At 41.0% G+C, this 144,179-nt stretch overlaps 7 protein-coding genes across 10 annotated transcripts in view; 2 read left to right on the top strand and 5 right to left on the bottom strand.

Annotated features, from left to right (window-relative positions):
- Nucleotides 1-3,259, bottom strand: part of LOC308101649 (sphingosine kinase 1-like) — a 38,255-nt gene extending 34,996 nt beyond the window's left edge. Inside the window, exon 1 of the mRNA XM_080451076.1 lies at nucleotides 2,690-3,259. Within this exon, the coding sequence (XP_080307202.1) occupies nucleotides 2,690-3,131 (442 nt within the window). The 5' untranslated portion in view covers nucleotides 3,132-3,259. The remainder of the gene's footprint in view (nucleotides 1-2,689) is intronic.
- Nucleotides 3,260-52,468: 49,209 nt separating this feature from the next.
- On the bottom strand, nucleotides 52,469-66,065 carry cygb2 (cytoglobin 2; the record flags this gene model as incomplete). The annotated part of the gene is made up of 5 exons (XM_080443344.1): nucleotides 52,469-52,633; nucleotides 53,274-53,505; nucleotides 63,211-63,604; nucleotides 64,007-64,069; nucleotides 66,059-66,065. 5 exons carry the CDS (start codon nucleotides 66,063-66,065, stop codon nucleotides 52,469-52,471), a joined length of 861 nt encoding a protein of 286 aa, XP_080299470.1.
- Nucleotides 66,066-68,872: 2,807 nt separating this feature from the next.
- On the top strand, nucleotides 68,873-77,350 carry LOC308105373 (uncharacterized protein). 2 transcript variants are annotated; one of them, XM_080456053.1, is made up of 7 exons: nucleotides 68,873-69,019; nucleotides 72,612-72,731; nucleotides 72,854-72,995; nucleotides 74,716-74,848; nucleotides 75,145-75,244; nucleotides 75,402-75,611; nucleotides 76,281-77,350. In XM_080456053.1, exons 1-7 carry the CDS (start codon nucleotides 68,977-68,979, stop codon nucleotides 76,397-76,399), a joined length of 867 nt encoding a protein of 288 aa, XP_080312179.1. In that variant the 5' UTR covers nucleotides 68,873-68,976; the 3' UTR covers nucleotides 76,400-77,350. The 2 variants fall into 2 exon arrangements, with proteins under 2 accessions (XP_080312179.1, XP_080312178.1); XM_080456052.1 differs by having other exon boundaries at nucleotides 75,402-76,406.
- Nucleotides 77,351-78,204: 854 nt separating this feature from the next.
- Nucleotides 78,205-95,350, top strand: LOC308103818 (phosphoribosyl pyrophosphate synthase-associated protein 1-like). Of its 3 annotated transcripts, none has more exons than XM_080453995.1 (11): nucleotides 78,205-78,501; nucleotides 78,836-78,988; nucleotides 81,767-81,819; nucleotides 81,919-81,985; nucleotides 83,814-83,986; nucleotides 84,357-84,472; nucleotides 84,723-84,778; nucleotides 86,244-86,392; nucleotides 93,791-93,861; nucleotides 94,376-94,522; nucleotides 94,767-95,350. In XM_080453995.1, the coding sequence occupies exons 2-11, from the start codon at nucleotides 78,906-78,908 to the stop codon at nucleotides 94,923-94,925; spliced, it is 1,074 nt and encodes a 357-aa protein (XP_080310121.1). In that variant the 5' UTR covers nucleotides 78,205-78,501; nucleotides 78,836-78,905; the 3' UTR covers nucleotides 94,926-95,350. The 3 variants fall into 3 exon arrangements, with proteins under 3 accessions (XP_080310121.1, XP_080310120.1, XP_080310119.1); XM_080453994.1 differs by having other exon boundaries at nucleotides 78,885-78,988; XM_080453993.1 differs by having other exon boundaries at nucleotides 78,205-78,988.
- Nucleotides 95,351-97,594: 2,244 nt separating this feature from the next.
- LOC308102566 (GTP-binding protein Rhes-like) lies at nucleotides 97,595-99,373 on the bottom strand. The gene has a single exon (XM_080452335.1). The coding sequence runs from the start codon at nucleotides 99,103-99,105 to the stop codon at nucleotides 98,479-98,481; it is 627 nt and encodes a 208-aa protein (XP_080308461.1). The 5' UTR covers nucleotides 99,106-99,373; the 3' UTR covers nucleotides 97,595-98,478.
- A 23,656-nt stretch (nucleotides 99,374-123,029) lies between these two features.
- Nucleotides 123,030-124,847, bottom strand: LOC308078918 (WD repeat-containing protein 1-like; the record flags this gene model as incomplete). Its single annotated transcript, XM_080420259.1, has 1 exon — nucleotides 123,030-124,847. The coding sequence occupies one exon, from the start codon at nucleotides 124,845-124,847 to the stop codon at nucleotides 123,030-123,032; it is 1,818 nt and encodes a 605-aa protein (XP_080276385.1).
- A 13,211-nt stretch (nucleotides 124,848-138,058) lies between these two features.
- Nucleotides 138,059-142,760, bottom strand: LOC308101428 (titin-like). The gene is made up of 4 exons (XM_080450848.1): nucleotides 142,581-142,760; nucleotides 141,252-141,332; nucleotides 140,160-140,489; nucleotides 138,059-139,633 (listed from the first exon to the last, which is right to left on the bottom strand). The coding sequence occupies exons 2-4, from the start codon at nucleotides 141,316-141,318 to the stop codon at nucleotides 139,248-139,250; spliced, it is 783 nt and encodes a 260-aa protein (XP_080306974.1). The 5' UTR covers nucleotides 141,319-141,332; nucleotides 142,581-142,760; the 3' UTR covers nucleotides 138,059-139,247.
- Between the last annotated feature and the right edge of the window lie 1,419 nt (nucleotides 142,761-144,179).

The following is a 144,179-nucleotide window of genomic DNA, read 5'->3' on the forward strand; positions in this document are numbered from 1 at the left end:
AAGTAAGGCTTAAGTTGATAATCAATTCATGGATATAATATATTATATCCATGAATTGATTATCAGCTTAAGTTGATAATCAATTCATGGATATAATATATTATATCCATGAATTATGTATATTGATTATTTGATTAATCAAAAAAGAAAAAAATCTATAGTTGCAGATTGCAGTCCTAAAGTGTCTAGGGACAGAGTGTGATGCTATGCTGTTAAACTGTGCAGTATGCAAATGCACTCAGAAGTATAGGTTTATTGAAGAGACCTCTCTATCGTGGAACATAAGAGTGTCAGGAGGAGGCCAGCTGGGAAAAGCTTAGCATACATAAAATGCAGCCTACTTAAACAAATAATTGGTCTGCGTATGTACATTAGACAAAGCAATTATTCAGCAGTGAAAACAATATATTAATGGAAGGATCAAGAGGATAGAGCTGATGAAAAATCAATTGCTATAAATAGCAAATAAATGCTTTTCGTTAAGCACTTGGGACACATTTGAGACCATTTACTCTCAAGTAGAGTTAATAAACACTCTTTTAATAGATGTATATAGCATGTACTAGATCTTTGTTCCATCTGTAGTTGGAAATATAGACCAGGACAGAAGAATGAAGGATGTCCAAATATATTGAATAATACCCTGTGTATATTGGAAGTCCATCTATACTGATAGAACGGTCAGAAAGACTTTGCTGACATCACTTAGACTAATAGCTAAGATTCACAGAGATCCTCATTCCTCAACATGATTTAGTAGAGTGAAGTCTTTGGCTCATAGAGCCTCTGGCAGTATCAGTATAGATCAGTTGTTCCCAAACAATGGGTCAGGACCCATTTTTGGGTCGCAAACCATTTTTATGGGTTGTGAGTAAATATCCCTTATGTTCCCTACTAAAATAATAATAATTAATATTATTATTGTTTCAAAATATTTTCAAAAATGTAAACATTAAGATTTTTCAGAACAAAACAAATTCCAAACAATTTTCAAAACAATTACAGGGGGAAAAATCTGTTCCATATACCAACAAAAAATAGCAGATCTACAAGCTTATCACATGGCGACACATAGGAAGCTTGAAGATCGGCTATTTGAACTATTTTTGGAATGGAATTTGGACTCAAGTGGTTAACTCACGCATTTTGTGAGTTTTGGTCACATGGTGAAACCAAATGTATCTTTTGGGTCTTGAGTCGTTTGGAACGTTTGGAAGCCACCGATATGGATTACTGAGGAGACCACAATCATAATGGCTCCATAATATTGTCAAACTTCTGCAACTTGAGATTTATATTCCCCATCACCTCCCAACATGCTAATAAAATTCTGGATTTAACTGGTAGATCTGTGAATTCACCTGGTCTGCTGGCTGCACACTTTCATTAAAACATCAATGATTTAGGAGAAGAATCTGGTCCATTTTCACCAGAGCCATTTGGCTTCCCCATGGGTTAGACTAAATTATGACTCCCAGTAATGAGCAATACAATCAAACTGCAAAATGGTCATGAGCCGTGTTGTATTGCGAGCAAAGATAAGGGTTTTGGGGTGAGAAAACTAAAGTGGAGACAGAGTTATTCTAGTATATTGGTTTTCTGCTGAACACAATCATTTTCTTTACCATGGGGACAAAACTGTGTTTTAGGTCAACTTGGATCAGATTAACATGAACATTCTAAAAAGATAACCATACCATATTTAGTTTTTAACTGTCTGTTTCTCCTCTGCTGAGACAATGACTGCCATGTATTGAGTAACAGAATATGTTGCCTCTGTAAAAATTAATGAGTGCAAATTGGGAAACTATCTGGGCCACAGTGTGCCAGATATATGAGTGGGCTTTGGGCACAAGGAGGAAAAAAGTGTGTCTAAAGCTAAAACTATATTTTTCATCTTTGCAGCCAGTGCAACTTGTTGAAGGGGATAATGAGGTGACACCCCCCCCCCCAGAACATTATTCTCACTCTGGTAATTAAGCCTGGTTTAAACTTCTTGTGATGCTGTGAGCTTGTGCATGCAGCACACACAAAAAGTATGAATAATTAAGTAGGCTACTCTGCTACATCAATTAGTAGCAAAAATTATGACTGCTTTAAGTTGTTGTTGTTCTTCCCATTTGTCATTTACATGAAAATACTTGTTTGTCCTGTTGTAGTTTAAAAGTAGGATAACCAGAAATATAGGTGCGGGACCTATATATTTCTGGTTATCCTACTTTTAAACTGCCGCCGGTGGTACATATAGGTATACTAGATAAGAAACCGGTTCCACAAGCTATAAGTGACTAATTTAATAGACACAGAATAGCCCTTTGACTTATTATTGGACTGTGACAAGTGACAACAGGAGACACTATAACTTTTGCCAAAATAAACTCTTTTTTTAATTAGCCTACTGATCCATTAGTTTTTCCTTGTCATTAGTAGGCTACTGACTACAGGCTACTGACTACAGATGTATCAGTCTCATCATCAGTAGCTAGTCCAGAGGCTGGGACTGCATGGAGACTGTAGAATGCAAACACATTTTTCCAGACTAAAAATCTGACAGCCACACTGATCAAAGATTGAAGATAATACAAATGTGCATAACGTGGAGCAGTGCTGCACCAGCGCATCAACTGAATGTTGGCCTACAATTTACAACCCTTATCAAGTTTGCCATAATAAATGTATATTTTCTCACCTTTTCTCAGGTGTTGCTGGCGGGCCGCGCGCTCTCGGATCACAAGAGCCCACCTTTCAGCCTCCGCAAGATTAGCGCACGGGTCCTCCTGGACCCCCGAGACCCCTGGGACCCCCGAGACCCGGTAGCACAGCTCCACTCTCTGCCGCGACCCCCCGGAGCTCATCATCCATCGCCTCTTCAGTGGGTAAAAGTAGGCTGAGAAGTACGCTCCTGTGTCTGCGGTGTCATCCCCGCCGTGCGCCCGACACCCTATACAGTCCTTTAGGCTGAAGACCACCTTGTTCTGGGATGGGACCTTCTGAACCGTGAGGTCCCTCTCGCTCAAGCTTAAGGCATACCTGACTTTTCGGGGGGTGCCCGTGAATTCCCCGTATAACACGACCTGGCTGCTGGAGCCGTTGCGGCAGGACGAGTCCAGTTCTGCTTTCTCTGGATCCATCCTGAAAGGAAAGGAGAGTCAGGAGACGGGGGTCCGCAGACCAGCGGAGGGGGTCCGGGATACCACGCACACACTCATACACTCGGGGGGGGGATGCGACTGAGCAAACTCTCCGCAGGATGCCAGACTGCGACTGACTGTAGGGCTGATAGTTGTCACTGCGATATACGGTTGAGCCCGTTGGTGAGCCAGTTTATCCAGTTGGAGAAGCTGGTCGCACGTCGCCACCTAGCGACGGAATGAGAGAATGACCAGACAGCTCATCCAGGACAGGTCAAAGACATTTAAAAGGTCAGATGCAGAGATAGAAACCTAGATAGGCTACCTCATTGGCCGCTGCAGTTCATTGGAGCGACCTGTATCCGCGACCGCCGTAATGGAAAGGCCAGCCGAGCTTTCTAATGCAGTTATGTCCGTTGAAGTAGACGGTCTCTCCACTATTAAAATCATCACAACTCCCTGAATTTCAACCGATTTTCAATGCCAGACGAGTATAGGCCTACTTGGTTACATCTAAAATGCATATTTTCATGCTAAAATACTTATATCTAATCCAACAGTAATAGTCATATAACAATACCACAATTAAATAAATAAAATCGACAATGAAATAAATATGTATTATTAAATTTTTTGACTAAACAGCAAATACAAATCAAATCGGTTTGAGACACTGACAGTGTGTGTTCTATATTTTTATGGCACTGAAACCATAACACACACTCCAAGACATTTGAAAGCAATTATAACATCAAAGTCACAGAGCATTATAGGCCTAGTAAATAAAGTAAAATTATTTAAAAAAAAATCCTGAATATAACTATTTTGCACAAGTTTTGCCATATAGTTTTGTGATGTGGTGACGCCTCAATTTGTAAAATTAAGACACAATTAATGACAATAACATAAAATGATGGCTGTTGAACACTTCACGTCTTGTTCTGAACCAAGCTACACACAAACGTGTAGCCTACAGTCCCAAGGCTGCACACGATCTGACCATGTTTAGACCTGTTTAGACTGCAGTAAAATCCGATTTAGTTCACAAATCCAAGTGTGGAGTTTGGCAATGTCCAACTAACTAACTAGGTGCTGCTGCTGTTGAGCAGCTGCCTCAATGCCTCTTAATGAAAATGCCCTTCCCAAAATGGCACCCGCAGATACAGATACCCAGTGCACATGATTTTTTTTGGGGTCCCCAGATGACAGTCAAGTGACAATTTAAGGACCTTCAAGACCTTTTTAATACCTACAAAAAAAGACCATTAGCCTACTGCATCAAAAGTAATCAACAAACTGTAATTGGCCAAATTGGTCAAATAATATAAGAAAGAGGCAAACATTTTGAAAATAGCAGCTCTACAACTCCTACACATTCCAAGTGCTTATCAGGGTGGGGGGTCCCCAGTTCAAATATGATTATTTTGGGGGGTCGCGGCCTGAAAAGGTTCAGAAGTTGAACCACTGAGATAGAGCAGTGGACGGTTCTCAACCTTTTCAGGCCGTGACCCCCCAAAATAATCATATTTGAACTGGGGACCCCACATTTTCTTTGACTCGGTTCCACAGATAAATAATGTGAAAATAGATGTAGATGTAGATGGCTATTTATTTATATCTAAATGATCAGTTAATGCTTTGAGAATTGTGTGATTGATTTGACTAATGAACGGAATTTCAGACTTGATTCGAATAGAAATGAGGGCAAATATGAGGCTTCAAATTCTATCTATTCTACCCCCACTGTGAGAGTAGAGGGCCATGAGGTTGTGTCTGATATGAGATGTTGCTTATACTTGAACAAAGCTGCACAAATCACAATGCAGTGTTCAGTGGAAAAGCTGCACTAATCAGACATGCCCTTGCATGTGAGAACATTATTATGATTATTATTATGGAGTTGGAACAATGTATTTTCAGGAGGAAAGACAGGAGGAACAATCAGATGGAATAACATCCATGCTACCACCTCACTCTATTCCCTTACTCACCTGATTCTATATCACTTGATAACAACAATTTGGCAAGCCCAACCTCCTTTCTCCTTTCTCAATCTCACTCACCTGATACCAACTCCTCCCCTAATTTACTTGTCATGGTCGTGGATGATAACTCCTCCCATGCTCACCTGATTTGAGTCACTTCATGATAACAACTCCTCCTATGTCTACCTTGTGCATTATATTTCCCTATATCCCTCCTCCACCCCATTCTTCTTTTCAGTTCTCTCCTCTACCATTTAGCCTACTTTTTAGGTTCCAGACTTTTCCTTTTTTTGGAGAGAGAGAATGAGTCCATTGCAGCTCAATTTGACTCATTCACTACGAAACCAAAGACAAAGATTCAGGGTTCTCTGCCCCGTCTTGGAACCCTCTCATCTTCTGAATCACAGTTTCCCCACCCCCTCCTCGTCATCCCCATTCATCCCCTCTCCCCTCATCCCTCACCCCTGTAATCGACACGGTGATAACAGCGAGAGACGTTGCGGACAAGCCGTAAAATCCAGACTGCTCACCAAAGAGCTGTGTGGAATTTCCCATTATCTCTCCCCCATCCTGACATCAAAGATGAAGACAACAGATCAGGAAAGGGGGGGGAGAAAGCCAGGCCAACCAAATGGCCACACACACACACACACACACACACACACACCCAACTTCCCCCCTCTCTCTCTCTCACACTCTTTCTCCCTCTTTTTGAGCGCATGGAAAATTATGTTTTCACCACAAAGAAGACATTACACGTGACCTCATGGAGAGACATGTGGACAATAATGGACAATAATGTGAAAATGTAGTACTATGCTGTATTTCCAGATGCTTGGTGTGTAGAAGTGACCTGGGCATGAACCAAGGGGCCCATGGCTGACCTGGGTCATAAAATTCACGGAAGGGTTCTGCTTCCCCTCCCGGTGACTCAGAGTCAGCAAGCCCACAGGAGATAAGGATTTAGCATAGTAATGACATTTGACCACACTTCAAAGACATTTTAGGGTATATAGATCCCACACAGACCCCACTCTGGGCTAAAAGCCGCCAAGGGATGAACCACCCCCTGGCTCTCCCATCACCAACCAACCAGCCTTCCTAGGGCTCTTCAACACGGAACCACCAAGGAGGAGGTCGAGGTCCAGGCCACTGCAACCCGCAGCCGCGGCAAGAGCAGAGACTGATCAGAAGGCCTCCGCTCCACTCATCTCCATCGCACACGCACCCGAGCCGTGAAATGCGCCCTTCTCCAAGAGGACATCACCGCGGTCAACTCGGCGACCCGGCCTCCGCCACCGTCGACGCCAACTCAGTATTGCCTTTGCACTGAGATTCCAGAACTCTGAGACCACTCGCTAGAACCAGTGCCAAGTTGGGCTTTAAAGCGCGCCTGTGTACCTTTCTCCCGAAATCCAGAGTCTCCGGACTCAGGCCCCTATCCAGGGTCTAAAGGTGTGTTGAACCATTTTGATTTGTGCATTAATCTTAAGGCGACGTTACTGTGTTTACAAGAGAATATCTGTTATAGTTGAGCATAGCTCAGAAGGTTTTACAATAATGCATCCCCAATGCGATTCCTTCTTTTACTCTCTGTGACTTTTTCTCTCTCCTGTTTTCTTATCTCCCCACATTAACTCCATACACAACATAAGTTTCTGTTTCCCAAGCGTTGCTTTATAAATACTTGTAACGGTGAAGTCTGAATAAACCCAATTTTATTGTAACAAGGAAAGTAAGGATGTTTGGTGTCTTTTGTCCGACCAGTTAAAATGTATCTCTCTCTGATTAAACAGACATTTATATAAACCTGTCCAAGAACTCACGTTACATTACAGTGACGTAAGATTCAATAATAATAATATATATATATATACCTATATGTATGTATTATTATATTGTAATTGATTCATAAATTATATTTATATGGTTTATGAGCTAATTACGTCCTGTGTTCATATGCTGCGATATCATCCAGTGTCATGATCATTACAGGTGGTGCCCCGTTATGCGAGGCAGGTTTTTGTCTTTAAGCAGAGAGAAAATACTAGACTGTGTTGACAGATGATACCAAACATCTACGTTTGAAAACAAACGTGGGGAGCAGTAAGAGAAAAAACCAACAGAACGCGCACCGCGCTTGGATAGGATGTATGTCAGCAAAATTACCGTGCCCTCTTTTTAACTAAACCCTGAGTCCCACTGCAGGCAGTGTGTGCGTCAGGCAATAGAAAAAAATAGAGTGTTATTTCCCCCCGGAGATAATAAAAGAAAAAGTATTCTTTTAATGTGAGTCCAGCACTCAAAAGGTTGAAAAATATTCTTTTTAAACTAGCTACTTAGAAAGAGCCTTTCCCTTTTAAATTCTGACAAAGTTTTTACCAATGGCCAATTTATTAATAAACACCGACACTCGATGGTAATTAACTCGAGCCGGTAATTATAATAAGAAGAGAAAGCGAGATTAGTTAACACAAATCTAAGCTAAACCAAGGTAAAATTACGTCAAAACTGGACTGAGATTTATTAACTTTTGTAAGCTTGTTATAATCTCTAGTATCCTCTTAGACCGTTTATTAAATCGTCTATGAGACGAGGATCTCTAAAGTGAACCGCTACTGTAATGCTTCAGCTCACTTAGAATCCTAAAAAGCTAACAGATCAGATAAAGAAAAAGAAAAATACTCGTACTTTTATTTTTCAAACTGGTCCGTAATTTAACTGGTTTCGTGACGATTGCTGAGTGAAAGACTGGGATCGTGTTTGGCCACAGATAGACTAAGAAGCAAAAGACAGCGACAGAGCTGTGTGTTTTTTTCTTCTCTGGTCTCATGCACAGAGCCCATTCACAAATTCTCCAGCAAACGCCATTTTGAATTACGTAAGCAGACCCCGCCCGTTGGCAACGTGACAGCACGTACCACGGACACTAGGAGCTTAGGACTCCTCCTCCACCAACTCTGAGCTCCACAGAGCCAGGGAATTGAGGGAAAGTGGGCTCCCTTTGTGAGAATACTTCTCAGAGTAACGCTCCAAGTATCACTCACGCTGCACTGTCGATCAAGCGACAGACACCCTTATGAGTTAGTAACTATAAGTAAGCAGTTGTTAATTCTGATATCCTCTAAGACAGTTTAATACAGTCTGATGAGAAGGGGGAATTCGAGTGAATCACTATTATAGCGCTTAATAGTCACTTAGAATCCCAGTAAAAGGCTTACAGATCAGACGAAGAGAAAGAGAATAGCCAAAGTCGTATCTTTCTTCTCTTCAAACTAATCCGTAATTTAACTTGTGCCGATATTGCTGTCTGAAGGAAATTCGTGTTTCTAACACAAACAGCCACGGGCCCGTACAGCGGCAGCCTGCTGACTGATCCTCTCGTGACAATTCAGTTGGCGCCATTTTGGATTGCGTAAACACACCCCTCCCCCGTTGATAACGTCACAGCACGGGCAGAGGCTTTGTGGAGCTAAGAACTCCACCCCCACTACAGTCGAGCTCTAGTGAGACATTCACTTGAGATAAAGATCTGTTGTGGTGACGTTGTGTGAAGACAGACTGGTATCCAGTGTTATATTTAGAGGTTGTAGCTGTGAACGGTGCGTTCGAATCGGCGAGAGTTTGACTGTGAGTTGACAAACAAAACCGGAGTGACAAAAGTTTCATCTGGGTCATTTAAATGGCAACTCACAGACAGAGCCTGGTTGATCCAAACCCAACAGACCATATTAACTTTCTGAGTTAAAGTTTAAGCTCGTTTTAAAGTAAAGGGTTAATAAGTTAACTGCTTGATTCGGAAAGTAAATCTTAGTTCAGAATTGGAAACAGATTATTAATTTTTGTTCCTTTGTAAGAAGAAACACAATAAGCCTGGCGATTGCAGAGTATTTTCGGCTATAATTCCCGGAAATTTTTCAATGTTCCGGTTTCTAAAGATACTCTGCAGATTGTTCACGTTTATTCTGAAATTTCTATAAATGGATAAAATTATTTAAAAAAAAAAAAAATTTGGATTAAACAATTTTTTTTGGATTAATTTTTAGAGATTGAATTTAGTTAAAGTTTAAAAAAAAAAAAAAAAAAAAAGTTTTAATTTTTCAAATTGAAATTTTTTTTTTCATACTTTTTCTCACTTCTCTCTGATTAGTTTTTCCAAAGAAATTTTGTTTCCTCTCTTTTAATCTCGGTTATTTTGGGAAAAACCCAAAGGAACCTTCAAAGACTTTTCTCTCAATCAAAGATACTTTACTATTCGAACCGAATAAACGTTTATTTAAAAAAAATAAACTAAACTAAGGAACCTGGGATTAATAATCCCTCTTAAATTTGTAGGTCTCAAACAAAGCTAAACACCTCAAAATAATTATCAGGGAAACCTTGTCTCATCTTCACACGGCCTACTAAGTACAATTCCACTGTTAATTCACCAGTATTGCTACATGTACCACTCCTTCTAGTTTTGTCCAAAGTAATAGCTAACACTAGCTGAACGTATTTGGACCAAATACCGAATCCTAGTAGTCGCTCCTTTCGCCCTGTCCATTAAGATGGCCTCTGTGAAACAGGTCGATGAGCTACAGGACAAGGTAAAGGATTTGGAAAGTAAAGCTGCTTTGCTGACAACAGCTGAGCAGGAAATAGTACAGCTAAAAAACCAAATTGCCACGATGGAATTAGCCGTAAAACAAACTCCACCTTCCCCCAGCGCAGGGCCTGGACAATCAGGTCCCGCTGACGCGAGGATAATTCAGCTAGAAACAGAGGCGCTCGACCTTCAAGACCGCCTCTCTGAAGGACAATTAGTGAAAACTAGACTAACCCAAGCACTCCTGGATGTTCAAACTGATAACACTGACTTTCAAAGTCAAATTAGCGACCTGCGGAATGACGTAAACGTCGCCCAGGGTACAGTAACTGTCAGAGAACGCCTCATGGGGTCCTTAAGGGCGGAAATACATGGTTTTACACAGGAAAGGCAGGCATGGCATAAATACATCTCAGAAACGGACACTCTAATTGCAAAATTGAGACATGATCTGGAAGTCTCCACACACCAGGTCACTAGCCTAAAAATTGAAAGCCAAATTGCCAGCCATGACTTGACTAGACTAGCACATAGGGACACTGTTCTCCCGCCAGGGAGAGAAGTACTTCCCCCGTCAGGCGGAGCCCCGGCTTCCCTACCGGGGATCCACCCTATGTACACTAGCCCAGGTCACGCTCTGCTAAATGGTAGTCAAACCTTTCCAAATACGGGGAGCCACCCTCCACCCTCTGTAACACCAACTGTCCAAAGGTATGAGGCGCCTCTCCCCTCCGGGCAAGCCGGCCTGAGCCTGCCGGGGCAAACCCAGCCAGTGCCACACGGTACAGGTACTCCCCCAAGGTCAGGAAACGGAACGGTGTCACCTCACGCTAACCCAGCCGGTCAACACCTAACCACTGACGATTTAAAAAAACTTGCTAAATTTATCCCACGCTTTAACCCCACAACAGATGGGGACGTGGATACCTACACCTATTTGGAGGACATTGACTACCATTTAGAAGAATATGCCCCTGTCACGTCTGAAACCAAATTAAGACTCATTACGCTAACCTCCAACCGAGAGGTCAGCAGTTTTGTTAGACGGCAGACAGAACAAACCCGCCAAGACTGGCAGGCTATACGTGCGGCAATTATCGAGGAATTTGCCGACCACCAAAGCAAGAGTGGTATTACCGCCGCCATAGGAGTTCGCCACTCAAAGGACGAACCTATTAACGTATACTATGCAAAACTGCGTAGAGCGTACTTTGGCGATCAAAATCTACCCAATATGGAAGAAAACGAATACTTTAAAGCCTTGTTCTTAAGTAATTTGCATCCTTCCATTAAAAAGCAAATTCCCCTTGGGGTCGAACCGAGACATACGCAAGCTAACAAGCTCCGCAACCTGGCCCGAGAAGCGTTCGATAGAGATCGCACTAAACCCCAAGACCATACGGTATGCCCAATAGAAAGCCTTGAACTTGAGGGGGGGCACCCTCGCACAGAAAGGTCCAACAACGGACCGGGTGACTACCCCTCACATCAAGAGCAAAACGATTGGGAACAATATGAAAGGCAAGACGACCATGATCGGTATAGGAGAAGCGACCGCCAGTCTCCCTCCTGGAGCCGACCTCGCTCCCCCTCATACGACCGCGATCGTCCCTCCTCCCAAGATCGTAGTCCAGACCGCGGTCGCTCGCTCTCACGGTATAACTCTGGGACAAGACCTGGATTCCCTGAGTTGGTACAACAGCTCCCAGCTGAAGTCCCCAGAGAATCACGATGGCAAAGCCCAGCCCGTGAGGACAAGAATTTGAGAGAACCTAATCACTTTGTTCCAACGTATGCTTCATATGACACCACTTCACAATAGTTCGTGTTTCATCTAAAACATCAGGGGGGTCCGATATATTTTTAACTTTTTGCGCATAGGTTTCTCAAACTTTGTGTCAAATGTTGAAAAATGGTTTGCATTATCATTCATAAAACGTGACCAACCTAAGGGGGGGCACGACGATACATACGTCAGGGTTACCACGCCAGACGTGGTGGCCCACAATGACAGCAACCCCGACCTTTATCTTGACACCAACAAGGCCCAAGCCTGTTGGACGTATGACTACCTTCCCACCACAAGGTGGGATGACCGCCGTGTGTGTTGTATTTTGTTTTGAAAAGAAAAAAAAACCTTTATATACATTTTGCTTTGACATTTTATTCTTACACTTTTATAGACATTTTTCTTTTGCATTTTAGTTTACTTTAAGTCAAAGGTAATTTTGGGTGCAATACCCGCCCAAACGGGCTCTTGTTTTACTGTTATAAAAATCCCAGCATGCGATCTTCCCCTTTCCTCCGGAAAGGCAAGCAAACTAAAACTTTAGCGCATACTGAGTGTGGCCCTACTCAAAACCACCTGTTAGGTTTCAAAGAAAACCCTGTAGGTTCAGTTAGATGTTGGGCTAATGTCTCATTGGCACTATGTTTTTGTTTTTATTCTTTCTCTGTTTTTCTCTTCTACTGGGCCCCCATAGAGATTCAGAACCCCATGTCATACCGTGTAAACACTGGCCTTGGCCAGAGTTAACTCCCCCGGTTCTAGGACACAGACGGTCCTGATATCAGCATGGTTTTATTGATTTCTTTTTGGCCCCATTAGAACCTTCTTAGCCAACAGCCAAGCCCGGCGGGCTAAGAATCCCATAGAGAAAGAACACCTTCTTTCCTCTCTCTCTCTCTCTGTCCTTTCACCTCTGTGCCCTTACGTAGGATGCATGCCACTAGACTATAGCAGTGTCGCCTTAGGGTTATTGCCAAGTCTAATGGTGGCCGCCCTAGAAGGCCAGATGGAATGTGTGCCACGCTGTGTGTTCTCTCCCTGTTATCCAGTCGCTGAAATTCTGGTACGCCAGCAGAAGACCCTGGACCTGCGGTCCGACCTTCGCTGGCCTAAATGGGGGTTTGTAATCGACACGGTGATAACAGCGAGAGACGTTGCGGACAAGCCGTAAAATCCAGACTGCTCACCAAAGAGCTGTGTGGAATTTCCCATTATCTCTCCCCCATCCTGACATCAAAGATGAAGACAACAGATCAGGAAAGGGGGGGGAGAAAGCCAGGCCAACCAAATGGCCACACACACACACACACACACACACACACACCCAACTTCCCCCCTCTCTCTCTCTCACACTCTTTCTCCCTCTTTTTGAGCGCATGGAAAATTATGTTTTCACCACAAAGAAGACATTACACGTGACCTCATGGAGAGACATGTGGACAATAATGGACAATAATGTGAAAATGTAGTACTATGCTGTATTTCCAGATGCTTGGTGTGTAGAAGTGACCTGGGCATGAACCAAGGGGCCCATGGCTGACCTGGGTCATAAAATTCACGGAAGGGTTCTGCTTCCCCTCCCGGTGACTCAGAGTCAGCAAGCCCACAGGAGATAAGGATTTAGCATAGTAATGACATTTGACCACACTTCAAAGACATTTTAGGGTATATAGATCCCACACAGACCCCACTCTGGGCTAAAAGCCGCCAAGGGATGAACCACCCCCTGGCTCTCCCATCACCAACCAACCAGCCTTCCTAGGGCTCTTCAACACGGAACCACCAAGGAGGAGGTCGAGGTCCAGGCCACTGCAACCCGCAGCCGCGGCAAGAGCAGAGACTGATCAGAAGGCCTCCGCTCCACTCATCTCCATCGCACACGCACCCGAGCCGTGAAATGCGCCCTTCTCCAAGAGGACATCACCGCGGTCAACTCGGCGACCCGGCCTCCGCCACCGTCGACGCCAACTCAGTATTGCCTTTGCACTGAGATTCCAGAACTCTGAGACCACTCGCTAGAACCAGTGCCAAGTTGGGCTTTAAAGCGCGCCTGTGTACCTTTCTCCCGAAATCCAGAGTCTCCGGACTCAGGCCCCTATCCAGGGTCTAAAGGTGTGTTGAACCATTTTGATTTGTGCATTAATCTTAAGGCGACGTTACTGTGTTTACAAGAGAATATCTGTTATAGTTGAGCATAGCTCAGAAGGTTTTACAATAATGCATCCCCAATGCGATTCCTTCTTTTACTCTCTGTGACTTTTTCTCTCTCCTGTTTTCTTATCTCCCCACATTAACTCCATACACAACATAAGTTTCTGTTTCCCAAGCGTTGCTTTATAAATACTTGTAACGGTGAAGTCTGAATAAACCCAATTTTATTGTAACAAGGAAAGTAAGGATGTTTGGTGTCTTTTGTCCGACCAGTTAAAATGTATCTCTCTCTGATTAAACAGACATTTATATAAACCTGTCCAAGAACTCACGTTACATTACAGTGACGTAAGATTCAATAATAATAATATATATATATATACCTATATGTATGTATTATTATATTGTAATTGATTCATAAATTATATTTATATGGTTTATGAGCTAATTACGTCCTGTGTTCATATGCTGCGATCTCATCCAGTGTCATGATCATTACACCCCCTTCATCCCTCACCCCCCCACCCCTCATATCTCATCCCTCCATCTTTTCACCCCCTCATCCTTTCTTCGCTCCCTCCTCATACTTCATCCTCTTCTATCTTCTTCCTCTCAGCCCTCCCCATCCTTCAATCCTTTTATTCCATGCATTCCATCAGCTTAATTTCTTAAAAAGGAAAAACTCAAATCAGATATCAGATATCTTCACAGATATCAGATATCTTCACAGATATCAGATATCTTCACAGACATCTTCAATGTCTCCCTTCTCCAGTCTGTATTCCCTGCATCCTAACTTTATATTAAAATTGGCTTAAGGGGGGACCGGCGGGCGGACTTCGACTTCATGCTCATGTCACCATGACTCAGCCATAACCATATAAGGAGTTCCCAATGCAGCTACGCCCAGATATGGAGTGTGTTGTCTAACCTCAATGTGTCGCAAACAAATCACTCAGCTCCATATGGGCACAAAAGGGGGTATGCCTATATATGGGCATAAACTGACGTAGGTGAACATCTAGTGTTTCGAAAAGACCATTATTGTCCATGTCCCTAAAAAACAAGAGCTCTCTGCCTGAATGGCTTAGCAAGACTGCACCAGGCCCCGATGAAATGCTTTGAGTAGCTAGTCAGAGCCCATATAATCTCCTCTTTGTTAGTCATTGAGCAGATTACAGTATATGGGTAGTGACTAGACCCAGTAGTTTGCCTACAGACAGAACAGGTCAACGGATGACGCCATCGCCCTCACATTCCACACTGCCCTCTCCCCCTGGAAGTGAGGAACACGTGGGAATGCTGTTCATTGACTACAGTTGATTATAGTCCCCTGCATGACCATGTACAACTCATACTCCATCATAAAGTTTGCGGAGGACACTACCATCACTGGTCTGATTACAATGATGAGACGGCCTACAGAGAGGAAGTGAGAGCCCTGACATTGTGTTTTCAGTGTAAAGAAGAGATGATCATGGGCTACAGACACTGCAGGAACATAGGGGACTGCAGTGGAGAGTGAGCAACTTCAAATTCCTCAGGGTTCACATCAATGAGGAGCTGGGTTGGTCACATCACATTGGCACAGTTGTCAAGGCAGCAAAACAACGGCTCTCTATTCTCCAAGGGGTGAAGATGTTCAGCATGGACTCCAGGTTGTCCAGGATTCTCTCCATTTTCTACTACTACCATAGAGAGTATCTTAACTGGCTGCATGACTGCTTGGTGTGGAAGATGCTCAAAACACGACCGCAAGGCTCTACAGAGGGTGGTTAAAACAGCACATCACCAGGACTGAGCTACCAGCCATGCAGGACCTCTACATCAAGAACATTGAGTTGAATGCCCTGAAGATCATCAGGGACCGAGTCCCCGCAACCATGGACTGTTCACTCTGCTACATCCAGAAAACAACGAATCAATCAATCAATCAATCAATCAATCAATCAATCAATCAATCAATCAATCAATCAATCAATCAATCAATCAAACTTTATTTATATTGGCCTAGCACATTTCATATACATCAGGTGCAACTCAGTGCGCCTCACTAAAAAGGAAAATTTAACAAGACACAAAGATCAAAACACATTAAAATACATTTAAAAATAAATAAAGAATTAAGTAATAAAAGGATAATTTTACCTCAGGCACGTAGCAGGCTCAGGGACAGTTTCTTTCTCCAAGATTCTTGAACTCAAAACAGTGATATAGGCTATAAGGACTATAACAATACCCCAGACACCACTGCACATACTGGCACACCAACATTGTGTGTCCACAGCATTCAGTGTTCAGTATTATATTGCACAGTTCACTTTACCGCCACTACGGCAACCACTTTTGTGCTATTGGTGACAAATTAAAGGATAAACCTGAGTGAGTGTAGAAACATAACAAATGCAGAATTAACATCATAATCTGTGTGGCATACAGAAATGCTGAGCAGGCCAAGTTCTGGATGTTCCAAAATGGCAAGAGGAAAAGGGTTCATTATTAGGTCATGGATGGCAGGAGCTTGAGTCACAAAGACTAAACTAGTTAGTGTTTCAAAAGGAACAGTGACTTAAGTGACATCTGCATTTTGATCTACTAGAGTCTAGTAGACCAATGGTAATGATGAGACGGCATAGGTATAGGTATAGGTAATTGCACTGAATTGTTATCACCAGCTGACATCATGTTTACCATAAATAAACTGTCCTTTGGATGTCATACATTATACTATATGTGTCTGCTACCCAACTGAAAGATGAAAATGATCGTTTCAGTTATTTGCAGGTAGCTGGTAGAGCATGGCACTAACATGGTAAGGGTTGGGGTTGTAGATTCATGCTATACATGCAGTTATGGTACTTGATGCTTTGGCTAAATTGTTCAAAAGTGACAATTGGCATATGTCAATTTTCAGCCTATTTTTTTTGTCATAGTTTTAGTCGACAAAATTAACACTGGCTCTTGGTGTGTGTGTATGACACAGAAGGTTGGTGTCTTCAAACAGGCTGACCAGGTCTCCTGGAGAGCAGGGACATTTGGGAGGGCAGGTGCTCAACTGTGTAAAAAAAAAAGAAAAAGACCCAAAAAAAGAATTACAGACTGAATACAAGCCGACGACCCAACAGAATGCCATGCCTGGCGTCAAGTTGTCGGATAGGCGGTTGTCAAGATCTAATCGATACGCCCATAGTCATATACGGAAATCCGGTTGTCTGCCAATCCGACCGCTATGCCCATTGTCATTCAAGGGAGTATGTGCCCGGCATTGAGTCGGTCGGATAGGCGGGTGTCCAGAAGTAATTTGCCCAAAACTGCTGATGGGAGAGAAGATTAAGCCCAGGCCAAACTAAGGAAGTTGTTGGCATAAAATGGAAAATTCTGGACAAACCTGCACAAATCGGCATTGTTACACAATGTGTGACATCAGACCACTGCTATAAGGGTCGACTTTGGCGACTTTCACATTCTGACAATGTAGTGTTGTAAGAGAAGAGATACATGCAAGCAGAAAATAGCCAAAGTAGCAAGAAGCGGAAAGCTATCTCATTTGAATGTGTGCCAGTTTGATTGTGCCCAGTGCACATGACTACTGAACAGGCCCTACCACCCTTACCCACACAGAATGTTCATGTGATAAATTAGAACCCTTCTTTTTATTGACAGCAGCACCTCTTATCGTACCACACATTACACATATCTTCAATCTTTCTGTCATAACCAGTTGCTTCCCGTATACCTGGAAACTAGCTCATATCCACTACACAAAGGTGGAGATAAGCAAGATCTAAATAATTACAGACCAATATCTAAATTACCCTGTCTTGCTAAAATCTTGGAATCCCTCGTAAACTCTCAGCTTAAATCCTTTCTCTCACACTTCTCAATTGTAAATAGAAATCAATCACCATAGCACAATAACAGCCGTTACTCTAGTCACCAACAACATTTTAACTGCACTGGACAACAAACTGCATTGCACCGGGCTCTTTGTAGATTTATCTAAAGCTTTTGGCACCGTCAACCACAATATTCTACTACAGAAACTGCATAACATTGGTTTTAGCGAGGTAGCCTCCAACTGGTTTCAAAATTATTTACTGAATAGACACCAATCTGTTAAGTCTCCATGGGTGTCCCCCAAGGCTCCATCTTAGGCCCCGTCCTTTTTACTTTATATATCAATAATATTATTTCTTCTCTTAATGACTGCTATGCCCATCTGTATGCGGATGACACGGTCATATATTGTATTGCCAAGACAGCCCAGCTTGCCAATAGGAAGCTGCAGCTTGCTTTCAATGCTCTCCAGGAAGCCCTGGTTGAGCTTAGGCTGGTTTTAAATACAAATAAAACTAAGTTTATGATATTCACTAGGGCTAGAACCTCCAACCATGATAACTTAGACATAATTTCTTCGAGTGGCTCTTCAATTGAGAGTCTCAGAATATAAGTACCTTGGAATCTGGCTTGATGAGAAACTATCATTTAAATTTCATGTGGACAACCTTGTCACTAAACTTAGACAAAAAAATGGGCTTTCTTTATAGAAATAAAGCATGCTTTCCTGTATCGTGTAAAAAAAACATTATTGAAGCCACTTTTCTTTCTGTCCTAGATTATGGTGACACTATCTATAGGGTTGCTGCGCTAGATGAGTATGCTTTCTTAGCTTTGGCCTTCCGCGCCTTTGCTTGACCAATGTTAGGTGTTCTCAGAGGGACACGCACACGCACGGACGGGTGATTTGTACTGGAAGGTACTGTTCCAATCAAGACTGATTGATCCTGTCTTACCTCACTTCAAAAGACATAAATTGGCTTTTGAAGTGACACACCTATTTATAGGGTTTTATTTCGTCATACGTCCCTCTAGCCAATCAAAGGCATTGGTGTCAACATATTGACACGTGTCACGTGGAGCTTGACCAATGTTAGCTTGGCTAGGGGCCATGCTAACACACGGCGGGACGAAGCGAAAACATACTCTCCACCTCCGGCGGAGACAATGAGGGCCTGCCCCTCAACTGTATTCCGAGTTGAAATAAAGGTTATGATGATGATGATTGCTGCCATCTTGGCAGGAGGGTTCTCCTGCCAAGGAGAACTTGCTGACATGGTCAGCTTTTGGCTCAGAAATGCCACCTGCATCTAGGAGATAGTGGTCAGTTACCTACAGTACCACCCCTCAGCCACATCGCCGCTCAGATGGTTTACATCTGGGTTGCCATGAAGGTTGGAAGGCCCACCCACTTTGCACAGCCAGATGCCCTCCAGGGCTCACTGGGCATCACTCTAGAGGGTGAAAAACAGACGCTAATATTTCTTTAAACTTTTGGCTATCGATACAGGATAATAATTTATACTTTGGGCATCTCTTCTGAAAAGAAACAAAAATGTAAGTATGGTGGTGTGTTCTATCTCCTTTGTAATTTAAAAAAAAAGAGACATTACATGAGGTAATAGTGAACTCTCCCCATTGCTCAATACATAATAGATCATAAACCAAACCATTGTACTGGCTGGGTCCAGAGGTAATCTATTAGTAATGGAATTGACTGGTTGAGTGCGGCCTGCTTTCTACTGCTAAAAGGAAGTCCCTTGAGAATGTGGAACAAATTGTGTCTCTTCTTACTTTCCTTGAAATCACGCTGTAATGGTGACATCATCATATCACGTTGCCTGAGAACGACTTACATTAGTAGCCTAAATCTAATGGAGTAAAAGAATAACTTAAAAAAGTACATGAGTCAAGTTGTAAATTCATGTTATTTCATCGCACTTACTAATCAGGAATGTAAACATGGAACCTGGTAGAGTTTGGGAGAACTGTATCCACTGAGTGAAAATGGTGCCATGCTGGTGCTTTCTTGGCTGTAAAGATGGCTGTTGGTTACCATAATGCTTTTACAGGCTGGCTTTTTTGGAGATATGTTGACATACCCTGTTTGGACAGTTTCTTAGCAGTCTAGAAATTGGAGATCACTATTTCTACCAACTGCACAAATTACAGATATGTAAGAGAAACATACATGCATATACTGTAGGTCTAAAATCACAGAATGTATCCTTTAATTAATACAGTAGAAATCAAAATCAAAGACTAAAAAGGTGCAGTTAAGACACATGGTATGGTATATGACAGATTTGATACAGCTTGATCACATGACTTCAGAGATAATGTATACCGATTTGTGTGAGTTTTGAGCAAAGGTCTTAGGAGTTGTATCAAAATGTGTGTTTTGAACACACGAAAATCTAGTCTGGCACAATTGGCTAGGGCCTGTATGTGGAGTTGCATCATGATCCAAGGAATCTAGGGGGGAATTCCGATTGTATGACCTACAGTTCAAGAGTTATAGGCTAAAACGTGATTCGGGCCGAGGTTCCTGCACGCCTACTGGGAGTGTGCGTGCACAGTTTCATGCCGATCAGGCCAACGGTGCCGGAGATTAACTGCTCACACACACACACACACACGCACGCACACACACACACACACACGCACACACACACACACACACACACACACACACACACACACACACACAGACGTCACACAGACGTCACATAGGTGACAATGTGACAAAGCTACTATAGCAGAGTAAACTTGAATGAAGAAATTAATGACTTTGCTCCTCATTAGTAATGGTTGCCATGGTTACACTCCATAGTTCCTCCCCGTGCACCTGCTGACTCAGGGCCCTGTTTCTTAAATGGAGAGGTCTTTAAAATCAATAGGAGTAAATTGTGGAGTGAGTGAACACTGATGTAAATCAACGTCACTCTCCTTCTCGTCCCCATCAATCCAATGACGTTAAAATAATCAAGCAACAGACATCTCATTACTGCTACTCTGAGTCACAATAATTTTGGAATAAGGAAGCCTTAGAATTTGGGGGTTCCGTTGGAAAGAAGAGTGCAGTGGAATTGTATGAGCCATAAAACTGCTTTTTGTGATTTGTCTCACTTCCAATAGAGTACCTAAGTCCTGACGTCACTCCTGCTACCCCTGGGTCACGGAAGTATTTTTACGATTGTAAATCCCGTAGGGAAATCTTAGATTGCGTCATATAAGAACTGTGTTCCAAGAATAAACAAATCAGCCATTGTTGTATGATGAAGTATAAAGTACGGCTTAAGTTGTTAATCAATTAATGGATATTTAATATATTATATCCATGAATCACGTATATCAAAAAACAGGCTTCTTGATTATTCGATTAATCAAAAAAGAAAATAATCAATAGTTGCGTATATACATTAGACAAAGTAATTATTCAGCAGTGGACACAATATATTAATGGAAGGATCAGGAGGACAGAGCTGATGAAAAATTGCTATAAATTGCTATAAATGCTTTTCGTTAAGCACTTGGACACATTTGATACCATTTATGCTCAAGTAGAGTTAATAAACACTCTTTTAATAGATTAGAATGTACTAGATCTTTTTTCATTTTTTTGTACAGAATTAACCGAAATAAAGAAAAGAAAAAAAGAAAAAAGAAAAAATTAACAAACCCGCAAGTTTTTGTGCGCCGCGCGCGCCTAATGTCCACCACAAGCTGGAATGGTGGTGACCCCTGACTGTAGTGCTAATAGTTGTCACTGAGATATATACGGTTGAGCGGCTTGAGCCTTCTTGTTATAGGGACTCCGTTTCTCTTGCAAAACAAAAAACAAGAAAACAAAACAAACTTTTCTCCTTTTCTCTAGCAAAACAAGTTAACAAACCCCTTTCTTCTTTTCTCCTTTTTTTAGTTTTTTTTTACTGCAAAAGGAATTAACAGACTGTGTTGGTTATTTCAACTTTGGGCGGGCTTGCTCCTGATTGGTTACTGCCCTGTCAATCTTTTTCCCTGCGTCTCCTTCAAAATAACAGTTCCCCACATAGCGAGGCATCGTGATCCTGAAGATCTTCTATTTTTCTTACTTTCAATTGATTAATTAATTAAATTAATTTAAAACAAATAAAATGTAAATACATAATTGATATATATATATATATATATATATATATATATATATATATATATATATATATATATATATATATATATATATATATATATATATATAAACACAATAATCATTAGGCTATTACATTATATTAAAAAAAAAATGAAAGCCCAGTGTTTCCCCAGACTCGTTTATGTGCATATCCCGTTTAAAAAGAATATGTATATATATCTATATACATATTCTTTTTAAACGGGATATGCACATAAACGAGTCTGGGGAAACACTGGGCTTTCATTTTTTTTTAAATATAATGTAATAGCCTAATGATTATTGTGTTTTTAAAAATCACACTTCTCCCACTAGTACAAGTCCTCCCACTAGTACAAGTCCTCCCACCTAATTACGCTATCTCTTACCTTTCTATTACCCAGTTTGTACAAAAGACAACAAACTCTCCCATTATGAAGAGAAGCCATATCAATTGATACAATTTATAGAAAATAATCATAATAAATAAATAATCATATTCATATTATGAATTACTTATCTATTAGGCTATGGGAAATGTTAGTCTGTGCCAGCAGGGGGGAGTGCAAGACCTTGCCATGGGCGAGAGGCGCTTGCTGCTTTGACAGCTGTGTAACGTGTTAATATGGTGGAGTCATATTCTGAACATCACTTGTACGCCAAACAAATCTGTATGGAGTTTAAGTATACTTGTTCCCACTTCTGTCTTTTTTACGCACAATTGCATATTCAATCATTTGCTTAAGAAATCAAATTTAAAGTAAGAAATTAGAAAAGAGATCTGCGATCAGAGCTGGGCTGTCCAATTAGTTGTGTAGAGCTAATTGCCCTTGTAGTCCATGGGCCAGACGAGATGTCGGTACCCGAAAGGTGGCAAAGGTTACTTATCATTTTTGAGAAGCTCTATGTCTGTAGATAACATTTTGGTATGATAACCCTTCCTGAGTCACAGCTAAATTGGTGTTATCAGCTGCTGCAGTTACCCTCCCCCATTGAAAAAAGCCATTTTAGATGCAGGTGCATATCTTGGTATTGGCTCCTGTTGAGTACATATTTCAATATTTTTCACTATAGTGTTTGGTATCATTTTTAAGGGGACACTTTAAGCTTTCATTCAAGCCCCTTTGTGTATATGTAGGACAAGTACAGTGGTTACTGGAGCTCTTCAAACTTCGAATAAAACATTTTTTACACAATATTTGCCTAAATCATATATTTTCTTTTAGTCCTGTGCCATCAAGAAACATCAGTGGCACAAAACATAAAATCTGGAATGCTGACATGACCCTAAGGATTCAGGAAATGTATAATTTATCCATATTATTTCATTCTGAGGGACAGATTTTCAGCCTTATATTAAACAAGCAGTTTTAATGCGAAACTAATCGGACTATAGTCAGTTACAACACAGACTCGTTTTAAGTATTTGTTCAATAGTAGCATTTTATAATAAGTAAGTAAGTCTCATAGCAGTTCATGAGAACAATAGTAGTCAGATCAACATGAAAGTATGTGCATGAAATTATGTGTCATTGTATCTACATATACTGTATATCAGCAGTAACAACAGTGTAGTAACATCAACAGTATATAGATATAGTCTATAATGTGCAACATTGGGTTGATCGCACTATTCAAGAGACTTCAGTCCCTTGTGCCAACCCACTTTATTTTTTGTTCCGTTTTTTCTTTGTATGGCTTATTCTTTATTAGCTTTTTTCTCTTTTTTCCTTATGTCCTTGTTCATGGTTTAGCTGCCGGGTAGATGTTTTTTACAAGCCTAGGGCCATGTCACACATTAAAACTGGTCATCAATTTCTTCATCTGACTCCCCAAGTTCAAATTCTGGTTGTGGATCATCTGCCTGTTTTTGGTTGCTGCAGGTCTGCAACCTGCACATGTCGGTGCAGGTCAGTCCATTTGACAGGCACGTGCAATCTGGCAGTTTGCACGAACGCACACACTTGCAGGACAACGGCTCCAAGACCACATCTGGTGCAGATGGGGAACGCATCCAGTGAATGGCCAGCTTGCCATCATTGTCAGTCCATCCATGGAGAATAGGGCTTGGCACAACAGGAGATGCTTGTAGACAGCAGTTCTAGATTGCTGCCTGGTAGTTTGCCCGTTCAATAACACGTTTATTCGCAGGTCATGTACAGGACTTTGCCTTGTGGTGTACTCTGGGAGTTTCCACTCGACTAGAAATTTCACTCGACCGGAAATTTGATTAGGCTTCTCTTAATTTTCGCCACTGCCTTACATAGTGTCCACCAACAAGGTGCTTGTGCTCGAGTGTTGTGTCTGCACCCCGGTTGACTCGTTCTGCATCCTTGATGGAAGTCCTGCGGTAGACATCGAATACAGCATCAATACGTTCACTTTGTGCGCCTTCCTGGAGGACCCGGTTCAAAACTGACTTTGCCCCTTGTTTAAATGTTACGTTTTCACCATTCAGTTTTTGAACTAGGCTCATTCCGTTGATGATGCAAGTAGATGGAGTTGGGATGTGTTTTGCTGGAGACACATTCTTTTCCAGTTCTCTGGCAAGTGCATCCTTGTTGGTTTTCCGTGAAGTCCCATCAGCATTTGCCAGTGCCCATGGCAATGGGCCAAGTGGGTGAGCAAGAACATCCTTCATATTGACCTTCCTACTTTCAGCCACCAGGATCATGTGACTGAACAGGTTCCTATCAGCCTTTAGAACAACATTCTGACCACTCTTTCCATGAGATCTTTTTGTGTAGATATTGGAGAATGTTTTTAGGCTTTGCTTGGTCATCTTGTCATGGAATTTAACAGTTGGTGGGCCTTGTTTGTCTGAATACCTGGTAGGCCTCTTCGCCTATCTCAGGAGCTCTCAAGAGATCCCTGGTCACATCAGGCGGAGCAATGGAGCCAGTGGAGAGGCCAACCAGATCAATGCCATTTGGAGCCACAGGATTGAGCCTGTTATTCTCCATAAGGTCAATGAAAGCCTTGATATCCTCATCATCTCTTTTGATCCTTGGACCCTGTAGATCTGGATGCATGGGACAGCTTGGAACTGCCTTGACCTATCGAGTCTCTCAGATGTCTGAGGAACACGGTTCTGTACTCGGCTGTAAGGTAATATTCAGTCACAGTTCCTGGCTTCAAGCTGAATCTCTTTGTCCCTCCAGCTGTCTGGGTGTCTTTGTTCACCGTTTCTTCTATGGCTTGGTCAACAGGGATTCGGGCAAAGGGATTGGTGGAGCCCATTTGAACTGAGAAACCCCCTTCCATGAATTAACAGGTGCAACTAACCCATGCCTAAAAGTTATTTAATCATATTTACTCTATTACCCCTTTTAAAATGTTTGTGACAGGACTTTAACACTTTTTAATTGTTTGCTGTTCTGTTTTCATGGGACTTAGTTATTTGTAATTTATGAATTACCATATTTATACCTGGATGAGTTAGAAATACATTAATTTATATTATAAATTATATAAATAAATTCAATAAAATTAAATGATATCACTGTGTCACACATTCATGTGTCAAAATGAAATGTGACCTTTGGTCTGTTTAGCTTCTTAAAATTGTTTGATAATATAAGGCTGAAAATCACCCCCGCAGAATGACATATTATAGGCAAATTATACATTTCCTGAATCCTTAGGGTCATGTCAGTATTCCAGGTTTTGTGTTTTGTAACACTGATGTTTATTGGTGGCACAGGACTAAAAGAAAATATATGATTTAGGCAGATATTGTGTAAACAATGTTGTATTCGAAGTTTGAATAGCTCCAGTAACCACTGTACTTGTCCTACATATACACAAAAGGGCTTGAATGAAAGCTTAAAGTTAAAAAAATATCCCCTTAAAAATGATACCAAACACTACAGTGAAAAATATTGAGATATGTACTCAACAGGAGCCAATACCAAGATATGCACCTGCATCTAAAATGGCTTTTTTCAATGGGGGAGGGTAACTACAGCAGCTGATAACACCAATTTAGCTGTGACTCAGGAAGGGTTATCATACCAAAATGTTATCTACAGACATAGAGCTTCTCAAAAATGATAAGTAACCTTTGCCACCTTTCGGGTACCGACGTCTCGTCTGGCCCATGGACTATTGTGTTAGGTGTTACAGTGAATAATAAATCTACAGAATCTATGCTTGAAAAAAAGATGTGCACCTTTGACAGGATTTCTCTCTCAATGAGCCACAGCCATCTCTGCAGACTGTGGTATGAAAGCCAACTAATGTCAGGTAAGAGTTGGTGCTATTTTATAAAAATGTGTGTGTGTGTGTGTGTGTGTGTGTGTGTGTGTGTGTGTGTGTGTGTGTGTGTGTGTGTGTGTGTGTGTGTGTGTGTGTGTGTGTGTGTGTGTGTGTGTGTGTGTGTGTGTGTGTGTGTGTGTGTGTGTGTCTGTCTGTCTGTCTGTCTGTCTGTCTGTCTGTCTGTCTGTCTGTCTGTCTGTCTGTCTGTCTGTCTGTCTGTCTGTCTGTCTGTCTGTCTGTCTGTCTGTCTGTCTGTCTGTCTGTCTGTCTGTCTGTCTGTCTGTCTCAGGGGTCTTCAACAGGGGGTCCACGTTTTTTGATTTATTACAATTAATTGTTTATTTATAAAAAAGAAATGTAATCTAAATAATTCATTCATTGAAAGTAAGAAAAAATAGAAGATCTACAATCTACACAATGTCATCTGCAAACATCATGGTCCATGGGGATTCCTGTCTAACCTCATCCGTCAGCCTGTCTATCACCATATGTATGACATATGCATGACATCCCAAAATTACATGTATGTGGGTAATGCAGTCATGTACTGATGCACTGCACCTGTTGCTGGCTCCAGTTCTGTTCATACATGTATTGAAATGAACATTAATCTGATCTTCATGACCATGTTGTATTGCTATTACTGTACTATGACTATTGCCATAAGTGTATTCCTGCAAACAATTGAACTATTCTATGATGCTAAGACACATTCTGCCAACAGATGGCAGTATAAGATCCTAGGAAAAAAGCAGTTTGTATCACCATGCTACAGCCAGTCAAGTTAAATTATCCATAAGATGCATAAGACTGCAATTTATGAAGTTACTCTTCATTGTTCTATAAATTAAGTTGACCTCACCTGATATGTTCTAGCATCAATTCTATTTTGATGTGAGGCGCTGAAGAGTAATTAAAGTAATTGCTCTATGTTCATTATTGCCACAGTAATCAATCATTTAAGATTGTTTGAGCCAAACTGAAACTGGTCTTGTCTGACTTCTCCTTGCTCAAATCAAAGTCACTTCAGTGTTCTTGTTACCCTGAATGCGAGCTAATGCTCCAGGCAGTGGCACATGATGCACAGAGAAGAAAAGAGGAGGTGGAGGGGGAGGTTTGCATTTATGCAGATGGAAATTATCGGTCCCAGTAAACACCTGGGCCCTGAGGGTAAATGAGATGATCTTATTCACATGCAAGTCTTGTGCAACAAAATGTAGGCCTACTGCTTCGAAAAGGCAATGGTTTTCGTGTGCGCCGATCCGAAAGATGGGTAATTATGGTTTGGGTTGTGAAAAATGTTCTCTTCATGTCTGAGGCTTTCAAGCTATACCTAGAAATGGCTTTGAAAATATAGCCTTTTATTTAACCTTATCACTGCATACAAATCATCGCACAAAGGCCTGACAACAAAATATGTTTTTCATGTTAAACTGGTGGAAGAATGATAATTTCCTAAAAGCTATATTGATTGAAAATGGGATGACACAGCTGAGGAGCAGCATTGACTGCAGGGAGAGGCTTTGCAAATGGCAGCAGTTCTCCAGCTGTATGTAGGAGAACAGTCTGTGCATTAGGTCCTTTTCATGAGGCCAAGAGACTCTCCTGTCACTCCCACATGAACTTCAGCACTTGTAGCTTGGAGAGGCCATATTGGCTCCCAAGATGCTGAATGCAACCATTTTCATCGCATAATTTCAACACTTGTGCACCAATTAGCACCAATTACAAGTCACATACATTGTGACAAGTGACATTCACAACCATCTGGCTTCATCTCCTGAAAAAGGCAACTAACTGCTATTATGCTGTAGCAACTATCAGTGGTTGTCGTGATGGTGGTGTGCTGCCAGATGTGACCTTATAGCATGCGTATTCATGTTTCACGTTGAATGCATCTATTGCTTATATGGTATAAGACACACTGTGCCACCCTTTATCTTATGACCTCCACCCATAATCCTTGAATAAGTGAGGGAACCAAAAGTCCTGTCCTTGTGATTTGCATGGCCTCATTGACAAAGTGCACAAATAGTAACCACATCGTTATTAGACAATATTCTTGTTAATTTTTACCTCAATTAATTTGTCAATAATTACAAATTCATATAATTGAATTATATCTATAGAGGAAATCATACTGAGGGAACCTAAGTCTCCATGCCATTTCCACAAGGCATGCAGCGGGTCTAAGGCCTTTCCCTACTGTAAGCTATATATGGGGAATCACTCCAGTGTTTGTGGGTGTGATTGTTGGAACATTTTGTAGTGGCTGTATTCGAGTGATTCTATGTGCACTGATATCTGTCACAAAAGGAGCAAAGCAGCCTTGTGAAATGAATAAATCAACTTGCCTGTTTCGATTAGGGGGAGCCCATTTCACCCTTTGAACACAACTCGGATTGTACACAGTACTACACACACATTAAATATCACGGCCAGTGGGCATTAGAAATGTATGAAATGTCTCAAGGGTGAATTTACTGGGATGTGGGGATTGGTGCACAAGACTGGGAATTGTTGCTTATACTGTATGCTTTATCCATACCAGGCAAGAGTCAATATAGGGAGGTGCCTATCTTGCACGGTTAAAGATTGTTTCAGATGTTGAACCTTCATGTGTCGGTTGACACTTTCTTTTTCTTACATAATCATCCCAATTCAAACAGGCATGGGTAAGCAGCGTGCTATGCTTCTTACATAACGAATTGCCTACCTAACTGATATACACCTTTTCATCAGACACATTTTGACCTGCTCTTTTTTCTATGGTCCTCTGTGATGTCTATTCCTCCGTCTAGGTGCGGCTCCTTTTTGTCTCCTGCTGGTAGATGAAGTGGCACCGTGGCAGTAATGAGAGCAGAAGATGTCATGCTGTTTGAAAGGACGCTTCACCATTCTGACACCCTCTCCGAGCCACTGAACGCTATCTCACCAATACAGCCTTCAAACCAGATGATCTCCACTCTGTGCGTGCGTGCGTGCGTGCGTGTGCATGTGCGTGGGCGTATGTATTTATGCTTGAATACACACACATGCAACAGTAGGCTATGTCTTCATCCCGTCTCCAAGTGGTGCAAAATTTTGCTGCTAGCTAGATAACTAAATCAAAGAAATGCAACCATATTATATTAACTTATTTCATATGAGCCTGAGTGAGCACAGTATATGAAAACCTCATGATGGACACTCTTTGGTTGTTTCTAAAGCTCACATCATTATAGGGGGCGATGGGGCATCAAAATGTTGAGGTTCTCAAAGCTGTCAGGCAGTCAGTAACGTGTTTTAAATCGCTTCTGATAACGTATTATCTTAAGGCCTTTTCTTAGTGCTTATTTGTTTTATCTCCTTTTTTGCTTAATTTATCCTGGCCTATTTCCTTTTCATGATATTTGTATTTCTTTTATTTCATATTTCTTATAAAGACATTAGTTGGTGAGACAGATGAGTGCCATGACCTAGAAAGAGGGAAGCTGAGCAATTTCATGTCTCCTACGTGTCTGAAATGTTCAAAATAGTATGAATACATTTGATATGGTACAGGCATGCCACATTAATGCCTGAGCCTTCTACCCACTTTTCAGAGAAAATCTTACATCATACACTAATATACAAAACTTGCAGGCTGTGGTAAATATGTTTGTTGATGATGGATAACATTAAAGACACCAACATACTGATTGTCTGACTACACGCCTTGCTCTGACCTCTCACACAGACTACTAGTCAGTCTCGTAAGAGTTAATCATTCAATATTTATTCTATTAATTTACCTGTGTCAGAGATGATTGAAATGTAATTCTCATCAGAAGATCTGTGCCACTTCTTGTTAATAACACACCCATTGAGCCGCTGGGATTGTGTTTGGGTATTAGACAATCTGGAATTCTCCAAATGGGTCAATACATATATATATGATTGAGAGTTGATGAAGGGAGGAGGAATCTGCTATGCAGACACCATTACTCCCTATCTTTATGCTGTGGCTTCTCTCTGTCTCTGAGGTCATTAGGAGTCATAGCCTTTCTTCTCCCCTATCATTAGATTACCTCCCTCTGCCAGAACATGCAGGAAAGCTACAGTATACTCATTATGCAAGCTGTCCTGCCTTGCTAGGCGCACAGGAGCCACCCTTTCACCTTGTAATTTGAGACCCACCAGCTCATCAGGACAGGAAGGAGTAAGATATGGATGTGTCGCCGCCACTATCGGCAGATCTTTATGTCCTGCACACCCCTCAATTACACAGGCAAATTTAGAGTGCCCAGTTGGCAGAGGCGATGTTCCCTGGGACATTTTAGCCACATTATTTTCCCAGGTTTCTGCCAGAAGCACATCATGACTAGGAGTTGGTACACAGTGATGATGACAACAAAAGAGACATTCATGATAATAGACTTCATAATAGACTTAATAGATCATATGGAATGACTGCGGCATATTCCTGTCACACTAATGGTTTTCGGTCCCTTTTCAGGGATAGCTTCGTGGCCTGTTTTCCCCACAGACGGTAAACAATTACAACCTGGCGTCCCCAGGACAACAAGAACAGAACAACAATTATGACAACAAGCATTCACTAGTTCATCTAATTAGCCGGGAAAAAGACAGGATATCATTTGGCGCAAAGGAAATGAACCAGTTCATAAAGGGACAAAATAAAACATTAGTGGTTCATGCCATTTACAGGAGGTAATTAAACACAACTTCTACTTCACTTTATTGTCACATTACAAGTTTACAGGTGTAAAAGAGTGGGTGAAATTATTTAGTATGCAAGCTATCAAAAATTGTAGTACAATTTAAATTAGAACAGTTTAAATAAGAATAGAATAATAAGAAGTAAAACACAAAATCAAATATACATAAAGTGTGTGCAAAAAAAAAATTCCAAATTCAATGAACCCTCATTCTATATGCTTCATAATAGAATGTTGGAAGGTACAACATTTACCAGTGATATGTATATCAATGTGTGGTAGCGATGGCAGCCATTTTAGTCTTGCAGGAGAGGAGTGAGGGATAGAATAAAGTCACTCCAATGGCTTTGCCATGAGGAAGAGGAGACGGACACCCAGCAGGTAGCAGGAGTATTTGTTTATTACATTAGATCTCATAGGTTCCGTTCCAGTGAGGAAATCTTTGAAATTCCCCCATAATGCAAGCTCAACGTTTCTGTCTGATCCACGTTGAGTCCCTTCAGTGGGAGGATGAACAACTAGAGCTGCCTGTATGGATAAATTGTTTTGATGGTCTTAAAGGAAGAGGGATATCGGTGTTGGCTGTTCCCGTTTATATGGCGAGGATATTTCTCCAGGGAGGCACTCTGAGAAAGATGAAATGTTAAGTCAATTTTGAGAGATCAACACCTACAAGGAGAATTCAAAAGCAATTATGTATTTTGTAAAGACTGTCTAGTCATCTTGGGTTTGGAATGCCAACGTTTGTGGATCGTTGCCCTATACTGTATGTCGCACTACTGCCAACAGTCTTTATCAGTTGGCACAACAAAGTCAATATTTGATCTCAGGTAATAGCCATGCTATATTTTAAAGGCTTACATCCTAGAATCAACACTATCACAAACACTAACAAGGTCATTTCCTGGGACATATTTAGTCTTAATAAAAAATAAAATAAAATAAAGGCTTGGATGAACTCACCAGTTGCCTGGCCATAGAATTGAGAACACCTTGTATATCTTGAACCCACAGCTGTATGTGAGAGAGAGAGAGAGAGAGAGAGAGAGAGAGAGAGAGAGAGAGAGAGAGAGAGAGAGAGGACTTTAATAATTTAGAGTTGTTGCAAAGCGGAATAGATATATGCCCAATTATAACGCACAAGACCTTGCTTTACAAACAGTTTTTTTTAAACCAAATTATTAAAAAAGCTGAATTTATTTCCTTGACCTTCACCCGTGCGGCACACTTTACTTTAGTTGCTGTACATGGAGGCTCTACTCCATTGTTTTCTTTTTGATATATAGTACCTCACAACTACACTAGCCACCCTTTGATTTACCTAAAGTTTCTAGTTTCAACTTTCTATTTATCATCTAAGTGTCATTAATCAACACTTCATTGTATATAACTCAAAGGCTTTGTACACCTACAGTAATAAATAATAGACCATCTAAATGATTTAGAATTGGCTGTGTTGCTCGGGTTGCCGGGGAGAGAAAACAGGAGGAAACATCACACACACAGTAGCAGAGGGTTCATCTAAGTTCAGTTCACACGTAAACGATGGAGAGCTAATTAACCCAATAATGTTTCCAGAAAAGAAAACACCAGAACACACCATCAAAATATGAAATGTTAACACTGCTGTGTACAATAAGAGAGATGGAGAACGAGACAGACAGTCGCCGGCTAACCTTGTTTATACTTTGTCACATGACGACATTGAGTGCCGAAAACAGCCTATCTACAAGCTCACAACGTATCCTGACGTGACGCCCTGTGAGCTTGTCGATCTACTATTTTCACAAAATACTGTGTAACATGTTCTTACCCTGTGACTTTGTCTTTTCTCTATGCTCCATTCCCTCACATCCCTCCACTGTGCTGGTAGACAGGCATCAGCTGTCTGTCTGTCCCCTGCCCCTGCCATGATGAAGAAAAACACTCTCAGTCCCCAGTGTTGGGTCATTGCTCTCAGTACATCCTCATTCAGGTGACTGACACACTTTCCACAATGGAATTTGATACCAGAAACTGATACTCTCTCACACAGTGTCAATGTTTGAGTGGGGTGGTAAATAAACATACAAACAAACAAACAAACAAACAAACAAACAAACAAACAAACAAGCATGAAACCTCCTTGCACACAGTAAAATGTGTGCAGTGTTAACATTTTTGTTATACTGAATGTAGAAATAGGCCCATTTGGGTAAATTTTTTCACTCTCAGTTAAAGGTGAAATTCAGATCTCCTTCATGAAATAACAAATTTCTACCTCTCAGCCAAGAGGCATTCCCTGCGTGTCCAGGGGATATTGCACGTATGAGCTTCAGGCAGTAGCAGTAGCTTTTCTGCTCCCTTCTTTGGCTCCAGGTTGCTGCCCACACCAAGTACAAAACACTGATGTTGCACTACAAGGCAACCAAAGGCATGGCACCCCCATTATACCTTTAAGGCCTGATACAACACTACAAGCCTTCCCATTCACTTAGATCAGCTAACACAGGATCTCGGCACATTGTTTACAGCATTGTTTACTTACTAACTACAAATCATAGCAGGGCACGCTATCGTTCCCCCCTCATCACGAAAATAGAAGTTGACAGCTATCAACTACCTGTTTCAGGGAGTCACAAAGGTTGTGTCTTTCTGCAGAGGTGTAGAACATTGCATTACCTGCGGTGGTGTACAGTATGCTTGAAGCACTGGGGATCCTCACTTTGTTGAGGTGGAGGGGCTGCTCTCAATGTTGCTCATGTTTTTCTCTCCCGGTTCATCTGTGAATCTGAAATAAATGAGGCAAAGTTGGAGAGGAATATCTAAGTACATATTAGTAGTATAGTAGTAAGTACTGTGTAGTAGTAAGTATTGTTATTTGACTTAAATACCGTACTACTCAAGAAGAAGATTACTTGAGTTGATAACGTGTGAAAATAATGGAAGAAGGATGAATTGCTCTGAGGAAAAGTTATTTTGTTTTGCTTGATGCAGGGGCTTCTCGTTTTCATTTTAGCATTTCAAGCACAAAGCCTGTTAAGTATGAAGAGTGGAAAATGCAAAGTGGTGCATCCCTGTTCTAGGTACTTTGTCAGTTTGTAGAGGATATAGTAGGCAATTACGCAGAAATGTGTATAATGAAAAATTGTATGTCTATGTCTATGAAAATGTATGTCTATGATATAGACATACAGTACAGTATGTCTATATCCAACTGGCAAAGATTTGACTCACTCCAGTCAACTTTTAAAGTCAACATAGGATTGTGGTGGAACCTACCTGCTGAATGACTGAAAACAGAGCAATTAGAGGGCTTTGTTGTGTTTTTCAAATACACTTTTTAATAACATACAGTAACTGTACAAGTTATTTTTCCCCAAAAAACTTCGAAAGAGATCTTGATTTATGTTCTCCTTCAAGATGAAATGTTAGCCATGGCTCAGATTAATTATTGACATCATGCTCTGCTAAATGCCTAAACTGTAAGATTTGTTGTTGAAATGAATAATGGTTGTTGAAATAGATTGATTAAGATGTTATAAGATTGTGATGTACTATCTCCTATTAAGGAAGTTAAATTATGCCTGTGCCGTTCTGTTCTGGCTATGCTCTGGCCCATAAAATGCCATTAGTCTATGTCTTAACAGTACTATGAATCAAAGAAGACTGAGCTATTTTTTTGTGACTGTTGGCAGTGTTACAATCCACTAGAAGGATTATTATAAATATATAACCACTGGCCTGTAATAATACAATAGAGTTTATGAGAAACAATAACTCAAAATCCTCATCGTGGCGCTTTGTGTGCTTATAGGACAGCGATTTTTGATATTTTAGAAGATACTGTATTGAAGAAAATAAATCCCCCAAAATAGATTATTTGATTAAAATTGATAATTGTTTTAATAATCAATTGAATCAATTAGTTTGATAAACTGTTACACCTTAATTGCGAGTGATGTGGAATTGTGAGCACTGAGAGATACTGAAGTTGTTCAAAAACTATTCTGATCTGCTGTTTAAAATGTTTTTGTAACACTTCAAGTGACTTGCAGGACTTTTGGATTGGGCCTTTAATAGAGAACACCAGGGGCTATAAAAGAGAAGCTCTATATAGACCAACAAACATTAACTTGGCAAGATTATTCGACAATGCTATACAATTCTTCTTAGAATTTAAATATGGTGTTTTTTATGTGCCATTCAATTTACAACTAGAAAAAGTGCTCCTCGGAGCACAGGTCTCCGCCAGGTCAGGTAGGTTATTGTGGGGCAGCAATGTTCGGAATTAGCCAATCAGGATGGAATATGAAAAATTGGATGGAACCATCTTGATCACTTGACTATGTGTACCGATTTGCATGATGTTTGAATTTGTAGGAGTAATATTAAAAAAGAAAAGTGTTGCAAAATTTGCCTCATGGTGGCGCTATAATAGGGCAAAGTTAAAAGGGTGGCATTTGTTCTTCAATGTAGTGCGAATGTGCGTGCAAAGTGTCGCAATCGGACGCTGCATTCATGATTTGTGGCATTTTGTTCAAAACGGGCCACTCCTGCAAACTTTAGATGTCAATGCTAGCCAATCAGGATGGAATATGAAAATTTTAAAAGATCCATCGTGATCACATCATCGTGATCACATGACTATAGCGATCAAGTGTACCGATGTGCATGAAATTTGGATAAATTCTGAAGGCTTAATATCAAAGAATGTGTTTTACATAAGTCGGCCTCCTGGTGGCGCTATGAAAGGCAAATGTGAAAAATGCAGGTCAGTTGTTTTTCCTTGGCCTCTAGGGAGTGTGCGTGCAAAGTTTCATGCAGATCGGTGCAGTTATAGTTAAAAACATAAATCGTCCATTTATAGCGCCACCATGAGGCTGATTTGAACATTTTCAAGTGGCATTTCTTCCTCGGCCTAGTGGGAATGTGCGTGTGAAATCTCACGGAAATCGCAAGCTGCGTTCATGATTTGAGGCATTTTGTTGAAAACGGAGCAATCCTGCAAACTTTGGAAGCCAACCTTAGCCAATCAGGATGAAATATGGAAAATTGGACAGATCCGTGTTGATCACATGACTATAGAGATACTGTGTACTGATTTGCGTGATGTTTGGATAAAATCTGTAGGAGTACTGTCAAGAAGTGTGTTTTGCAAAAAGCGGCCTCCTGGTGGCGCTAAAAAAGGCTAATTTGAAAAATTTGGGGCAGAGGTTCTGCTCTGGCATCCAGGGAGTGTGTGTGCACAGTTTCGTTGCGATCAAGCCAACGGTGCCGGAGATTAGCTGTACACAAAATGACAGAATGACGGACACACGGACACACGGACGGACGGACACACACACACACGGACGGACGGACAGGGGGCAAAACATACTCTCTCGCCATGCCTTTCGGCCTGGCGGAGACAATAATAATGAACAAGCACGAACAGCATAACAACATACAACAATAATCGAGTTCCTTGGCTTGTTGGCTTGCAAGATTATCTGCAGAGTGCGGAACTGTGGATGGACGGCTGTATGCGAGCGTGTGTGCACACACACACACACACACACACTCACGCACGCACAGTGCGTGCGAGAAAAGAATAAGTCACCACTCAACACCACAGACTGTAAAAGAGAGGTCACCACACATGAAGTATCAGTGGATTTACTAAATACAAAAGCACAGGCTAGAATTGAATGTCATAGCCTAATACACCGTCTTACGTTACTATGGAAACACTGGACATGACCTGAAGAAGATCCACAATGGATCGAAACGTTGTTGTCAGCTAAATAAAGATGTTTTTATACCTGCTTTGGTGTGCGGGCTCTACCTTTTTGAACTATGGAAACACTGGACATATTGCTTTTTCTTCCTGTACTCTTACAAAACATAATCCGTCCCCTCCTCCCAAAACACTGAACACGCAGTCACCACACACATAGGTTAAATACTGAATATGATCGACCTATGTACACAATAAGTCGTTTAAACTATATAGACTCTGTATTTTACTTGAGTATTTCTATTTTTGGATACTTGACGTTCACACCACTACATTTGACAGTCACATAACCTGTTGATGTCAGTTGCATCTCACTCTTTTTACAAAAGTAAAGCAGTCCATATACTGTAATCAGCTAATTAGCTTTACACACAGTTTGAAACTAGAACTCACAAAATTATTGAATATCACAATTTGAACCACATTGTAGGAAGTAGGATAACTGTCAGACTGGAAACTGCTAGTGCACACACATACGCACATGTACACGCACACACACACACGGACACACACACACACACACACACGCACAGATGGACAGGGGTGAAAATATTATCTCCCCCTCCCGGCAATGATGATGGAATCCAAAGGAGGCAAAACAATGACTTACTTAGCTGAACATTGAAAGAACAGGCGAGCTATTACAGTAACATTAGTTATAAACCAATAAATGGACAGTCATGCAATAGTATTTCTAAACAGAAAACAAACCCATTTTAGTGAACTTCATCCATGTCCTCTCATCAACAAATGTCAATCTTTAATCTCTTAATCAAGTCCCTTAAATCTATATTTTGAATCCATAACTTAAACTCAGACATCACCTAAACATTTGAATGTACTGTAGCTTGTTTCTCAGCTGGTTGTTTTTGCATGTTAACATAGCAAAAATAACGGTTAAGAAAATTGCTCAAGGACAATTTATCGAAGGTAGTTTTTGAAGGAATTAAGGGAGGCTTATTCACTCGCTCCCTTTCCCCTCTAGTCTGAGGCTATTTCCCTAACCACGGATCCAAAGCAGCAGCAGCATCTCACAAATTAGTTTGACCTTTAGCGATGGGAGGTAATGTAAAAAATAAAAAGAAAAGAGAAAAAATATTACAATTAGACCTATCACTGTTCCATTTTAGCTTTCGTGACAGTAGTGAAGGTAGACTTGAAACCGGCCACTCAGGTCAAAATCATGACTTATCAAATATGAATGCAGGCGGAAGAATTGTTCAAGTACATGTGCTTGTTGCATATATTGTACATCATTGAACTTGGGGATCTAAATAACCATATATCTGATAATCTATCATTGCTGATGTTGCATTGGTGTCACTGAACCTGTCTTAACATGTTGTTTGTTTTGTCTGCAACTGTTTTCAAAACAGTCATGTCTAAAAAAGATTACAAGCTTTTATTGTTGTTGTGGCAGTCAATGAAATCCCCATGGCATTTACAATAAGATAGTGAGCGGATGTGAACATAGCATGGCTGCCTTTTCCTGGAGGTGCGCTTCAATGACAAAACATTCACCAAGGAGGTTAATAGACTGAGAAACATCAAAACATTTCACTGTTAACTATCTTTGTTTCCCAGCACATAATTCCCTTTTAATCAATTCAACAGTAAGCCTGGGTGGTCTTCACACCATTGAATTGCTTTGTTCCTCTTTGAACCCCGATGAGCATAACAAGCTAAATATCCATGGGCACACTACACACACTGCCTGGGGGTGTTGAAGCTCTGAGGGAGAAAAGGTCTCCTGGAAAATGGCTCAATTTATTAGGTCAAAACTCTGGCATCATTAGAGCGTTTAAACCTCACTATTATATTAGTGTGAAGAGGACGATATCTGACAAACTGTGAATAATGACAGAAATAATACTCTAAATTTAATTTATCAAGGGCAATTTCTAAAATGTAATGTATTTTTCCAAAACATGAGCACATCTAATTAATGTGAAGTGAACACTTGATCTCAGTATTTAGCTGTACTGTACCTCTCGCTGTTTCTTTCTTTCTTTTTTTTGTTTTATAATACACTGTATACTATGAATGGATAGTATACTCCAGTCTTGTGTCGAGTGTGTACTCAATAATCAGGGCAACTGAAAGTGGGACTTATTGATTTGAGCCATTAATCGCAGTACCAACTGACAATCTGGTTGTGAATTAATCAAATACTCTGCTTCCACATAAACTATCATCAAGGTACTTAACAAGTGTGCACCTCCAGCAAAGACTGTGGTTATGGGCCTACTGGCCTACTGAGTGAAGAAGGATGGTATTGAAGATGTGACCGCATGACAGGAAAAACCCTTCCCTGGAAAAAGATACAAATGAAATAAACTTACGGACTGACACGAATGTTGAAATGCCGTCGCAGAAGGAGAGCCAGGGTTGAAAGCACCATGATTGTTGTGCACATGATCCCCCCCAGTGGGTTGACAGGGCTTAACAGGAGCTGTCCATTGTTGCTATACCCGTAACCCTACCGATCTTCGCTGCTTCCCATAGGTTCAAAAGAAGTGAAGCATAAACCTTTAGCTTTAGTACCACAGCGTTTACCTGTCACCCAATGCTTTTTGTCTTGTCCTTCCCCTCACCCAACTGGCGTGTGAACCAGAACCAGCCGGGATTAGCCAACAGTGGATTAGATGAGATGACAGAGTGTGTTATTGAGGCCAGGCAGGGGCACTATAATACAGACATAAGCTACACTGTGATGTGTGGGCACTTTGTATGTATAACACCCATCCTGTAGGTGCTGTATGCTCAGTCTCTTGCATCAAAAGGAAAAGGAACTGTCCACTGGTGTAACATTTCGCAACAAGCATGAGCTTTCCTTCGATCATGAAATTATTAAAGTAGATTGTAAATGTCCTGCTTGTATAAAGTTATGGCATTAGGACAGTAATACCCAGCATGGAATGATGCCTATCTAACATGGGAGATGACCTCAAGAGGCCACGTAGCCACAGTGGAGGAGGTGCTGCTGTATTGGGCTGAGACATGGACGCTCACAGTACAGCACGAAAAGGCCCTGGATGGCGTCTACACAAGAATGCTACGAATGGCATGGGCGGACCACATCAGGAACGTGGACCTCTACGGTCGCCTCCCACAGGTCACAGACAAGGTCAGAGAGAGAAGGATGAGGCTGGCAGGGTAGTGTACCCCGAACTGGTGGCAAGCTAACCTGGGATCAATACCATTTTCGGCTTTCTGATCCGGTCTGGAGCGGAAATAACTTTACCTCATCAGGCGGCCGGAACCCACGACCGGAACCAAGCTCGTTGTGCACATCCAAAATTATTCCCCTTGTTTAAAATGTGTTTACTTTGGTATAATCGTTTTGTTTCTTTTGGTATAATAATCATTTGGTATATTCATCTTTTATTCTCGTAGCATGACTAGCGAGACCAGAAGAACCCACCACCGGAACCTGTGATAGAAATTCTATTTATATTCCTGCTCAACTATTGATTTAATATCATTAACTTATTATTCACTCATTATTCCTCTTATTTGAGTATTACTTCATACTATATGATTGGATTCTAAATGATTGCAATCAAAACTAGAAAAAGTGCTCCATCTGAGCACAGGTCTCCGCCAGGTCAGGTTAGTTATTGTGGCCTCCTGGTGGCGCTATAATAGGCCAATGTGAAAAGGGTGGCATTTCTTCCTCGGCCTAGTGGGAATGTGCGTGCAAATTTTCACGGAAATCGCACGCCACGTTCATGATTTCAGACATTTTGTTCAAAACGGACCAATCCTGCAAACTTTGGAATTCAACCTTAGCCAATCAGGATGGAATATGAAATATCGGACAGATGCGTCTTGATCACATGACTATAGAGATACTGTGTACCGATTTGCGTGATGTTTGGATAAAATCTGAAGGATTAATATCCAAAAATGTATTTGACATAAGTCGGCCTCCTGGTGGCGCTGTAAAAAGCAGATGTGAAAAATGCAGTGCAGGTGTTTTTCCTTGGCCTCTAGAGAGTAGGCGTGCAAAGTTTCACGCAGATCGGTGCAGTTATAGTTAAAAATGCAAATCGGCCTGTTATAGCGCCACCATGAGGCTGATGTGAAAAGTTTTAAGTGCCATTTCTTCCTCGGCCTAGTGGGAATGTGCGTGTGCAATTTTATGGAAATGGCAAGCTGCGTTCATGATTTGAGGCAGTTTGTTGAAAACGGACCAATCCTGCAAACTTTGGATGGTAACCTTAGCCAATGAGGATGGAATATGGGAAAGCGGACAGATCAGGGTTGATCACATGACTATAGAGATACTGTGTACCGATTTGCATGAGGTTTGGTTAAAAACTGTAGGAGTAATGGGAAAAAATGGGTTTTGCACAAATCGGCCTCCTGGTGGCGCTATAACAGGCCCATGTGAAAAATTTGAGGCAGAGGTTCTGAATTGGCATCCAGGGAGTGTGTGTGCACAGTTTCGCAACGACCGGGCCAACGGTGCCGGAGATTTGGTGGTAACACACAGACAGGACACACGGACGGACACACGGACACACGGACGGACGGACGGACGGACGGACGGACAGGGGCGAAAACATACTCTCTCGCCATGCCTTTCGGCCTGGCGGAGACAACTACACATTGTTATGATTATGTCTGAACGGGGTGCCCTAGCATGGAACGTAAGATAAGGAGCCATCTGCATTAGTGTTTACTGGGAAAGGAGAACTGCTTAGCCAAAATACTGCATCAGGGTCATCTGATTACATCTGTATCCTTGGGGTTAACCTTTCATCCTCCTGGAACTCTGTATGTACAGTAGTTTTCACAAACACTGGGTTCGGTGTCTCCTGTCGACTCCTGTCGCCTTCCAGGGGAACCGGATGCTGTCCATTTTCTTTTATTACTTTGTCTATTCTCATTTCAATCCATTACTTTCTGTCATTTTCATTTTCAATATATTATTGTCATCTGTTGTATCAAATAAACCTTCTAAATACATCTAGTTGCAATTCTTCATTCTCTCAATGAGGAAATATTTAATTTCCACAACAGAATCATTTTTTTGGTTGCTTTTTTCTAAACCGGATCACACGGCTCAGTGTAAGAAAGAATACAATTTTCTCTGCGGTGGAAAGCCTGGTGACATAAGGTTAGGTGGCAAGCAAACTGACGCTGACACTGTGGGAGCCAACACAAGGCACAGCTAGGAAAGGAAAGAGGCGCACCACCTACACACTGTGGCGCGACAGCGGTGCTAACAACACTGCAGAGCTCAAGACCCTGATGCTAGACAGACCTCTGATATATATATATATTTACAGACAGATAGAGAGATAGATAATCTATTTGTTTTTATGCTGCTGTTCTATCATTCAGACATTCATTGTAGGCTGCTGTAATCTGCGCCTGGACGCTTATTACAGACGCACGCTTAAAAGTTCCCTTAAAGTTCGCTTAAAAGGCGGAACTACTTTTTGGCGCACCGTGTTTCCGCCTGGACTGACGCACGCTTAGCAAGAAAAATCTCAGCTATTTTCTTTTGGTCACGCGGAACTGTTGTTTATAAAGACGATAACGTGGTTAATAATGTTTTCTTCGGGATGTAGGCCTACATGGCACGAAAATTATGGAAATATTAACGTGACTGGGGTGGCAAAGTAATGGAATACGGACATTACCCCGAGTGACTGCAAAGAGATAGTAAGTGCCAAATGTTTAATTACTATTAGCCATTTTGGCTAATAGATAACAAAAATAGACTTCACATTCTTACTGAAAGAAGCTCAGCTTAATGGCATTGATCATCAACAGGTTCTCAAGAAGGCCCATGTAGTTCTGATCACCCCCTGCAGAGGGAGAGAGATAATAATAAGAAGATGAAGGCATCCTTTGTTCCAGTAGCCATTGGTCTGCTGGAATTGGTCTGCTAGAATCCTCTGTCCAAAACCTGGCTGCTCCCTACTTCTTTGACTCCTCCAGCTGCATGTCCCGCCCGTTCCCTCAGGTTCAGTGATGCCGGCCTCCTTGAGGTCCCCATGACCAGGCTCCGAACCTGGGGCGACAGGGCCTTCTCTGTGGCTGCCCCCTCCCTCTGGAATGCACTCCCCAAACACATCAGAGACGCCCCTTCCCTCCCTCCCTTCCTTGCTTCCTCCCTTCCTTCAAAACCGCCCTGAAAACCCAACACCCTAGAATTGCTTTTCGGAGTTGACATTGATCTCAACTCTTGTTTTTATTGTTTTATTGCTTTTAATACTTATTTTATGTAGTTGTTTTCCTAATAAAGTTTTCTCCCCCGGCCGCACACACACATGTAAAGCGACTTTGAGTACTTAGAAAAGTGCTACATAAATTTCAGGTATTATTATTATTATTATTATGTGGAGATTCATTTAGTATGGCCTGTGACCTGTTGTTTTTGCACTTTACTACTTTCACTTTTTGGAATTGAACTGGGGCTAAGTTTCCTTTAACAAGATCTTTTATTGTATTGTAATGTATATTGTACTGTAGGCTTGTATTTCATTGTACAGTACTGTAGGCTTTTGTATTGTATTGTATTGTATTTATTGTATTACGTACCTCCCAGATAGCAAGATGTCTCTTGCCAATGATGACATTCTATTCTATACAGTGATTCCCGGAACCACTGGAACACATTACGGTTCCATTTGGTTCCATTTGTAGACTCTCTGGCCCCTTTTCCACCAAAGAACTTTGGTTCTAGAACTGGTTCCGTTGTAGTATCTTGGAACCTTGGTGCTGTCACAGGACAGGACGTTTCCACCAGTTTTAAGCACCAGTTTTAAGCGACATAGCTGAATGGTTAGAGAGCTCGCCTGTTGAGCAGGAGTCCCCAATTGCTCCAGGTTCCATTCCGGGCCTGGCCAGCAATATGACGGATATGACCGGTCGAACTGTCCATTTCACGGGGGAAATTCAATCGACAATGACAGTTTCCCTTTTCTTTTCTTTTTTTAAATGAGGATTTTTCGCTTGCTTTTGCCATTGTGTATATCGCATCTGCATCTTCCAACCTGTAGAATAGTGACCAACTTTGGTTCCAGTTCCAAAGCAACTTTTAGGGTTCTGAACCAATTCGTTTTCAGTGGAAACACTCAATTTTTTTCCCCACCAAATTTGGTGGGGAAAAAATAACTGAACCTGTTCAACCCCGGTGGAAAAGGAGCTTCAGAGTTATGGGGGTCCTTGAAATTAGAAAGTTTGAGAGCCACTGTTATTCAACGGGAGCATGACTCTGCTGTCAGTGGCCTGTCATGAAACCTCTGGAGCTTGAACATCCCATTGATCTGAGGTGCACAGCAGTGTCATTCAGGAGCATCAAGTGTTGCAGTGTTGTGGCGATGCATCTAATCTAGAGCTTTGGGATGTGTTTATACCGTCTAAATGTCAGTCCGACCTCTTTTCTTTGCAACATTTATATCACCTAAATGGAAAATTCTTCAAGCATTCAGGTTCCCACTTTGAATTAATGGTTAGCTGCAGAGATACTTATAATCAGCAGATAAGTCTTAGACAGCTACTATTTCTGTTGATCTGCATGCGGCTGTTTTTTTGTGAGCATTATTATTGTGAATTATTCACACATTTCTCTGGTTTATTTTCTATAAATATGACATAGAAGTATAGACGTATATAGTGTATATTGTTTGATTTCAGCTGTACACTGAAAAGATAGTTTGTAATGGATCGGCTGGCGGCTAAATAGTAGGCTATGTCATTTAGTGGATGCCTTTATCCAAAGTACTTGTGTTTAAAAAGAAAAAATATCTGGGCACTTCAAAAGAGACTACCCAAATAAAATACTGGCGCACTCGACTGGGTCTGCACCTTTTAATAAATTGCAGGGGTGACTTACGTTTTGACTTGCGTCTTCCTCTGAGTCAAACAGTGTGTTTATGCTCTAGTATACACAGCACCTGTGTTTGGTTAAAATTAGAACAATTGGTTAATCAATCCCCATATCTCTGAAGCTGATGACAAAGTTGACAGAGATGCGCATAGTAATGTACATGTAAATGCATGCATTTACACAAATCTGTTCATGTTCATGAATCTTTATCTGTCCTTCTCAGGCCTTTCCTGTGTGCGCGCACACGAATACATTGAGATTTGTGCATTATTGTGTCTAGGGCTCACCACAGGAAACTGTCCAAACGGCTCCCTGTTGCAATTAGCGCTGCCTAGAATGACACTCCTGGTGGCAGGGAAATGTGTCACCATGGTGACAAGTCGGTGTCCTGCCAGCCAGATGAGGCAGGACACTGGGAGAAGGACTCTGTTTACTGACCCGTTACATACAGTGTTTGTTACCTGCAGGAGTCTACTCTAGCCCATTAAGACCTGAAGCCGATTCTACAAATGTCTTCTAAATAATAACCTATATCAGTGGTTCTCAAACGTTTTCATGTTAAGGCGGACCCCCAAAATGATATGTATTTGACCGCCGACCTCCATCTCAACATATTTTTGTTCCAGGGACCCACAGTAGTAAAGATTTGCTTTAAAAAATATATATGTCACAGGGAAATTGGCATTCGTTGGGAAATTGAAAAGGTATGCTGGGCTTCGGAGCGAGGCGGGGCTTTTCTCGCGAGGAGGAGGAGGAGGAGGAGGAGGCGGCGCGAGGCGGGGCTTTGATGCGAGGCGGCGGGAGGAGGCGCGAGGCGGGGCTTTGATGCGAGGCGGACCTGGCTTTTGTTGTTCCCCCCCACATAGCAACCAGGAAGCTACGCTAGGGGAACGCTGAACACACGTTCACACGCACACGTGATAATAGTTATTGTCCATGACGGAGGCGCATGGCCGAGGAGGATAAAGAGCCTTGTTGTGAGCTTCAGGCAGCCAATAAGCAGTCATTAATCATTGATTAAGACCATTTACATCTCATTTGATTTAATCATCTCCGGTTCTTGAAACAGTGGGACTGTCAAACACAGTATCTATCTGCAGTGAACACCTGTGGGCAGCGGCTGTACCAGGTTATTTGTGTCGAGTTCACCAGGGGCAGAACAGATAAAAAAAGAAATGTCAGACTTCACTTACAGTAGAGGTTTGTGGCTGTGATTTGCTCTCCAGGAACAGTCTCAGTCCCAGTATATGCACATGTATTTGACAGGTTTATAGGAAAGGACCAACTACATAATATCAGAGAGAGAGAGAGAGAGAGAGAGAGAGAGAGAGAGAGAGAGAGAGAGAGAGAGAGAGAGAGAGAGAGAGAGAGAGAGAGAGAGAGAGAGAGAGAGAGATAACTGGTGACAAAAGGCTGTAGTTTGTATCTTATGTAATTATCTGAACACATGCATCTAATCAGTCTATTATAAATACAGTATCAAATTACAGATATATTTATTGATAATCATAATTTGTTTTCACCAGGTCTGCAAAGGTACAAGTCTGTGGTAGGCTGTGCAAATATGCTCAAAACACCACAAAGCCACTGCTCCCTCCAATAAAGTATGCAATATTCAATGACATACATACATACAGTATTCAATACATACACATAATTGTTATAGATATAATTTATAAAAATATAAGGTACTAACTTTTAAACAGAACAAAAACATTTCAAAACAAAAGCACATTGTTTCACTTCCACATACACTATGATGCCCTTATTTGTTGAATGTGATCATAAGCACACAAGGATAGTCTCTAAAGGCGGCTTTCCATATGCATGGCCTCACTCTACCCCACACCACACCGTCCACTTGTGCCTCGGTTTCCACTACAATGAAGTGGGTAGAGTGGTGTGTAAGTGGTACTAAACTGGTGCCTAAAAAGTACCCAGTCCTGGGTAGGTCTGAGCTAGGCCAAACGGGGCCAAACACTTCATAATGACGGATCACTCACCGACTTTTTATTTAGAACAGGATATAGTTGTAAAACATTATAATACTTTATAGATTATTATAATCACAGTTAAAATCTATTCTAGTGTGTTATAATTATCATAGTTGTAAAACATTATAATAATTTATAGTGTATTATAATCACAGTTATAATCTATTATAGTGTATTATGATTATAATAGTTGTAAAACATTATACTACTTTATAGTTTATTATGATCACAGTTGTAATCTATTATAGTGTGTTATAATTATCATAGTTGTAATAAATTATAATAATTTATATTGTATTATAATCAGTTATAATCCATTGTAGTGTATTATAATTAGCATAGTTGTAATCAGTGTTGGTTTATATCACTTAGGAGAGTAATATGTAACTTATTACTTATTACTCCTTTGAAAAGTAATAATATTATATTACTTATTACTTGGAATCAAGGGTAAAATATTACATATTACTTTATATTACTTTCCCCGCGCCCCCTCGCAAAAGAAAAGACGTGTACAGTTTTTAGCCTTTTAGAACTGAATCCAATTTAATGGAACAATAGAAAACAGTCAACAGTCTTTATCCTTTTAAGTATTTTGCTGCTGCAAATTCCATATTTGGAATTGGAACAATAATTATCCTTACAGGAACAACATCAATCTGAACTGCACACACTGGCTGACTGCCTGAACATTTCTTAACCTTTTCAACATATCTTACACCAGTCAATATTAATTAGCCAAAGTGCAAGGGGGGAGGAGAGAGGAGAGGAGATATAGAGCAGTGGTTCTCAAACTTTTTCATGTCAAGGACCCCCAAATTGACACTTATTAGCCCCCGGACCCCCATTTCAAAAGATATGCCAGGGACCCCCATAAGAGAAGATTTGTTACGGCTCTAGCAGTGATTCTCAACCATTTTAATTTCAAGGACCCCCAGTTTGACATGCATTAGGGCTACAACCCCCCATTTAATGGCATTTCTATCACTTGGACCGCAATTTAAATTGTAAAATCTATGTCAATTTAACTCTGAGAGTGTACAAATGGAACCAAATGGACCCGTTAGGGTCCATTTGGTTCCATTTGTACACTCTCAGAGTTAGAGACCCATAAGGGTCCATTTGGTGCCTAATCTATCATTTAGCTGGGGACCCCCTGGAACTCCCTCAAGGACCCCTGGGGGTCCCCGGACCCCACTTTGAGAACCAATGATATAGAGGAGAGGAGAGGAACACAGTTTCCTCTCCTCATCAGCAGTTCGTTTCCCCGACCACCAGACAAGTGACGCAGGGGGACTTCTGAAAGGGCCATGCCGAAAATAGGTTACTTTATTCGGATACAATGCGTGTCACTGTCCGCCCCTGCCGGTTCTCTGAATTTTTATTTTTAAATGGTCTCTGTCATGATTAATTGACCACATATATGAAGTTAAACAACTACATTCTATCCGAACGATATCTTTTAAGTAAATTCCGTGCCTCAAAATAGAAGTTTTAGAGCTTTTTGAAGTTAAAAAACGTCGGAGAAATACACGACGCAGCAGTCGCATACGGGTCATGCACTACGTCATAACTGTGCGCAGGCTGCGTGCTAAAAAAGAACTGATCTGCAAGCTAAAAAGCATCTCTGTTGACGTAGGTTGATAGCTTGTAGATCTGCTCTATTTTTGCACGATGCGAGAACTTGCCTCTACGAGAGACGGAGAGAGAGTACATATTAAATGAATGAATGAAAAAAAAAAAAGACGCTCGTCATCAGTAACGAGTAGCGAGGCCTTTTTTGACCGAGTAATATGGTATTATATTACTGTTCTGGCAGAATAATACCTTACTTTACTCGTTACTGGGAAAAGTAATAATATTACAGTAATATATTATTTTTAATTCGTTACTGCACAACACTGGTTGTAATACATTATAATTTATATTTTATTATAATCACAGTTATAAGGATCCATTTGGTTCATACCGAACCAAATGGTTCACCACGTGCACAGGTGATTTGCATATACAGGACAGTTGGCCACTCATTTAAATTACATTGTTAGACAAAAAGCAATCTATGTTTACATTACAAATGAGTGTCAATGGCCGGAGTCTGCTACTCATACCTGTGGATTTGAGAGGGGGTACTTCTGTGTAATGGAAACGGAAGATATTTTGATGCGGTGTGGTGTGGTGTGGTGTAGTGTGGTGTGGTGTGGTGCTTAAGCTGCAGTGGAAAGGGGGCTTAAAAGGAGCACAGGAGAATGTGGCTATGATCAGTTTAGAATGAATACAATTATACATTGGGGTAAATGCTGCTGTGGCACACTTGTTATGCAAGAGCATGGCCTTAATTCTCCCCAGCCAAATTAATGGAAGGTGGAGTGTGTGTGTGTGTGTGTGTGTGTGTGTGTGTGTGTGTGTGCGTGTGCGTGTGCGTGTGCGTGTGCGTGTGCGTGTGCGTGCGTGCGTGCGTGCGCGCGCGTGAGAGAGAGAGAGACTAATTGACAGAAATTGCGACTTTGATTAGGTGTCTGCACATAGTTATGCATGTGTGCGTTTGTGTGTGTGTGTGCATTTATATTGTGTCTTTTTGTGTCTGCAGGTTCTGTTAGCGGACACATCTTTCAAAGGAGGATCGTGCTGGCAGACAGACGATGACGTCACAACTGAGCAGATGCAGGACTTCACAACGTATAACTTGAGTGAGTTGTTGGTTTCCCCGACTGCTTACTTAGGGCACAAAAAGGCCTGATGTCAAAGCATTGTTTGCCATCCAACTTTTGTTTTGAAATGGGTGACTGATGACCAACAATAATTGTTTGAGGTCCTTCCCTGCCTCCACAGCCACCTGCGCCAATTTGGAGTTTCAAAGTTAGGACTCCATCTTATTTAGCCTTGAATTTAACTGAAACCTGGACACTGATGAACTCCAAATGTATATTAACACAACTTTGTAATGGAGATAATCTTGGAAATTAAGTTTAGATGAAGACCAGGTAAACCTGTGGTTGTCCCTCCTGTTACTGAAAAAGAACAATACAATTATTTACCACTAACATTTAACAGAATATTTTGCCAAACCTTTTCCTACAACTCAGTGAAATACTGTAGTGCAATGTTATTTTCAAAAAACGATCTAAGGTGACAGATTTTACAGAGAATACTACTGCACCAGTCTTTTCCGCCGTAATTGTTCTGGGTCTCAATGAAGCATTCTTAAGAGAAATGCCGGATGTTATGGCTTATTTATAACTTTGATACAATGCGTCATCTGCTATTTTCTGCGACCGATGAAGTATAAATACAGTATACTGAATGAATGACTAGAATAGATGAAGAGGAGACTTACCACCTCATTAGTACCAGATGCCGTTGCCGAGGGGGACCAGAAGGGAGGTCCTGGACATCATCAGAGCAAACGCACAGGGCAGATTTGACTTAATGTCCATCCTAAACAGATTTGCGGTCTATCTTTGGGAGTTGAATGGAGAGTGACTTGGATCTGACGACCTTACACAACAGCACACGCTGTCCCAAGTGACTAACAATAGCGGAATTTATGGGAAGTCGGTAAGATAATTTTATAGCCACAATATGCAGGGGGACAATTTCAAGAGGGATGAATGGCGATGGCAATTGGCATCTCCCTTGTTCACTGTAAACAATTAGGAATAACAAGATGACTAAAATAGAGGAGTAATAAAGGAGTAAAGGAAAACATCAATTCAGCTGTCCACAATTCCCCTTGTTACATCCTAACATAATTAACTACCCTGTATCAGAGCTGGGAGCTCACATGCCAGATTGTGTATTTCATATATTACTTGGGGCACATTCCTTGTCTTAAGATTCCAAAGTCTGAAGGACGTACTGATAGAAGTTCAAAAGCTGCCATGTTTTTCCAGAGGCCTCTAGAGTGAGTTTCATAAACCCTTAATAGAGTGTTTAATGCATCATGTCTCTCTGATGGGGCTTTGGAATTGTAAACCAACTGGCAGTCCTGTAAATATTAACATAGGGGAGGTCATAAGGCGTGTGCATGTGTGTATTCCAGGTATGTGTTCTCTCCAATTGCTGCATCCTATCACATTTGCACAATACATGTCATGGTTTGTTTATGGAGGGTTAGCAGTTGGCAAGAAAATGTACAAGCATCTCCTTTTGGGAGTTTGAGACCAGCGTAACCTTGGCCAAAGTGTGGTTTCGTTAAGTGTTTCCACTGGCCCTCTTCAACGCATCAATGAGTCAAGTCGTAAACAAAGGTAGACGAGTATGCACACTTGCTCACTGTACATCTATACAAACAACACCTCAGTAAGGATAAACAGGACTGCAAGAGCACAATGCATCAATAGAGAGAGAAGGGGTGAGTAGAAGCCACAGAACACAAAGATAATCTATTAACAGTCAACAGTTCCATGGTCCTGTTATAGCTGAGGCTGTCTAACCTCATTACCCACTTCTTAATCTAAAACATCAACCAGAAGACACCTCACCTCCTGGGGCCATATGTATCAAGGGTGTGTACACATACAAATTCTGCATGTATGAAAAGGAAACGACGTGCGAAGGTGCGCACCTCTCCACATAATCTATAGGAGGTGTACACTGATGTCCATGTAAGTACAGTATATTCTGGCGGCAGGGTCATGAAGTGAGATTATGCAGGAACAATTATATAAATGTGATCATTATTACTGTTGTTACACTCAGTGCTAATAGAGCACCGAAGTCCTGACATCACTGCCAGTAGAGGGCGCTTTCCGCAGGTTCATGGCTTTACTTTTTGTATTGATATGCTCATTGGGGAATCTTAGATCGCTTCATATAAGAACTACTCATATGGATATGAAGCATCGACTGAAGGTGTAAATGTACACATTTACCCAAAGAGTAACACAATATAAACACTAGAAAAGAGTCAAACAACCCAAAGACTACATTTCCCATGAACGCGGCTGCTGTGGGGACAGTGATTTCAGACCCGGAAGTAGTAGTTCTTAAGACTTTTAAGGCAGAATTAATTCAATTTTCGCCAGAAACAGGTTGTATCAAATATGAATGAATATCATAAACGATGCAGAGCCACCCCCCTGACAAAAACGCCAGGGTGGTGTGTTTATGTTTGGAACACAGTTCTTATATGACGTGATCTAAGATTCCCAAATGGGGATTTCAACACAAAAAATAAAGCCACGAACCCGTGGAACAGCGCCCTCTAGTGGCAGTGACGCCAGACTTCGGTGCTCTATAGTCTGTGTACTGAGTCCAGTAAAATTTCAGAGCAACATTAACGTATTTTAAATTGCTGCTCATGATCACATAAGAATGGGCTACTTTATTGCCCATTCCGTATGTTTAGGCCACAGGAAATATATCTTCAGTTTAATGCACTTTCCCTCCCTCTGGGGCAATCATTATGAATGAATGGGATAATACATTTCTCAAAATAACAACAAAACAACATTTGGGAATCGCTGTCTCCCTAGATGATGGTGACGATTCCACTGACAGCTGTTTGGCCCAGCATACCAGCCATGCGCTGGTCCAATAGAGAGTCTTCCCATCTCCTCCAGTGACTCTTGCCTTATGGGCACTGATCTGCTTTTTGGCCTCAGTTTTTAAGTGCAGACACTTCTTTTTAGTTCTTCCACAATGCATTGTTCTGAAACAACGCTATAGCGTTACGGCACCTCCTCAACTAATGTTTTGATTTTATAGTCTGTTAAGTTATGCTCCCCCCCCCCACTGTTTTATCAACCATTGTCTTTGACATTTTAGACTTTATAGTTTGGGTTCATTGTTGGAGTTTTTCTAACCATTTAGGGGTAAAAATGGGAGTGGGTACTGTACGTGCACATAATTCCACACCGATTTCTCCCCCAGATGATAACAAACTGGTGTATGTGTTTTTTCATACATCTGACATGAACTGCACAACAATGTGTACTATGCATAGTGAGGATGTTGCGCAAAATTTCATGCATATGGCCCCAGGTTACATTTCTTTTCCTCTTTTAAAAAATCTCAACGCTTTGGCATTTGGTTAAGTCCGAAAACTAAGCGCTTGCCTTCTTTCACTGTTGTTTCTTATTTGTTTAGTTTTTTTTAAATACAGAAATGACCTAAAACACACTCATTTGTTAACACTTCAAGTCCTCATACAATTCTTTTTGCCGTCTCTATATTCTTTCGTACACATCCTTCAGGAGAACCCATTCACGCATCATTTTCCTTTACTCAATCTATTCCCAATTCCAGAAAGTCCTCTTAAAACCGCACCTTTCCCTCTCACACAGCTGAACTGTGGACCTGGACCCAGCCCGCCTCTGTGTAGGCCCCTGTCACATGCCAGTAGACGGCACCCATCAGTTTGCTCCAGATGATTTGCACCTCCGTTGTGAAGCATTCTGGGAAATCTTCGGCTAACACTTCTAGCATCACCCCACTCAGGATCTGGTAGAGGGAGAAGGGAATCTGTATTTAGTATGTTAAGATGGGGAAGCTGGTAGGAAAGAGATATGTGAAATGGGGTGAAATATGATCCTACTATGAATAGGAATGGTAGTTGAAAGGCCACAAAATATGATATAGATACTATAATGTCAACCAGTACCGTACGCTATGTACTGTAAAGGTGTAGAGAGAAATAAATACAATGATGGGAGCAAGTCAGATAGTAAGTATGGGAAATTCAAATAGAAAACAATGTGTTTAAAAAGTGTGCTGTTCAGTGTTGTCGTATAGCTGCATCATTTGCATGTTCTAGCTACGGTACATCAAGCACTGGAGAAGTTGCCTCGGCCTCTGAGAATAATCAGTTTATATAATGGAAATCACATAAAATAGGAAAATGGAAAACAATGAAAATGACATTTTATTCATAAGCTGGATAACTCATAGGTCACATCATATCAACTTGACTTGTATATCACTTTTCAAAACAATGTTACAAAGTGCTTTACAGAAAAATAAATCTAACAACACAAAGACAGCAATAGCTGGGTAAAAAAGGTAGCCTAAGCCTACAATAAAGGAAGTACATGTTGCGTTCAATCTCTGCTTAAAATGCATTACGCTCTCTGTTATCTCTTACCTTGAAGTATATGGGTTCCACCTTGTGCTTGAGAGCATGGACGTTTCCCACCAAGGCCAATACAGAGGATACTTTCTCTTGGTCGTGGATGTTCTCCACCACAGTATTGATAGCGTTCATCACCCTGCGGGCATGGTATCTCAGCTGGCTGTTTCGCTCCATCTCCTCTGGGTCCTCCATTTCCTGGAACTGGCTGAAGTACTGCTTGGCCGATGGAAAGTTCACAAAAAACCTGGCGGGCAAATGAAGGGAATACAAAAATGACAATTGATTGGATGATACAGCTTCACCGTCATCTATTTGTCTCGTTTAGAGAATGGAGGGAAGAGGAGGAACGGGAGGAGATATGATGGTAATGTTTTCTGTATTACCTCACACTGTGTGGGATAGGGGGGGACGGATATTTTGGTCCGAGGGACCATAGACGGACCTTTGGGGAGGTTTCACCAGTTCCAATGTGGAGATTGAAATGGAGGTCATGTTTTGGTCAACAAAGAGAGTTGAATGAAATTCCTGTCTCCGTGTTTCACATCCACCACACATCTCTAACTTAAGCAAGTATCCATCAGGATTACATTACTTTATTATGCTCATAAAACAATAGCAGCTAATGATATAACAGTTAATGGGCTTAACAGGCTGAAACTACTTTTAGAAACATCTAATAAAGCAACTAAAGAAGAATCTTAATGGGAAATGTGCATTCTTTGCAACATGTGAACAAGGCACTCAGGAAAAATAAGAAATTTAGTTGAAAAGTTAATGCCTCACAGCCACATTTCATGGCTTCCTTGCTGCTCATTACAAAGTGTGACCTGCAGCATATTTGCACAGCACAACCCAGAAGAATGGCTTTAGATGCACAATTACGCCCTGAGCATTAGTCTCTTATTCTCTGAATCTGAGTTTTCCGCTGAAGTGTTTACATTCTTTGAGAAAAACATGGGTTTAGGTGCAAGCTTTGAGACTACCAAGAACAAAGTCCATGCTGAGAAGCCAGGCTAATTATTATTAAGTGCTATGGTAATGGTTAGAGTAGAGCTGATGAGGCAACGATATTTAAGACTGTTAAGTCTTAAACCTGCAGTACTAAGGGGTTCCGTTTGACTGGATAACAACTGGTGTACATACAAACCACTGTGTGTTGTGTCTGCCAGTAATAATGGGGCTATTGCTTCCTCGCATGTTGACGAGAACGGAGAACGTGATGATTCACGATTCTCTGCCAATTGGTTTGCCACTTGAACAGCACTGAGTCTAAAGAAGCAGACTTCGTACACCGCTCTGCACAGCCTGACGGCTCACATGGGGGCTATATTGTTTTCCATAGGATGTTGGTGGAGAGAAGCGCTCGTTTTTGTTGCAAGGTAGGCACGCCAACAACATGCGGGCTTGAGGCTTGTGTGTCTGAGTGAGTCACCAGGTGAGCGAGTGTCTGTCCACGGTGAGCAGCCGATGAGCATTGACAAGCACACACACACGCACACACACACACACACACACACACACACACACACACACACACACACACACACACACACACACACACACACACACACACACACACACACACACACACACACACACAGCACACACACACACACACACACACAAACACAAACATATTACCAGCAATTTGTATAATTAACTTCGACGAGCGTTGACGAGCAACTTATAGAATTAATGCCTGATATTGAATTGCTGCACTTCAACAAAGAAACGCTTGCGATTCAAAGCACATAATCACTTCAAAATCTATTGTTGCACTGCTTACATTTATTTATTGGAGTCAGATTTGAAGCTACAGTCGTTGCTACAGAGAAAATGCGAATTGTAGTCATATTCTAGAAGTAAGCTTTTGTTTTGATTCAAGACCATGGCCAGGGATTTCCCCACCTACCACAAGCTCATATTGAAGCACCTTAATTAGAAAAAGCTCTGTCTGTCTGTCTGTCTGTGTGTGTGCGTGTGTGTGTGCGTGTGTGTGCGCGTGCGTGCGTGCGTGCGTGCGTGTGTGTCAAGGCCACAGCAATGTTTCAACATGCTCAACAAGGTGAGCATGGCTCTGGAGGTATATAGAGCCCGGGCTCCCCCCCAGAGTTGTGTCGAAGTATCCTTGAGCAAGACGCTGAACCCTTAATTGCTCCTGATGAGCAGCTTGGTGCCTTGAATGGTTTCCTCCGCCATCGGTGTATGAATGTGTGTGTGAATGGGTGAATGTAATGCACAATCATTGTAAAGCGCCTTGGATAAAGGCGCTATATAAATGCACCATTTACAAATTCTAAGTATCTCTCTATGTACATGCAGGTAGCCTATGTCTGTCCTTCACATACTGTATCTCGAGAACAGGTCATCCAATCAACATCAAACTTATTGCTGAGGACCCATGGTAGTGCATTGTTGAGGCACTGCATATGCTTCCCAAACAGCCGTGCCCCCAACGGGCACAGCACTAGCCATCTCAATGATGATACAATATCTATTGACAAAAGACATATTTAGGCATGATCCCAAACTTAAAGAGAGAAATACTAACATAGATACAGACAGCCATGCATGTGTGTGTGTGTGTGTGTGTGTGTGTGTGTGTGTGTGTGTGTGTGTGTGTGTGTGCGTGCGTGCGTGCGTGCGTGCGTGCGTGCGTGCGTGCGTGCGTGCGTGCGTGCGTGCGTGCGTGCGTGCGTGCGTGCGTGCGTGCGTGCGTGCGTGCGTGTGTGTGTGTGTGTGTGTGGTGTGTGTGTGTCCATGTGCACAAACTTTCACCTAATTTTTGTGACCTAAATTCACTCGTCCTCTTGCCCTAGTGCACCCAGCTGACTGGCTATGCATGTCTAGTTCTTCCCCTGTGTGAGTTTGCCCTGGGGCAGCCCCACAGTGCACTTCCCCAGATCCTGTGACATGCAGCCTGACAGAAGCCCGCAGTGCTCTTTGCTCAGCATTCCCAGCTGTCGTTATTCAGTCATTTCTTTTGTGACAGGATTTATAAACCAGATCGTTGTCCCGTGCAGATAAAACATGAATGGTAACTACAGAAGCTCACAGAGTAAGTTGCTCTGCTTGTGCTATAGTCTAGTTATAATCGCCGTTTCCCAAGGATCATTTGTAAAATACATTATAATAAAGATAACTGGCGCAATAGCAATATTAACTCTAATAGGCTGTAGGTCCAAGTGCAATGAAAATTATCAAGTGAAACTAAATCAGTATAAACTTATTATAGTTTTATTCAACAACTAGTGCCACCGACAAAAATGCTCACATATTAATATGCTACCAAGTCCCAACTGTCCATTACAGGGACACGTAAGTAACATGCCATGGCATGCCGTAGAGAATAAAGCAAGTTAGTGATCCAGCAGCAAATAGCAAACAATATGATAGCCCTTCCTTTTCCAGTCCGGTAATTACCTGGTAATTACCAGTTAATTACCGGACTGGAAAAGAAAGCGATTCCAAAAATATCACCAACAGCAATGCTCACAAATAGCGACTGTCCATTACAAAGAAGCGTAAGCATGTCCTAAAGAATAGAGCGAAGTTAGTTAGAGCTACTTGATTATACATTACATAGACTGCACCTGCGTAATGTAGCTCTCTTTATCTGCATCTGATTTTCATGTGATTTATATGTAATACATTTTTGTAATTGCAATTTAATTGCAATAAAAACGATTTAGTGAAGAATCAAGGCCCTGAAAAATCCATTGGCATCCTTTTCTTTCACGCTTTCACTGGATGCGATGTCGTGTCAAGGCTAAAAGACAGCATGGCAAACCCGGCAAGTGTGGCCTGAAGTGTCTCATGTCTTCCAGAAGCTCAGTCAATACCCACCAGTAACAGTGCTTGACAAGAAGGTTGATGATGCAAGATTTTACCTGTTTGCATGGAAGCAGAGGTCCTATGATGCCATTCCACCTACAAGGGCATCTCTTGCAAATCATGTGAAGCATGCCACTTATCAAGTTGCCCGTGTCTGAAGCCAGGCAACTGTAGGTCAAATGCATACAGAGAGCCCTGTCAGCTGGGGATGGCGAGCAGAAGATGACATTTGGCAAGTAGCATGGATGAACAACTGACAAAATGCCGGTGCAAGACTGAACGTCGTGGTAGATGCAAGTGCTACCGCTTTGGCCTTCACACAGCTGAGTGCCTTCAAATGTGACAATTAGAACAATTTGTGATCCAGACATGGGCGGGGGGGTAAAAAAAATATGTTGATACCAAAATAATCAAAATCCAATCACAATCCAGGTCAAAATACACATAAAATGTCTTTCGCCAGCAGCCATTTTGGAAAATGGCAGCCATATTGTTTTTTTTTGGCGTGGCTAACGGGGGGAGGGGGCGGGGGGAGTCAAAACTATATTCTGATGCCAAAATAATAAAAATTGGATAATCCAATCACAATCCAGGTCAAAATACACATAAAATGTCTTTTACCGGAAGCCATTTTGGAAAATGGCAGCCATATAGTTTTTTTTTTCCGTGTGGCTAACGGGGGGATGGGGCGGGGGGAGTCAAAACTATATGTTGATACCAAAATAATCAAAATCCAATCACAATCCAGGTCAAAATACACATAAAATGTCTTTCGCCAGCAGCCATTTTGGAAAATGGCAGCCATATTGTTTTTTTTTGGCGTGGCTAACGGGGGGAGGGGGCGGGGGGAGTCAAAACTATATTCTGATGCCAAAATAATAAAAATTGGATAATCCAATCACAATCCAGGTCAAAATACACATAAAATGTCTTTTACCGGAAGCCATTTTGGAAAATGGCAGCCATATAGTTTTTTTTTTCGTGTGGCTAACGGGGGGATGGGGCGGGGGAGTCAAAACTATATGTTGATACCAAAATAATCAAAATCCAATCACAATCCAGGTCAAAATACACATAAAATGTCTTTCGCCAGCAGCCATTTTGGAAAATGGCAGCCATATTGTTTTTTTTTGCATGGCTAACGGGCTTTTCTGCAAAAGTAGGTCCTAGGCATTGTTCATGCCAAATTTGGCGCTTGTATCACAAAGTGAACGATTCTAACATAAAAACGGACTTAAGGGCCCTGACTAATAGGAAGGCGCCAAACAATTTTTGGGTTATTACAGCTTTACAGGTCCCTGATCAGTAATAACGTAGAGGGCTTTGTGGCAGTTTTGTTCTACATACATGTTAACTACCATGAACAGACATGCTGGAAAATATTTGGTTCCTGTGTGAGATGTGCCAGTGTTTGGCAACTCAGACTTTGCTGAGCACACTTCTGCACCTGTCGTTGCATTTAAATTGACTCATCAAAGCCAGAGCAGTAGCTGTTAGTGTGGCTTATTAATTACATTTTAATTAGACTTGAAGGACCTTTTAAGGGGGATGGATTCTACTCCACTGGATTCTGAAGGTTACATTTTTGCATTAGGCCCAGGGATATGAGCAAGTATGCCTGAACATGGCTCATCCCTTTTCGGTACTCTTGAATGTACACTTTAACCAATTCGACCTGAGGCTGATTCTACAAAATGCTTTCTAAATCAGTCAATCTCAAACTTTTTCGTGCCAAGGACGCCCTAAATGATACGTGGACCCCCATCTGAAAATGTTTTCCTGCCAGGGACCCCCAGAAGAGAAGATTTAAAAAAACACTTTCAAGATTTTTCAAAAATGTTCAAAAATAGCAGATGTACAATTAAGCTCGCGGCGCGGCACAAAGTGACACGTTGTGAGCTTGTGTATCTGCTATTTTTGAGAACCACTGTTCTAAACCACTGTTGTAAATCAATTTACAATTTACAATCTAGCAGCTCTTAATCCAGAACGATTTACAGTAAGTAAGGACAACACAAGGTAATACATCAAATGCATAGAAATAGTCATCTAGGATCATATGTAAACCAAGAACCTAAATCCTACGAGTTTTCTGAAAATCGGATGTTGCTAAAAATCTAAAATGACACAGATGCTTTCCAAGTTTTAATGGGTTAAAGAAATACCCACCACATATCACCAAAGATGTTTTAAAAAACGTCTTTTAATCATACCCTAATTCTATCACGTTTGATTGCTTATACAAAGTTGCCAGTGTCACTGTACTGTTAGGGGCCAGAGGGGCAGGGGGCAATTGCATTAGTATGCATTAGGGAGAACGTCAGAGCTTTGAGGCTTTTGTCACTGTATATTCTCTCCGTTTATCCAAGCAGACGGACAGAGAAATGCAAATCTGTATATGCACAAGAACCCCAGTCATGGAAGGATTATCATCTTCTGGTTAAGTTACAGTAGGTCATTTAGTTTAGCGGCAGACCAACAGCTTGTTGACTGTCAAATATATCACTGGTTGATAGTTTCCTATCACTCTGTTCCATCACACTGTATCATGTATCATCTATATGTAGTATGTTACATGATTGTTGACACTTAATAATGACACAACTGGCCATACTTTGTGCATGACAAGTAAAGTTGTTCAAGAAGTACATCATCTGTGAAAAACCAGCTATCAGTTTGCACTTGAAGATTTTGGACAGACAGACGGCAGACAGACCATGTTGCCTTTCATCGAGGGAGACGAGAGAAGAAAAATCAGAGCGGGGGAGTGGGAGAGATGTGCAAGAAAGCTAAATGATTTTACGAGAGACGAACAGGAGATGTAGCCAGCGGGGCAGAGAGACAGACACACACTGAAGTGTCAAAGATTGTTGCTGTCATTCACAGCGCACACACACGCATGGCGCGCACGGCACGCAGCACGACGCACGTACGCACGCACGCATGCACGCACGCACACACGGAAGAATGCTCTCTGCCCCTTACATTCTCCCTTACTGATTTTCGTCACCCTGAAATGTTAATCTGGTTGTTTCAGTCACTTCAGTCGCCATGGCTACAAAACACTGTACATTTTAACGAGCTCTTTAGGGCATTTCTTGTGGAATACAGAGTGAATTTAGCTGGGGACAGTCAAGAGAGTCAGAGTTATAGGTTTTACACTCTCTCCTCTGATCTGTGTACAGTATTTAACATGAAAAGCAATGAGAAAAACTGCCAAAAAGTGTCATCCGTAATTGGGCCGCAGTTGGGACCAAGGCTTCATGGAGGCTGTCTCTTTGAATGAAGAAATGGTTTTGAGTGAGATGAGAGATACAGTATGGGCAGAAGTGAAAGCGCTTTTGGAGGTGCACTCTATAGAGGCCAGTGAAGCTTTTATAGAATTGAAGTACTTTGCTAGGTGTTTTAATTGTGGTGTATATGTATGTATTGTCTTGTCTTGAATGTATGCATTGACCTGAGCAATACAATTTTCCCTTGTGGATAATAAAGACATCTAATCTAATCTAATCTAATCTAATCTAATCTAATCTAATCTAATCTAATCTAATCTAATATAATATTCAATTCCTATTTGGGGATAATTGGAGGCTCTATTTTTGTTTTTTGTAAGAAATTGGCCCTGCCCACAGTAGTATATAAACCCAGTTTAACGGTCATTGTGATATGATGGAAAAACAACACACTTCTGCAACAAATAGAGACATTTGTAGCATTTCTGGTGCCCCCCATGTGTGAGAGTGAAATTGCTTTTGGCTCTGCTTTGTTTAGAAGCCCCTCCATGTGTCATTAAAATGTGGGGCACGTCGGCTCATGATTTGTGGCATTAATAGCAAAATGGGCCCACTCACACACGGACAGGGGCGAAAACATCATCCTGCCCCCGGTCGCTCGGTCTGGGGGCGATAAATATTATAGGAACTAAACAAAAAGAAACATGCATTAATTACTGAATTGACATTTCAGATTAATGTTTCTCTTCTGAACAATTAAAGATGATATGTTTCCATTTTTGTTTCCTCTCCTAGTATAAAGAATCATTTGTTTCCGGTTATACTTTCTTTTCCTCTAACCATTTCAAGTTTGGGCTCTTTGGTATCTTTAAAAAGGTGCCTACTGCTTTTATATTGTGAAATTTTATTTAATACCAAAGATGAAAATGTATGAGGGCATAAATTGTCCTCTATAGATAAAAGAAAATGAAGAATAAAAAATGCATGAGGCATAAAATGTGACACTCTGGGCATTGTGACACTTTCCACAGTAGAGATGTGGAATATTTCAGCATCTTAATGACACTGAGGGTTTCTTGCGTGAGTGAGTGAGTGAGTGAGTGAGTGAGTGAGTGAGTGAGTGAGTGAGTGAGTGAGTGAGTGAGTGAGTGAGAGAGAGAGAGAGAGAGAGAGAGAGAGAGAGAGAGAGTCCACTTGCCAACCAAGAACCTGAAAAATTTAATAAACACCAAATTGCATCCATTGTTTGGTGCCATTATCAAAAAGAAAGTAACCCAGACACGCTCCATAACAAAGCCCTCACCAACAGAGAATCTCTAGAGAGAGATGCCCGGTCAGCCAGCTGGTTCTGGGACTGTGAACAAACACAAGCAGAGCCAACAGGCAGAAAACCCACTGGACTAAACCAAATTACAAGACAACAAAAAGAAAGCTATCTGACACATTGAAAAGAATAAACCCAAAAGCAGCACAGGTCTCCGCCAGGCTGGGTTGCCTACCCAGGGCCAACACACTTTGGAGGTCAGTCATAGCCACTTGGAATTTGATCTGAGAAACAAACTCATACATCTTGGTCACATGACCCCTCACCCCAGAGATTATGTCCTAATGTGATCGTTTCTTCAGTTTTGGACAAAATCTGTAGGAGTAGTAGCAAAAAGTGTGTTTTGAAGAAACCTCAAAATGGCGTGAGTGAGGATCTAAGCAATCCAGGGGTAAAATATTTGTATCGTATGACCTACGGTTGATTACTTTGGCCAAAACATGAAGAGGGCTGTTGTAACGCCACCATGAGGCAGATGTGAAAATGTGGGGAGGAGGTTCCTCCCTGGCCTACTCTAAGAGTGCCTGCAACATTTCACAGCAATCAGGCTTTTACTTGTTTTACTTGATACTTGCTTTGGCAAAGTAAACGAGAGAGAGAGAGAGAGAGAGAGAGAGAGAGAGAGAGAGAGAGAGAGAGAGAGAGAGAGAGAGACACACACACACACACACACACACACACACACACACACACACACACACACACACACACACACACACACACACACACACACACACACACACACACACACACACTAATAACTTGGATGAGAGGGAGCCTGTTTCACCCATGCAATATCCCAGTCAATGCTGGGTACCTGAACTCGTTTTGTCAACGCAGTAACATCAGTCAAACTTATAACGTGTGTATACTGCTTATATAATGCTTGTGTGTATACTGTACACACATCTAGTCTGAAAAACATCCAGTCTGAAAAAGCGCACATAAACGAATTGTCAAATTCATTATTTTTTTTTATCATAGTACTAGTACATAGGCCAGTCTATGACATCAATAATAGTATTTATGTCATATTGATGTCATCAGGGATTTCATGCAATAACCGTTACCCATTATCATAGTACTTGGATGCCAGTCTATGACAGCATATTTTTTACATCAGGGATCTCCATATATGGGCATAAAAGGCACACACACACACACACACACACACACACACACACACACACACACACACACACACACACACACACACACACACACACACACACACACACACACTGTCTGTGTGTGTGTGTGACAGATACACAGAAATTTGTGGATTTTCAGTTATGGACAACAGCTGATCCGATCGATTTTCCAATCCGTATTATACTGCATATACTGCATATTACGGATTACAATAGGCTCTGTGTGCATACTGTAACTGTAGTCCCGGGTTTCCAGGAGGTGGCATGCACTTTTAACACACATGAAAGTGTCATATGTTTACCACGGTTCAAATTAGCTGCCGAGCCAATCAAACGAAGCTATGGGAAACATAATCCATGTTACACTCCACCATCATCATTGTTATCTCATTGATTGTGCGACTCACCTTATGAGCACGGTCACGCCCACACCTTCTCCCTCACAGTTCTCATAGACACGCCCCCACGTGTCTTGGATGACGCAGCGCTCACTGTCCGACAGTGGCTCAGCGCACTCCGGCCGCTCGTCCACAACCTCACAGTTCTCGTAGATGTGCCCCCAGGTGTCCTGGAGGATGTCCTGCTCACTGTCCGACAGTGGCCCCCCCTGCTCCGGCTGCTCCCCTTCCATCTCCCCTCGCACTCCTCGCATGCCCCGCACTTCCAGCGGCGGTGGAGGAGACTCCCTGCGAGACATCCTCCTTCTGCGCAGCAGCTCGGAGGCTCCCAGCAGGGTGCGAGGGAGGTAGGGAGTGAGGGAGGGGGGGAGCGAGACGGAGATCTGGGACCCCACGGCGAGAGCTGGAGAGAGCAGGGGATGGTGAGAAGAAGAAGTGGAAGAAGAGAGAGGACAGGAGCGGACCACAGTGCTGACGGCCAGTGCGATTGACCGTAACTCCCCTCGGAAAAAAAGAAAAGTCTCCAGTCGCCCCCCAAACCCGCCACACGACAACCCCTGTCTGTCTCCCCCCTCACTCGCTCAAAAAAACTCCCTCTCTCTCTCTCTCTCTTACACGCTCATTTGTTCCCCTGCTCAGGCTATCCTTGACCATCCAAAACTTGTTCTCTGCTGTGGTGTTCACCTCTGTTGTTTCTTGCGTTCTTTTCTGTCTCTCTCCCTCTTGCTCTCTCTCACCCTCTGGATGAGGTGATGCTCAGTGGTCGCAGAGTTTTATTTTCTCACCACTTCCACAGTTCCATCACTTCTGCTGTCGCTCTGTTCCTCTCTGGTGTAGAAGATGCTCTGTGGCTCTGTCATATAAGGACCTGATGGAATAAAAAGGAGAGAGGGGTGGGGAATAAAAGAGAGAGGGGTGGAGGAATATAGATAGGGAGAGGGGGGAGAGAGAGAATCAAGGGACGAAGGGTCTCTACCCTCCCTCCCCCACTAATTGTCTCTCTTCAGTGTGCATGTGCACATAGCTACATAAACCTCTCTCTCTCTCTCTCTCTCTCTCTCTCTACCTCTTTCTCTCTCTCTCTCTCTCTCTCTCTCTCTCTCTCTCTCTCTCTCTCTCTCTCTCTCTCTCTCTCTCTCTCTCTCCATTGTGCTTGTATTGAGCGGATACAGCTGGCACAGTCAGAGGGCATGCATAGGCAGAGAGTGGAGAGGTGGTGCTGATTCTTTCATTGTGTTTATGTTTGTACGTGTGCAGGGCACCTGCTCTGTGTTTTGTCTCAGAAGAGAGGCAGCATGCAACGTGACAAAAAAACAATAGAGATTTTTTAAAGGAAAGTTAGTCTGTTACTAATAATATCCAGGGAACTAAACGAAGTAATATCCCCATGTGTCCTCTTAGATACTGGCACTCAGAAAGAGTCACCAGGAAGTCAACTCACTATGGAAACAAAACAAGAGAGTAAAGCCCAATTTATGCTTTGTAGCACGTTGTCACTCATTGAAAATAACAGATTTTCAAGCTAAAAAAACGTAATGAAGAATAGATTAGGCTTTACTCACAATCACAAAGTAGCTTTCTAAAAAACAAAACACAAAAAATTGAATCCAAGCAAATGTCAAGAGAACACTTCAAACAAAGCCTCAGCAGATATAGGTCAAACAGGCATATCTGTTCAATCTAGGATGGATATTGAAAAAGCCACATTTGACATTCCATGTCTGTATGCGCATAAAGACTGAGATGTGCGATAAACTACCGTAATGGCAAATTTATGCTCAAAGCATAAATTGGGCGTTAGAGAGAAAGGAGGGGTGCTGGTGGATGACGCTGATGACAGTTCTATTATGCCACAGAAGCGATTAAGGGAGACAACAATTGAGAGGCAGGGCTGTCACAGCAGTTTGTAAAATGGCAGACTTCAGCACAACACCAAAGGCTCTCGCTCTGTCACTTGTCGTCAAGACAAAATGAAATGAAATGAACTGGCCCCAGCATTTTGCAGCTGTCACTCAAGCAAATGCCCGTCCTAAGTAGGCTATAATGCATGTCATGAAAAAATATATTTGATCTTTTAGTTTGTGAATGACTTACCGTGTAGCGTAGCCTATCTGAGAAACAATTTGTCAGTGGTTGAAATTTGGGCCCAAGAACGTATGCAGGCAAAAGTATAAAGTATTTTGAGACAAAACTTAATAAGCTACTCTACATCTGTGTCTGCATTTAAGGGACAATACAATTTTAAACTTCTGATCTCTCACAAATGAGATGAATGCCTGTGTGTGTGTACCTCATGCAGTGGAACGAGCCGAACGACACAGTGGACACTGTTACGCAAGGCAGGATAGCATGAAGGTTTACATTTTTGGCATGTGCTTACTCCACTGTCTCTCAGCTGAACAAACAGGATTATTTTACTGCAGCTCTGTAGTGGACACAATATATTTCTGTGACGTGTTATCATGTCAAGCCAGATTTGGTGTGCAGTAGTTAAAGTAGGTTAGACATTTCTTTCATCTGATTTCACTCATCATTTCAACTATAATGGTGTTGGAAAACCTTAAGTTCAGGAACGACTATATGAAATAGTTTAACATCTCTGTTACCAGTTCACTCTATTCCTTTACTCACCTGTTTATCTCTGAATAACATTACTTCCTTTCTCCTCAACTCACCTGATAACAAGTCCTCCCCTCACTTAACTGTAATGGTAACTATTGACAACTCTGCTCATCAACTTACTTGTGTTAACAACTCCTCCCGTTGCTTAACAGTCTGATGGCAACTTCTCCCTTGCTCACCTGTTCACTTCTGATAACAACTCCTTCCTCATCTCCTCAGTGAGGTGTATTTATACCTCCCATGTTTACCTGTCATTCATGCATTGTATTTCGTATCCCTCCTCCACCCCATTCTCTCCCCTTTCTTCCAGTCTTCTCTCCTCTGTCCTTTACTTCTCAAGTTCCAGACGATTCATGGTTCTCTGCCCCCCTGTTAGAACATTCTCCTGGTTATCTGCGCCCATCCCATGCACTTCCACTCCACTAACCCCTTGAATCTCATCCCTCCATCTTTTCACTCTTCTTCATCCCTCTTCTTCCTCTCTCCTCTTCCAACCTCTTCATCCTTCATTCCTTTTATTCCCTACAGGTTCATCTTCCATTAATTTCTTAAATAAAAACAATGTTTTTAAACAATGTATTGTTTGAAATGTGGTCTTTAGTGAATAACAAGTTGTTCCTTGGACCATAAAGCTTTAACAATCACAATGAACACAAATTCAACTTTATTATCACAGGTTTACAGGTTCAAAAAAGTGGGTACAAGCTCCCATCTTTTGCCGTTTCAAAAAAGAAAGTGGTAAAGAGTAGAGAAACAAACAAACAAGGAAAACATGTCATACGTCAAATATAATAATATAATACAAGCAACGTTAGTATAAGGTGCATGGTTTAAAATACTTTCGAAAATAGCAAATATAGAAACAGTCCCTTGTGCAGGTGAGACATCACTTGGCAGCAGATATCAAACAACGTCAGTGTGTACACAAATACTGTAATCCCATGTGGCAGCCTGTGTCGACTATCTTTAGTGTTCCCCAAATTGTTGGGTTTTCTCTAGATAGTGTGAATATGACCAAGTAAAGGCTGAATTGAATAGCAGTGACAGTAGGCCCTAGAGGTGTGAAATTAGCTGTTCTCACTGTAACAGTCAACCAACTAATTCTAACACTGTCATTTTGGAATAACAACATACATTTCCCTCATTCTAATGCATGCAGTTCTTGGCTGTTATTTAAGTCACACAGCAAAACAACATGGTCATGGTACAGTATATGCATGCACATTTGTTCACTAACATGTCCAGCATCAACATCTGCTTCAACAGACTGGTCAAATAGGTCAGACTGTAATGGAGCACATCTCTGGTTGTGCGATGAGGAGAGCAGAGCATGATGGCTATCTCATTATTATACGTGTGTGCGTGCGCGGCGCGTGCGCGCGTGCGTGCGTGTGTGTGTGTTTGTATCTGATATTATCAACGTTTGCTCATGAAAGACATTGAGCAGGAAATATATTATTTTTAACCCACCACTTAAAGCCCAGCATCCGTATTGTGGAGAAAAGGTTTTGCTGAAAATAGCAAATGGACAAGTGAGCTTGTCGATCGGCTATTTTCAGCGAAAGCTTTCTTGTATTTGTTTTACTGAGGATAAGGTTAGAAATACGTTTAGGGTTAGGCATAGTTTTACTGAAGTTAAGATTAAGAATAAGGTTAGGTTTTGGCACCGTTTTACTGAGGTTACATTTAGGAATAAGGTTAGGTTTAGGCATAGTTTACTGAGGTTACATTTTAGGAATACTTGGTGGCGACCTTTCCAAGGTCACCGGGGCGAGCGTGTTTTGTGGCGAGCGTTCTGGTATTCCACTGCAATATATGGGGTTTAAGTGGTTAAGTGTTATCCACGGCAGGCAGGTCTAGTTACTCATTAGGGAACTGGGAGAATTCCTTTAGACTTATGTTGTGGACAATCCTTCCCTAAAAATGCTTTAGGGAAGTTATTAAAAGTTGTTGCAAATAATGAAAATCAGTACGTATTATTGCTGGTTATCAGCAGAGTCAAGCCGCTCTGAATGTGGTCTTTCTGACTAGCCAATGGCCATGCTCAAATAAATGGTGCATTTATATAGCGCCTTTGTCCTAAGAACCAAACTGTTTTTTGGGCGGGGGAAGCCGCACCTATAAGTGAGGTTTGGATATTTGTACAATTTTGTACAATTTTATTTGTACAATTTGTACAATGCACCGTGATTGGCCAATCACAGTCCTGAATAGACTGTGATTGGGGCGGTTGCCCATATAAGTGAGGTTTGGATATTTGTACAATTTTGTACAATTTTATTTGTACAATTTGTACAATGCACCGTGATTGGCCAATCACAGTCTATTCAGGACTGTGATTGGCCAGTGTCACATGACACATGTGCATAGCCCTATATAAGAAACCATAACTTGAAAAAAACCATAAATTGGTTTGAAAAAAAACATAAATTGGTTTTTTTCAAGTTATGGTTTCTTCCATCATAAAGAGTGTTTCAATAAATGTATTTATTTTTTGTACATGATTGGTTGACTCCATTCAGTATTGTGATTAGCTAGCAAGACACCACCCACTTCACACAGGGTGTGTTTTTTTCTTTTCTTATTGTTTTATTTTATTATGCAAGAACAATGGCTTCTATTTCAGCCTGCTAACTTTCCAGGATGAGAAGTATATCTAACTTTGAAACCCATCGATGATGTCATTGGAAGGCAGGTTTCTGAACTGTCCATGCCAACCAATGAGACACAGAGTGAGTAGACAGAAATTGTGCCATCTTATAATGAGTACGGACCAATTATATGAAGATAAGGTTGAAAATATGTGAACTGTGAAGCGCTCCTTTAAGAGGTTGTGGGGAATCTAACAAATGCCACTAAAACTAGCTATTTGTGGCCATGCATGTCTTACAATTATCCTTTAAAGTGAATGCCCTGACATGACACCCCCCCATGCCATATCAGTAATATGTTCAATTCCACACGTTTCTATAGCACCATCTTGTGGATATATATAGTAACTGACTGTAGTGTAAAATCAGTGACTCCATTTTTCCCCGTCGGATTTCCCGAGAAGTTGAGTTACACGTCAGAAGAATACATGTACTGGTGACTGGACGTGTAGTGACCTCCACGTTTTTTCGTCAGAAGCTGATCCCAGATGTACACAGAAACATGGAACGTCAAGTAGTGGTGGTCAAGATGCCGATGAACGGTGGTGAGAGCTTCTCAACTGCTACTTCTGACATGCCTTCTGGCTTATTATAAAACCCACACCACACCACATATTTATTTGAGCTTCTGTTGTTCTGGCATCTCCGCATGTTTAGAAAGCACCCTGCCTGCGCTGTGGTGCGTTGTTTTGATGCGTTTCCAATTAAACATTTCTTGCTAGTTAAATTTTCTAACTTGTGTAGTCAGGCAAACAGGTAGCCCTGAAACATGACTGTCATATCATGACAGTCATGGATGAACTTCAACCTGGTGTTTGAACGATCTCTCTTTTTGGCCCCGACATCTACATAAACGTTCAGATTTTAAATATAAAGTGCTTACCCCATGGCCACGGATTCTATAATTATGTACGGGGCCTCAGAAGTACCCGTATCTTCCGTATCGTTCAATAAAAAGCATTTTAATCCGATTGGTGGCCGTTTTCTCCATATGCTTTCAACTACGCGACCCCATCGGTGGGGAGGTGTATCGCACTCTTATACATTATAACTCTGAGAAAATGGCCATCGATCGGATTAAAATGCTTTTCATTGAACAAAACGGAAGATACGGGTACTTCTAAGGGCCCGTACATAATTTTAACACCCGTGGCCATGGGGTAAGCACTTTATATTTAAAATCTGAACGTTTATGTAGATGTATGGCCAAAAAGAAAGAGAGTGCAAACACCAGGTTGAAGTTCATCCATGACGGTCGTGACAGACGATGTCATGTGATCCATGGCTAGCAAACAGGGAGGTATAGAGGTAGACGTAGTAGATTACAGTACAGTGCTTGCACTTGTGTGCTTGCTTGGCTTGCAGAATATGGCAAAGCAGCGCATGACAGTGGCCCTTGCCGACAATAACAGATTTTTAAAGCTGGTTTTGTCGGCAAGCGTACATACAATCGCATCATGCTGGCTGTGAGCTTGTTGATCCGCTATTTTCGGTGCAGTAGGCTAGACACCGTTGTATGACGATGGTATAGAGCGTCGCAGTTCCCGCCCACTTCCTGTTTTTTTTGGTGCCGGAAGAAAAAACTCAATGCATTTTTCCATTGACATTTCCAAAAATATTTATATCTATTAATTTAAGCCTCGAATCAAGCCATCATGAGAGGACATGAATCATGACCATAAAACGTTTTTTTCTGTGATTTTTTTTTATTTTATATTTAATTATATGATATACTATATTTAATAAATACCCTTTGTTTTGCCGTTTTCAAAAAAAAAAAAAACACAGAATCAAACGTTTTATGGTCATGATTCATGTCCTCTCATGATGGCTTGATTCGAGGCTTAAATTAATAGATATAAATATTTTTGGAAATGTCAATGGAAAAATGCATTGAGTTTTTTCTTCCGGCACCAAAAAAAACAGGAAGTGGGCGGGAACTGCGACACTCTATATCAGGGATCAGGCTGCTACGTCATCTGGCAAGTATGAACTTCTGTGTTGCTCTGATGATGCAGCCCTGCATCCTCATCCACACTTCAAATACATGCCTGTATTAGTGTCATTACAAATCACCTATAATAAGGTTATTAGCCTATCGGTTATACTGAATCTGATCTGTAAGGTAAAATAAATAATACTATTTTTTTTACCCTTGAACTCATGGAGCTCATCTCCAAAATATTTGAGCTCAGCCCCTAAAAAGTCCCCCACATCCCCATCTCATCCAGCCCATGGCCCCTGCCCCCAAAGCAGACCTAGGGGAAACACTGTAGACATATTGATTTAAAATAATCACACCCTGTGTGAAGTGGGCGGTGTCTTGCTAGCTAATCACAATACTGAATGGAGTCAACCAATCATGTACAAAAAATAAATACATTTATTGAAACACTCTTTATGAAAGTCATATTCCGATGTACAATGGTTAAAAAAAAATAAAAAAATATATATAATTGTTTGTATATATACATATATACATACTAAATTATTTTTGGATTATTTATTTAAAAAAAACATCTTCTGTTATACATTGTTGAAAGAAAATGAATGAATTGGGCCATATTTTAGTGGTTTTGAAGTTTTTTAGCCTCTGTTGTGTAAGTCCTTTGGCCAAATCACCACTTCTAGGAAGACTCTTGCTTTTCTCAAACATCTTCCATTTACCGATTATCTTGGCTACTGTGTTCTCAGAAATCTTAACTGCAGCGGCAATTCTTTTGTAAGTTTGGCCAGATCTGTGCTTTGCCACAATTCTTTTTTTTTTATTAAAAAAAATAAAAATATATATATAATTGTTTGTATATATACATATATACATACTAAATTATTTTTGGATTATTTATTTAAAAAAAACATCTTCTGTTATACATTGTTGAAAGAAAATGAATGAATTGGTCCATATTTGACAGTGGTTTTGAAGTTTTTTAGCCTCTGTTGTGTAAGTCCTTTGGCCAAATCACCACTTCTAGGAAGACTCTTGATTTTCTCAAACATCTTCCATTTACCGATTATCTTGGCTACTGTGTTCTCAGAAATCTTAACTGCAGCGGCAATTCTTTTGTAAGTTTGGCCAGATCTGTGCTTTGCCACAATTCTGTCTTTGAGCTCTTCTGGAATACCCTTTGATCTTACCATTTTCATTTTATCCTTTTCCTCTTTTCCCATTTCAAACATAGCGATTTTTGGGTTCTTCTTTACGTTTCCCACCAAGGCTCGTCTCTTACATTTATGGATTATGTTGGTAACTGTGTTCTTAGAAATCTTAAGTTTACCTGAAATTCTTCTGTAACCTTGGCCAGATCTGTTCTTTGACACAATTCCATCTTTAACCTTTTCTGATATATGGTTTGATCTGAAAGGGCCACTTCTAGGAAGACTTTCTATTTTCTTCTCAATATCGGTTTTCCCTTTTCTCATTTCAGCCATAGTGATCTTTGAGTTCTTCTTTACTGTTCTCACGAAATGGACAGTATCTAAGTAATATACTAGTGTCACATCACAGTGGTTTTAGATTAGTTTCGTCATATGTATCACTAGCCAATCACAGCATGTGTCTTGCTAGCTAATCACAATACTGAATGGAGTCAACCAATCATGTACAAAAGATAAATACATTTATTGAAACACTCTTTATGATGGACGAAACCATAACTTAAAAAAAACAATTTTATGTTTTTTTTAAAGTTATGGTTTCTTATATAGGGCTATGCACATGTGTCATGTGACACTGGCCAATCACAGTCCTGAATAGATTGTGATTGGCCAATCACGGTGCAGGGTTAGGCGGGGTACATTTTTGGCCAATCACAGCGCAGGATAATTGTACAAATTTCCAAACCTCACTTATAGGGGCGGTTTCACCGCCCAAAAATAAAGGGGGATACCAGCGTGGATATCTTCACAAAATAAAAACTGCTGGGATATATCAGCAAGACTACTCGCTAAAATGTGTGATTATTAAGTTTGGTTTTGGCACAGGCTGTAAAACAACTTGTGGAGTTGGCATAATATTAGAGCAACGGTTATCCTTTATCTGACCTTCATTTCTATTCTATTCTATTGTAATTGTATTCTATTCCTAAACTTTTTATATTATATTCTTCCTAAACTCACTGTTCTCTTACTGTCCCTCAGGGTTCTCCTTGGGTGGGTCTTCTACCCCGCGGAAGAAACAGGTGCGTTTCTCAGCCCGGCATGACATCCTCCTCCTCAGAGAGGTTATCGCCCAGAACCCCTTTGCCTCCAAGGAGTCAGGTTGAAAGTGTCTCCTTTATTTTGACTAAATCTCCTAAAGTAGGTCCTAGAATGAAAATAAATAATCCCTGCTTTAACGCAATGCATTTTTCTATGTGTAACATTCACTGGAACATCTGAAGGACGGATTTGGGCCCGTGTGGGAGAGATCGTTACTGCAGCCCTTGAGGATGAAAACTTTGAAGTGGATGGCAGACGATGTAGGGAGAGAACCATGTTGCTGTTGGACTATTACAAGAAACAAGACTATGCCAGCTTGCGCAGGTCAGGCCAATTGGACAATTATGTCTGGTGAGGAAGAAGTTATATGGCTGCTTATATCTAACCTTTATATTATACCATCACTTATAATACTTCTACAATACATTATGATATTTGACAGCTTGTAAGAGCCTAAATGTCTCCACTAGGCCTAATAGCTATTGTTTTGGTAAAGCCTATCTTGTTATGGTTCAGTTTGTACAGTATAACTATGATCTCTGCCCTGTGCTCGAGGCAGAACTACCGTACCACTGACATGAATGTTAATGTACTTCTGACCATGATATCATGTACATTGAGCATAACCACCACCACCTAGAATATTGTCTCGACTCCTGTGCCTTATCGATTGCTGATTGATACAGAATTCCACGACAATATTCGAGGTGGTGGTGGTTATGCTTTATGTACATGATGATATCATGGTCAGAAGTACAACTGATTCACTGCCAATCACGTAGATCTACGCGAACCTATTTAAAGCCGCCACGACCAAGGAGATATGATTGTTCAAAGATCTAGACTCCTATCCACTTCCTTGTTAACTTAAAACTTAAAAATTCTGTATCTCGGCTCCTGATTACTTTATTTTTTTCAATGAAAAACTCTGGCACTGGCTAAAAAAATATGAAAATACCTCTGGCAGCACTCATGTCAGTGGTACGCTGCCTGAAGGACAAACTGAACCATAACAAGATAGGCTGTACCAAAACAATAGCTATTATGCCTAGTGGAGACATTTAGGCTCTTACAAGCTGTCAAATATCATAATGTATTGTATTACATTAGTATGTAAGTATTATAAATGATGGTATAATATAAAGGTTAGATATAAGCAGCCATATAACTTCTTCCTCACTGGAGACATTGATAATGCAGTATGAAGTAGTACTGCTTGTGGGTTATGTTTAACATTTTACCACACAGCTCGTTGCTGTTGGGCAGAAACCAGCTTTCTCCATTTTTCAACTTTATTTTATTTTTAGAAATCAGTGCTATCCACAAGTTTCCTAGGGTGTGTGGGCATCACTTCCTGTCGATTTTATTGGTTATCATTGGATTTCATTGGATTTCATCGGATCAAATCGACAGGAAGTGATGCCCACACACCCTAGGAAACTTGTGGATAGAACACCCTTTACGTCTGTTTGTGGGTTTTACAAACCTTGAACCAATGAAAAGTATTACAAAGTATTTAAAACCTTCTAACTCCATAGGATCCTCAAACTGTCATTCAAACCACCTAGCTCCAACTTGTGGAGTTAGGTGGTTTGTCCATCATTGATTAGAATGACGAAGTCAGACGCAGGCATGCAAACAGCCCAGAGGTGAAAAAGGTGACAACATGTTGTTTTCTTTCGGGTCAGGTGTCACACAATTGCCCTATTTGGGTTCAAAAAGGTGACTGTAGCTGAAAAGTGACACTTTTGCATGTCTGCAGACGGAAAAAAGACTCTCATTAATGATCAAAAACCTCATAACTCCACTTGAGCTGTATTTGGGTAAAGTGATGATAATATAAGAACACATTCAAGTATCTGACAATGTATAAAGTCACCATACCAACTTTGATGTTGTGTTGTTCTAAAAACTTTTTTCTCCATTTCCTGAAAAGTTTATAATTTGGACATAGCTGGTTTCTGCCCAACAGCTGGTTGGATGTTTGCATGTGACCCTACGAGCATGTACATGTTGGTGGATTTCTGTCTGTGTATGTGTTCAGGTTTGGAACAGAGAGGTTGTATGCACAGAAGGAGGACCTGCTACATGAGGTCTTGGAATTGGAGGTCGAGAAAGGTATCCTGGCGGGCAACAAGCAACATGTGAGCATCAGTGGCGTCAGAGTGGATGTGGAGGTGGGTTTTGCTGTGGCTGTGGGTCATTCACATCATATTTAGCCATAAGTATGAACAATTATCAATTTGTTTTGCCAACTTACAAAGCAAGGCTGTCTTTATTTGTTTCACATTTCAATTCATACACAAAGGCAATAATAAGTGCTTTAATAAAGAGATGGGCTTCAATACCAACAGGGAGACTCAAACCCCACAAAATTGGTTGTGCAACAAATGGGACTCTAACCCACATATTCATGGGACTTGAAGATTACATTACAAGATCACAACATATATTTGATTATTATTCTCACCAGGATGAGGAGCTGAGGAAACGAGCAATGGAAGAACTACATTTACCTGAGCAGGACAAACCGATCATCACTGTGACACACTGTGAAACAACAGAGTCTACAGGTAGAAAGAGTGCATTCTACTTCATTAAGATCAAAAGTCATTAAGATCAAGTATAAAAACAAAAGAAGGACATTTCTAAAATCAGATTGATCAACTATCCACAGATCGCTCCTCTAGTTGACACCTTACCTTCCTCACATTATCGTCCATATCTTAGTTCACCTGGTCCCCACTCCTTCAGAGGTAGAGGAGGAGCACAAAGGGTGTGGTGAGCTGTCCACTTCGTCTATGGCCAAGCGGCCGTGCCAGTGCTGCTGCCAGACCTACTCGGAGATCCTCAGTTTCCTGGAGAGACGCTCTGAAGCAGAGCAGAGGCTGCGGGAGGAGGAGCTCGCTGTGAGGAGAGAGGAGCTGGAGATTGAGCGGAGTATGATTTTCATAGTGTTTCATTTGTCCAGTTCAAATACATGGTATAATAATACTACTACTAGTACTACTACAAATAATAATAAAATAATACTGATGATCATCATCATAATGCTATTTGCAACTTGATTTCCACAGAAAGGTAAAATAGTTTGGCATTTTCATTGTAGGTTGATATTCTCTTTTACCTGGTATTTGTCACACTGCTAGGAAACACACAAAATGTGTAATTGTATGGTTAGCCTTCCTCATCTGATGTCTTGAATACCAATAGCAGCAACCAAATGTGTTAGCTTGACAATAGTGGTACTGGTAGTCATTTTGCTATTGGTATGGTAGTGGTATACTAATTATATTTAGTTTATTTATACTTATTACATTTTTTATCATTGCATGTTTTGTCCATCATATTCAAAGCACTATCCCACAAAACAAATGAAAATTAGGGGTGCAGTCACACCGAACTTCACACCGGCGGATTCTGCCAGTGCTTTTCAATGGGAACGGAGCGGATTGTTGCCATTCACGGATCTCCGCAAGTTCAGTGTGACTGCACCCTAGGAAGACTTTCCATTTGCACCAGATTCAGATGCAGAAAATAAGGCTGCGTAAATCATATGATGTCATTATTTTTTAACTACAGGTATGTGTTGGGTTCTTTTGATCTCAGGTAAGATTGCTTTGGAGAGGGAGCGTCTTGGAGCTGAGAGACATGAGAGCGGGAGAAGATTTGAGTTGGAGAGGCAGGTCATCCTGGACCTGCTGAAGGAGAAGGTGTTGAAAAGCTGAGAATGTAGTCGTTGGGGAGAGAATATAAAAAGGTGGTCAGTCAGGGGCGCTGGGTGGCACAGGGGTAAAGTTCCTGCCCACCACAAGAGACGAGGGGTTTGAATCCTCCCTGGTGCCTCCAGCTTGGCCGGGCGTCCATAGGAACACAACTGGCCGGTTGGTTTGCGGGAAGGAGCGATCTCTGTCGCTGCACTAGCGACTGCAACAGATTGGTCAGGGCGCCTGTTCAGTGTGGTATGGAACTAGGAGGATTAGTCGGCGAAACTCCTCTCTCAGGAGAAAAGAATCAGCCTTGATGTCACACATTTCGGAGAAGACATGATTGTTCTGTGCTCTCCCTAGGGCCACAACTGTAGGATTTAGCAGTAACAAGGGACTAGAATGCATTTGGTAATTGGCGGAGAGAATTTCTTTTTTATATTGTATTATTATGTTAGCATAATTCTGCTGAACAAGCCCCACCAACATTTTGCTGCTTGTACTTGTATAAGTAACTGACAAATCTCCTTGATTCTTCGCATAATGACTAAATTGGGAATAAAAGAAAGGGGGAAAACATTGTCAAAGTGTGAAAAGTACATGTGTACAAGAGTCGAATGTTCAATGAGTTTCATTTTATTTTATTGTTTGCACAAAAGATTTCACATGGTCTCACAATCCCAACCATTTGAATACAGTAGGTGCCATGCCTGTGTGATTAATACATATAATACGTATAGCTGTAATACAGCCTTTAGTCAGTTTGCCTTCCAGTAGCCTACTTACTTTGTATTTTATTTTAGATCAGTCATGTTTTGTTGACCTGTATGTTCTCAGCTGTGTTTTTATTTATTTTTTATAAAGCATCAGTACTTTTCTGTAAATATGCTATAGATAATGTTATACAATGTACAGAAACCTTTGGAGATAATTGTGAAATTGTATTTTGATAAATTGAAAAATCTAATCTTGTGCACTTGTGTTATATATTTTTTGCGACGGTTCAGAAAGCTAAAACTACCAATATTGACCATTAGTCAAGTAGTAACCTCACCTTTAGTCCACTTCTTCCACATACATCAAAACCACTGACTGTAAAAAAACCAACGGTTTTCAGTTTTGGTTGTCCAATGAGCACCCAGCATCCGCTCAACATCATAAGCGAAAAGCTTATGACATCGGCAAGGACGTCGTGCGGATGTTGGGTGCTCATTGGACGATAATCAGTGTTGCCATGTCTGCTTATTATAAGCTACTTTGGGATTGTTTTTCCATAAAGTTGCTTGTAAATATTGTTAGTTGCAGGTTGCGTTTTTTTGGGCTTGTTTCCAAAAGTGTAGTTTCATATTTTGGCTTGCTTCCCCCATCTAAAAATATGTTGTGCCAAGGTCCCCCATACATGTTGTTAAAATGTTTCCAAAATATTCCAAATGTTTAACTTTTTTCCCAGAATGAAAATAGCAAGCAGGTCTACATGCTCACATCAGATCTACAAGCTCACAACGTCTTGCATCGCCATCGGGACGTGCTGTGAGCTTGTAGATCGGCTATTTTCAGATAGCCAATGCAAAAGTGCTTGCTTGGTTTAAAATGCTCATGTGGCCTAGTAGTCGCTTCCTTTGGGCTTGTTTTCCTAGACCCGGTTGCTTGTTTCTCTCACACAACCTGGCAACTCTGACAATAATCCCCCCATTGCTGTATCGACAACGCCACCGATTGGCTCAGCCGAACGTCACTCCCACTTCTCCACCGTCCAGTGCCACCGATTGGCTCAGACGAACGTCACTCCCACTTCTCCACCATCCAATGTGCTCGTGGCGTCGTTTTCCTGGTGCGAGATGTGACCGCATTGCTGCAAACAAACAAAGTTCGCAGCCAGGAGACACAATTCGAGGAGAAACACGCGGAGTTTTGCTAATGTATCTCGCCTGAGCCTGACGTTCCGTGACACTTAGATGTCGTTTTGTTGAATTTTGAAGTAATTTTATTTGTGGGTTTCGGAGATATACCGAATACACTGTGAAAGCTTCCCAGTCCAGAATGGAGACAGAGAGCTGAGCTTCATAACTGTCTGTCTGCTCCCCCAGGTCTTGTGTTTTTGTGGAGCTCTCATCGACACAGAGGTGGTTATTTTAGACAAACAGAGTGTATAACGTTACCATCACTATTCACAACATATTCGTGTTATTACTTGTTACAGTAGCTCAGTTTGACAACTCAGTATAATATAAAGCCGTTGTTTCGACGGGAGTTAATGCTATCTTTGTTTTGTTTTCATGTTCACGACAGATTCGACAATAGATGTCGGATGCAACCCAGTTCTAAGCTAAATCGATCCATCATTCTGTTCTAGTTAGGATTGTTATATAGGCGTAGATCTTTTGACAGTGTGTGGGGTTAAAACAAATAACCCCAAAACCAATACATTGATTAAAGCTAACATAATATGCCCATTAGGCGTTTTGGGGCTCACGGGTCTATTGTCTCTCGCTCTCAAACTCCAAAGCTGTCGTTTGGTTTCGCCAACATGAACGTTTCAAAAAGTGGCTACCGTGTCTTCTCTGCCAACTCCACCACCGCCTGCGTCGAACTGGCCAAGAAGATCACTGAGTAAGTGGATGTTTGCTTCTTTTCATAGCTTAGCCTGATATAATGTAGACTTAAGTTGGATCACAAGACGGTCAGCTGTCATGACCATGTGTCAGGGCTACAGCTCAATAGCTTGTATTTTGCAACTTCACAGGCAGATTTGGAAGACTAATATTATGTTAAAAGTGGAACCGCCGCATTTAACTTCCCTTTCGGTGTTCAGGTCAGCCAGGTGACCTGAAGTGATCGGATGTGTCTGTACTCTCTCATGCATGTATATCGTGTGACAGACAGGGCCGAGTACCCTGAATAGCCTGTTGTTTACACACACACACACACACTTTAGGTTTGTCAGGTATCAATGCACTATTTTTTTTTTTTTGGTATGCATTGTTCAAACTGTCATGTGGTTCTCATTCCTGCAAATTATTGTAAAACTTCCCTGTGTATATATTTTGTTGAAGAGCATTAACACTTACAGGAGATGGATTCACCTCTTTTATAAAACTGAAAGTAGCACCATAAGGCAGCTGCAAGCTACAGCCCATTCATGAAACAGAAAAGTTCTGATTACCTGAGGCCGATTCTACAAATGCCTTCTAAATCAGTGGTTCTTCTCACACTTTCACGATTTTAAGAAAATGTTCAAAAATAGCATATGTACAACTTAAGCTCGAAGTGACGCGCTGTGAGCTTGTATATCTGCTATTTTTGAATAGCCAATGCAAAAATCTAAAATGACACAGATGCTTTCCCAGTTTTAATGGGTAACGACTTTAAAGTCTAATATTGCACCTGGATAGCTTGGGTTATCCTCCGTCTCAAGTTTGTTTAATACAAATCCACCATTGTCATGTTATGAGCTGCTTTCTGTCAAAAAAAATCAGTGGATTTTTAGGAAACAAAAGACTTGACGGAGACACAAATGATAACCCAAGCTGTCCGTACAGGTGCAATATTAGAGTTTCTCATTGTTTAATACAATCACATAGGACTTTTCTGTTTCATGATTGGGCTGTCAAGGGACGGTATTGCAACTTAGATGCAGATAGCATTATAGCATATAAGTTGCATGTGGCTAACCATAAGGTACTTTGGTTGAAGGGGAGCAGCGTGTATAGCTAGGTCAATACTATAGGCCTCAACTCTGACTGAACATTAAATAACCCATCATCTTTCATATTGGTCAGATTCAGAGGTTGGCAAGGGGGAACAATATCATAATTTTTTCTCTTGCTCTGCAGCCTTACTTGTAAGTCAGCCAAGCAGTAGTTGTATAAGGGAAAAATGTGCTTACTCCCCATCATACTGTTTGGCAACAGTGGTGCAACAGTAGTGCAGAACATTAGGGTATTGTTTTGCATTGCAATCAGACAGAACTAGGTTTTGTTACACTGCAAATGTGAAGTCTGCTGATTAATATGTGTATGTATTGTGTATGATCACAGCACGCGTCACAATATTAACAGTTTAGTGAATATTGTGATGTTCTTAGTCTCTATTATTCTTTAAATAAACGTCAATAATTTTGGTTTATTTTGTGAAACATTACAAACCTATTTATTCGCAGCAGCTATTTTGACAGGTAGGCTAAACACAGCTGAAGGCTAATTGTAGGTGTATTTCATTTAGGTGTTTCTGTGTGCCAGCATCAAGTTAACTGTGCTTCCCATGCTGGCACACAGTTAATAAATGAAATGCACCCATGTAATTACCTTCAGCAGTGTTGCCAGTCAAAATTCTTCTGTGAAAATAGTCTGTTGCATTTATTTGGAATCCCACTTTGAAAATGCAATCCTTTTTATTTTTCTTAAGAAATAGTTAAATATGAGTGCATGACATAACTGATTTTACTGTACAATCTTATAGCAGCACGTTCTAGGTTCACTTTACAGAGCCATTGAGACCAGAAGGCCCTGCCTTGCCTACAGGGTTCCACATAAATTCCTCATACCCAAGTTTTAAGTTTGATTCACATTCAGACTCAGAGTTGCATGAACTCGCTCAACATAATGACAAACATGGGAGATGACTCACGGGTCAGGAATTACTTCAAAGTTATTTTATTGTATTAAAAAAATCACAAACTATACATAAAATATGTATTTGGTGTTTATTTAGTCTCTCAAAATTGTATACGACTGTTCAGCTTCAGTCGTGCGAGGAGGGAGCAAGACAGATGAATCGTTTTAATAACAAGACGACAACCCAAAATATATTGCTCTTCTACACATCTGTAGTGTAGAGGAGCGTTACATTTCTTAGAGAATGTTTGCATGTTTGCATATTGCGATCATATCTGTGATACTGCACTTCTAGATGTTAAAGAGGCAAACATTTTAGCTAAAATCATTATCTTATACTTTGGCTATTCTTTGCAGCGCTACGAGCTTGTAGATCTGCTATTTAAAAAAAATCTTGAACATTATTTTGTGCAAGTCTTTGAATATATATATATATATATATATATATATATATATTTTTTTTTAAAGCGGACATTTCTTGGTTATTATTACTCTTGTTTACCACACCCAGTGACTCCTTGGAAAGCCATGTTAGTGGGAGACCATACACTGAGTGCTTGCCTTGCACAACAGCCGATAAGAAGTAGCCATGTAATAAATGGCTGCCAGACATGACATAGGCTTGACTAATTGTTTGTTGACAACCCCGGTGTCTCCAGGAAAGAATGTCTGAAATGGACTGGTTAATGTTTTACAGCGAGTTATGAGTTTTTAGTTTGAGGCAGCAGTTTGTACATGTGCTTTTTCTGTTGACACACTCTTTTCTGTTTTTCAGACGTTTGGGTGTGGAATTGGGAAAGTCTGTCGTTTATCAAGAGTCAAATAGAGGTACAGTATGGTTGGGTTGGGCATGTAATTTCATAATTATTACAGCCTCAATCATTATTTGCATTTGCCCCTAATTTGTCTGTCATTTGCCCTTGCCAGAGACAAGAGTGGATGTGAAAGAATCTGTTCGTGGTCAAGACATCTTTATCATTCAGACCATTCCAAGGTTATTTTCCATGTCTATTATCTATTATCGTTTGTCTATATTGTCTATTATCACTTTACAGATTTGTGTAAACACATTTTGAAATTCTCCCACATTGTGCAATTGTAGTATCCATTATCAACCAAAATTTGCCTGTATTACAACATTTACTTGGGGTTACTGTTGAAATTCCAGGCAGGATTTTAACTTACTTAGCTGTCTGTTTCAGTTGGCAGGCATACAAATCACAATTTGCTTTGTAAATCATTGATAAAAGATATTTTGGGGTAAAAATCCCGAGGACAATGGACTGTGACATGAAACTGTTGAATTGTCAGACTAACCCGTACTGACAGTGCAGTTGACTGGCAGTATCTGGTAAAGTGAGACAGAGAGTATGATCCTGCAGGCCAGTGACCTCTTTGTTGGCGGTCTTGTTTCACCAACCACTCAAGGGCTAAAGGGATGCATGTGCTAATAAATGCCTTATAGTACAACTGCCCCAGTCTCAAAATAACAATAATTATATAAGTATGAGCAGTCAAGATTATATTGAATCATAACCAATGGTATAACCTATTGAAACCTACTGTAGAAATATATTAATATTACAGCATGCACTTGCTAGCTAATAGACTCGGCAGCTGTTTTGTTACATCTATACATACATATATATTTTGTTTAAAAGAGTATTGCATTTCTTAAGCAAGTCTGTCCTGCTTTGTGCTGTGCAGCCATTATGTGATTAGATCTTTATCATATCAATTATTAAAGAATGCCCCCATAGCTGTCGAGGTTAAATTTACCTTTTGGCTGAGTTCAGGTAAAGACACCTGTAAGGGCAGTGTCTAATTATGAATTTCCCTTTGGGGATAAATAAAATTCTTATATTTTATCTTAGTTTAGGGTGGGGATTTAAGCAAGTTAGTCTTCTTAAGGTGGCTCTCCACCAAACAGACTACTACAGACTGGCAGTAGGGTCCTATGTCAAATGATGTCAGATTTTCAGGCTTCCAAAAGTTCTGGTCGCCACACCGCACAAACTATTGCAAACAGTCAGCCAACTCCATACCAGGAGGTGGTAGTAGTCTGCAGGTCTCAGAGCAGCTGAGGCAGCCTGGACCAGCTTACCCCCTTTTCTCCCCAATTTAGTAGTTATGCCAATTAATTCTAACCTGACTCCGCCAAATGGAAGAAGCTAGCGACGCACATTTAGTTTCACAGCCTACTTCCATCTGAGACTCCGGTAGCAGAATCGATGCAAGACGGCGTTTCATTTATTCAAGCTACTTGGCAGGTGATTGGATGATCCCGGCCCTAGCAGCCGCTGATTGGTTCGTACACGCAGCGACCGGGTAGCTTTACTCCCTGAGCGATCCCAGATGCAGGGTGTATTGTGAAACTCAATACCGCCCCCATCTGGCTGAGTCAGGTTAAATCAATTCTTCACCACACACATTTCTGTGTTGTCACTGCTGTTGTATCCTACTGACTCACCTGCCAGTGAGGAGCCCCAGCCGAGAGGACGTAGAGCCTTCGTTCTACTCCTCCTGCCCAACACTCCCTGCTGACAGATGCCGCACCAGCCCGTAGGAATGCATGCAGTGACAAATAGTAGTAAAGAACCTAATTGTATTGGAACCTGTCAATAGTGTTTTTATTTTATCGTCGAGATCGGGAGTCGAACCCGCGACAAGCTGTCAAGCTGGATTATCAGCATACAGTATGTGGTATGCGCCTGGACCGCTAGGCCAGCGGGCGCCCTGTTATTAGTGCTTTTGTGGGGACCAACAGTGTAGATCCCATTCCATATGATGTACCATTTCTTATGTTTTTATTTCCCTTTCAGAGATGTTAACACGGCCATCATGGAGCTGCTTGTTATGGCGTATGCCCTCAAGACCAACTGTGCAAAGAACATCATTGGGGTCATCCCATACTTCCCCTACAGCAAGCAGTGCAAGATGAGAAAGAGGGGCTCTGTTGTCTGCAAGCTGCTAGCGTCCATGTTAGCCAAAGCTGGTAGGATTAATCTTCTACTGAATGTATTGTATGTTCTTAGTACTGCAAGCAGAATGTCCATGCAATGAGTGAAATCATGTGTAAAAGGAATACTCCACTGTTTTTCAACTTATGTTTTCTGAGCATGCAAAGCACAGATTGACTAAGCATCTACAAGTTTGTCAGTGAAACATTCCTTGAACCCAGTTGTTAGAATCGCCTCACACATGTTAATATATTTATGGAATTTGCCATGTATATACTTAGTCTCAGGTGTCTGGTTTACTAGTACATTTCTACCTGTGTGCATGGAATTCTGTGTTTGCTGTATTGGTAACCATCTTTTCCTTGTCGCTGTCTATTATGCTCTGTATTTTCTTCAATGTCCCAGGGTTAACTCACCTCATCACCATGGATCTCCACCAAAAAGAGATCCAGGGCTTCTTCAGCTTCCCTGTTGACAACCTGAGGGCCTCCCCCTTCCTCATTCAGTACATCCAAGAAGAGGTAAGACTCTAGATTGCATTACATACACACCTGTTTCAGAAAGACTTCCACAAACAAGTGAAAGGGTACAGAAATGTGGGTTATACCTTTTTATTTATTTTTATGCAGCCACAGTGCCATATTCACAAAACTGCAGTGTGGTGTGTTGTGTATTTATATCACAAAGATACAAAGTGTCCTACAAAGGACAGCAAAGATGAACAACAATAATTAACAGGTTGTCAATGTTTTTCTTTCCCTCATCTTCCAGATCCCAGACTACAGGAATGCTATAATTGTTGCAAAGTCCCCAGCAGCTGCCAAGAGGTAACAGCAAAGCTGGGACATGCAGGACCTGCAAGTATTGACGTCCTCAAGTTTTCTAGTCATACATTATGTTGCTCAATACTGGATGTTAATGTGACCATGATTGTAGATCTGTCTGGATGTATGCAAGGACTGTGTCTGAATTGTGGTCATTATTGCGAACGTGGAAGGAGGCGCGGCTTCGCCGCGTCTCCGCCCAAGTGCAGCTTACTATGAAACCGTGCTCGGGTTGTGTGTCTGTGTCTCTGTGTGCATGCACTGCCTGTGTGCAGCCGCCAGAATGTGCCAGAGTGCAGGAATGTAGACAATGCTCTGATTAAAATGCACAACAGCCTGCAAAACACACACACACACACACACCCCCACACACACACACACACGATGTCAATGTTCTCTCCCCATCACGGTGAAATAACACGGATTACAAGTCCGTAAATACACAATATTTTCGAGCTGCGGTCGCTTCCAGCGTTCGCGCCAGTGGCGTTCCCAGAAATTACATTTAGGGCAGGCGAGATTTTTTTCTCTACCTACCCCCCCCCCCTTCGGGGAAAATGTCGGGGCGAAATCTCGGGGGAAACAAGTTAACAACAACACTACACTGACTACAAAACTGAAAAACTTTTATGCCAGGTGAGTACAGGCTCAGACCCCCGCACCTGGCACTCCTGGCACCCCATGAAGATAAAGGCATACTACATTTGCATCACTATAGGCAACGTTGCTCTGCTGAATGGATACGGTAGTGATTGGCTGCCTGCCCGCGTGAATGGACGAGGAGGTCCGACGGCCACTATTCTCTTTGGATTTTTTTCACTGACTATTTTTCAGTCTTTACTTTATTTTCTAGGGGAGGCTATATTTTAGTTGGGCCTGCCCTGCCTCTATGGTGGGTACGCCACTGGTTCGCGCGTCTTACTTGTCATGTGTATCTGTGTTATTTCTGTCTGTGTGTATTACTGTATGTAAGTACTAGGGGCCGCAACCTTAATTGGCAGATATTCTGCTTAAATATGAGATTGGGAATGCCGATAATGCTTTCGAGTTGCCGATTGGAAAAAACGAATACATTTTTATCAATAAAAAAATAGTGCTACCAAGTTATATATATTTTTAATTGAGCCCTGCAATTATCTCACTAAACCATGTTGTGCTACCTAGAGTGCAATAGTGCACACACACATGGTTGTGTTGATCTGGTTGATGATTTGGCGATCCGTAGCAGTGGCAAAAAAAAGAAGAAATTGTTATCAGGGGCATCCCTACTAGAAAATACACATGTACTATGTGTTTACGTTTGTGTTACAGCAAATGTGTTATTGGTGTTTTTTACAACTAAGCCTAGCTTGTATGTGTTTTTGTGCCCAATGCTCCATGTGTCTACATAATATATTATGTATATTATACGGTATGTATCTGATGGATTCTTTGACCACTTGTGTGTTTGCGTGCCTCTGCGTTTCAGAGCCCAGTCCTTTGCTGAGAGGCTTAGACTAGGGCTGGCTGTGATGCATGGTGAAGCCCACCATGCAGAGTCAGACATGGCAGACGGTAGACATTCACCCCCTGCAGCTAAGACCACCTCTTCAGGACACCCTGGCCTGGAGCTGCCATGTAAGATAAGCTCACTCAATTATCCACACACACACACACACACTGGCAGTATGTTGGCAACTTCTCCATTTTCACAGTATTCCCTTTTCCATTTGTGCAGTGCTTGTATACAGGAATACTTTGCTTAGGTGTTTAAAGTTTTCATGCCCCGTGGGTGTTGCTAACCCATTTTACTTTTTCCACCAAACCTGTTCTTCCACCCTGACTCTATGTATTCTGTCTTTATTCTGTCTTTGTTCTGTCTTAAGTCATTCTCTGAGAAAGAAAATCACAAAGGAGTCTTAGTAGTAGTAGTGCTCTCTGCTCTTATCCTGCCTCTAATGTGATCAGTTATGATTTCCCTGCTTGTGATGACTCGTATTGTCCTTCTAATGAATGGAAGACCTTAATTTTTTTGTTATTTCATTTTAAATGTCGAACGTTATAAATGACCTTCGGTTTCTTAGCGCAAGTTCACATAACAACCTCAGCCTGTTGATCCTGTTCCAGATGTTCAGCCAGCAAATTACCCATTGGGTAAAGATTATTTTTACCGAATGGGTTCCCTGCACACACATAAACATGCATGCATCATTTCCGTATCCGCTCTAGACTCAGACTGGATCAGCAACCTGCAAAGTGAATTTATCCCACTAGAATACTTGACCAACCAATTGAAATAGTAAAATCTTCCCATTCATTAGAAGAACGACATCAGTCACCAGATGCAGGGACATGTTTTTGCACTGAGTCTAATTAAAGATAACCCTTGTTAAGTTTGAAGTTGAATTGGCGTATATAGGAGGGGTGTGTGATCTGAATCATATCTACATATATTGAATCTTAAAAAACAGAGTAGACTTTAAAATGACCCCAGAAGTGTTTTGATTTGTTTATCTAAGCTGTAAGCTGACGGCCACCATATCCATGTGTTTAAGATGGGTACGGTATTTTCCCCCCCATAAATATATTCTTTGAAGGCAGGGACCGCGTTTCTGTGTAGCAGTATTGCTACCTCATAGATGTGGCAGGGAAATGGCCAACCTTATGCAACAAAGGTGTTGTAAAAGTGTGACTTGTAGTTGTTGAATGTTGTCTATTGCCCCTAGATGCTAACATCTGGTTGGTGCGACAGGTTTTCTTTTGATTTAATACAAGACGTCTCACTGTAAGATAAGTAGCCAGGCTGACATTGACCAGCCTCAGTTATGAGTAAGAGCCTGTGTAGGCCCAATGCTGACCCTGCAGCATCACACACACACACACACACACACACACACACACACACACACTCTTACCCCAGTATGTGTTAGTGTCAGCAAACCCCACCTCATTCAATGAGACTTTCCTGCAGTCCACTGTGAAATACTGCAGGCATTGTAAGGACACGGGTTGCCCTTTATTCTAATTATAAGTTGGATTTATCTGCTCTCCATTCCTGTTCTCTCCATCTCCAAGCTGACTATACCATCCACATTCTTCTACTTGCTACTGCCTCCCCGTACTGGGTTGGGAGGTTGTTTATTGAGGCACTCACCGCTTCACTAAAATGAAACCTGAATTATAACCACAGGGTTTCCGCTAGGCAATTTTTTGTCCGGCCACCTTGACCGACAGGATTACATTTTACCGGCCAAAGAATAAATTATAATTAACATCACATGCATGTTTGCAGATGCATCCAACTGATAATTTCACCTTGTTACGTTAGCGCTGTGCTTCTTTCCACTTTATCACAGATGCAATCCGTTCTTGTTTTTATAGTTGACTAAATAATATATCTACTCCATCATGTAGAGGTGTCGCTTGCCAAAAAATAACTGAATAAAGTGGCCGTGAGTGAACTACTTGCACTGTATAAACAAATTAATATATGTTTTGGACTTTATATCGCTGTAGGTTTTGCATATCGTCGGTGTCCAGGACGAACCAGCTAACTCCATTTTCATCTTTTTTTTTCATAAATCAACGCTATTGAACACCCTTTACGTCTGTGTAAAGAATCAAAACATTTAAACCAATGAAAAGTATTAAAAAGCGCCTCTGACAAAAACTCCCAACTCCATTGGATCCTCAAACTGTCCGTCAAAAACAAACAACTCCCCCCCTCCTCTCCAGTGCTGCCTTTTAACAGCATGAGCAGAGCGCATGTGACAAGAAGAAAGGCATTCATAGCATTTCTGTCGCGCTAATATTTAAAGTCCTGTTTATTATTGTAAGCCTATATAATAAGTGTCATGAAGCATCAGGGCATTAATTCACACGTTGTTGTGATGCATTGTGAGCTTGGAGATCCATTGTTAAGGTCCTTACACACCGGGGCGATTTTTTAAAAAACCTTATAAAGTCAATGCAAGCTTCCACACCAGTTTCGCGGAGCGAAAAAAGCGTCTTTTAATTATTCGGAACGAGTCTGAATTTTGCGTATATTCGCATATTTGCCGGTGTGTAACCACCTTTAGCTTTTGGGAATTTGTACCCTTTTGAAACCTCTCCCTCAGCAGCGAGTGGAGCTTATTGTTGTTTGGACACCTAACTCCATTTCAGCTTGATTTCTGCTCGTCTGAAACTACTAACTCCACTTGCGCTGGATTTGGGTAAAGTGTTGATAATATAATGACACATGCAAGTATCTGACAATATATACAGTCACTATAGCAACTTTGATGAGGCAGTATTGCTTTGTTTTAAAAATATAAGGTTTTCTTCATTTCCTGAAAAACTTAGATTTAGTTTTTTCGTTTCCTGAACAATGAGCGTATTGGAGTTAGCAGGTTCACGCTGGACAGCAGAGATATTAAGTTGAATGCGAATTCAACCTTAATATGCAAAACCTACAGCTTTTGTTTTGTTAATGTTAATTATGTCATTATGAATGATGGTGCAAGGGAGGTTGATTACTTGCCTCAGTTGCCTGCAAAGTATGCGTCACCAACTTTCCCCACTTTATCCATTGCAGACAGACAGTCACTGCTTGCTTGTATAATATCCACTACCCATATGAATTCGGGTCCCTGTTTTATTATCGTCAATTGGGGCCAGCTTGGTTCAGATTCTATCATCTCGGAACCCTGGTTCTGTTTATCATAACACCCGAGCGTACCAAGAAGACTCGGCGCTGATTAGGAGGAGACACAGACAGCTGTATGAAGCTTGATTTGTGCTTCGCCATACGACTGTGTTGTTGCGTATCAAAAACAGCAGACATACAAGCTCACAACGCGGGCACCTTGTGATGAATTGTGAGCTTGTAGGTCTGATATTTTCAACGCTCGACACCATTGTACGATGAATTGGCTGATATATCCGATAACTGCAGCGCACAGTGCTGTAGGGGAATAAAGCATTATGATAGGTTTAATGGTTGTAAACTACGTATTGCAATGTTGTGTTACTTTATCCAAATAATAATATTAATAATGGGCTTAAAAGATAATATAGCCTAATGACAGCATTTTCCCAATCGGCCAGGGTGGCCGGTGATGTTTATAATTTACGGCCAATTGGCCGGTAAATACCGGCTAACAGAAACCGCTGTAACGATCAGCGTTAAATTGTTGTGCACATTGACAGTAGGCCACAGAAGGACCTCCACTAACTTTTTTCATACTTTTTTTAATTTGTGTAACTTAAATTTTTATTATGGGCTCTGATCAGGCTGAAACCTTGGCCATTTCTTTCTGACATCACAGACTGGCCTCATGAAGTCTGAGTTCCACATTGGAGCCACGCAGTTCCCATGTAGAATCTTTTTTATTATTGATTTTTTTTGCAATGTTTCCCCAGTATCTCTACACACAGCTGTCCCAGTATCTCTACACACAGCTGTGCCTTGATTCAGAGGTCTCAAAGATTCACTTTTGTCACAGTAAAATCCTCAGTGTTAGGCCAGACTGCACCAATGCAACTAGTTGCGACTCCTTGCAACAAAACTGTTTTAAGGCCAGTACACACCAATGCAACTCCTTGAAACTGCCATTGGGGATAATGGTTACAAGTAGTTGCAATGTTGCAAGGAGTTGCATTGGTGTGGACTGGCCTTTAGTTTAACTATACTAGACTGCCCCAACGCTCCTGATTTCGTGTATAGAGGGGCGGGTGTATGAGCCGGCGAGAGATTGCGCCTGATCCCCATTGGTTCACCGATCTGTCCGTCAACCCCCGCTCCGTTAACACAACATTACGAGCGACGCCCACTGCACTCTGGTTGGTTGGGAAATGAAACACTTCCTCATACCGAGTACACCGACTCGCTGGGCCAGGCTTTTATTTTTTTGCAAAACTAAACAATAAAAGCCTGGAGATCGAGGCTAAACTATACTAACACTGGGGGCCATATTTAGGTTATGTTTTATGCTATAATGATATTTCCTATCCGTTAAAACCCAGTGATCCTGCTTTGTGTGATTCTCTCCTGGATAATTATCCTGGATAATTATCTAACTGCTCTACTAATTAATTCTATCTACTGTTAATGCAGGCAGCAGGCATCAGGTTGCCTTCCCTGGCATAGAACTCCCAAGTATGACCGTAAACGCTGCCTCTCTGCTTCCCTTTTTTGTGTGATGTTTTATGATTCACTGCATGGAATGATGGTTACATTCAGCCACTGAGGGCTTCTATGTTATTTCAACTATGGACACAGAGGAAGGAAAGTTCTTAAACCAAATTAATAATAATGAAAATGCTATGATTTGGATAATTATTTCAGGTCATGTTAATGTAGACTTTTGTGATGTATACTATACTTGAAGACAACATAGGCAAAGTACGTAGCATTAAAAACTAAAACTAAAAAACTGAATTCACACAAGTTGGAGAACAATGTTAAGCACTTGGATAGCAATGGAGGTTCAGAGTTTTACCGGTTAACATTCGAGGAGGATTATGATACTGACAATTTGTGTGTTGATGATTTCTGTTTGGTGAAAGCCAGGAGAAAGTGTCTCGAATTTGTAAATCTTTTTTTTAAATTTTTAGTAGAGGAATTGTTCAAAGAAAGGCAGTTTAAATATAAACATACTTATATAAATATACAGCATACTTCTTTGTTGCCCTGAAAGCTGAGGTAAAATGTTAATGTGAATCTCATTCTGGAGCAAAATCAAAGTTGGTTTGACTAGTGACACAGGTAATGTATATTTTTATATATTAGTATATTATTTGCTCAACAAATTGAGCTTTTCGCTGTGATTGAGCGATTTAATGTATAACCCAACCATTTCCCTATACATTTGGCTGTTAGCCCACTATCTTTTGTTTCCTTAAGCTTTAGCTTTTGTGCTAATCACCATTGAATACAAACAGTCTCAGACATGGGAGTTCACATTTGGATCAAAACCTTAAATGGGTGTGGAAAGCAAATTAAAAGCATAGAGGTTTAGTTTACCAATTGTCAGACTGTCAGTGAGCTACTGGACTATGTGTACATTTAAATACACCAAGTAAACGGTGCATTTATATAGTGCCTCTCTTGAACGTGCTTTAAGATGTGCATTACATTCACCCATTCTCACACACTGACTGCAGAGGCAATAATGCTAGGCACCAACCTGCTCATCAGAACGTTTTCTTGCTTAACCCATTCAATTGGGAACACATCTGTGTCACTTTAGATTTCTTTGGCTATTCAAAAATAGCAGATATACGAGCTCATAGCGTGGCAACGAGTGCCACGGACCCCCATTTCAAAAGGTTTTGTTCCAGGGACCCCCAGAAGCAAAGATTTGAGTTACAAATGTTCGCTTTAAAAATATATATTTAAAAAAAATGTGCACAAATGTTCAAGATTTCTCAAAAATAGCAGAACTACAAGCTTAGCTCAAGCTCAAGAGCTTGTACATGTATATCTGCTATTTTTGAATAGCCAAAGTATCAAATAATGGTTTAAGTGGTTACACAGATGCGTTCACGGTTTTAATGGGTAAAGGACACTTTGACACGAAGCCAGGAGCAAGCCGGTGATCCTGAGCAACTGCCACCCCTAATCAGCCAAATTTGCACATGGTCTCACTCCTGGTATTTCCTGTGCTAGGGATTGTAGAAGAGTGTATGGCCAAAGGTTGTGCCTACTTGCTGGAAAGGGGAATTAAAAATGCATAAATATTTTCCTAGAACAAGGAGATTCAACCTTAAGGCACATTTGAATCATGAGATGAAAACGGCTTCATGTTATGTGTCCATGTTAATCACTGGAAGCTCTCAGTATCAGATGCTCTTATTTGAAATGATTGGAACATACTCCTTTGAATTATTGCAGGAAAAATACTTCGACTCGACTGATCTGATTAATGTACAGTACATATATTATCAAATTGTGGTTCACATTTAGTGATCAAAGGGCTGGATGTCACACAGTATGAGCAGGGAAAAAATGTATTCAATGCATTACAGACTACAATTCAAATGTTCAAAATCTGCCCTACTATAATTGTTTTATAGAAAATATGTCATTTTTTTACATTTACTAACTGAACTACAGATCACAAATTGCAGAATGTCTGTAAAATCAGGACAGATGTTCTGCAAGTGGGAATCTGTTTCCTTTTTTATTTTTGTTTAATTGAAATTAATATGAGCTGATTTGCTTGACACGGTTTTACTTTTGTTCATTTCTGTCATTTGCTTGATCGTTTACCTTTTTCTGGGCCGAAAGCTCTGGCTCAGCAATATGATTCTTGTTGATTTAAAATATCTGTTGGCTTATGCAAGTTCCCATATCTCTTTGAGTCCTGCTGCTTTTCACAACCAGACCTGAATTCACCCCACTGATGGCCTTAAAAGAGTTAAATGTGCAGGGCTGTGATTTGTGTGTGTGTGTGTGTGTGTGTATTGCACTTGGGAACAGATACTGAAACTGACTTGGAAGAGGGTTTTACAGCATGACAGGTGTGTGGTGTGATGTGTTGCGGTCTCTGCAATTGAAATACGGTGGTTTGTAGATAAGTTCAGGGTTGCAGTGCACGTGCTAAAGCAGATCTTAAACAGGTGCTGCTGGGTTGAAAAAAAAAACATCCAACATCCAAAGTAAGTAACTGGGAAACTGCACACTTTATGGTTCAGGGCAGGCCACATCAGCTAAGACCTGACTAAGGCCCTGGCACAAAACGTAATTATTGCTTGCTTCAAATAAATGGTACTATGTAATTAAGTGTGTGGGTTCCCTGCTTCTTACTTTGAATGGGATTTAAACCATATCCTCTTCTGTAGCCTCATATTTTTGTTTTTAAACCTGAAAAGCGTGTGGTTTAGTTGGATTTCTGTTGACTTGACATGGTCCTTTTTGCATGATTTTTGGCAGGTTTTTAATACCAATCCCTTCTCAACTAATCTACTTCGCCTTTTTAATTTAGTCTGCGTATCTTTTGTACCCCCATAAATCGTACTCTTGGTTGAAAGTAATGGTCCTTTGTCTTGCAGTGATGATGGCCAAAGAGAAACCACCTATCACTGTGGTGGGGGATGTAGGAGGAAGGATTGCCATCATTGTTGTAAGACCTCTGCACAATACAATTTTCACACAACATTGATTGAATACTTTATTAACGTTTTGCAAAAAGTACAGAGGTACGGTTATACAACAATGCTAAAAGGATAACACAAAAAGCCCCGAGGGATTGTTTCCATTGTGGTCCTATGTATTAAATTCGTCAAGACATATAAAGACATACAATATATAAAAGACATGCAATGCATTATAAATTATGGGATGGCTTTTATTATTGGGACATCCTGCATCATGTGAATGCTGTTTTTAATTATTTGGTTTAATATTTTATTTTATTTTGACAAATATATTTGAAAGTGTGCCGGTTTTAGTTTTACAGTCTGTTTGACACTGTACACAGAAAAAAAGCAAACATGCAAGGCTATTCTAGAAGTTTTGTGATTCCCAAAGCTGAAACTATGTAATTGATAGAAGTAGCGCTAGGATATGTTGAAATGTATGAGTCATCAATAATTTAAAATCATAACTAATCCTTTTCTTTGTGGCCACTCTTTTAGGATGACATCATTGATGATGTGGACGACTTTGTTGCAACAGCAGAGATCCTGAAGGAGAGGGGAGCCTATAAGATCTACGTCATGGCCACACATGGCCTGCTGTCTGGAGAGGCCCCACGACTTATAGAGGAGTCTGCTATTGATGAGGTAAACCATTCAATTCAGGGCTCAGGGTATGAAGACTATTTTGAACCATTCACTTCATTCCACTACATGAGTAAAGAGTATGTAGAACCAAATATCAGCATAAGTGGTTACATTCTTTGACTCAACAATTTGTGGCCATAGCGTAATAATCGAATAATGAATGGCTCATAATGGGGAAAGACATTTTTGGGGGAACTAAACAAAGCTGGTTCCAAATCAGTTACCAGTCCTATTGCACCCTCAGGTGGTGGTGACCAACACTGTTCCTCATGAGGTGCAGAAATTGCAGTGTCCAAAGATCAAGACTGTGGACGTCAGTATGATCCTGGGAGAGGCCATCCGTCGCATCCACAATGGAGAATCTATGGCCTACCTGTTCCGCAACATCACCACAGATGACTGAGGCTGCCTATGTGTACACATACTCACTCACGCATTCCTGTATACACTTAAGCACACATAAAAAGCACATACTAAAGGACCAAGAATCCACAGCATACCACAGTTATTTCTTCTTACTTTTGTTTTAGTGTGTTTCATTGTACAACACATTGACAGAAATAGCATTTACTTCCTGGTAACACGTGAGAGCTGTCAGTGGGAATGTTGTATTCTTATGCTATGGACCAGATGAGGAAGATAATAACATAAGGATAATAATGTTATAATGATAATCGTGATGGTAATGATGACAATAAAAACTCATTATTAACTTCATTAATAACTTCATCATGTCCATCATCTCATCTGCCACGCGATGTATTGTGTACAACACCTGATAAGACTACCAATCAGAATTTGCTTAATAAAACTATCTTGGATGAATAATGTTGTCATCATTTGAACATTATGCATTTTAACTATGGCATTCTGTTCACACTGTTCGTAGCTCCCAGTTGAAAAATGTGTATTAATAGAGTTTGGCACTCTGACCTGCAAATGAAGTTTGTAGATGCAGTGCAAGTGTGAAGACTAAGCTTAACCCTGTAGTGTAGGTGAATTAATAGCACAAACAACTTTCAGTACCAGTTTCAGTAACCGATTAGGCCTCTTGTTTGAAAGGCATGGAAGAGCACGACATCTCTAAACTTGCATAGCAGCTGCCTCATGAGATCACAGGTCCGTTCTGTGTGACGAGCATATATGGCTGTGCCAGTTTATAACCTCTCAGCTTCAATCTGTAAACCATAAATCTGATCATAGGAGTTGGAAAAGCTTGTAAAACTTCTGCAAATAGGCTTTTGTCATAAATTGTCTATATTCAGCTAAACATAATTTAGAAAAGGAAATATGTACACAGTGACAAATTGTGACTTGCTTTTCAGTAGGTCATATGTGGTTTGGCTGTTGAGCCTCAAATTGTTTGTAAACATTAAATACTTAATTTAATATTACTATATGAATTAATACTTTAATTCATATAGTCCTAGGTATTATCTGACTAAAGATATACACTTAAAGTACAAGGTAATACCTTATGTTAGCTAGGTTAATTATTGAGCTTAATTCTATTATTTTGAGTAGAATATAATGGCTTAATAGTAGGAACTTGTAAAACATTATTGTTCTACCATACAGAAGTGTTTCACATTTAGCCTGTGCTCATTGTTTCATAATGGAGGAACAAGACCACGTGTGGTTTGTAATAACACGCTTGTCTCTGCATTGTTTCGGCTTTTAGGTCATTTGATTCTACATCTTGCCTTTCCACTACAGTGAATAATAGAGCAGGACTGTGTCCAGAACCGTGAACTTGTTCTAAACGCCTCAGGATTCAATTAGTCTGCTGAGGAGCTTTGACCAAGTCCAGGGGCAAAGACTTTACTATAGGGCATCACACATTACACATTAAGTGAATGAATTAACACACTGATGAAACACAGCAGCAAAGCCTTTTAAACACAATGGTTAAATGATGTAAACTGCAGTGTAAAAAACAATACAAACAAAAGTATCTAACCTTAAAATACACATAAGGAAATGTGACTCAGTTCTTTTTTCGTTTACTGCAGCCTCTAATAAAGAATCAAATGATAGTGACTGAGCAATACCAAATAACGGTGAGATAAAATGCATACCTGTTAATATATCATACATTACAGCATTAGTAGTAAGTCCACACCTGCATGGCTTTGACCGAAGCTGTTGGGCCTCCATTCTTGAATGTGAATGAACACAGGCAGTGTGTAAAAGACTGTTAAAAGTGGACCGAAAGAGGAACTAGAGACCCAACGTTTACTAGGCCACTTCCTCAAAATGAAACAGGAAATTTAGTTCAGTCCTATCTGATGGAGAGAGGGGGATGTGCATGGACCTCAGTCACCTCAGTGCAGCACACAAGTTACTGTGCTATGCAGATTTATGGACCAACTTGTCAGCTGTTTGAAGAGGCATGTCTGATTCACTATTTAGTATGAAGACGTTTAGGTTTTTTTATGTATCTGTATCATGGTGTTAGTATCACTAGAGGTGTAGAATAAATAATAATTGTCTTCTAAAACTCTAATTCAGGGTATTATTGAACTATGTGTTATTTTCAGTATGCAGGCAGATATAACCTATTTAAGTGAGAATGTAGTCTTTTTTTCTCGCCAGCAGAGGGCGACATACACCTAAATACAAGAACCATGCTTTCCAGAAACTCATAACATCAATGTAAACAAACACTGATTTATTTCAGCTCACCAGACCCTAAAACTACAAATTTGATTTATTCAGTGACAAACCTTTCTCGTATTTAAAGTGAGCATGAAAACTCAAATCAATGGAAGAGAGATGCATTGTTGATTAGTGAAGTGTAATACTGTCTGTGACCCTAACATGCTATGTCATAGATGATTAAGCGGATTAGGTGGGTGTGTTTTGTGTACCAAGTGGATGATGGATGTAGGCCAGTATGACAATCACACTAGATTTGCATTTCAAAATGAGTTCTTTCTAATTGTACTGCACGTGTGCACTAGAAAATATTCAGTGACTTAAATACATTTTCATGAGATTACAGATTTTTCCAGGACCTCTGCATTAAGTTGAACTTAAACTGTTGACTTAAAAATGAAACGTGAGATGGCATAGATTTACAATTTTTGTCTTTATTTTATTTAGTAAGCCTTTATATTACACTTGCAATTTGTAAAATCCACAGCAAAACCATTTAAGAAAAAAAAATATGAATTTATAAAAACAAGCTCATTAAAAAAGAAAAGTGCATTTACATGAACTATCTGCATTTCACCACTTTTTTAAATGTATTTTTATTTTCTATTTTATTTTGACAAACAACACTAGCATACCTGATGACAAATTAATTTCAGATATTGGATAAAAAAATGTAAACAATGATACGCTACAGTTTTTGTTTGTTTTACATGAAAAATAACAGAAGGACATTAAATATTATTTTTCCACATTTTGTTTTCAACAGTCCAAATGCCTTATTGTAGACTGTAGAGGATATTAAATATATGCAAAAACTTCCCACATTTTGTTGTACATTCCAAATCCCTTGTTATAGATCAACGTTAAATGCAAATAGAAAAGCTATACATTGATCTAAACACCAGCAGCATGTCACCAAATAAGCAGCAACATTACTTTAAGTAAACATGAGTGGTATAAATGTCTTTTCTCTTTTTTTCTCTTCACTCCATTCAGTGTACTTGAGGGGCAATCACAGTTAAGTCTTACTATCTGCCTCTGTCTCAGTTTGTTTTGCAAAGCAACACTTTTCACACTTTTCTAGAGCATTTGTAGCATTACTTCACAATCTATTTTCTGCCTCCTCCTCACACCCACTAATCAGGCATCTCTCCTCACTTCTGTCCAGCACTTCTTTTGGCTGACCTGGCACACACAACACATCTTGTGGTGTCCTGATCTCTCATCTTCTGTTCCCAATCTGTTCTCCTATGTTAAAGTATAGGCTACATCACATCTCGTCTTTACAATGTCTCAGTTTATGATAAAATACAGCTGTTGGTCTTGTTCAGGGGCGGCCGGAAGTCGGTGTCTTTGGGGAAGGTCTCCCTACGTCTGCGCAACGCAGGACTAAGGCGGCTGGGCAGGTTGACCTGCTGAAGGAGCTCCTTGAACACCTCCACCACATTGATGTTGTCTTTGGCCGAGGCCTCTACGTAACTGTTGTTCCACTCCAGCTCTACAGTCGACAACATGTCCTCGCTGGACACCTGACGCTCCTCCATCCGGTCTGCCTTGTTCCCCACCACCACAATTGGCGTGAACTTGTCTTCCTTGACCTCCAGGATCTCCTCTCGGAGGCTCTTGACCGCCTCCAGTGACTCGGAGTCGTCCACGGCATACACCAAAGCGAAGGCGTCGCTGTTTTGGATCGAGAGTTTACGCATGGCTGGGAATGAGTAGCTGCCACTGGTGTCCAGGATCTCAACCGTCACCTTGACCCCACCAATGTCATACTCCTTGCTGTGCAGCTCCTCCACCGTGCGGCGGTGTTTGGTTTCAAAGGTGTCCTGGAGGAACCTCTGGATCAGGGCAGTCTTGCCCACTCCTGCTGCACCCAGAAACACCACTCGAACCTGGGTCTTCTCTTTCACTGCCAGAGACATGCTGATGATGCTTTGTCTTTGTTGATGCTCCTTGCTTAGATGAGTTCAGAAAATTCACAACAAAAATTGAGCCTGCCTGAATTAAACTCACTATAAGGAGGTTCTAACTCCTACAAAATGTATGCATATAATTATTTGGTTAATTTGGTTAATATCTGGAATTCTTTCCTCAGCAAAGTCTTTTCTTTTTAAAGCCTTTCCTTCTTCACATGCCAGCGTTGTATTCACTGGCAGTAGTAACTGACAGCAGGGTTTTGATAAAGCCTTGCAGACATGACTAGTGTGCAGCCTTGGTTACACACACTGCCTTTTATGCTTGTTGTTGGTCACAGAGATTCCATGCCCTCTTCTGGTTTGAACCAATCAGCACCTGGCAACCGATCCAGGCAGCCAATGACAGGGCAGCATGCAAATTGGCTTAGGGGACCAGTTCAGGAGGAGGAAAAAGGAAGTGAATAGGGGAAAAAGAGACTGAAGCATAGAAATGCTGCCTGGCAGTGATTATATATATTATTATTCAGTGGGGAAAATGTCATAAATGATTAAGCGGATTAGGTGGGTGTGTTTTGTTTTCTATTCATCTTCATGTCATTCTTACAGCTTGATTTGCACAGCATTGAGGGAAATTAGAGGGGGGAAACATCAGCAATTCTCCAGGATAGTTTTGACCAGTGATTCTCAAACTGGGGACACCCAGGGGTCCTTGGGAGGTTCCAGGGGGTCCCCCAGCAAAATTTGTTTAACGACTTGAACCCTATACATCAGCCATTTGAAAATAACCAATGTACAAGCTCACATTTTAAAATGTTAAGCACAAATCTTGTACCATGGGGGTCTCTGGCACAATACATTTTAATTTGGGGGTCCTTGACTTGACTTTGCCTCTCTTGACTGTTTTGTAGTCTACTGTATGTATTGTTATTAATGACAATGTTTTTTTTAAGATTTATTTTTTGGCTTTTATGCCTTTATTGATGTAGGCTGACAGGAAAAGGGGAGAGAGATGGGGAGTGACATGCAGCGAAGGCCATTGGGATCGGGACTCGAGCTCGCAACACGCAGTCAGGCTGCACTGAGCCTAGGTGCCTGGACCGCTACGTCAGCGGCCCAGGCCTGACAATAATATTTTGATAGAACCCAGGTTTGATGTCTACTTGTTATCCTAGTTACATTGTAGCACATCATTGTTTTCTTACCACTCTGATTCCTCGAGCACTTTTCCTCTTGCGATTAAATTATTGGTCCAGTTCCCTTTTGATTAAGTCTGAGCTCATTATTAAACCATAAACCATCTGTTACATATTATGCTCTGACACTTCTCTGTGTGAATAATGTGAATTAAGCAGCCGAGAGTGAAAGGAATGCTAATAAGCTTATCAGAGACATGATAAATCATTTACCTCAGTGGATTCAATCTTGGACTTGTGAGATATAGCATGCAGAAAAAATATTGCCTGCAAAGCAAGATTATTGGACATTTGCATATTGTAACTCTCTGTTCATGTTTGTAGAAATGAAAGATGGGTTTTCTATTAAATTGAATACGAATCACATTGTGCTGAAATTACTTATGAAGGTCAATTTCCTGTTTTGAACAGCAGCCTATCAGACAGTTTAATGTGATTATGCTGCTCATATCTCTGCATTCACAGTGGGCAGTCAGAGCAATGCCTGAGCTAATCCCATTGGGCTCTACATTGGATTGGTTATTTTGTATTTCATTATTAAACAAAGGCTGTCTGTCTTTAATAATAGGTTTACCTCAAATTACTGTCCAACAGCCTGTATTGCATGTTCTGGCGCAGATGCCAATGCTGTCCTTATCTGTCACAAATGGTTCACAATGAGCAAGACAACGTTCTACATAAGGCCATCATCAGTTGGTGACGAGACTGTCTGGTTTTGTAGTATTAATCAGGTGACCAACAAGTAAATGCATAGTCTAGGAAGAAGTACCGCATATACTTTATCCTTGTGATGTGCTTTTACTTCAGTGAAATAATTGATAGATTGATTGATTGCAAAAGCAGAGGAAAAAACATCCGATTTCCCTCCTGCTGTGTTAGTTTCTTAACAAAAAGGACTGATGTTGCGCAATACTAGAGGATTTTAACTTGCAGTGTAGGATGTAATTTAGTCTAGTAGTCCATTAGTCTGCGTGACTCACCTTCATTATATGTCATCCATCTTCAGCATCCAATTAGAGGTGATGCATTGCCTGTAACTGTTTCAGACCAAATTGTCCCTGTCCTTCCCTATTATATCACAGTTTATGTATAGAGGAAAGGCTGATTTGTGATTCCCCTGCATTTCTCCTGAGACCACGGTTGTCTCACTGACTGTGACCGTCTCGTCCATTTATGCACCAGGGAACGAACCTTAGTGAGCCCCAGGGAACACTGTACAGCTCCTCAGCATGCGCCACACGGACAGAGATGTACACATGCCTTGAGAGTACTGTTTTTGACAGGCAGCCGACCGCTCTGGGATACAGTACAGTAGGAAGTGATTTAGTCCAAACTCACAGTGGGGGCTAAAGGATGTTCACCACTGTGGAATTTCAATCAGAGCCCCAGAAAGTAGAATGTTCCTTGGTCAGAATGCCCTGGCCGGCTCTAATAAACTCATGGTCATATACAGTATGTTAAGGAGCCAAACCAAACCTATTTTACAATGTATTATTATTATTATATTTTACTATAGACTTCACCCACTCTGTACTGGACAATGTGACCATTAGCACGCCCAGATGCCGAACCTGCTCTTGCCAGATAGAAGCGTAGTCACCGTTGGGAAACTCGGGCAATGACCTCACTAATTGAGCTGTTGCCCCGCCTATAGTTGCTGAAAGATGGAGGCGAGATAAAAAAAATACTTTTGTATTTGATGGATTTCACTGGAGGAAGCTACAGTATTTTGTATCAGCATAGTACCAACTTTTGATATTGAATGCTTCTGTGGAAAATCCAATAAACAAAGTAAACAAACATTTTGCCCACCCTAAATGTTAATCCCGCCTACGCACCTGTTGCCAGATGCTGGTTACAACACCAACAAACAAAATAGTCAAGACTTATACATGCACGTGTACGTGTACTACAGTATGTATGTATAGATGATCATATCGTCACTGTCATGCCTAATTAATGCTTCGTCGTATGATGGTGTCGCACGACAAACATGGCAGATCTACAAGCCCACAACGCGTCGAATCCGTGACGCGCTCTGGGCTTGCAGATCTGCTATGTTCGTCAGGCCTCAAGCAGAAACCTTAACCCTTTTTTCAAAAGTAGAACAAAACATTTTTTGGGGGGGGGGGAGATGTGTAGCATCTTATTCAACTACACAAATACACACACATACAGACAGCTTGCTCTGTTTACATTTACTACTGTTTTGGGTTCCGCCCGGCTATTTTTGCCTATTGTTCCTCCCCAGAATATGGATGCAGGTATTATGTCACAAGCAGTGTTATGTAACAGCTGACCTTCTGGGGTAACCTACAGATTTCCTCATTTAGACATGCTTGTTAGGAACATACTCCTGCCAATGCCCTTGACCAAGACTCTGGTCCATAGAGCTGGAGCCCCAGGTGCTCACTGGCTGCCCACTGCAAAGGATGAACTTCCCCACAGGATCAATAACGTATAACATAACTTAAACATAGAGACAGAGATGTTTGGTGATGATGCTAGGGTACAGGGATTTTGCAAAGTGATCTGCACGTACAGTATGTCATGCATGTGTTCAAAAGCTTATACAACACTGTAAAGGGTTAGTAATTTATTTGAAGGCAATAAATAATTGTATTTAGCATTATACCATGCAGTGGTGAAAAGTACAAGTACAAGTACTTTACAATGTTGTGGTACTTTTACCTTACTGGAGTATGTCCATGTCTCTTTATCTTTATACTCATCATCCACTACATCTCTGAGGCAATATTGTAGTTTTGACTCCACTACAATTATTTGAAAACCCTATCAGTTTAAGTCAAAGGACAATTTTTTACACTTCCAGAGTTAAATGAACATTGGGATTTACTGTGTGTACTGTTGTGCTGAGAGCCAGTGTGTTCCTTTTGCTGTCAGCGCAAATGATGCCCCTCCACTGACCTGCCAGCTAATATTAGCCGCTGTAGCCGGAGGTCAGAGCATCGGTGTGACTGGATAGTTACTGTATGATACCACAGTATCATACAGTGATACCACAGTTTGAACTTATGCAATATTGCTACTGACATACATGTTTTTGCAAACCAGTTGCACACCTGCATACTTGGCATGCAGTGATTCATGTAAATAATTTCCCCATCGATGTGCATAAATTAACCTGTGATTCATTTCCTTTCTCTTTGCGTTTCCCCATCTTGTAGCATCTTACAATTATTTAGCTTTATGTTTTGCTGATCATCTTCTTCTGTGATGCAGAATAAACATGTTAAGTCCCACTCAGGCATTCTGCTGTGTTTAATGATCATTTTGATCCAGACAGTTCTGCCATGCAACCCTCCTGTATTTCTCATTTGACTTACTCCTCCAGCAATTTATTTTCTTCTTCCACGTCAACTTTTACTCCCACTCAAAATGAATGTCCCTGTCCCCGTCTTTTTTCTGTCATTTCGATGTTTTATTTTTGTAAGATTATACTGCTGTGCAAACACAATTCTTCAAAGCCATGCACTTTAACTTGACATTATGAAGGTTATTATGAGTCAATGTGGCAAAGTCAAAGCAAATGGTCTCACTTTGATTAAAGCAGTATTAAGTGTTGAAAGTTTCAATAACCTAGGCATTGGACACAGCTCAGGCACACAAATCCTGTTAAACCTGATTTCTAAGCTCAAGGAATGAGGATGTTTTAATTATCAAATGTCAAATCTTACTTGCATGCCATTGGAGTAAACATCCTTGTAATTGTATCCTTCGACACTGCACATTTCCCCATATTTCAAAATACAAGTGTACAGTAATCAATAGATAAGCACGCAACCCTACAGTACACAAAAGCCACTTACAACATGAACTCTGAACAATGTCATGGGAATGAGGTCGACTCGGGACATTGTACAGTGTTTTCACACATGTAGCGACAGGAGATTGTCCGTTCTCACACGTAAATAGTCTGTATGATTAGGCGCTCGGGAGGTGTCTCCCAGCTACTTTCACTTAACTGCGTTAGTGAGATATGACGGTCAAATGTGATGTTTTTTTTATTAATTTCCTTGACATAACAGAACATGTGTTCAGACATACTGTACATCCCCACAGATAACTTTAAGTTAGCGCCACATGTGTGAAAGAGGCTTAAGTGTAAATAATTCCCTATCCCATTCCCCATACATATCTGTAAACAAATAGAATAAAATGAAAATATATAAAACACTCTCTGAGTCCTCACTCCCTGCTCCTTAATATAGGCCTGCCTCTTAGGCACTGTAGGCTGATGATAGGTTCTTGGTTCACGTATGTATTAGTTATTATTAGATTATTGGTTTACTTATGTATTACTTTATTATTAGATTACTATTTTTATGCATTTGATGTATTGTGTGTATTATGATGTATTATGGTGTATTATCTTCACTTGTGACCTTGTTTACTGTAAGTCGCTCTGGATTAATGCCTAAACTGTAACTGTAACAAAGCCATGTCAAACGGAAACCTCTCAAATTGCAGCCTACCCAGTTGTGCAAAGAGTTGTATTCAGTTACATTTGAAGTAAACTTACAGTAAGTGCATTTACAGCAAATCATTTGTTTGGCCAAATTGACATTGACATTTTCTATCAGAACACCTGTTACGTTCCAAAATGACTTAGGCAGAAAGTGCTTTTAAGTCAACCTTTTGACTTTGCAGAAAAGATTTTTGAATGTACCAAGCATTCTGATAGGCTGAGGACATAGGCAATAAGGCAGGATGAATCAGCAGTGTTAGGAGAGTAGAGTTAGGCACATACACACAATAAAGGCAGAAACATGACTTGGGCTAAATTAGTTTTTTTTGCCATTGATTGCCTAAGTTACCTAGAGATGACTTAGGCAAATTTTCCATTTCTTCTTTCCTAAAAACCTTAAAAATATGACTTAGGCAATGTATGCTATGAGGCTAACGATGTACAAACTTTTCGTCAACTGGGATTTTTGATATTGGTCCATACATTGTGTTGTAGCGTCACGAGGGGACAGGTTGTAGAAGGGTGCTAAATCCCCAGTCGTCCACACACAAAATGGACACTGTGGCACCAACTACAACTCCCAGAGGGCCTCACACAGACAGGTGTAGGCATAGATATAGAAACCTAGATACCTCCTTGGCCTCTGCAGTTCGTTGGAGCGACCTGTTTGGTATGGTGGCCGCCATATTTCCGGGGGGAACGGGCACTGGCCAATCACAGCGTGTTGATTACTGGCCAACCACAGCGCGTCTTTTCCAGGACTTGTCAGAATCTAGTTGTCCCGCCCCCACCTGCCTCTGATTGGCCTACTGAACGCCCCCTTCTGTGACGCACGCGGAAATTTCCAGCTGCCCCCCCGGAAGCGGAAGCGCGTCCGCCATACAGACGCTTCAGAGCCAGAGGAGGCGTCTACCTTTATATGTCTATGGGTGTAGGTGCTTTGGCCAGTAAGATTCGTCTCAGTGCTTTTTGGTATGACCCTCTACTACCAAGTTTCGTATAAAGTGACTCAACAGTTAGGCAGCAAGGGGCAGAGGATTGATTTGAATAAAACTATATACATTGCTTCAAGGAGCTTCATATTCGACATACAAACTTTTAGATATTGGTCCATACATTTTGTGAAAGCGTTTTGCATAGATTGGTTGGAGACTCGATTTATAACAGATTTTTCTTGACATTTTAAATGACAGAAAAGTTCATGCGGCTCACAGTGGCAAATTTGTGCTACATGAGGTGACATGTGTAATGAAGTTTCATGTTTTTTTTTAGGTCAAATGGGGCACGTGTTATGCATGTTGAAAGTCTGCATTTTCAATCGTTTGCTATAGCCCCAGACGCCTACCGGAACAAGTCCGCCAGGAGAAGGCGCTCTCAACTCAAGGGGAGTCTTGAGGTGTAGTCTCTTACAATTTAACTGAGTGCAGATATACAGTGAAAGGATTATCCACACTCTCTTGAGTAGTTTCTTACGTTCTTTATAATAGGTTTGCACAGCAGCAGCAGTCTACTTAGAGAAACGGACACATTTCGGCACCTTCCTCAGCATTTCAAACACTGAGTTTGTGAATCGACACATCATGACAACATCATTTAGGTCACGTTTTAGACTTTATGGTCACATGGGAACAGTTTTATTTGAAACCTGCCATTTATTTGATATGACTTTCCAAAGTAGAAACCACGTGTGTTTACGGTTTCCTCCTTTCCTGTAAGTTTATAATAAATCAAACATCCTTCCTACCATTCGATCCAGACATGAAGCACTTATGCTGCTGTAATCGTTAACATACTGTAATGTCATTCTTATTGCTGGCCTCACAGGATGTGTGCCACGATCATTATCATACAATGTCACCGTGTTACTGGACTCCACAAGCCAACCATTCTCCACGCACTGCTGTCTTTACAAAGTCAGTGTTGATCAGGTGCCTGTTGATAATGGTTACCAATGACTGAGACAAGGATTATATAAATGGAGAACTTGTATCTTTTTCGGCGTGTTGCTGTCAAACAAGAAATATTATCAGACATTTTTATACTTTATACTATATATTTGAGTTAAAGGTATATTTCACTTAAAAAAAATTGTGGTCATTTTATCGTCTACTCAGGCTTTTGGGAACCGGACAGATTCAGTATTTAGATATTTGATATTAATTTTTATCAGACACACCCCCTTCCTATACAAACCAATTGTAACTTCAAACTCCATTTTAACCATGTTAGATTAATCGGAAACACCCGTCCTTGGTTCTGGTGACTGATATTGTCCTTCTAATACGTGAGGAGACTGTGTTTTTTCAATTACTTCTTTCATATATTTTTAATGTTTTTTTAATACAATAAAAAATGTAAATAAAATAATTGAAAAAAGCAATCGAAAAAACACGGCCCCCTCACGTATTAGGAGGGCAGGATGAGTCACCAGAACCAAGGATGGGGGTTTTTGATGAATCTAACATGTTAAAATGGGTTTGTATAGGAAGGGGGCATGTCTGATAAAATGAATATCAAATATCTAAATACTGAATCAAGCAACTTAAAAACTGTCTAGGGGGCTCACATAAGCCTCAGTAGACGATAAAATGACCCAAAAATGTTTTGAAAGTGAAATATCCCTTTAAAGCTCGACTATGCAAGATTTCTGGTCTGTGTGTGTACAAGCAGGGAAAGTACACCCCCCCCCCCCCCCCTCCTCTCTGAGAGACATCAAACAGGTGGCTGTCTTTGATGCATTCATTGATTAGAGAGAGCACTAACGAGTACATAGCGAGTTCAGCACCTTTCTGGCCCAATCAATCAACTCAGCTCAATCGAGGTTGATCAATTAATCCTGAATAGTCCCCTGTTAATATTGACTGTAAATGTGATCTAATCTAATTACTTGTCCCATCCAGTCTTGGATGGTCAAACTTTGAAAGAGAAAAGAAAAAGAAACACTTTCTACTTAAGTTACAGTATCTCATCATATTTTGTGACTGTCAGCTCTGTCTGGATCAAGGGGGCATTTATGTGAAGTAAAGACAGGCCGATGTCGGTACACACTGTAATCAATTCAACTACCTGTACGGAAAATGCATTGTTTAAACATTTCTAAAACAATTGAGACATGGGGATCAGAGAAGTAATGCAGAGGGGCTCATTACAACAAGATTAGATGGCTTATAAACTGGCACGCCACTATAGGTGAAAAGATGATGCCACCAGGGTGCTTTATCAGAGTAAACAGACAGATTCCCCTCTGTCTTGATAATATGTTCTCTGACTCAATGGACTACAGCTGTCTCTCTGGGCATAATAACAAGCAAAATATAGCAAGCAAAATTGCTTGTTACAAAATGTAACAAGCAGTAACTCTCCCGCACCAACAAATTTTAAACAAACCAATTATGCATGTTGATGATGGGATGTAAACTGCCAACCGGGGGGCGAGTAAAGAAATAGCTGGTGGGCATTATGTTAATGTGTGTGATCTTTTGAATGTGGATGCATTGCCACGTGCTTGTGTGATAAGCAGATGTAGATTGTGTTGAAGGATTGAGTTCAGAGGACTGGTGGAGGAGTCCATGTGATTGTGCTTTATCGTTTTATGGTGTGGCTCTGCAGGAGTCTATTATAACCATCTCTGGAAGTCTGCCTGTGCTGTGTCTGGGGATAATCTCGCAAATTCCAGTCTGGATCGATTTGCACCTTATTGTGCACACTTACAGTAGGCCACAGAAGCGCATTCACTATTTATTGTTTCACATATGTTTTAAACTTTTTGAAATATTACACTCAACTTTGATAATGGTTTCAATGGGGCTCTGGTTGGGTGGAAACCTTGCCCAGATTTGAGTCATGTCATATAGATGACTGATGTCACAGGCTGGCCACGTGAAGCCCCAGAGCCATGCCATTCCCATGTGGATCCTGAAATTCATTTGTTTTGGAAATCGGTAGCAGAACAAAATTATTGCGTTATATATACATCATCATCCTCATCATTCATCCTACGCAAAAAAAACCTGAGGATTTGACTGTGTATAATTTAAGACAATGTGTGGTTGTTTCCATTCATTTTTTTGTGTTGCTGTGGCACATGACGACAAAAGTAAGGGCATTCAACAAGGAGGACAGAACCATTGCTACTGCCAGAGTGCTCAAGGTAGTCGAGAGGACTGCAAATATCTCTTTTGACAAAATCACCTCTACATTAACAGGCCACTGGTGCAAGTGCAAAGATGAAAAGATAGGTGTAATCTGCTCTATTATACTGTATACATACAGTAAACATTGAATTACTGTTCGTGAGTCATTACTGTTCATTTTAGTCAGTGGTGTTTTCTAGTTTTTTTTGGAGGGCATATGATAATCATTCTCTGCACGACATGTCAATGGATGAAATGGTTAGCAGTGGTGGTAAAAGTACTCACATGTTTTAATCAAGTAAAAGTATCAATATACTGCAATGTAGAAATACTCTTTTACAAGTAAAAGTCCGGAATTCAAAATGTATACTTGTTTCAAATATTTTTTATTGTGAAGCACAGGATAGGATTATACATTTCTGTTCATAATATACATGGATTGCTTCCTTTTTTCCCAAAAACAAAACAGACATATACACAAAATAAACAGGTAAAATGAAAAGAATACACTCAAACTTTGCAAAAAATAAAAGGACCCCCCCACCTCCCTTCCCCCTCCCCAGAAGTCAAAATGTACTTGAGTAAAAGTACAAAAGTATTAGTATCAAAATGTAAAATTTACCAAAACTAAAAGTGGTTAGTGTATTTTGTCTATAATAATCAAAAACTACAAAGCAACTAGTAACTAAAGTTTTCAAATAATTGTAGTGGAGTAAAAGTACAATATATGCCTCTGAGATGTAGTGGAGAAGTAAAAGTAACGAAAATTTGAAATACTCCAGTAAAGTAAAATACCTCAAAATTGTACTTAAGTACAGTCCTTGAGTAAATGTACTTAGTTACTTTACACCACTGATGGTTAGTAGAGGGCAACGCTTTAAAGAGGTGGTGCCATGGTTTTGCACTTTTTCTGTTTGTCTATGAGGTTGATAGAACTTCATTAAGCCCCCTGGTGGTGTTTTTATGGTGTTTTATGTCTTCTCTGACTATTTCGAGTTTCTACCTGGAGGCTGAAACCTTGAGGGTCAAACGTGCCAATAGAAAAACAGCGCTTTAGTGACATAGTAAAAACATACCCTCCCCCTCATTATCATAACACAACAGGTGTGGGCATGAGGAGGAGGAGGGACTAGGACAGGTGGGTGGTGCTAGGGTGGTGGAGGAGGTGCTAAGGTGAGAACCAGGTATACCTGGAGGCTACACGCCTCCTCGAACTGGAGGCGTGTCCACATAAAAACATAATTTTAACAATTTCTGTTCACTTTTTTGAAAAAAGTAGTATAACCATAATACCTGATGATTATGGGGGGGGGGGGAATCACTGAAAATCACGGCACCCCGTCTTTAAAAAAAAACCATCATACTACGTACTGTATATAGCGTAACACGGTAGAACACACCACTGATTTTAGGTGACACCTCTCCTAACTGTTGTCATAACAACAGCGTTTGTCTATAGGGACGTGCCACTCAAAAAGGAATGCCGCAGGTTCCTAGTGCCCGAGGATATTTTGGAATGCAACAAAACAAGTTGTCAGAAACTGTATTTATTAACATTACAATTAATAAATAAATATATTTCTGGTACATTTTGTAATTTTGGTGCGAATGTCGGTGTCTTCCAGACAGCTTAACCACAATGATTCACATTGGATTTGTATAAACTAATGTATGCTGTTTAGAATCAATTTGTTGGGTGAGACCAGACTGTCCTGTAGGATTTGGATCGATGACAGACTCAAATACCATGAGAAGAGCGGTGTGTGTATGTGGGCACAGAAATATGATTGCTTGTCTCGATGTTGTATTTATTTAAATCTGCAATTTGAGTTACCAAGGTCTATTAATTGCATTTGTGTGTATGACAGATAGATGATTTATGTGACTGCGTAGAAGAAGGTATACTTAATTCTAAGCGTGAGAGAGAGATGGCGAGAGAGAGAGAGAGAGAGAGAGAGAGAGAGAGCACACGTGCATGTGTGAGTCAGGAGCATTCATATGGCCTGTCATTCTGCATTCAGCTTGGTGCTGTGTCCCATTAGTGTCAAAGTTCTGTCTCCACATGGCTAGAGGACAAATGTCCCACTGATGTCAAAGCTCTGTTCCCACATGGCTGGAGGACAAATGTCCCACTGATGCCAAAGCTCTGTTCCCACGTGGCTAGAGGACAAATTTAATGCATGCTGAGAGGCTGTCTGTGTGTGTGTGTGTGCGTGTGTGTGCATTCTTGGTTATGTGTATATAGTGGCACGATCCCAGCTCGGGTGTAAATCACTACATATACATACTATACGTCCCGTAGTGTTTGTCACAGAGCAGCTGTTAATCTATTGTATTTTGTTTCCAGGCTCTGATGAATATAGTGTTTTGGTTCTTGTGGATAGCAGATGTGTTAACGTTAACCTGGTCTGACAGAGGACACACAGCTGGTGCCAAAACAGAACAAACGGTCTTTCAATTGAAATAAACGAAATCTGACAGTCACTGTTTAGCCTTTCTAAAAACAGTTTCTGTTCCAGATTTGAAGGCAGTTGTAGATTAAGCTGATTGAGCCACCAGAGGGACTCCAGAAACTTGTTTATAACTTCGTATTTTATGATGTGTTTTTGTATATTTTGGTGTAATATTGTTGTTTTTTTCTGTATATTTTGTTGCTGTGCAAGCACTTTGGTCAACCTCGTTGTTTTTAAACGTGCTTTATAAATATTATTGACTTGACTCTTTAAAGTACTTTTGTGGAAATGAAAGTGGCAGGAATTGCTTTTTCTTTTCTTTTCTTGTTTCTTTAGCCACAGATACTTCATAACACTTGTCAAAATTTGCTCTACCGGCCACTCCCCCTGAGCCACTGCCGCCCAAAATGAACACTCAGGACTTTGTTGTGTGCTCAAAGAACAGGAACAAGCAAAGTTATATTTCAGTAAATGAGAAGAGACCTCTACAATACTCTTCTCATAAGGAGTTGTCAACAAGCAGTGAGTATATTCTTGATTGCTGTCCTACATAACATGCATGAACACAAACTCCTGATGTTGTTGCCATGCCCAAAATAGGGACACCAGTTTTAAAGGGGTTAATAGAAGAAAGGGACACTTGATGTTTCCTCTGTGTCATCACACAGATATAATAGAAACACACTTGTCTTTGACCCATTTATTTCAGTCTCCCAATCATACTGTAGACACATGACCCAGAAACACTAATACATGCATCATTTAAGAGTCTGCATCGTGCTGTGTTGAATGTTAAATATCAGCGATGCTTGACAAAGGATGAGTCACAGGAGATTCACTGGACTACACAAAATATCATGATAATGATCTGTTACTGTGTCTCAGTGCCAATTACTGCAGTAACTGCTGGAGACAGACACGTGCAGCAGTGGATCCTAAAGCCCATAATAGTTCTCTACCACTGTCACCACCTGGCTCAAAAAGGCCATACCAAATGAGATGCTGTAATTGATTAATTAATAAATACAACATAAATGAACAGAAACGATCAAAATCAGTCATGTAAATGTTGACGAGTGCATGTGTGAGAAGGGTAGTGTGGAGATATTGAATGCTGAATAACAACATAAACCAAATATAATGAATGGAGTGAGCTGAACATGCTGATACAGTATTCTGTATTAATGGGAGCACTTTTATTTGTGCTTTTGCAAGTGGCATATTCTACCAAAACACAATGCCCTTTTGTGGCACCAGGTTTTGGTATTGCATGTTCACTCTCCGCATGCATTGTGTATTAATAGACTACTGTACTGTATATAGAGCTTTATCTATATACCCAAAGTGGTTGACAGTGAAAGGGGAAAACTCACCTCAACCACCAACAATGTACTGTACACCACCCACCTGGATGATGCACGACAACCATTTTATGCCAGAATGCTCATCACGAATCAGCTTGAGGTGGAGGGGGAGGGAATCATTGAACCAATTACAATGGGGGAGGATTAGGTGGCCAGATGGAGAATTGGGATTTTTTTGGCAGGACACTGGGGAACCACCTACTGTACTTTTTCTTTGTAATAAGTGCCACAGGATCGCTGTGTTTGGGTTGTTTTTTCTCGGATTATGTGCATTCATCTGTAAATATTTCTAAGCTTGTGTGTGTGCACTTGGCTGAAACAACAATGTCCCCCCATGGATAATAAATTGAAATCTTACAATTAGAATTTGGTCTGTGGTGCGCAGTGAGCAGAACTTTAGTAAGTCAGAGCAGTGAACCAAGTCTGCAGAGCTTTAATGATTATGTTGTGCACCCAAGTGAAAGAGGCAAACACAATTATCCAGGTACATAGTGTATTCCTCACAAAGGCCACAATGTGCCAAGCACAAAATGGACTTCCCCAAAATCTATGCCAAGCCTTAAATGCTTGTGTTGGCAAAGAGTTCAGGCACCAACAGTACAAACACTGTTAAGGACCTCTCAAGTTGGTCCTTAAGAAGTGCAGTAGTGATAATTCTTTGTGTACTGATAGATCCTAAATGTTGAATAGCATTGATAATACTTTAAGAAGACTAGAAAGATTGCACTCAGCAGAGTGCATATCTTCCCAAAGCTATTGAATTGTCAAGATATGTCATTTCCATCCGAGATATGACTGATTAAGTAATTTGACCTTTTGACCTTGATAGTGACCTTGATATTTTACCATTTCAACCCAAAAGTTAATCAACTCTTCGTCCTTGACTTTCATTGTAACCTTGGCCTTTGATCCTTTTGTCCCAACGTTTGTCATCTCTTCAGGGCAAGCTCCTGTTATCCGTCCATCAGTTTTGACCTTGAATGTGAGCTTGGACTTGGCCCAGGTTTACAGTACTGTGATCAGACTGGAATTTTGCCTGTTAGCTGTTAAGTTCGTTCAATTGTAATTGTTCAAATGGTGCCCTTTCAGGTCATCATGAACTGGTCAGGCGGTGCTCTAGTGGTGACAGAAATGGGTCACTCGACTCGACTCAGACCACAGTTTCATTCATGTTGATGAAAATCCAAAGTTCTTAAACAAGAAGACAGGCCAGCACTGTATGTTGAAGTGTCAGGTAAGTGGTCAGTGGTTGTGTTCAGAGGCTGCTCGTTGCCCACGTGCTAGTAAGTCACATTTGGTAGTGCCATGCTCCCATCTCTACAATGGCACACAGACTCCCTCTCTTTGTCATGCTCACCCAGACATAAAGATAGGCTGCCTGAGGACTCCAATCCACAGCTGAATAAGGGCCGTTTCTCACTGGATCCGTTTTCATTGAAAACGTTTCCCAATTCGAATGCTGGCCTCAGTGGCCTGCATTCACATTGGGCATAGATCCTATCGCACCACAGAACACATGCATATACACCCCCGATCCTACAGGTGGCGGCATGCACATAGTGTTTCCCCTGTGGACACAGACGTCATCAACTATGCGACAGTGTTTGTGCTGGTCTCGCACAAATATGCGTTTAAATATGTTGAAAGCAAGGGGTGAGAACTGAATAACACTACTCATCATGAAAACATCATGCACGTGCAATATAAAATATTAATATTATCCAGTGATATGAAAACATTAGCTAATGTTTTTATATCACTGGATAATATTAATATTTTATTTCAAGGTGCCTTGACAAAATTAAAACACCATTACATTATTATGAATAGTATTAACCACATGAACCCCAGCATGGGGGGAACATAAGCCAAAAATAGCCAATCTACAAGCTCACAACGCGCGACGCGTTGTGAGCTTGTAGATCTGCTATTTTTGACAGAGAGATTTGGTGTTGACAGATAAAAGCGTCCAAGAAAAGTAGGTCCGTTTTTACTGAGAATAGAGGGTTTAAGTAGGCTACATAATAATAAAACAATAACTTTATTTATATAGCACTTTTCAAAACATGAGTTACAAAGTGCTGCTGAACAACCTATTTTACCTTATTTTATGCTACAATTGGAGAAAAGGTCAAATAAAAGATACACGTTTTTTTTTAAGCATAAGGGAATAGCCTACCATAGTTAACAAGTAAGTTAATTCTGACAAGCAATAAAGAAAACACATTTAAACAAACTAAAATGAGACCAAAATAAATTTGGTCTCGTTGCCCACATCAACAAACAAACAAATACAGACATACATGTGAATTACATCAATAATTATGAATGACAGATTCATATGGTAGAAGAGTGCAATTTATGACAATAAAGCACAGAGATGTTTCGTTTTTGGAGCCCACGTTTGTGTGTGAAACTGTAGAATTAATAAAAAGAAAGTTCTCATTTATTTTGGATAGTAATTATTCTGCTATTCTTCATTATGCTCATTATAATATTATATTATATCTTATCTTCATATAACTGGTCCTCATAATGCTCATTATAATGTATTTTGGATAGTAATTTAATGTATTATTCTGCTATTCTTTATTATGCTCACATAAGCTATTTAGAAGGGATAAACTAAACTGTGCATTCAGGAGAAATTGCATCATGAGTGAAACGGCTATAGTCCTTGGGAAACTATAAACCTACGTAGGCCTACATCTAAATGAGTTACCATATTTACTTACAAATTTCAAATTACAAAGCCTTATAAGCTATATATTTCTGGGATGCACAGTAGCTGAAACTCCACAAGATACCCACAAGATATACTATATGCGCTGCTCGCGCACCTGAAATGCGCGATGGAGACCCGCCAATGTTTCATGACTGATAGACATGAAAGAAGGCCCTTCACAGCTAATAGAGAATTTTAAATTTTAAGAATCGGTTCAGAATTGAATGAGTAAAATTGTTAGAAAGGCTCCCATCATATAAGTTCATTATTATTTCAATTGTTATGTTCCACCTTATTTGAAAGTGGAGTATCCCTTTAAGTGCGCAATGCATTCTGGGGCGTTTTCATTCATTCAGTAGCACCGGCTAGAAGAGCAGTGTTTTTGTTGGCTGTTTTTGTCGAGTTTATATACCGTCACCTATTCCAAATAGCGGGCCACTTCCGTCTAATGGTACGCTTGCTTTCACATTGCAGCGTACCGTACCCGAAAACGCATGATCCGGATCCGAAACTGCCTCCGGAGGTGGTTTCGGGAACGGAACGGTTATCCGTTTCGCGGGTCGATTCGCTACATTCACACTAGCCAAGCGGTCTGGAATGCGCACCCGGGACCTGAGTGTGAAACGGCCCTAAGAGTGATGAACTTTGTGTGTGTGTGTCTGTCTGTGTGTCTGTCTGTGTGTGTGTCTGTCTGTCTGTCTGTCTGTCTGTCTGTCTGTCTGTCTGTCTGTCTGCCTGGTAAAAAAGGTGAGTATACTTGGGGCAATTTGAACCAGGATTTGAATCACACACTGCCATCTGTATTCTGTCACCTTAAGTCAGACCGTGATGAAGAGCTTCTCCATGGTGTCTCTATGATTGAATAAAAGCCCAAACACATCACTGTTCAAACACGAGACCTTTTCCTTGAATGGACTGAAAGGCAAAATAGAGGCAATCAGGCCCATGTGACAGTGTACAGGATACGGACTGGACTCAAGATGAATGGCTGTTCCACTTCTTGTAACGGTGGCTGTGGAAATGACTTTTCGTACCTCTACATAGAGTGGAAATGGAGGTCTTTGTTGAAAATTGAGGTCAATCGCACAAGGGGATGGGGACTATTATACACTTGATGCCTGGATTGTATAGATTTTTATTTTATTCATTTATTTTTCACGTATTTGTGAACATTTGAATTTTCATTGCAATGGTAAATAAAGGCTGAACTAGAAAGGTGGCGGTGCGCTCCGTGGAGTGTATATCTCCGGCAGTCTGGGTTGCCTAGTCAGGGCTGTGCAGGACCTTCTCATTGACGCTCCCAGCTATATCACAGTATGTTCTGTCTCCTGCTGCTCTCATTTGAAATTTACAGTACAGAGAGCTCTTTCATATTCTTCCATACCGTGTCTTAAAGGAGAGATCCGGCCATTTTAAGTGTTATCTTTGATGTGCCGCTAATCACTCACCAACATTGAAAGGGACGTTGAGTTATTCCAGAGAGTCCCCTGTCGTCCAGTCTGGCGACCCCCTCCGTTGATATAATGGGAGCCGTGTGTAAGAGTGAAAATCGTCTATTATAACCGATGAAAACTTTTTTTTTCTACCACCACTCATCGTGGAGTCTCATGATACTCAAACATGTGCTGAATGTCGCGCACGAGCTACCGTTCGTGCAGAACGAGATGACGCTGGTTGCTTGTTTCTCTCACAGAACCTGGCGTCTGTGACTGGACGACAGGGGACTCTCTGGAATAATTCAACGTCCCTTTCAATGTTGGTGAGTGATTAGCGACACATCAAAGATAACACTTAAAATGGCCGGATCTCTCCTTTAAGGAGGCTACATACTTCACAGAGAGCCCAACCAAACAAGAACCTTTTTCTGTTTGCCGATCCGAAAAAAGTTAGCTCAATGAATCTGCTTAGCAACACAAATTTGTCTGTCTGTGTGTTTGTCTGTCTGCTCGCTCCATCCATCACTCGAGCCACTGAAGCTGTATGTATACAGCCAGTGCTGAAACTCATACTCATACCTCTATTCCACCCATCCATCCCTCCTCTGCCCTCTCCCTTCCCTCAGCTCTAAGCTCTAACCTTCCAATCTCCGTTCCCACCTTGCCTTTACCTTCTTCTCCAAGAGTCACTATGGCTCTCATTCCTCTCCCTTCTCCAGCCCTCACCAGTGCAGATAGTGACTGCAGTGAGCAGAGATCACTTCCGTAACATTTCTTAATATTTGTGTCACTCGGCCTCAGTGCAGTATTCACATGTGAGACTTTCATTGCCGTCAATTCAACTCATGGGATTTCTTCAAAACTCACATTTTGGTATTCATATGGGATATATATACTGTATATACTGTATCTAGCTGATATGCCTGTCCTTGGTTGGATAAGCTCAACAAAAGCCTGGTTTCACAATGTTCAATTTTTTATTTTATTACATACTCATCGCTGTATTTATTCATGAAAACAACTATATAATCGTTCTGCTGGTCAACTGCATTGCATCTAGGTAGCTATAATGTTAATGATGTTGTTGATTGATTGACAAATCAATAGACAGGGATTGGGAGATTGACCACAAGCTGTGGGACAGACTAAATAAATAATGTACCTTTCCCTGACCGTCCCAGTGAGCAGAGACCTGGTGACCTAGTTCGGGTTCTCACGACTCCAGCCCACAGCTTTATTTAGAGACACCACTAGGCAACAGCCTGGCACGCACGCACGCACGCACGCACGCACGCACGCACGCACGCACGCACGCACGCACGCTCACACACACACACACACACACACACACACACACACACACACATCATGATTATTAATGCCTTAATTCCAATCAGCATTGGTTATCTTGCGTGGAATAATTCTGTAGACAGCTTGTAGTCCAGGATTATTCCCTGTCAGCTACTGATATTTTGCAACACAAAATAAACTTTAGAATGTTTATGTTGCCAAGTGTGAAAAGGTCTGAAGAAGCCTTCCATAATAGATGTGAAGTCTCAATAACTTTCAAATCGTTAGAGAACTTGTTCAAAGCTGCCTGAAGGGCTACACGTAGGTTTATTTGCTAAATAAATTAGCGTTGTTTTTTTTTGGTGAAGTACCCTTTTAAGTGTCAACTGATTATCAGCTTCCCGATGGATGCTGCGATGCTCATTCAGCCAATTTTACAAGGCTGCTGCATACTAAACAGCCCTCCAGCATGAGACAAGAGAGACATCATGAGAGAGGCAGGTGCTGAGGAGAGAGGTCGTGCACTCTGATGAAAGATATAGAGTGTCAGCTCAGAGGAGCAAAGCACATGTACATTTCAATGCAAATGTTCTATATTACCATACATACTACATCCATCTATTCATGGGATGGAAGGAAGCTATTGAATTTAAACTATGGGGAAGATCCTTGGAGAAGAAGAACCCATCAGGGATGTATTCTCCAGATGGCATAATCTATTAAACTTCTTGGTTGATCTCTTCACAGGATTACTGACTGTCGAGGATGCTTTCGTGAAAATAATGATTGAGTAGTTGCAGCTTCAGTTATTCGTGTCACGTTTGAGCACATAATGGAAGCATGATGAGTGCTTATACAAGCTTAAATTGCATGTTATAATAACATGTGAACACCCACGGCTTGCACTGAAATGCGTACGTTGATTGTTTGCTGCCCATGCCTTTACAATAAAGGTAACTTAAGGACATTTCCGTGAGTGCTGGAAATTCCTGAGTGTTATATTAACCTTTAAGCTCTTTGAATGAACCTGGTTGTGTTAAAGAGCAATACTTGAGCCTATTGCTGGTATGTGTATGTATGCATGTGTGTGTGTGTATAAACACTCATATTAATTGTAGAGAAGAGAGAGAGGAAGAGCTTTGTTGTGGATGGCTTGTTGAAGGTCACCGGTGCGTTCATGCTTTGGGCTCAGAGTTTTGGTACTGAAGGATGCTATCCTGCCAACACCTTTCCTTTCACCATCTCTCACCTCTCACTTGCACTGAGTTGACCCTGTTTAGCAGTAACCATAGAAACTCTTTGCGAGCCTGTTTAATCATTGAGTGTAATGGAGAAGAGACACAAAGTCCATCTGGTTACCGTAGCTGGATGGACTGACCAGCTTCACCATGAATAAAATGCAGCCTGCATCGATATCCCACTTTACTGCATTCGCTGAAAATAGCTATTTTCCGCGAAAGCTTCCCCCACAATACGGATGCTGGGGTTGAACTTAAGTGGTTAAGGACATACTTCATTACACTGATACGTATATACGTCACATTTGACCTGATGACCAGGGTCCACATTGGGACACTGAGTCAAAAGCATCCTCTCCTTATGCAACCTGCTACCTTTATTTAACTAACTGTCATCTCTCAAGCATCATGGCACTGTTTCCAGTCTGCATTTGACTTGCGGTCCGCCAGGCCGGAATCAATGGCAGGGGCGGAGGTATGTTTTCACGCTGTCTGTGTGTCTGTCTGTGTGTTTGTGTGTTAGTTTGTGAGTCCATGGCTATTCTCACAAAGTACTACACCGTTCAGCATTATATTGTGCGCACGCTGGCAGCAGGCCACAGAACTCAACCCCCGAATATTTTCCCAATCCGTCAATGACAACTGTTATTTTTGTGAACTAATAATCTCAGACCCACTGTCCCTCCAGCCTATGGGATACACAAGGCTATGGAGTGGGACTAGTCAATGCGGAATCTGACACCCCCCAGTTTTACAATTCCACGGCACTTGCGCCACGTGCGCTACCGCGTGCGTACACCCGCAAAGCACAGTGCTAGAGAGAGAGAGAGAGAGAGCAATGCAACACTTAACGATGCACATGCACCTCACACAGTGAGACCACCTGTCATGTGCACACATGCACGTGCACATTAGACACACACCGCTCAGTTAAATTCCATGTCTGATTAAGGTGACAACAAAGCCAGCATGACTACGTACCACATGCAGTGCACATGTGATGCATCATGCACATTGTACACACCAGACACAGAGAAGACATGGAGAGGGATGCAGTTTGATGTTACTGCATCTGACAGTATAAGTGCTATTATTCACAGAACTCACAGCCTCACAGAACTTGATCATCATGTGAAGAAAAATATGATGTAACAAAAATATAATTTCTGCCACGCAATGCTGCTATGACAACATTTGACACCAGTTTTGCGGGACATTTTCTGTCCTATGGGGCCTGCACATGCAGTCATGGAATAGAGAACCATGTTACTGTGTACCTGCAGCCCTTTTGCCTACAGCTCTGTATGTTCAGATTGACTTGACGAATTGCTCAGCAACATTACATTTTATTTACATTTACAGTTACATACACTGTAAATGCTGTTTAGTAGTGGATTTTCAGAAATAGCAGATCTACAAGCTCACCACGCAGTGAGCTTGCTTGTAGATCTGCTATTTCAGCATGTGACACTGTTGTCCGATGAATAGTTTGCAGCTACAGTACACAGTCCCTGTCTCTGTGTCTAGCTGTCAAACTGTGACTCACTGTGGAATTGAGCATCATGAAAGGCACACATGTTGTTGTATGCATGTTTCAATATTAACCCATTAAAACCGGGAAAGCATCTGTCATTTTAGATTTGAACCACTTTAACCATTATTTTATACTTTGGCTATTAAAAAATTGCAGATATACAAGCTCATAGCGCGTCACTTTGTGCCGCACTATGAGCTTGTAGATCTGCTATTTTTGAAAAATCTTGAACATTTGTGCAAACCTTTGAATATACTGCATATATTTTTTTAAAGTGAACATTTATAACAAATATGAAAAAGTTTGAGCACCACTGATATAGCAACACGTTTTTCAGAAAACCTTTAGGATTTAGAAGACATTTGTAGAATGAGCCTCAGGTCTTAATGGGTTAATGAAAAATATTGCAGGCTAGATATGATCTCACCTCACGTTCTGCCAGGCGTTCTGCCAGGCTCAGGAAGAGTGGCCGTTTGGGAACTGTAAGGTTCCTGGTTTGATCCATGTCTCTTCCTGGATTCGAGTCAAAGTGTCCTTGAGCAAGACACTGAGCCCTATACTGTTACCAATGAGGTTACCTTGCATGGTTGCCTCCAATGCTGGTGTGTGAATGGGTGTATAGCAAGGTTATTATAGTTAACTAAACACTAACTGAAACTGTATTGTGTGCAGTGTTTACAAAACAGAGAAACTTTTAGTAAACAAACAAAAAAGATCTACAAGCTCACAACACTTGCTATTTTCTTCGAAACTTTTTAAATCTCACCCCTGATAAATACCCCATATTACAATAAAAAAAGAACCCTATAACGAATAAAAACAAAACTAAAACTAAGCCTTTTCAAAAAAATAAATTAAACTAGGAAACACGCTTTAATAACTAATCACAACTGAACTGAAAATGTAAACAAAAGTCCAAATTTTATACAAATAAAAATTAATCGCAAAACGCAAAACTATGATATAAGCACATTGTAAAGCGCTTTAGATAAAGGCTCTATAGAAATGCAGACCATTTAACATTTCTGTAATATTAGAAAAGATCTGTGGGTAACAGACATTGTCAGATTGTATTTGAAACATTTCTTACAGTATTGAAGGGCTAATTGCCATGAATGAATTTTTATTGTGCGTGTGCTTTACCATATTTCATGTATGCCTTTAGTTTCTTTGTGCATGTACAGTATGTCTGTGTTAGTCCGTTCTGGTTGCGGTTGCTGGTCAGCCACGTATGCCCAGCTGTGCTATTGATCTGGTCAGACTGGGCTTCTGGTCAGGCCTTTTCCTTGTCTCCTTATCAAACATTGTGTTTCACACTGCAAACATCCAACAAAAATAAGCTGACTCACTCAAACAAAGGGTCAGGGCTGCATTTTTTCTTCCATCGAAGCATTGTCAACAGAGACATGATGTCCAGTGGAACTGTGGAAGGGGTATGAAATGTTTGTGTTTTTGTGGGTGTACTGTGTGAGTGTTATCTCATGCCTATGGGCAACAACACATCCAAAGCTCTAGGCAAAAAAACGAAAACAAATAAAACAAAAAACACCCGCAATGTGCTCTTTACAGAAATTCGTAACTTTTGAGCTTCATCAAGTGAGTCGTAGGTTAGCACGTCTTCCTCCTTGAGTGTAGTACTCAATAGTGTATCTATAGAAATTAGCACAGTAGTTGTGGCTTCTTAGGGTGTAGCTTACTTGAAGTTTTGTCCTTGTCTGAGATGTTCGCTGCATACAATGCCAGCTCCCTGCTTTGTGACAGCACGTGTAGGTGGGCCCTGTGTGCTGCTAGCATATTTTGGTATATTCTAATTCAGAGGATAAATCTATAGTGAAACAATAAATAGCGAAAGGTGGACTGGGACCCCCCTACACACACTATATTACAACCAGAAGTGATTCTACATTTCAATATCTTGTCCCAGTATTATCTGGCATTGCAAAGGAAAAACATTGAATACTTTTCTCAACAGGAGCTTTCCCCCTGCCATAAGGACAATGGCAGAAAGGAGTGTGAGTTCTACAACAGTCCTTGTCCTTATTTTTGGGACATGTTCCCATTTTCCCGTGTTTAGATCAGAATTTAACAGTCCACTGTTTCACACTGGCATCATGAGAGGTGGTGACGAGGGTGTGCTCATCAACCCAGGCTAGGCCACTGACATGGTGCAGCTTGTGGGCATCCACGAGCCTGACTCTCTTATCTGAGTCGTGGACAGTCCAGACAAAGATCATTATGTCCATCCCACCACTGGCAAAGTGCTCATTATCGGGGGACCAGGACAGTGATGCAATTCTTGCGTGGTGTCCATAGAACTCATCTTTGACCGCATAGTTGTCTGCTACAATGAAGACCGTGATCACCTTCTCGTCCGTGACTGCGAGGTAGGCTCCGTCGCGGGAGTAGGCCATGACAGTGATGGGCCCCTTAACCTCCAGGATCTGGTCTTCTTTTTTCAGTGTGTTACCCTGGATGGAGTACAGGTGAATTTTCCCTTTGGCGTCGCCCACTGCAGCAGTACTGCCTCCACAGTGCAGGGCTCCAGCCTCTGGAGTGTAGCCCAGGTTGTCCAAAGAGAACGCCTTCTTCTTGTCCTTCAGCAAGACCAAGTGCTCAATGCACACAACCAGTGTCAGCCCCCCTGGTGCTACTGACACACATTTAGGCTGGGTATCCATCTTCACCACATCAGAGTCACTATACTCCTTTTTTTTTAGGTTGATGAAGCGTACTGTATCGTCCATGCTGCAGGTCACCAACTGGTCTGCATCATCCACCACTATCTTGTTCACCTGGTTGGTATGGCCCTTGCCCACAAATGTATCATTCTCCCCAGTTTCCGAGTCCCAGTAATTGATGTGTCCGTCATGACTGCCGGTGTAGATGGTTGTCCGCCCTTCATTTTTGTGCACCGCTACTGAATGAATGGAGTTGATGTGACCCTTAATTGTTCGCAGTGGCCGATCTGGGTTGTTCTTGTCCAGGTAATTAATGTATCCTGCCAAGGAGATGCTGAGGATGTGATCGTTCTGCCACAGGCACCCCAGCTGCTGGTCCATGACATCAGGACCCATGTTGAACGTAGTGACAGCTGTGCCTGATCCAACGTCCCACAGCTTCACAGTCCTGTCCCCTGAGGCAGAGATCAACTGGGAGCTGTCAGGGCTCCAGCTCACCGCATAAACACCTCCATCATGGGCCTTCTCTCCGCCCAGTGAGGTTATCTTTTCACCAGTATTTCCATCATACAAATGGATTTGACCGTCAGCACCAGCTGTAACATACCGGTTTCCATCTGGGGAAAAACGCACCGCGTTGACAAAGCCGCTGTGGTCGTCTCTTGTGTTCTTGAACTTGAAGGGGGGGCCTTCTGCGAGAGCCACTTTGGTGTCATCACTACCAGTGATCAGGAGGAATGGCCGTGTCTGCTTGATGTCTACGCTGTTTATGACTTTGGAGTGGCCAATCACCTCGCCCACTGAGGAGCCGGTATCCATTAAGAACACGGCACCAAACTTATTTTGTCCCTCCCCCACAACGGCAATCCTTTGGCTGTCCTCCGTCCAGGCAATATCCTTGATCATCCCACAAAATGGCTGGTACTCATGTTTGAGCAAGTGTTCCTTCTGGGTGGTGTCCCAGATTCTGATCTTTCCTGATACATCTGCAGAGGCAATGTAAAAACCACTGGGCGCATACTTGGCAACAGTCACTTGATGTGCATGCTCCGTGTAAATGTCAGCTATTGCAGGGTTTTCAATGTTCCTGATAATGACGCTCTTCCCGTTGGTGTAGAGAAAGTTGATGCCTTTAGGATCTCCGCCAAGCACTTTGGCGACGCCCCTCGTTACTGAGGGGAGACAGGCAAATACATGTTTGAATTCAAGCGACATTTCCACTGCTGTTTGTTTACTATGCTGGCTGCAGTCTTCGACATCTTATATAGGTTGACCAGGGCACTGGTCTGGCGTCACATACAACGCAAACCGTTGTCATGCATGCCTAACAACGCCCTTGCAAGTTCATTCAATGCTAGGGGCAAGATAGTGCTGCTGTGTCATTATTCCGACGGCGTGTTGGTTTGACTCGCCCCATTACTAACCCTATCCCTAACCCTAACCCTAACCGCACGTTTACTGCCCACGTAGTCGGAGTAATGGGATGTCGGACTTATGGGCAGTCCCCACGCTTTAATGGTACATCACCGCCAGCGGTTTCCTGGCGACCTGAAGGATGTCTCTGCTATCTTCTTCCATTGAAATAAAAGCAGTTTGGATAGATTAATCCAACCGTAAGTGGGCCAGAGAAATGTATATGTGAACAATGTAAGATGTGTGTGATCGGCAGCAGACCAGACCTACTTCTCATTCTGGAACTAATGGCCTTGAGAGAGGTATTGACGATGTGATGTGATGTACTGTAACTAAATTAATAGATGCATAGTCAGTTTGTCCAGACGACTTGAGAGTTTACGTATTAGTCACACAACTCTGTTAAGCTGTCATGATAGTTTGCTAAAATTAACAATGAGTGCGATATATCTGTTTATTTTTTTCTTTTGTCAGTTAAATTGTCTACAGTGATTTTACCAATTATTTGGACTGGAGGCCTGCTGTTTATTAATAGTGAAAATTATCAATTAGACTAATTGTAAATGTTGACACTACTAGATTAATTCTATAAATTCTATTTTTATTATCTGTTTGACTGGTGGGAAATCTGGTGCAATAATACAATATAGCATAATAGCAGCTGCAATGTGTCATTTTCAAAACAGACAAAATGTAAACCCCAATACAGACAGCTGTTCTCATTCTCATTATGACAAGACTTCTTAAACCATAAACATTTGCTGGAGGAGACTGACAAAGTCTGTTTTTCATGTTTGGCAGTGAAGTGTGCCAATGCTTTTTCGCACAATCTTTTACAGCGTTCCAGTACTCGCACCTCTGAATGTTAGGTCAAAATGTGGTAGTTGTCATAGTGACAAGATGCTGCCCTGACAGCACTCAGGCCTGATGGGTGAGGCAATTGCCATATCAATTAGACAAGAAAGCCTGCTCTCAAAGCTTTCAAGCAGACAATGTGGAAATAAGGGAAGGCGGAGACGGGCATGTGATAGTATAGAGGGGATGCTAGGCAGCATGGGTTGCCAGGTGTTACCTAAATGCGCAGGTTACATAACTACACAGACACATACACACACTGATGAAAAAACATCCCGGGTAGTGAAGCATGAATTGAATGTATTGTGGTCTCACGGTAATGAGGACCATCTGGGATATACTCCCTGAATACATTGACCTGCATGTCACCAATCAGCCACAGGCTGCCAATGTATTTACCCCTCCTGTCATGCAGAGAATACAAGTATAGGTGCTTCCCTTAAATCCACACATAGGCCCCAGTGGCAGTGGTGTAAAGTAACTAAGTACATTTACTCAAGTACTATACTTAAGTACACTTTTGAGGAATTTTTACTTTACTGGAGTGTTTCCAATTTCCAATACTTTTACTTCTACTCCATTACATCTCAGAGGAAAATATTGTACTTTTACTCTACACTACAATTATTTGACAGCTTTAGTTACTAGTTACTTTGCAGATTTAGATTATCATCACAAAACATACATTAACCACTTCAGCCCTATATATATTTCCGCCATTTGAAAATAGCAGATCTACAAGCTCACAATGCAACACATTGTGAGCTTGTAGATCTGCTATTTTCAAAAGATTTGAATCCATTTTGAATTGGTGAAATGGGACATTCTGCTAAATGAGTACTTTTACTTTTGGTACTTTAAGTATATTATGATGCCAATACTTTTGTACTTTTACTCTAGTACATATCATGTATTTCTACATTGCAGTATAGATACTTTTACTTAAGTAAAACATGTGAGTACTTCTTCTACTGCCCAGTGGAAATAGAGACATTGTAGTTGTCATCATGATCAAAGTTCATTTTATTATAAATAAGTAAATAAGTTAAGAAGTTCATAATGTTTAATTGTTTTGGTCAATTCATGTTTTGGATTGTTCTCTGTGTTCTTGCTGTGCTTTTGAGTTGCTCTGATGTCTAGGGTCACACTGACCTGGCAGCTGTATCAGTCCACCAGCAAGGGTGATTTGGATCATGGTTAATTACCAGAGAAGGGATAAAGGCATTCATTCTGTGCTGAGCACTAGAACATGCAACAAGCTGAAGATGTTGAGTGTTGGGTGATGCTGTTTAATGGTTCGTCCTGGACACAGACGATATGTCAACCGGAGGGGAGCTACAGACATTATTACCCACTTGCCTTCTTTCTTCTTGGAACCAAGCTTGCTTGGGAGGGTTTGGCGGTAAATTAGAGATTTTAAATGCATGGCGAGTGCAAATCAAAAAGCCATCGATAGGAGTGTGAGGGCATGGTGGTGGTGGGTTGGGTTTCATGCTCCAAGCTTGTATCTGTTATGTAACAGCCACAGTGCATGCAGCCTATATCTCATTGATCTACAGCACCGGTCTTGAATGTTTTTCAGGCCAAGGACCCCTTAGCTGAGAGAGAGATGAAGCAGGGACTCCCACCACTACATATTGTATGAAATAGTTTTTCATAGATTTCATATGGCCTCATCATACACTTGTTTGACAGCACTGTCATCAGTGGTTCATGTTAATGTGTATTTCAGACATTCAACCACTTAAACCGTCATTAGCAAACTTGACCTTTCACGCTGTACTTGGTCTGCTCTTTTTTCCCGTCTACACCAAAACTCTTTGCCCGAAAACAGCAGATCTACATTTTGGTGAAGTGGGACATTCTGCAAAATGAGTACTTTTACTTTTGGTACTTTAAATATATTTTGATGCCAATACTTTTGTACTTTTACTCAAGTAGATAATAAACAGAGTATTTCTACATTGCACTATTGATACTTTTACTTAAATAAAATATGAGTACTTCTTCCACTGCCCAGTGGAAATACAGAGACGTAACAGACATTACCCACTCAATACCTTCTTTCTTCGTGGAACCAAGCTACTTTTGCTTGGGAGGGTTTGGCTGTAAATTAGAGATTTTAAATGCATGGCGAGTGCAAATCAAAAAGCCATCGATAGGAGTGTGAGGGCGTGGTGGTGGTCGGTTGGGTTTCATGCTCCAAGCTTGTATTTATATCTGTTATGTAACGGCCACAGTGCATGCAGCCTATATCTCATTGATCTACAGCACCAGTGTTGAACGTTTTTCAGGCCAAGGACCCCTTAGCTGAGAGAGAGAGATGAAGCAGGGACCCCCACCACTACATATTGTATGAAATAGTTTTTCATAGATTTCAGATGGCCTCATCATACACTTGTTTGACAGCACTGTCATCAGTGTTTCATGTTAATGTGTATTTCAGACATTCAACCACTTCAACTGTCAATACTTAGTAAACTTGACCCTTCACTCTGTACTTGGTCTGCTCTTTTTCCCCCCTCTACACCAAACCTCTATGCCGAAAACAGCAGATCTACAAGCCCACAACGCCTCGCAACATGAGGCGTTGTGAGCTTGCAGATCTGCTATTTTCAGCTAACGTTCTCCTCAGAAGAGGGAGTCTAGGGTTCAAGTGGTTAATGTAAAAAAAGGTTCCTATCACACACTGTTGTAATTCTGAGGTGCCCCTAGGGGTCCCGGACCCCCTGTTGAAGACCCATCTACAGTACATACTATGATGAAGCACCTTTTGGTGTTAGATGGCAAGGAAGGGGGCTTGATGTAAACCTTGACCGTTCCATATTTACAGCAGTAATTAAACCCGCACGGGGCCATTTGGACACTTTCAGAGATAGATTAACACATACACCATGTTGATGTGTAGATCTTTTCCCCTCTGCAACCATATTATCGACATGTGACGCAATATGTGGCAATAAGACTTATGCTGTAAATGCCATTCATCAGCGTGATCTCATGCATTCTGTGTGATTACGCAGTAAGTCATGGACCTATTGATTTTATTCTTGCATCATAGCATGAGGGGGTGTTGTATAACATATCGTCTCTGTCGGGTGGAAACCTCGTATGTCCAAAACTGTTACTTTTCAGGATTCAAAGTCAAGAATAGCTAAAATAGCAGATCGACAAGCTCAAAACGCGTCGCTTCGCACCGCGTTTGGAGCTTGTGGATCTGCTACTTTTGATGCTTTTGTGTGACGCTGTAGTATGATCAAGTAGGGCGTTAATTTACGAAAAAACACAAAAAGTTAGAATATGGAGATAAGAGTTTTCTGCCCGACAGCGATGATATATAACAAGCTAATGAAAAAAAGGCCTGGGATGAAATGAAGAAAATGTGCACTTGAATATATTAAACTGCACCTCATGTGCTGCAACACATACATGCTGACTATATGCATAGCTTATCATTTGTCTAGCAGATCATAGTTAAAATGGTTTTGTACAAAGATTTGTATTACTGCAAATATTGTTAAGAATGACCGGGGAGTAGATTTGAGGTATAAGGGTGCTGAATGTTGTAATGTGGCAGGGGGGGGGGGGGAGATTTATTCAGATTTGAAGTGCAGTAGCCTATTCAGACATTCTACATGGGCATTCTGTGTAGTCTGTGGTGTGGGCACTCGGTGGGCTTATTATTATTCAGTATATGGGCACTTAACCCGAATTCTGCGTTGAAAGCCGTATAACTGTACAGATGAATCACAGTAGGGGGCTGAGTCTGGTGTGCTACAGCCCTACAACCCCCATTCTGCACTTCTACAATGCATGAATTAGCTATGTTTGGATTCATTATCTCCTTATTTGTATCCGTGAGATGCATAAAACTGACAGTATGGCAGGAAAATGCTTAAACTTTCACACAGCATTTGGTCTCCCATGGCAACTGAGGCCAGACAAGTATGCTGTTGGACCACAAGGCGCGCACACACACACACACACACACACACACACACACACACACACACACACACACACACACACACACACACACACACACACACACACACACACACACACACACACACACACACTCTCTCTCTACAGTCTCTTTTTCTCCTTCTGTTTATCTCACACTTTCCATCTCTTTCACTTAAACAATTAAGAGACTAAACAGTAAGCCATAGCTGGCTATCAGACGTCCGTCAAAAACCGGGTTATAACTGGTCTAACAGTGAAAGTTTTTTCAACGTACGCGTCTATATATAGACCGTCTATAAAAAAAACTATAAAAAACTTTCACTGTTTGGCCAGTTATAACCAGTTTTTAGCCGAGCCGTTTAGACGTATTTTAGATATCTAACAGCCCGAAAAATGCTCAGTGGGTTGTTCATTTAACACAGAGAAGAGTGTACAAATATAATGAAATGGACCCACATTTGGTTACATTTGTATACTCTGAGTCAAATGAACAGTGAGGATTTTACTGTAATGCTCATGGCATCTGAACAAACATCTCAGAGACTTATACCAGACTGCTCACTTGCATATATGAGCCAGTGTCTTGGATCCACAGAACAGCATTTGTTGCCCCTTCTGCTAGAAATGATTCATATTGTGTTCAAACACCTGTACATAAACCCTGTACATTGGCGCTCATTTCTATCTATAGCCATACTCCCACTCTCTTATTCCTCTTATTATACTTTCATTTCTTGTACCATAACATTGAGTTTCAAAGACCTTGCATCGTGTCTGTTTCTTTGTTCGCAGGAAAGTAGCTGAAGCAATAATAAGGCTCAAATCTTCCCACTGGGTTATTCATATACGGACGGTATTGATCTCTAAGAAGCAGCAGCTGTTATGTGTAATAGGTAGGTACTGTAGGTCAGCACAGAATGTATACATACTGTAACACACACTTTATTGCAGTGGTGGAAAAAGTATTCACATTGTTTACTTCAAAATCTACAAAGTAACTAGTAACTAAAGTTTTCAAAAAAAAATTGTGGAGTAAAAGTATAATATTTGTCTCTGATGCTGCGTTCACACCTAATAAAGCTGAACACAAGCTTTTTTATATTTGAGCTTTTAAAAGCGCATTAAAAAAAGTAAAAGCTGATTTGCATAGAGATAACATTGAAAATAAAAGCTGATTCATTGTTCAGCTTTATTATTTATATTTATTAAAATAGAAATACCTCAAAATTGTGCTTAAGTACAGTACTTGAGTAAATGTACTTAGTTACTTTACACCACTGCTTTATTGTTTACTCCTTTGAGACCAATGAATCCTCCAAAGAATGCCTGGAAAAGTACAACTGTGTCACTTTAACCCTGGCGTTTGGGCATGTCATTATAAGCAAAAATGTTGTGCCTTTGTGCACTTTTAGAGTTTTAGCTGCTATACGTAAGTTTTATGTCCTATACCATAGGATTCAAATCCATGTGTCCTGCATGAGAGACCACATTTTTACCAATCTTCCAATAAGCCAATATTTCCAAAGTGCACTTTAGCAAGGCAAGGCACTGAAACCCAAAACTGTTCTATGGAAGGCACTGTCCATCATGTGACACTGCAGGACCTTTTTGATTAAATTACATCTAGGATGCGTATGAAAGAGATATTTTATCCTCTGTTTATGTTCAAGTTGGACAAAGCAACTTGAAGTATTGTGTTACTACAGTGTACGCTACGCCTCTGTCATTGTTGGAATGCTCCTCATCTGGAAAATGAAGCAAGATTAGTAGATTAGATTAGATTAGATTTCCTCTTCCAAACCTGATTTGAACCCGGTTTCCTGCGCACGTTCTGACATTTTTATGATTGAGCTAATAGAGCCGCTTGCTTGCTCTGGGGATACATTGAATTGAGGATCGTGTCAGATCCTATGTCTAGGTCTCTAGACACAACCTGAGTATTAACATACTCTACCATACAGATTGGACAAAATTACATTTTATTCATTAAAAAAAAGTTACATAGTGCCGCTTTAAGCTGAAGCTGTTGGATGGGTGGATGGGTAAGAGTTCAAGAATGCTCTCTTAAACATAATCTCTAAACTATTTCAGCCTTGATAATTTGCATGGATCAGTTAGTTCACGTCCATTACATTACAGACACACTATGTCATGGTGCATGTAAATATGCTATTATTGCTGCATGATGCGTCGTACAGAAAAGCTTATGCTTAAGTCTGATTTAACCTATTAATACCGGGAAAGCATCTGTGTCATTTTAGATTTTAGCTATATACTGTATATATATATATATAGCAACATAAGTTTTTCACAGAAAACTCTTATAGGATTTAGAACAGTGGTTTAGAACAGTGCTTCTCAAAAATAGCAGATTTACAAGCTCGCAGCACGTCACTTCGTGCCATGCTGCGAGCTTGTACATCTGCTATTTTTGAAATAAAATAAAAATATATTGAAAGTGTTTGAAAAATGTTGCATCATTTTGCATTTTTTAACACAAATCTTCTCTTCTGGGGATCCCTGCCAAAGGAAAACCTTGTCAGACGAGGGGTCCGCGGCCAAATAGCCTACATATCATTTTGGGGGTCCTTGGCACGAAGAAGTTTGAGAACAACTGATTTAGAAGGCATTTCTAGAATTGGCCTCAAGGTTAATGGGTTAAGGCTGTTGAAATGGTGTCACCGCCATTAACTTAAACATAAGGTAGGTTAACAACAACACATGACTCTGTGGACGTCAGTTCTTGGAACAATTAGTCCAAAGCAAACTTCCATCTCCCATAACATTAGGTAACCGTCTATCTGTGCTTTACATAAATGTGAGCTGTTTGTTGACAGAACCCTTTCTTTATCTCTTCCCTCCATCCAGTCATCTCTCCATCAGTCAGCCAGTCTGTCTCTGCCATCTCTCTCTCTTCCATTCCATCTGTCTTTCGGCCAGGGTCATCTCTTACTCCCCCTGTCTGTCTGTCTGTCTGTCTGTCTGTCTGTCTGTCTCTCTCTCTCCTTACATCCCTCTCTTCTTCACCTGTCTCTCTGTTCTCCTGACCAATGACCATCAGGCTGTCAGGGGGACAATGTAAACGTCTCTCAAACGAGATAACGGCCCACCGGGATAATTGGCAGCACACACGCACGCACGCACGCACGCACGCACGCGCGCACGCACGCACGCACGCACGCACGCGCGCACGCGCGCGCGCACGCAGGCACACGCACACACACACACACACACACACACACACACACACACACACACACACACACACTCACACACAGTTGCTATGGAGACCTGACTTGAAGCCCCCGTCGTAGCGCTGGGTGTGTGTGTGTGTGTGTGTGTGTGTGTGTGTGTGTGTGTGTGTGTGTGTGTGTGTGTGTGTGTGTGTGTGTGTGTGTGTGTGTGTCTGTCTGTGTGTTTGTGCGTGTGCGTGCGTGGACACTCCTACCCCCTTGCTGTGTACTTTGGCCAGGTGTGCTCAGAAGAGGACGAGCAGTGATGTGTTGTGGTGATATAACAACACTTGAAAAGATGAGACCCATTTTTACCAAGGTAACAGAAACATCCCACTGCTTAAGACCCTAACCCTTTGGATAAACAATTTTTTTCAACACAGAACAAAGAAAAACACAGAAAATAAGAAAAAAACACAAATATAAATATCATATATGTGATTTTAACTAATATATATTATATGATTCTGCATTATTGTGGTATAGTTAATGACACCGTAAAGTAAGACAAACAGATAAGTCTTAAGACTTATCTGTTGCATTTTTTTTGACTAACAATGCATACAATGAATTCATTGTATGCATAGTCAAAAAAATGCAACACTTTAGAAACTTTAGTACTACTATGAAATGCAAGATGGTTGAGTCATCCTCATCCATACAGTAAATGTACCAGAGAATCCTGCTGCAGGCTTTGGCTCTGAAAAATTTGTTAAAATGCATGGTTAAATCATAATAAATAAGTCTGTGCAAGATTCAGTGACAGCGTTTTACACACCATGACAGTATCTAAATCATCTGAGTTTAGAACCAAAACACAGTTTGCGGCCAATCCCTGAAACATCTGTAAAAGGTAGAATGTGTTCAGATTGCTCCCTCTTGTGGTAAAAAGAGACAATTACACATAGAGACAATTAATGTCTGAATGACTGATTGATTGATGTACTTTTATTTAGTAAGACTTGAGAATCACAGTACATGGAAGTACAAATTCACAATACAAGGTCTACTAAACTGGAAGACTCATTAAGCACTTAGCTTGTTAGATTGACTGCAATCTGGGAAGCCAAATGAAAAGGAAAAACAGCGTTTTTTTTTACAATCTGTTCTTGAGAGATTAGAATGACTGAGACACAGTAATAAAAATAACAGGGGCGCCGATGACGTGGGGGCGTCGGGGCTAGCGCCCCCACAGTCAATTGGTCAGCCCCCTCATGAATCTCAGATGTCAGGCTCAAACTTAAAGTACCATTACTATTACCATTACTATAGCGGGGCGCAGATAGGTGTTAACGCGCCGTTGACACCTAGAACAATAGCCCAGACAGAGAAACGGCTCGCGGCGGGGGGGGGCGGGGCTATTGCGGCTCGAAAAATCGAACACAACTTGTTTAGACCAGGGGGACTCGGCACCATGAGCGTCATGTGAACCATGGCTATGGCTGTGCTAAACATGTTCTGCAGGTTTTGGCTCTGCCGTCTGCCCTTATTGAAATGAAGGGTCGCTATGCTGTGTCCCTTGACTCCCTCGTCCTGTGTGCACTAACAGTCACTCACTGCATGCACTGAATACCAGTGGTGGAAAAAGTACTAAAATGTTTTACTTAAACAAAAGTATAAATTCTGCGGTGTAAAAATACTCTATTACAAGTAAAAGTAAGGTATTCAAAATGTACTTGAGTAAAAGTAGAAAAGTATTGGTATCAAAATGTATTTAAAGTACCAAAAGTAAAAGTACTCATTATGCAGAAGGTCCCATTTCACAAGTTTTCAAACGTGTAAAATGTATACAAATTCTTTGAAAATAGCAGATCTACAAGCTCACAACGCATCGCAAATCTGCTATTTTCAAATTGCCAAAGTATATATACTGTATAAGTGGTTTTGTAATAATAATAATCAAAATCTACAAAGTAACTATAGTAAATAAAGTTATCAAATAATTGTAGTGGAGTAAAAGTACAATATTTGTCTATATGTAGTGGAGTAGAAGTAACTAGGCTACTACTAAAATAAGTACTTTTATTTAAGTAAAACATTTGAGGATGGGACACACTGAAGGATGGGTAGAGTGTTGTTAATGTTGTTTTATGGTCATTTAATGAATTAATTAAGCAAAAAAAATCGCGCGCGCTTCGCGCGCCTACATGCCCGCGACGCAGTGGGTGGAGGGGGGGGGCGCGAGTGGTGGTCAAGTTCAGCCCCCATGGTCGCGCACAAAAGTCAGCGCCCCTGAAAATAATGCTCTGTTATTGGCACAATTCTTATTTAAGTGAATCACAACATCTTAGAGCCAGAACTGTGTAAAAAAAACAACATATAAGTGCAGTTTTTATTTATTTGAATATTTAGAATTTTAATAAATGACATGATCACTTTTTAATGCATGTTATTTAGGCATTAAAGTGTTTTTTTTTATAGCTGGCCAAGACCTCACAAAGAGACTTAAATACTCTAATGTTGCATACCACAAGCTTATGTATTGGAAGCAAAACAGTTTTTTAACAGCATAACTTATAACAAATACAACATGGTTATTAATAATCCAGTATAGTGTATTACAGTATTGTCTGATGCATTCATGTCATCATAGTTATTAACAGCTTTTGGCAGAATACTAAGACAATCCCCAACTGTCTCCAACCAACTGACTCAACTAAAAGCACATAGGGGAGGGAGAGGGGGGGGTGGACTACCCCTCAAACTCAAGGTGACCCAAAACGCATACGTTAAACGGTAGCTGAACATTACCCAAGGACAGTAAACTCATAACAATGTAATAACATGACAGTCTAAGAATACACAAAGTGTGTGCACACCAAGGCATGCTGGGTCATGGGACAATACAATACTAGGCATACATATTTTCCAGTTTAGTGGGTAATGGATATGTAAATCAACTTCAGGTCACTCAGAAAGATGAAGATAATTTAAGTATGTAAAAGCTTTATAATTAATGTATGCATCTTTTTAACACAACTATTATCATTAATAACATTTAGTTATTATGTGGATAAAGACTGGCTATATTGTTAGCAAAAATGTTTCAGGGAAATAGGCCCAGATGTCTATGAATTGGGTTTTCATGAGTATAATATTGTATTTTCATTTAGCTGTGTGTGGAAATGTGTTTGTGTCTTTTTTTCCCGGTGTCTTTCCCTAAAGTGTCTGGGCGCATCCATCTGTGCTGAATGTGTGCCAAGGTGACCTACCGTTTATATCCCCAATGGGCTCTGAGGACGGTACATTTTCACAGTCCTGTCTAAAGCACCCCCAACCCCACATCTCTCTCTCTAACAAACAAACAAACAAACAAACAAACACACACACACACACACACACACACACACACACACACACACAGTGGTGGAAAAAATACTCAAGTTTTTACTTAAGTAAAAGTGTCAATACTGCAACGGATTGTTGCTGTTACAAGTAAAAGTCCGGTAATCAAAATTTACTTGAGTTAAAGCACAAAAGTATTTGTATCAAAAGTACTGAAAGTACCAAAAGCAGAAAGTACTCATTATGCAATATGTAATCTTTGGAAAATAGCAGATCGACAAGCTCACAATGCGTTGCGTTGCTACGCATTGTGAGCTTGTAGACTGACTATTTTCAAATGGCCGAAATGCATACAGAGCTGAAGTGGTTAATGTATGTTTTGTAATAATAATCAAGATCTATAAAGTAACTAGTAACTAAAGTTGTCAAATAATTGTAGTGGAGTAAAAGTATGATATTTTGCTTCTACTCCACTACATCTCAGAAGATGTAGTGGAGTAGAAGCAAAAGTACAGAAAATTGGAAATACTCCAGTAAAGTAAAAGTACCTCAACATTGTACTTAAGTACAGTATTTGAGTAAATGTACTTAGTTACTTTACACCACTGCACAGATGTATTTGCGCACTCGCACACGCATGCACACACACCACCCCCCATGGTGCCAATTTCACTGGACCATTAGCTGACTGTGCCTTGGTATTGAAAAGGCTCTCAAAATGTTGTATCTACAGGGGTGCAATGAAGCGCTAGACTAGAGTTTTGGCCAGGGGTCAGAATATGTCTACAAACACTTAGCAGGGAGAGACAGGAGTGTTCAATCTCAACATGAGAAAAACACAAGTGAATGACCTTCCCACTCTAGCGAGGACAAAACACAGTACAATTCCTGAGTGTTAAAGTAATTTAACTCTGAGAGTTACAGGTCCATTTGATTCCATTTGTGCACTCTCTGAGTTAAATGAACATTGAAGATTTGCTAGTCACTCCCTGACTACATCTGACTTACGAATACAAGGCTTTACATTTAATAGTCTGAGTTTTTTCATATTGTCAAGATCAAGGTGTTGTTCACACTGCTAAGCTATCTGTCATTGTACATTTTAAATAGTGCTGTGTTGGTCAAAGCTTTTGATATTTGAGTGCCTCAAAATCATAATAAACTTTATTGCCACATGATTGTGCAACCGATTGCAACATTGCAGTTACAGGAATTGCGAGGAAAGGAGTGTCAGGGACCTGACCTGAAGTTGAAATTCCACCTCTTCACATTCCCTTCTTCCCTCTGACTCAAATCCTGTACCACTTTCTGTCCGTTCTCTCCTCAAGCCTTATCTTTATATTTTGAAACTCCCAACATGGTGGTCACAGGGACTGTTTCTGTTTCTGTTACTGTATCGTGCCATGGAACTGTACGTTTTTGAAATTAATGCTCATTCTGTTGTCCTTGTATGTCTTTTTGCATAAAAGTGCAGACTCACAAAATCAAAAAGAGATGCACTTTGTATTTTAGTACAGTATAAAGTACTACGCAGAAGTCAGCTGAATGATGCCTCTCTACATTAGGATTCATAGTAACAGGTAGGCTATATTATGTTAATGATAAGGTCAGACCAAATAACACTTATAAGAAACAGTGGTTTTATTTCATATTTAAAACATTTTACATATACAATTAAAAACAGAAATACTTGTGCATTAAAGCAGTATTCAGCAGCACTCACTTATCACAAAAGCCCTCTGTGTATGTGTGTGTGTGTGTGTGTGTGTGTGTGTGTGTGTGTGTGTGTGTGTGTGTGTGTGTGTGTGTGTGTGTGTGTGTGTGTGCGCGCACACACACACACACACACACATGTTATTAGCAGAGGTGGCTAGCCTTACGTTTGTTTTTGTAATTAGATATGTTTGATGAAGACAGGATCCAATAGTGCCTCCAATATTACAGTATATTAGATACATTAAACTGTAGTATAAATTAAGAAATCAAGCCTGATTAATCAAGCCACAAATCTTCCTGAACAATTGATTTGGTCTCTTTGCTTAAAAAATCTTGGATGATATGGTATCTTCTGTGAAATGTTGGTACTTTGGTCTACGGGTTATGCTAGAGCATAGGTAGGAGACAAGAGTCACTGGAATGGTTTGAGCTCCTCTTCCAGAGAGCATGAATGCACTCAGCAAGTTCATGACAACCTGCCATGATTTTGAGATAACTGTGTTCAAGTGGAAAGTCTGGCCCAAGGGTGGTGCTAGAGGAAAGGCCTTGAAGGCATTATTCCTTTCCTGATTGAGAGTCCAAGGGCAGGGGATGTCATTTGTTTGCTTTGTTAAATGTGAGCCTGGAAAGTCCCGTGATTAGGACAATGCAATATAGAGCTGAGAGAGAAAGTGTCAGTACTCAGCTAACTGACATTCATAGAGTTTTGTGTTTGAATGAGGTATTTCCAGTTCTGTCCATCTTTTTAAATTACCATTCCAGTAATCTCTGCCAAACCATCCTTTTAGTAGCCAAAATTTGACAAGTGTGTGTGTGTGTGTGTTTGTGTGCGTGTGTGTGTGTGCGTGTGTATGTGTGTTTCAACAAATTGAAACAATAGCAATTTACTCTCATCCATGATTCCCCATTGAAATAAGAAAACAAGATAAGCAGTTTTATACAGCACAATGATTATCTACTCCAGTGTTATCACCTCATCAGACTGTAATTTCCTTGTTCACTGCAGTATAGAAAAACAAACCTTTGGACTATACTGGATGGCTCAATCCAACACCAATAATTTGTAACATCCAGCTTTATGAAAAAAATAAAACTCCCTAGGCATTGGTCTTATCAAAATTCACATTCACAATTAAGATGTATTTTTTCATTTCATCAGCAAAGTGGTTAGGAGAAGGAGACATATTAATATCCACAGAGGTGCCTGTACCCTGGCTTCATTTGAGAAGGCGGAAGTCGAAGGCGGAAGTCGAAGGCTCGGAACCAGGCTACTAGTGATGTACGTTCCCGTTATGTTGTTCCACAAGGAGCAGTTGTAGGGTTCCTCATAGTCATAGTCTTCACCTACTAGAGAACTTCTGATTGTCAACCATCCTCCTGCATTCACTTGTTTGGTGGTACTTGGCCTGTGAGAGTGTCCATGCAGCTGCCTGGAGCCTTTGAACCAGTGCACCTCTCCATCTGGGTGGACCCTATTGAAGGTGCAGGTGGGACCCACTGGAGTAACAACAGCATGCACCTGTCCAGCACACTCTGTGGGCAAGATGATGAAAGAAGTATCACAATAAAAATGACGTTAACTGAGGTTTACGGGATTTTTGGAGTAGCTGCTCCCATACCCCAACTCCCACAGAATGGATCACAGTGATGTATCAGAATCAGTTTTATTGTCACATCACAGGTTTACAAGGTTTTTAAGTGGGCGTTTTTGTACATCGTTCCCATCGCAACGTTAGTTTCCATAGAAAGAAGAGGGGGGGGGGGGGGGAGAAGAAGAGGGGGTGGGGGGCAAGTGGGAAGGAGATCAAAACAAGAGAGCAACAGAAGGCCAGACAAGTTATCTACATATTTACAAAGTACCTGAGATAATAAAAAAAACTAAAGAAAACTAAGGTGCCTGAGCATAGCAGCAATGTATGTATACTGTGCATGTTATACTTATACTGTGCATGATATACATATGGACGTTAAGGTGCTTAGAGGAAAAGAGCACAATAAAAAGATAATTGCTGTTATCTGTGAAGATACTGTAGAAGCCATAATGGATGTGGATTCTGACCTTGTAAATCCACCACTGTGTAGGTTTTGGGGGTCCCAAAATTGGAGTGTAGTTTGCACAGGTACTTTCCGCTCTCCATGGGCTGCACCTGTGTGAAAGTGAGAGAAAGCTGTTCCTGTGTATAGTTGCACCGGATCTCACTCAGTGCATGTTCGCTGTGTGTAGTGGTCTCTCCCTTCTCATCCACACTGCATAGGCGCTTTGTGCCCTGATACCAGATCAGTTCTTTGATTGACAGTCCCTCTCGGGATGAGAAGATGTTGCAATGTAGGGTGACAGGTTGACCGCACTCTGCGGTTAGCACAGAACTCACATTTAGCCTCACCAACTCTGTAGAGAAAATATTTTTATTTTACATTAATCTTTTAATCTGCTAAAAATACATTTAGCTGCCTCTATCGCACATATACAGTATATCGCTGCCACCTGTGGTAAAGTGATCTCAAGCCTATCAAGTCCTTGGCATTTTGTCTGGAGGAAGGATATAGGTTTTTAACAAGAAACAAGGCGAGGAGAGAGATATGGCCTGTGTGGATAGCACAGTGAGCATATTTGATGACCGTCGATACTAAGTTTAGCTTGAATACTTTAGATAACTTTAGAAAATGATAGAACACAAAAAACTCAAGCGCTTATTTCCATTGTGGTCCTTTTGTGGTCCTTTTGTGGTCCCTCTTTTACTAGTTTCTGGTTACTGGTCTAATGTGTATTATGTACATTAAGGTAAATTGTTGCACTAAATCGGCAAGACAGACTTCAGCTCACTCTCCCAATAATTGAATGTCTCACTGTATGTTGGTCACCTGCCCAATCCGACTGAAGTTCCCTCTCATCTGCTCTCTGCGACTGTGATTCAGAACTTTGTTATACATTGCATTAGCAAAAGTTTGCTACTCATTCTTCCTGTTGTTTTCATTCAGTTGGTTCTTATACAATTCAGTTTGGTTATGAAAAATCTGAAATTTTAATCTGATAAATATAACATTTAGAGATTACAACTTAGAAAACAGATCTGATCTGTTTTCACAATGAGTATTGTACATCCCTATAAAGTTTCAAGTTGGTCTACAAGTTTCAACAGGTCTTACTCACCTTGTGTGGTTACTGTGAAAGCACTCATGTAGAGGCAAAGTACAACATGTAGCACGCTCAACGCCATCTTCACCTTTGTTCCTTTATTGACACAATATTGAGCAGAAGAAGAATGAAAGTCAGCATATTCATCTGACTTACGAATACAAGGCTTTACATTTGATAGTCTTAGAGTTTTAGAGTTTTAAAAAATATTGTCACGATCAAGGTGTTGTTCACCCTGCTGAGCTATTATCTGTCATTGCACATTTTAAATACACAATGCTGTGTTGGTCAAAGCTTTTGATATTTGAGTGCCTCAAAATCTTTACTCCCACTTTGTTTTAATATTTTCAGGTTTCAGACAGTGTCAGTAATTACAATAAAACAGTTAGATTTTGTTCAGATTGTTTCCAGATTTAACATTGACATTGAATTTTGAATTGATAGGAAAGGAACACAGAACAAAGTACAGATCAAACTATAAAAGTGCGCTCCTCGAAGCGCAGGTCTCCACCATGCCGGGTTGTCTACCCGGGCCTGCAAACTATGGAAGTCAGTCATAGCCAATTGGAATGGAATATGAAAAATCAGACTGATGCAGAGATAATGTGTACCGAGTTGCATTCATGATTTGTGCCATGTTGAGCAAAACGGGCCCCTCCTGCAATGTTAGAAAGCCAATCGTAGCCAATTGGAATGGAATCTGAAAAATCGGACACGTGAAGAGAGAGAATGTATACCAAGTAACGTGAATTTTGATTTTTTTTTTTTTGCAAAACTTGTGTTATGCAAAAATACGATTAGCTGTTCACAGACACATGGATGGACGGACACACGGACACATACAAACATAGTCTTTGGCCCTCCGCCATCTTCGGCCAGCCGGCCTGGCGGAGGCAATAACAGGAAGGCATAGACAAATCAAATATACAAAGTTCAATATACATAAGGCGCATGATAAAAACATTATTTTGCAATGATAGGTGGCACTATGGGAGGCAAAAATGCTTCTCATGCAGTTGGAAAACATATCCAGCATATCATCACTGTCGGGTAGAAAACTTGTATGTCCAAAACTGTTACTGTTCGGGAAATGGAAAAAAGAACCTGTGTTCCAATGGATCCAAAAATATTATTCAGTCACAAGCTCATTTTCATTGTTTCAGTATTCATAAAACCCACTGACACCACTTTCACTGTGTGAACATCTTTCAAAAATAGCGAAAATAGCCGAGCTTGTGAGCTTACGAGCTTGTAGATCAGCAAACAAAAGACAAACCTAAAAAGTTGAAATAGGGATATACAAGGTTTCTGCCCGATAGCAACGATATAAAAAGAGAGACTGACCTCTGGAAGTTTGCTCCTTTGCCTTCACTTCAGTTCTGTCACTGATGTGGTTCCCTCAGATCCCACTTTTGTGTCTATTTCCTCATCCAGGCTTATTCTTCAAGGCGCCGTGGGTTAATCATTATACTCATGGCGGCTTGCATGAATAGTTGAGTTTATCTCTGTAGAGGGTGTGCCCCACTCTTGATATCTAAAGGCAAAGAAATAAAGTGAAACTGATTGTGTGTATATGAGAGAGAGAGAGAGAGAGAGAGAGAGAGAGAGAGAGAGAGCGCGCAGAAAGGGTCAGAGTTGTGGCTAGAGGCACCCCCTTCTACTCAGAGAGGAGGAGTAGAAGAGGACGTTTGGGGGATCCCAACTGGTGGGGGTTGGGGGGCCGGGAGAGAGGTGCCTCTTATCCAGCAGGGAGGGGGGGGGGACGTTATAGAAAAACACAGCCTTAAGTCATATAACGGTTCTGCTCAATATGAAACAGATGACGAGGTCAAACAGCACTGGTGTGGACTTCGATTGCTGGGGAAAGTAATCCTGTGTTGCTTTTGCCGATCCCTCTGTTTCACATACAATGTACAAAAATGCTGCCATTGGTGGGGCTTGTTTAAAATTGACCATCAAAGCAAGCCAGTGGCGTAGCCAGGAATTAATTAGTAGGTAGGCCTGGCACAATGTGGGGACAATGTGGGTGGGCACATGATTTAGCAGCACAATGAATTTGTATTGGTTGAGTAGATAATAGACAGGTTGTCATTATTATTTTTTTGGGGTGGGCACAAAAAACATGGGTGGTCCCAGGCCTACCTATGCCCACCCGTGGCAATGCCCCTGTAGCAAGCCGCAATTATTAACAAGTTCAATCTGTCAATCTGGTATCTTAAATGAACATTCATAATCCACTCTTATTAAACCACCATGATTCTGAGCAACATCTACAATCCTTTGCACATATTACAAAGATAGTAGTGCAAATGAAAACCACATTGCTCACAATGGGTGTATTGCTGACAGCACTATCATCAGTAAATCATATAAATTAATGCGTTGTTTGTTCGTTTGCACAATAGATCTTCTCTATTAATACAGTATGTTGGATTCACGTTAATTTTCAGATATTTAACCACTTGAACCCTCAATACTTAGTAAACTTTACCATTGGTTTAGTACTTGGTGTGCTCTTTTTCCCCTCTACGCCAAACCACTTTGCCAAAAATAGCAGATCTATAAGCTCACATCGAGTCGCGCTGCGAGCTTGTAGATCTGTTATCTTTGGTGAATGTTCCCCCCAGAATAGGGATGGAAGGGTTCAAGTGGTTTATGTAAATTTGGCTCTATGTATACTAACCTACAGCACAGACAGAATATGGTTTCCAAAACATACGCCTATAGGAATACAATGTTATCACACGGCTCTCAGAGGAAACTTATCTCACCGTGCTAGGTTCACCATTTTTGCCATACCAGTTCAATGACAACGTTAGAATCTGAATCTGAATCTTTTTTATTATTTGTGTACTCACAAATACACAAAAAACATACATAAAGAATATTGTTGCGGCTAAAGTGGGGAAGTCCATTTCCCAGCATGCACTGATGCGCTAAAGA

This window comes from Gymnoscopelus braueri (assembly GCF_963280865.1).
Source record: "Gymnoscopelus braueri genome assembly, chromosome: 2".
Classification (NCBI taxonomy): domain Eukaryota; kingdom Metazoa; phylum Chordata; class Actinopteri; order Myctophiformes; family Myctophidae; genus Gymnoscopelus; species Gymnoscopelus braueri.

Excerpts from the sequence above, each read along its gene's own strand:
- LOC308102566 (XM_080452335.1), bottom strand. The coding sequence starts at position 99,105 with ATGTCTCTGGCAGTGAAAGAGAAGACCCAGGTTCGAGTGGTGTTTCTG.
- LOC308103818 (XM_080453993.1), top strand. The coding sequence starts at position 78,825 with ATGCCCATTAGGCGTTTTGGGGCTCACGGGTCTATTGTCTCTCGCTCT. Across the intron at positions 78,989-81,766 it reads CTGGCCAAGAAGATCACTGA|ACGTTTGGGTGTGGAATTGG; the intron begins GTAAGTGGATGT and ends TCTGTTTTTCAG. Across the intron at positions 93,862-94,375 it reads GAAGGATTGCCATCATTGTT|GATGACATCATTGATGATGT; the intron begins GTAAGACCTCTG and ends CCACTCTTTTAG.
- LOC308105373 (XM_080456052.1), top strand. The coding sequence starts at position 68,977 with ATGGAACGTCAAGTAGTGGTGGTCAAGATGCCGATGAACGGTG. Across the intron at positions 72,732-72,853 it reads CTTTGCCTCCAAGGAGTCAG|GACGGATTTGGGCCCGTGTG; the intron begins GTTGAAAGTGTC and ends GAACATCTGAAG. Across the intron at positions 75,245-75,401 it reads TGAAACAACAGAGTCTACAG|TTCACCTGGTCCCCACTCCT; the intron begins GTAGAAAGAGTG and ends TCCATATCTTAG.
- LOC308101428 (XM_080450848.1), bottom strand. The coding sequence starts at position 141,318 with ATGGCGTTGAGCGTGCTACATGTTGTACTTTGCCTCTACATGAGTGCT. Across the intron at positions 140,490-141,251 it reads TTTCACAGTAACCACACAAG|AGTTGGTGAGGCTAAATGTG; the intron begins GTGAGTAAGACC and ends TTTTCTCTACAG. Across the intron at positions 139,634-140,159 it reads CACAGTGGTGGATTTACAAG|AGTGTGCTGGACAGGTGCAT; the intron begins GTCAGAATCCAC and ends TCTTGCCCACAG.